The following is a 144,179-nucleotide window of genomic DNA, read 5'->3' as shown; positions in this document are numbered from 1 at the left end:
CACCCTAACAACCGCACTGAAATAAACAAACAGGGAACATTGCAGAAATTATATATTCTTTTAAGTATTTGATTCAAGGTGCATCATAATACTGATAATAATCCTTTCATTTGTTACATCACCTATCACATCGGGAAGGATGTTTCAATGCACTTCACAAGATTTACTATAAGTGCAGTGATTGGGTTTTGTAGGTGAACTCAGCAGACAATTTGTGCATATAGTGTTCATCAAACAGCCGTGAAGTGAATGACCAGTTTTATTTGAGGGATTCTTGGACAGGATCATCATCTGAACAGAAACAGTTCCCAGATGACATAGGAAAATTGTGTCAGGACTTTGATCACATTTAAACATTCACCTTAATCATAAGTGCATAACTGTCAGCTGCATTTGCCCACCAAACACAGCCACTGTATTTTACAATATATCCTGTGAAGTGCATTGGGACGTCCTCCTGATGCGAAAGGTGCCATATTATTATAAATATGAATATCACTCATTGCTTCATGCTTTAATTTCATCTCTCTGAAATACAAACCTTGTTGTGTTTTGCTAAACAACTTTGTTGTAGTTTCTGAAGTGGTTAAGCTGGCATTACGCTCGCCCCCAAGGGAAGATTCTGAGTAGTTTTGAGCAATTGACGTGTACAGTGTTGTCAGGACACCTGCTTCATCAGATGTGTCTGTTTGTGATGAACTATTGTCTACAACAAGGAAAAAAACCATCTCTTTAAGAAGTATTTCAAAATCAAGTTCACTTGATTGGTTACAGATCCAGAAATAGCTACTTTTGTCCAGAACATTCATTCACCCACAAAACACAGTCACTACATCTTACAGTATATCCTGTGAAGCACTTTGGGATATCCTCCTGACATGAAAGCGCTTTACCAAATGTAAGGATTATTAATAGAACACCAAGTTTATGTAGAACTATGAGATGAACTGGGAGGAATTTTCATTTTTGTTTTTAAAAAGAATTAAACACCTTTGTGCAATGTGCACTACATTTCTATTGTGTTACAGTTCAGATAGAGATGGTTATATTGAATTAGAATTTCCAAATGCGCAGTAGAGTAACAGATATTATTGCAATTTTATTATGTTCAATTGCATAAGCTCATAAGAAGTTTCAGAAAATGAATGAGGAAATTAAGCCTAACAAACCTGTCTCTTTTGGATTTATCTAAGCCCCTGTCTTCTAACCATCTGCCATGATGACATCTCTTTCCAGAAACAGATCTAATTCCACTTGAATCTACTTACACTAGGCAATGATAACTGGAGTCTATTGGAGATTTATAGATAGATACAGACTGAAATTAAGAAATGCCTCATTTTCTATTTTAGATGGCTATGGGAGAGTGAAGTAACTGTGGTATTCCATAATAGATTTCTTAATAAGAAATGTGTGTGTATTTATCAACCTTCTAAAATGTTAAATATTTAATGTTTTAGAAATTAACGGTTATGCATTTCGTATGAATAAACTATTAAGAAATGCCACACATTAGATCAAAGTGCCACAATGACACTTCAGTGTTAATTAATAAATTCATAAATCTATTACCATTGGTATAAACATTTCTGCCCATCTTCTCTTCTTACTCTTACTATTTCTGTTGCTAATAAATAATTTGACAAACTGATCCCCTTCATAATCTTGCAAAATTTCAATTATGTCATCTGAAAATGCCCTTTCCCAATGAAAACAAGCCCAACTCAAATAACCTTTCCCCGAAACTTATAATAATAATCCTTGCATTTGATATAGCGCTTTTCACGTCTTCTGGACGTCTCGAAGCCCTTCACAGAATATACTGTAAAGTGAATTGACTGTATAGTTGTGGGCGAAACCGGCAGCCAATTGCGCACAGCAGTGTCCCCAAAAGAGTCATGGATCGAGTGACCAAATTTTTATTGTTTTTTCTTAAGGATTACTATCCCCGGAAAAGCAATCTGCCAATTGACTAACAACCGGGTTCCTACTTACTGCTAGGTAAACAGAGGCGTGCGGAGTAAGGAAACTTGGCCAACATTTCACCCTGCGGGGAATAGAACCCAGGACTCTTGCTTGCGGGGTAAATGCTCTAACCACTGAGCTACAGGACTAAATATCTGGAATGTTAACAGTATCAGGTCTTTCACTTGGAGGAGAGAGGTATGGAGGCACTCACTTTTGATTTTAACGTTTTGCACTAAATGATTTTAAACTGCATTTTGAAAAGTGGTGATTCTGCTGATTGTCACAGGTCGGGCCAATAGTCAAAATGTTTATCTGAAATCTCACAATTTCAGAATTTACAGTCATTAAATATCTCTTGTTACTCAATTCAGGCCAATAACATTTAGGAATATTTAATATGAATAGTGTCAAACTGAGATGTCAATTTCCAGATTGATGCTTTTACCCTCATAATCCTTCAATCAGGCCTTTTGTTTCATGCACCTCTCCTGTTAGGAGAACTTGAGATTTTCCCATTTAGTAGAAATCCCACTTTACAGTGAAACACTATGGGATGTCATCCTGGCGTAAAAGGCGCTACACCAAATATAAAGATTATTATTATAAATCAAATGGGTTTCCAACAAGGAATAGCATAAAAATATAAAAAGAGCAAACTTACCCTGTGATTTGGAGAAACACAGCAGGAAAAGTCCGAGTAAGACTTTCAGCAAAGTGGATGCTGCCATGTTCATGAAATCTGATATTAACTAAAAATGATTGAAACTTCTGTACCCAGTTTGGAAGCTGCCCTTTTAGCTCTGTGAGTACAGCACACATAAGACGGTATGGGCTAAGTTACGAAAGGGGCTACTTCTGCAGCTGGGCTATTTAGCAACTAGACTTCAACTGCAATTTGACTCCACTCCAAATACCATCCTATTTGACAGCAAATTTAGTTTTGATTCCTAGAAGTCACATATTGTTTCAAAATGCCTTCAACCATTGTCTATCATTCTACACTGGGGCTTGATGCAGTCTTCAGTTAGGTGGCTGGCATGCAATGTGAGTGCTCCAAATGTGAGTGTTTGAAGAGAACAGAGTTTTTCCTTTCTAGGCAACAATCACTCATATAAATTGGTGAGTTGTTTCTTGACTGTAAGACCTTGCTCTGTGAAAAATAGATGCCATGAGGCTACAAATACACACTCACTTCCTTTGACAGCAATTGCCTGTGAAGTGTTTTGAGATGTTTTGACATTGTGGATGCTCTATCAAATACAATAATTATTATTATAGTTATCTTCAACAGATCTTCTCCTCGTATCACTAATGTTTTCACCCAGCAAATAGTTCAAAGGAACCTAACTTAGGAGTATTTCATCCATTTCCATCCGTGTAAATTTGCTTCATTATAATTCTCTATTTCTTTTGCTCCTGATGTCAAAATTAGTCACATACATTGCTCATAAGAATAGGAGACAATTTAGCTGATTATCCATACTTTTATTATTATTATTGTTTTAATACATCAAGGCTTGACTATGCTAATTCTCTGTTTGCCAGACTTGCTAACTCTTCCCTCTACAAGCTGTAGACTATTAGGCCTGCTGATATGAAGTTTTATTTGAGGCTTGTTAATCCTGTATTGTAGTCCTGTATTCCCCACCTCTACACACACAGTGTAGACATTATTTCCACATTGGAGCAACCAAGAGACTTGTCAGACAAATATGAAAAGTATGTGTTTTCCACGATGAGAGTGAGATAGAAGCGACGGTCAATGATTTACGCTCTGGAAAGAATGGGATCATTTAATAAGAAACAGACTGGTTTTACATGGGAACATTTCTGACATTTCCACTGCAAGTCACATTCTTGGCAGTCTTTTACAAGAATACAATGAAGACACTAATTACGTTATACCTCAAGATTTTTCTGTGGTCAGTGATCTTTCATGTGACTTGTTTCCAGGCGATGAGAGATGAAGAAGTTTTGCTTTATTAAGCTAAATACCACACACCATCAGCATATTGCACTTCATTGAAAAGAAATCAACAACATGCCTGGAGATGTATTAACTTCTGACTGTCTTTTAACTCCAAAGTACTTTAAAAAAACAAAGTGCAGAAGCAGTGTATTGACACAGTAAAATATAAGAAAAACGAACAAGGGAATCCTTAAATGCTATAAAAATCTGAGATAATCCTTACATTTGGTATAGCTGGGAGGAGGACATCTCAAAGTGCTTCACAGGATATGCTGCAAAGTGCAGTGATTGTCTATTTTTGTGGGCGAATGCAGCAGCTAATTTGGGCACAGCAATGTCCCACAGTGAAATGGGAAGCCATGAACCGAATGACTACTTTTTATTTGGGAGACTTGTTGGCCAGGATATTGGGAGAAAGTCCCGATAAAGCACAGAAAAGGGTTGTTCAACACATTTTGTGTGTGCTGGTACTAGCTGTGCTCTGGCTTTATATCTCTCTTTGGTACTGTCTCAAATCTCATTTAACTGTTTTCACATTACTCTTTAATTTTGTATTTTCTTCCCATCCATTTTTTAAAAATAATAATAATTCCCTTTTAAGTGTTGGGAATGGACTCTGCTTGGGCATCTATTTGTGAGCACACATTTTACATTGTAACAATCTTCATTAAAAAAAAATTTGCTTACCTCTGCCTTTTTTTCTTTTGGTTATAATCCTATTTGGGTTTTTGAATCTTACTGAAAGCAACATTCGCATTGCATGAAGTAGTTGACTGTCTGATTGAGGTTGGTCATTTCACTGAATAAAGGAGGAAAGCTCTCACAATCATTCTGGAAGATGCATGTAGTATTTAATAATAATAATACTAATAATCCTTGCATTTGATATAGCACCTTAATCATGCCGTTGAGACATCTCAAAATGCTTCACAGCATATATTATAAAGTGGATTGACTGTGTATTTGGGGGCGAAACGCGGAAGCCAATTGCGCACAGCAGTGTCTCACAAACAGTCGTGGATTGAGTGACCAATTTTTTTGTAAGGATCCTCATCCTCACTTTCTTGCCCTCCCCTACCTCTGTGACCTTCTTAAATCCTATCAACTCAGCTGCAAACTCCTCTCAACCTAATGAGATAATAAGGATGTATCAGGTGTGACTTCAATCCTTGAATTTGATATAGCACCTCATCATGCCATTGAAGCATCTCAAAGCACTTTGCAGGACTTACACTAAAGTTTAGTGACTGTGTATATGAGGGTGGACACTGCAGCCAATTTGATTACAACAATGTCCAACACCCATGAAGTTGATGACCAATGTTCTCTGGAAGATTGTTGGCCAGGACACCAGGAAAATCTCCTGCCTCCTTTTGAAAGTATCAAGGGATCTTTAATGTCCATCTGAACAGGCAGACACGATCTTAGTTTAATGTATCATCTGCAGGACAGTACCTCCAACAGTGCAGCACACTTCCAGCATTGCATTGGTGTGTTAGTCAATAGAGTGAACTCATAAATAATAATAATAATAACCCTTGCATTTTATATAGAGCTTTTCATGTCTTCTAGATGTCTCAAAGCGCTTCACAGAATGTACTGTGAAGTGAATTGACGGGATATTTGTGGGCGAAACATGGCAGCCAATTGCACACAGCAGTGTCCCACAAACAGTCGTGAATTGACGTGACCAATTTTGTTCTTATTGATTTTTTTCTTGAGGGATTATTATCAGGTGTGTAGAGTAAGGAAACTTGCCCAAGATTTCGCCTTGCTGGGAATCGAACCCAGGTCTCTCACTTACAAGGCAAGTGCTCTAACCACTGAGCTACAGGACTCTCCATAAAGTCCCGATTTTGACTATTTGGGGTGAGTATTGCGGGGTAACTGGAAACTGTGAAACTGTTTGCTGGCAGAAGGCAGCATCCTTGGAAGAGGAGGGGAAAAATGGAAAGCGGACAAAAGTATGTTACAACCTTGAAATCTGAAAGCTACATTAAAGCCATTTACAATTGATTGCTCTTTTGAGGAGCAATCTTTTCTGTAAAGTCTGAAATGGATATTTTCAATAATGCAGACTGTCAGAATAATGAGTCTGTGAAGCATTATCTCTACCCTATAAAAGTTCTATTTTCTAGCCTGCACAACCATCCCCAAATCTCTTGGATCAAGTAGCATGTGATTCAGTTATACAGAGTTTGTTGCGTCACCATTGCACTGCTTTGCTTGAGCATATTGGCTCGGGAGGCAGATTGAGTGGACAAATTTAAAAGGGAATTTGATAACTGTGAGGTGAAGTCTGTCAGGACAATGAAAACTTGCTCCGAGGAAAACTTTCCTATTAAAATCAATGGGACAAAGGTTATACAACAATACAGTGTCATATGAGCACTCAAGGCCGTTATCAAAACAGTGTCATAATAATAATAATAATCCTTGCATTTGATATAGCGCTTTTCACGTCTTCTAGACGTCCCAAAGCGCTTCACAGAACACACTGTAAAGTGAATTGACTGTATATTTGTGGGCGAACGCGGCAGCCAATTGCGCACAGCAATGTCCCACAAACAGTCATAGATTGAAAATGACCAATTTAATTATTGTTTTTGGTTTTTGGAGGAATTATTATTAGGCGTGTGGAGTAAGGAAACTTGCACAAGGTTTCACTCTGCCTGGAATTGAACTCAGGTCTGTCGCTTGCAAAGCGAGTGCTCTAACCACTGAGCTACAGGACTCCACAACATGTCTATTAATAAGAAACAACCACTGGTTTCATGCAAGATATCGATGGACATTTCGTGATGAGTCACATTCCGAGTACTATTTTACCAGAGCATGATGTGGATAGTCATTTGGTTTTACAGAAAAACATTTGTGTGTTTTTTTCATAAAAGCCCTGGTCCTGGCAATGTTACAAACTGTAACAAAACTGTAGATCTTTGTTTTGTTAACCTAGCTTTGATATACAGTAATTCCAGCTTAGTCTAACCAAAGTGAAATGATCTGCATTTAATTCTTAAAAAATCAAATATGTGTATTGAAAACTGCATCAATTAGTTTTTTCAAAAAAATGCAAATGATACTCCGGCTGTGATTGTTTCGCTCACACAATATACAGTCAATTCACGTTACAATATATTCTGTGAAACACTTTGAGATGTGTCAACCATGTGATAAAGCATTATATAAAATGCAAGGATTATTCTTATTATTTTCAACCTCCCCAATTGTTCATTCAGCTGATAGAGTGAGACTTCATTGCCTGACAGACTTCACCTCACAGTTATCGAAAACCCTTTAAATTTATTCACACAAACTGCTTCCCTGACCAGTTTATTCCGTATATTCAATACTCTCTGTATAAACTAATTACATTTGAATTGTCGATTTATTTTCACTCTTCTGAGTTTGACTTTGTGCTGAATATGTGCTTGCTCCAGATCTATTGACTAGACTTGAGAAGTTTATGTCCGGAGGCATCGAGATCTACTCCAGACGTACAGACTTTGCTGAACATTTACAACAAAAACAATTTGCATTTATATAGCCATACGGTGTCTCGGAGAACATGCACACTGCTCACATGCACTTGTTTCTTTGACACTGCTAGTACAGTGGGATTTACTCATAGTGTGGTAGCTGTGGTTTATATGGTGATTTGCCACAAAACATTTCTCAGTATTACTTACGTGTGAGATGTGTGAAAGCGAAACATATCTGATAAGATGATTTTGTCAGGACATCACTTTTCCACACTGGACTACACCAACATTCTATTCGCTGGACTTTCCAGCAACTCCCTACACCACCTGCAGAGTATCTAGAACTATTCTTTTCCCTTTTTTATATTTAAAAGCAATTAACAGGGTATTTCCTTCCTTTATCTGTTTCTATATAATGCTAAAACATTCCAAATGTGCCTTTGAAGCATCTTTTTAAAACACAAATCCACTTTGAGCAAAATGAAAATTGACAAGTAAATTCAAAATCTCTGAAGGAGAACCTGAATCCATCAGCTCCTCTGGGGCCAAGCTTATGACTGGGAGTCAAAGGGAACATGCCCAAGAGATTTAAAGGTAAGGAAGAGCAACAACAAAATACAACAACAAAATTACATTTGTATAGCGCTCTTCGTGTCGGGAGGATGACCCAAGGTGCCTGACAGTCAGTGTTTCACATCCGAGCTGGGGTTCGGGGTTGGGGAGGGTGGAGGGCGGTGGGGGAAGGAGGGTTACCGAAGGCACGGTCGAAGAGGAGGGTCTTGAGACGGGTCTTGAAGGTGGCAAGGGAGGGGGCGAGGCAGAGGGACTGCAGGATGGAGTTCCAGACGGTGGGAGCAGAATGGCTGAAGGCCCGCCCGCCAATAGTGGGGTGGGCGAGTTGGGGGATGTGAAGCATGCCGGAGTCCGTTGAGCGGAGAGAGCGAGCAGGGTGGTAGGGGGTTAGGAGGTCCTAGAAGTAGGGGGGAGCAAGACCATGGAGGGCTTTGAAAATGAGAACCAGAATCTTGAACTGTATCCTCTGTGGGAAGCCAGAAGGGGAGGATGGGGGCGATAGGGTCACGGAGCCTGGTGCGGGAGAGGACACAGGCTGCAAAGTTCTGGATGATCTGCAGCCTGTGGAGGGAGTTGTTGGAGAGGCCAACAAGCAGGGAGTTTGGGTGTGCAGTGTGAAACAGTGGTGGAACCAAGCAATGTTGCGGATGTGGGGAAAGACGGAGCGAGTCATAGCAAGGATGTGAGGGATGAAGGCAGTTGAGGGTCGAATAGGACCCCGATCTGAACAGCTGCTTTATTTGGCAGAGTGACTAAATTAGCAATCAAAATTGTGGACGATAACCACCCTTCAATACCTGTTTTATCAGGCATGGTGCATGTTAATGATTTTAAACCTAAAACGCATCCTGTTTCAGATTTTATCTTAACAGAGTATTCAGCTGTTCTTGCAGTGGGGATTGTATTGTGCTCGCAGTCTCTGGCCGTGGCTGCAAATTCAAGGTGCCTCCGCTGGTGTTTCTACCACAAACCTGTTTAACAGCTCGTTTTTTAATTCTTTTTTGAGAGGCTGTTGCTCTCTTTTTTGTTTAATGAGTCAATGAAAAACTCATTTTCTGAGAGTTGCTGGTGCCATTTCCCCACCTCAGCCTGAGTTTCTTTAATTAACAATTGTTTTTCATAATTTTTTTTCTCAAATTTTAACACCAAGTTAGAATCCGCAAGATTCTCTAATGAGGTTTTTAGCGTGCTCTTTATATTTTTTGTACAGTCTTTATATTTTTTTTAGCAGACTGCAACCCTGCAAACACTCCCCCTTCGAGAACAGCAATTGCTGCTCCGAATTTGCCTTCCTGGAGAAAAGTAGCTCCGCTGTTTAGATACAGAACTGTGTCTGCTCTCACGTGGGGTATTTGGTCGGCAGCTATTCTCTTCTCGGACCTAATACTTTTTTTTTTCCTTGCATTTGATATAGCGCTTTTCACATCTTCTAGACGTCCCAAAGCGCTTCACAGAATATACTGTAAAGTGAATTGACTGTATACTTAAATTACGGCCCCAAATTAAGAATCTGCTGAGCACTCGTAGTAGGTTTCCCTCCCAATTCCCTGGAGTGACCTTTTCCCATGTGGTCTGTGCCCCTAACTCCCCATTCTCCTGAGCATTCACTTCCCGTTTTGGGCATTGAATGTACCCCCTGAATTCTTCACCCGCGTGAAACGCTTTCTTAATTTTTTTCTCACGAAGTGAGCGACTCGTTCTTTTAATCTCCTCAACTGATTGAGTGACTGACATTGAAGAGCCCTCATCCTCGCGAGATATCTCAGTAGAACTGGTTCCACTGGGTTTACATTTAATTTCATTAAATATTTCCTTCTTCAATATGGGTCTGTCTCTGTCCCGGAATTCAAAGTACTCAGTATCGTTACCAGATCTACCATTTAATTTCTTACGACTAACAACTCTTTCTTTGGTTTTTGTGTCTTTCACAAGCATGCCTCGCCTGTAAAGCCATTTCCCCCTGAAGAATGAGTTCTCCCACTGGGTTTCCCTGTTTTGTATGCCAGATTTTAAAAATGTTGTGTGTTAATTTGTTATCCTGGTTGCTGGCTGCATGCATTTTTACATATCTTAATCTAAGAATAAATAAAACAGTGGTCCGTTGGCCAGCTTTAGTGCTCTCGAGCCCCACAAATTTGGGCGCCAAGTGAGATGGTTCTATCAGCCTTATATGTACACCCACGATATGGCTCGCTCTCCCTCGCAGTGTGTACTGGATGGCCTCTGTGTTCAATCCTCACCAATGAATGCAAGTCCCTATAACTAAGTGTAATTTGACTAATGAATTCTTCAACGATGAGAGGTACTACTAATTGCTATTTAAATTAAAGCAAATTGGGAAGCTTCAGTCATTCAGAGGTTTATTTTACACCACTATGACCTAGGCTAAACTTGTTTGTGTATTCCCTAAAAGGGTGACTGTGACACAAGTGTTAAGCAGAGTGATGGCTTGTGAGTGGTCTGTCTGGATAGAGTAACATGCCCCAGGTTTGTGTTAATCATATGACCCAGGATTAGAGCTGTGGAAATCCAGCAAGCAGTTGGTGCTCACCGAATGACTGGATCATTGGCCAACTTGTTGGACCCATCACTGCATCCAGTCATATGAGTGGGAAAAACAAAGGACAGACCAAAGAGTAATTGGGGAGAGAAAGGATGTTCCACTTGCTGCTAGTGTTAACAGCATTTTAATAATAATAACCATTTAATACTGTGCCTTTCATGTCAGGAGGTTGACTCAAAGCGCTTCACAGGATACACTGTAAAATGTAGTGACTGTGTATTTGTAGGTGAAAGCAGTAGTGAATGTGCGCAGAGCAATGTTCCACAAACAGCCACAAAGTGAAGAACCCATTTACCTGGAGGATTCTTGGCCAGGGTAGCAATATTCTTAACCATTCACGTCAGGACAATGTCTCAAAGTGCTTCCCAGGATACGCTGTAAAGTCAATGACTGTGTATTTTGTGGGCATTGCAGATATTACAACATGTGGAAGTAATTTTTGCTGAAAAATATTATGCTAATTAGTAACTGGTATTTTACCCTGCTTTTCAGGTAACATTAAAACAGAAGCGCTCTGGGACACTACCCTGTGTGAGGGGCACTAAATGCAAGTTGTTGTGAAATCACAATGACATTTAATTTAGTCAGATCCTACTCTAACATGTCCCGGTGTGCACTAACACTGACTAACCAGGAGATGGCAGCACATTCTTCATGTATACACTCTCCTCACCAGTTTCTTTATCATAGAATCACAGAATTATACACCACAGAAGGAGGCCATTCGGCCCATTATGTCTGTGCCGGTTCTTTTAAAAGAGCTATACAATTCAATCCCACTCCCCCGCTCTCTCCCCATGATCATCCGTTGTCTTTGATCGTTTTAAAATGTAAATTGTCATCCTTCAAGTGTCTGTTAATTTAACAGTTGTTTACTAGATACTCAGTTTTTAGCCTGGTCTGCAAATGAAAGTGAAATCTGCACTCTCTCCACCCCAGAGATAACTGTGGGAGAAGTGCCTTTACCGTGAGGCGTGACCTGGGCTCCACCTTGAGACGCAGACCAGGCTCTTCCCATCCCACTACAATTAACGTGCCATGTTACAATGTCAGAATCTCACCCATAACTGGGTATGATGAGAAGGGTGAGCTCCTGGCAGCAGCTATGGTTTCAGCCCTCTGTTAGTTGGGATCGGTATTGCAGCACTTCTGATGTGAGGCGCGTGATCTGCCCTCACAGAGAGGAACCTATCCACACTGGAACACAGAGCTACTTTGAGCACTTGTTCACTAGGCTCAGGCTGGGCTTGTTCTGCCCGAGAGATGATCCCGTCACCTGACTTGCTCGGGTGGTCGTGAAGATATGGTTCAGGTTCGCATTGTTGTTTGACAATTTGGAGCCTGCAACAACTACAACAAAATGACATTTGTAAAGTGCCTTTCACATCGAGAGGACATCGCAAGGCGCTGGACCATCAGAGTTTCGGACCCTAGCTGGGGATTGGGGGGGGTGGAGGGCGGGGGGAAGCAGGGTGATCGAAAGCACGGTCAAAGAGGAGGGTCTTGAGATGGGTCTTGAAGGAGGCAAGGGAGGGGTCGACGATTTACATTGTACATTATCATCACTTGGCCTCAATTGGCCTCGTCACCCTGGGTTAGGCAGAAGAAAATCAGTCAGATCACTCACTATCCAGACACCCGCAGTTAAAGGTGACTACATGGAGTCCTGTAGCTCAGTGGTAACCTCTTCAAAGGGAAAAAAAGGCACACAGACGCCGTGAGACACGTGAGTGAGAACATTGCCCTCTCACCTTCTGCGATTAAACGTGTAGGAGAGAAGGCTCCTGTCTCGAGCAAACATAAGCATCTTGTGCAAACATGTTTGTGCAACCTTTCACCAGTTGTTGGTGCCTATAACATGGTTCCCATTTTCTAAGCTTCAGAAGCTCACTGTGTGAAGTCTTTTGGAAGTGAATGAAGTCTTTCAGTTCTGATTCAACACATCATCTGATTCCTCTTTATATTCACGTTGCAGGCTTTACAAATGTACCACGTCAGACAATATACAAGGTTATGTGTATGTCACCCATCATCTGGCTTTATCAAATGCAACTCAGTTGCCCCCTCATTGTTATTACAAATTTCACTTTGATCCATCTGGGCTCAGACTATCCCAGGCCAACAATAAAACACAGGGAAATCGCTCTTCACTCTTTAGGAAATAAGGACGGAAATATATCAGCAATCAGACAATGTTCTACTATTGTCAAACAATTTGATGGTACTTTAGTTAAAGGTAGTTTGCAATTCATCAATATCAAGTCAACCTAAAGCAACTGTGTTCTGTAACAGTATTTTAAAATATCACAAAAATCTAATAAACCACTGGGCGTGTGAGGGTAAGGAAAGGGTTACCCTGCGTTCCAAGGGAAGTTTGGAAAACATTGTTCTCTGAATCTTTCACACCTTCCCGTCCTCCCGTTACTCTGCTGAAGGATCATGATGTTCTATGGTCACTGTCTCAAAGATGATGGCCAAGTTCTTTTGCACCTTGGATCGAATCAGGCCTTTGAAGCGTCCCCAATAACACTTAGATCAAAGAGTTTTGCCTGGTGTGGGATCACAGCCGCATCTAAGAGAGAGCAGCAGGTCAGAAGGACAACACCAAGAGAGCGAGAGATTGAGACACAGAGAGAGGAACTGTCCTGTCTGATTTATTGTTTGTCTGTTGGTTTTTTGTTCGTGAAGAAAAGTACATTTCGCAAGTAGAATTGTTGGCAACTTTTTTCTGATTTAGCTACTTTGTTTCATTCTTTTACTTGTTACTATTAAAGTATGTGTCTGTGCATATTCATATATCTAAATTTATAAGAAGTTCTCACCTCTAAGATACAATACAGAATAATTCACATTTACCCAGCGCCTTTCACATTTAGAGGACGCCTTGAAGTGCTTCCCCACACTTGGTAATAGAAACTCAGGAGCTGAAACTGGAACTCTTATGGATGGGCGACAATAAAAAGGGAAATTATTATTGCTTGACGGTAATGTTCACTTATAAATAGTCACTTTGTTTTTTTATAAATGTTGTAAGAGTGCTTTAAGATATCACACACCCCGGTTTAGCAGCCTGGTGCAATCAGAAACTCCAGGGAGTGTTATAGAAATCATTCCGTAGGAGGAATTTGTCAGTAAATATAAAATAAGTGCTTTACACAAATCATTTTAACGAGTATAGGATCATGAACATATGCTCGTATATATTCATATATTAATAATAATCCTTGCATTTGATATAGTGCCTAATCACGTCATTGAGATGTCTCAAAGCGCTTCACAGAATATATTGTAAAGTGGATTGATTGTATTTTGTGGGCAAAATATATATTTGTCAATGATAAAATACATTCATCACATAAACCATTTTAATAAGAAATGAACAGACTGAAACGTGCACAGTTGCAAACATTTTATTCTCATTCTTAGATCTTCAGGGTGATGACTACAGGGTTTGATCAAACTGGAAATTACAGTAAATTATGTTAAAGTGATATTCCACATACATGGGTTTTTAAATTTGTGTTTAAATATGTGCCGTATCTCACAATTTAGTCCACAATGTTAGTCACTCGAACCTGTGTCTCAAACATACGAACAATACTGGGTTCTGACGAAGGGTCGTGGACCCGAATCGTTGACTCACTTTCCTTTTTCCATAGATGCTGTCTGACCTGCTGAGTGTTCTCAGTGACTTCTGTTTTTGTTGTACGAACAATATTCTCTGAGTTAGCTTTTGGTACAACCTGCAAATGTTGAAGCAAATGTTGCTCCAGTGTAGGTTCTAGTGGCGGGTTTTGCAAGATGTAAATGATGTACGGTGCTACAGTATTTCACTTGGTAAGATTCTTAAATGCATATCTCATAATAATTAACTAACATCTTACAGATATCACAAGTCTTACAGATATCACAAACAAAAGTTTCTGAGATCTTTTTTGGTGCAGCCTGCCGTACAACAATTTGGGAATGGACTATCTCTTGATATGTACTGTTTCACATTCTCAAGTATTTCCGCACTCCTCTTCCTCTTGTCCGTCTCCTCTGAATGGTGTTTGTCAGCTGAGGTCGGGGAGGAATCTGAAACAAAATTAACAATCCCATTGATATTAACTAATTAAATGCACATCAGCTTGATTTTCAGAATCTCCCTGCAGGCAACACATCCCAGCATGAAATGTCTCTCTACAAGGCAATCAAAGTGGATTCCAGGTGCTGGATGCACGAACATGATAAGCGCTGTATCAAATGCAAGGATTATTATTATTATGTTTAACATCCACCTGAACAGGCAGACAGGGCCTTTATTTAACATCTCATCCGAAGAATGAGACCTCCAACAAAGCATCAAACTCTCAGAGCTTTATTGAAGTGTCAGCTTAAACAATATAGGTTCAAAGTGCCAAAGTAGGGCTTGAAGCCCCAAGCTTTTGACTCAAACTCGATCGTGCTACCGACTCAGGCAAACGGACTCATTCTGAAATAAAAACTGGGACCATTCAGCAGATCAGCCAGCATGAGTCACTATGAGTTTGGACTCCCACAAGATGTGGGACTCTCATTCCAGTGGAACATGATTTGTGGAAGAAAGTGACATTCAAGAGGCTGTTGGCATTAGCTGTGGTCCTTTCCAGACCCAAAGTGGTCCCAGTTGGCATGTCGCAGACATGATCTAGGTTGACACTCCTGAGCAGTGCTGTGGGAACTGACTTTCAGATGAGATGTTAACCAAGGTCCCAACTGTCCGTTCAGGTAGTGATTAGAGATCTAATGGCACAACTCGAAGGAAACCAGGGAGTCTCTCCCAGTGTCCTGACCAACAATCCCCCCGAATAAAACTGGTCATTCACTTTATGGCTGTTTGTCGGACATTGCTGTGTACAAATTGGCTGCTGTGTTTATCTACAAAATACACACAGTCACTACACTTTACAGAATACCCTGTGAAACGCTTTGAGACGTCCTTCTGGATTTTAAATGATCACAAAGTTTCTCAGCATTAACTAGTGAATTTGATTTCTGATACTCACTGTGTTCCTGGTTAGCTGATGACATTCTGACCTCTCTACAGACTCTGATGATTGCGCTGATGAAATCCACGCCACACAGATGAATTAGCTCTTCATCGTGCTGAGACAGCACAGAGCCAGGAAAAGAAGAGAGTAACAGTACAATCACCAGGACACACACCAGACCCTTCATCTCAGCTCAAAAGTGATCAGTCTCAGAGACTTGTGTGTGTTTCTCTCACTCTGTCCGATGGTGCTTGCTCTCTTCACCTCACAGATGAGTGGATTCCAAGAGATGATTATATGTTTATCTCTCTCCTCCTCCAATTTACCTGCTCCCTCTCGCCTCTCTTTTATAGCTGTACTGCTATCTGATTCGGAATCATCATTTCTAATCACTTTCCCACCCCTTTCTCTGATGACCTCAGAGACCTTTCCAGCCCTGCAGATCCGAGATACGAACAGCTCCACAGCTACATTTTTCAGGATATAACACTAACAAGAGAAGAGACAATAGGCTGGAAGAGAGTGAACAGAACGTGTTCAGGTGCTCCTGAAATCCAGGGCTGTTTCCAAATCCACCCACTCCCCCGGTACAACGGTGATCTCCGCTCACTTAAAACCCAAACCCGGACGCTTGAGCACAGATGGCAGAAATCTGGCCTCACAATTCACCGACATCTGTGGCTCGAGCACCTCTGCATTTACTGCCTCTCCCTTTCACAGGCTCTTACTCCAAAGTCATCCTGGAGGCCAAAAACAACCGACTGTTTTCCACCGTCCATCACCTCCTCTGTGCATCCCCTCTAGCTCCCTCTATCTTCACAGCAAATGGCAAGTGCGAAGAGGTCCTAGACTTCTTCATCTCAAAGATTGAAAACATCCGCTTGGCTCCATCATCCTGCCACCCACGCCCCCCACCCCCAGCCCCCACCCATGTCCCTTCCACCCCACTCAGACCATCCAAACTGCCTCCTCCCTCAGCCATGCCTCCTGTTACTCCCCACTCCTTACACGCTGATGCTCCCATATCTCCCTCTTGCCTCTCAACTACAATCACTTGGATGAAGTTCACCACCTGCTGCATCGACCCCCTCCCCACCCAGCTGCTGGCCACTCAACTCCCCATCCTTTCCCCCCTACTGGCCGACACAGTCAACAAATCTCTTTCCTCAGGTTCTGCTCCACTCCCTCTGAAAACCACTGTTATCACATCCCTCCACAAAATCCCTAGCCTCGATCCCTCTAACCTCTCACACTACCGTCCAATTTTCAACCTACCCTTCCTTGCCAAAGTCCTGAAACGCATTGTTGCAGGTCAACTTCGGTCACACCTCTCCCTCCACTCCCTCCTCGAGCCTCTACAGTCTGTTTTTTTGCCCGCCTCCGACCGTACCTTACCCCAAATGCAGCAGAAACTCTCGTGCATACGTTTGTCACCTCCCGCCTGGATTACTCCAACGCACTCCTCGCTGGTCTCCCCAGCTCCATTATTCAATAGATCCAGCTCATTTAGAACTCTGCTGTCCGCATACTGACCTGAACCAAACTCCGTACCCACATCTCACCAGGTCTGGCCAGGCTCCACTGGCTCCCCATCACAGAACGGATCGACTTCAAGATCCTCACTCTCGTGTTCAAATCCATTCATTCTCTGACACCTCCCAACCTCTCCGACCTCCTCACTCCCCAATCCACCACCCGGCGCCTCCACTCGATTGGTGCCGGCCTCCTGCTTGTTCCTCACGCCCTCCGCTCCAGCATTGGAGGTCGGCCATTCAGCCACTACTCTCCAAAACTCTGGAACACTCTCCCTCAACCTCTCCGCCGTACCCCCTCTCTCCCCTTTTTCAAGTCCCGCCTGAAAATCTTCCTTTTCAACCACACACCCCCAGCTTGGAGTCAGGCTCCGCCACTGTTAAGCGCGCTGAGACACTATCCTGCGTGGAGGGTGCTATATAAGTGCAAGTACAAGTTGTTGTTGTTATCAATCTGCTTATAATGTTGATGAGATGTTATTTTTATGCAGAATTTTTCTTGCTGATTTGCAATGATTCCTCAGTCTTTTATGTGAGGCTGTAGTGAAATTGAGATTGTGATAGACAAAGTATATGATGATTTTGGTGACATTGGGATGCTTTCAAACAACAACAACAACTTGGATTTATATAGCGCCCTCCACGCTGGACGGCGTCTCAGAGCGCAGCGACACACATTCACAAGTGGCTCAGAAAGATGGTGGTAATGTTCTCACCCATTTCATGTCCATGTCCAACCATCCTTCGACAGGTACTGTTTGCCCAAAGGTAGTCAGACATCTCTGCTCTAATGAATGAGGCAATTATCACACCTCATAATGTAAACCATTTGCTGAAGCACATATTCAAAACAATACTTTCATCCACTTAACAGTGCCAGCTACCTACATCTTTCAATCCTCCACATGAACTCTCATGAGCTCTCCTTCACAGTCCAGAGACTGTTGGATGCAGTCATAGTCTTCGATCATTAATGATTTTAACTCTTTCCTCACAGGGGGATGGTAGAGTGGGTGCTTTGGAAGGATGAGTTTGGATGGGCTGAAGGGCCTTCTTCATCCACTCCGATCTTGTGATTTTGTGAACAATTCTAAATGACTAACTTACTATTTCATAATACTGTAGTTTGTAACTGAATTATGAACTTAATTCGTAATTTAGTTACTAACCAGAGTACATTGTGAAGTTTTGAAATAGGACATTGTATTTAGTTAAATATGAACCACCCTATTTTATGATCTGAAGCTATGTAAATCCTTAATTCAAGCAAAGCCTTTCAATGATTGTGTTGTAAATTTGCAATTATTTCTTGCTGATATGATACATCTAGTCTTTGGGCTTTTGCATGAGACTGTGATGAGACTGAAGGGGAAATTGAGATTATGACAGCCAAAGTTTATGATGATTGTGGTGACAACGTAGTACAGTGCAGGGGGCAAGAGGATGCTTTTTTCAAACATGACTTCCTCCTATTTACTGGACATGATAATATACAATATAATAATATAGTAATCCTTGCATTTGCTATCGTGCCTTATCGTGTCGATATGATGTCTCAAAACTCTGCATAACATATACTGTAAAATGAATTGACTGTGTATTATATGTGAGAAACACAGTACAAAATACACAACAACAATAAAATTAATTCGTGTAGAACCTTTCTCAGTCAATATAATATAATGATGTGTCTTATGTGTGGCCTAGTGATTAGGCTGATCCTCTCCATTGATGACTCTGTGTCGTCTCAATACAATACAGTTTATATTCATACAGTGCCTTTCACATCAGGAGGTCATCCCTATAATAATAATAATAATAATAATAATCCTTGCATTTGATATAGCGCTTTTCACGTCAGGAGGACGTCCCAAAGCGCTTTACAGAACACATTGTAAAGTGAATTGACTGTATATTTGTGGGCGAACGCGGCAGCCAATTGCGCACAGCAATGTCCCACAAACAGTCGTAGGTTGAAAATGACCAATTTAATTATTGTTTTTGGTTTTTTGGAGGGATTATTATTAGGTGTGTGGAGTAAGGAAACTTGCCCAAGGTTTCGCCCTGACCTGCCTGGAATTGAACTCAGGTCTCTCACTTGCAAAGCGAGTGCTCTAACCACTGAGCTACAGGACTCCTAAACACATTCACAGTGCTGTATGGCAACCCGAGTTCTGGTTGGGAGCTGAGAGCGGTGAGGAAGGGAAAGATGGCTGAAAGCACGGTCAAAGAGATACGTTTTGAGATGTGCCTTGAACAAGGGAAGGGAGTTGGAAGAACTCCAGATTAGAGTTCCAGAGAGTGGGAGCAAAATGGCTCAAACCGCTCCCTCCCTCACTCCACACCTTTAAAGCCTGCCTCAACACCTTTCTGTTACATTGCACTTTTGGTCATCTTAACTATCATATTGATGCCAGACCATGTTTGGAGAGTGAATACAGATGTACAATAAGATTAATATAGGTTCCTGAGATCATTTAATCTTTGCAGAACTTTTGGGATTCATCTTTGCTACACATTGGTTGGCAACATTTTTTTCACAAATGGCTGATACTTTTTTGGGATCCTTTCCAAGTACTGAAAAAGCAGACAAGTTGCTTTGTTGTCTGTCTCCTCGAAGCCCTGTCTGTTAGTTAAGGTGGGTGGAAATCTGGAACAGAAACAATACTCACAACAATATTAATCTGTGAAATACAATATCACATATTGAAGGATTCTCAGACATACATTGATTGTATGTTGTGTGTCCACAAAACTGCTAGCTCACTGCCTGCTCTGTCAGGGTCACTGGATTATTAAAACAAATTGTATCGCACCTTTTACGTCAAGAGGTCTGTGTCCAGGCTGTGTCCAGGCTGTGTCCAGGCTGTGTCCTGGCTGTGGGCAGGCTGTGTCCAGGCTGTGTCTTGGCTGTGGGCAGGCTGTGTCCTGGCTGTGTCCTGGCTGTGGGCAGGCTCTGGGCAGGCTGTGTCCTGGCTGTGGGCAGGCTGTGTCCTGGCTGTGGGCAGGCTGTGGGTAGGCTGTGTCCTGGCTGTGGGTAGGCTGTGTCCTGGCTGTGGGCAGGCTGTGGGCGCTGTGGGTAGGCTGTGTCCTGGCTGTGGGCAGGCTGTGGGTAGGCTGTGGGCAGGCTGTGGGCGCTGTGGGTAGGCTGTGGGCAGGCTGTGGGCAGGCTGTGGGCGCTGTGGGCGCTGTGGGTAGGCTGTGGGCAGGCTGTGGGCAGGCTGTGGGCGCTGTGGGTAGGCTGTGGGCAGGCTGTGGGCGCTGTGGGTAGGCTGTGGGCAGGCTGTGGGTAGGCTGTGGGTAGGCTGTGGGCAGGCTGTGGGCGCTGTGGGTAGGCTGTGGGTAGGCTGTGGGCAGGCTGTGGGCGCTGTGGGCAGGCTGTGGGCAGGCTGTGGGCGCTGTGGGTAGGCTGTGTCCTGGCTGTGGGTAGGATGTGGGCAGGCTGTGTCCTGGCTGTGGGCAGGCTGGGGGCAGGCTGTGGGCGCTGTGGGTAGGCTGTGTCCTGGCTGTGGGTAGGATGTGGGCAGGCTGTGTCCTGGCTGTGGGTAGGCTGTGGGCAGGCTGTGGGCAGGCTGTGTCCTGGCTGTGGGTAGGCTGTGGGCAGGCTGTGTCCTGGCTGTGGGCGCTGTGGGTAGGCTGTGGGCAAGCTGTGGGCAGGCTGTGGGTAGGCTGTCCCAGAGAGACATACTTCACTGTGGGCTGTAGGGAATCTGATGTGAACTGTTGTTTTATTCCTATAGATCGACTTCAAGGTCTTCACTCTCACCTATAAATCTTTTCACACCCTGACATCTCCCAATCTCTCTGATCTTCTCCTATTCCACACTTCTGCTCACCCCATTCACAAAGCTAATCCAGGCTTTTTGGCTATCCCTTGCCCTCCAAAGCTAATGTTTGCAGTAGCTCCTGGGATAGCAAAGATTCAGGGAAATGGGGAGTGGAACAGTTTAACTTCCAGGTCAGTTTGCCCACAAAATCACAGTCACTCCATTTCACAGTACATCCTGTGAAGTCCTTTGAGATATTCTTCTGACCTGAAAGGTGCTGGACCAAATGTAATAATTTTTTTTGTTACAACACAAGCTTTGTATTCCTGTTACAGCCAGATCTTCATCAAGATTTATTTTATTTTAACATCAACAGTGTCGAGACTCATTTAATTGAGGGTGTTTCACTTAAATCATTTTAATTCTCAGCATTAGTGAGTGTATTGATTTACAATATTCAGTGTGTTCCTGGTCAGCTAAACTCTTCCAATATTTATTCTCTGGACATGTATAAAAAATAGACTGTCTTACTTGACCGAGGCAAAGGCTATTCTGCATAGAGCTGGTAAAGAAGGTGAGGAGCAGGAAACTCACCAGCCACTTCATCTCAGCTCACAGGTAATCTCCCTGTCTCTCTACATTTATCTACTCCCACTCTCAGTCGGCTTTCTTCATTCCATATGTTGACTCAGCGTTCGTCATCACTGTCTTACTGCCTCTTTCTCTGATGACTTTTCCAGTCATTTATATCTGATGTGGTTTTTGCCCTGTCTTGTAGGTGGCTGGACAAGGAGGTTTTTTGGTCAGCTAGATGTCTCCCTTACACCTGAAAGCCCATTACCATGCTTACGAGGATTTAGGTATCAGACTAATTCATCTGGTAGCACTCTTGTCCACTGAAGGTGCAACTCTCCTATTTCATTCTGCAATGTGGTGGAGCCTGTCTCCCAGTAAATTTGTTTCAAGGTCCTCACCCTCAATGATAAATCTCTTCATGTCCCAACACCCTCCTATCTCCATTACCTTTTCATAAACCCACTCTCCTGCTTGCCCCTTCCACTCGGATTTGAGGCAGTTACATGGATTACCCCCCCCCCCCACACACACACTGTAATGAACGCATGCTCATATATCCAGAAACACCATGTAGTGCAAGGGTACAAGGATAAGGAATATTGCTATTGTTCTGTACTTTATCGCTGGAGCTCACACTCACCCTCTCTAATCATCAACACTTCCATAGCCTGCTCCTCCCTTTAATCTGCTGACATCTGATGAATAAAAAATCAGGAAACCAACCAACTATTCTGTTGGTCTCCTGATGTAAGTCTTTGAAACACTGTTTTGTATTCGTCAGATGAATAAAATACATTCTTCACCCAAACCACTTTGAAAAGAAATGAACAGACTCTGAAACGTGCGCAGTTACAAACATTTTATTCTCATTCATAGATCTTCATGGTAATGACTACAGGCTTTGATCAAACTGGAAATTACAGTAAATTATGTTAAAATGATGTTCCACATGCATGAGTTTTTATTTAGACAAAAATGTTACTCACACGAACCTGTGTCTCAAATGTACGAACAATATTCTCTGAGTTGGCTTTTGGTGCAACCTACAAAGCAGCAGGTTGAAGCAAATGTATCCAGTTTCCCCAGTGTAGCTACTGTGACAGGTACTATAAGTTTTTCTATGTCACGATAGATATACTCAGGCATCTCCACAAGCTTCTTCATTTTATTTTTCTCCTTGGAGTAGTCTTTCTCTACGGGGGTTTGCAAGAGATCTGGAACAGAAATAGTATGTCTCTCAATACTATAGTATATAACCCATTATCTGCACTAACCGGGACTGACGCCACTGTGGATGAGGAAACAGTGTATATAATCTAGAGATCCAAAATCCATGAAGTGAGAGACCTGGGTCCGATTCTCGGCAGGGCGAATTGTTAGGCAAGTTTCCTTACTCCTCATGCCTCTGTTAACCTAGCAGTAAGTAGGACCTGGTTGTTAGTCGATTGGCGGATCACTTTCCGGGGATAATAATCCCTTCATATAAAAAATATTTGGTCACTCAATCCATGACTGTTTGTGGGGCACTGCTGTGTGCAATAGACTGCCACATTTTGTCCACAAAATATACAGTCACTTCACTTTACAGTATATATACTGTGGAATCCTGTAGCTCAGTGGTTAGAGCACTCGCTTTGCAAGCGAGACACCTGGGTTCAATTCCAGGCAGAGGGCGAAACCTTGGGCAAGTTTCCTTACTCCACACAGAGCCTAATAATAATCCCTCCAAAACCAAAACCAATAATAAATTGGTCATTTTCAATCCACGACTGTTTGCGGGACATTGCTGTGCACAATTGGCTGCCGTGTTTCGCCCACAAATACAGTCAATTCACTTTACGGCATATTCTGTAAAGCACTTTGAGACGTCGAGAAGACGTGAAAAGCGCTATATCAAATGCAAGGATTATTATTATTATATTCTGTGACGCGCTTTGAGCCATCTCGAAGACATGATAAAGCACTATATCAAATGCAAGGATTATTATTAATATATTATAAAGCTTCTTCCAACAGGAAGACTGATTTCACATTAATAAATACTGTGAAATTTATTCCAATTGACAGTGATTTCTCAGGACTAGTTATTGAAAGTAGTTTACAATATTCACCATATTCTTTTTTGTCTGAGAACCTTGTCGCATCACAGGCTGTCGTCAATTTCTTTATGAAATCTGTTCTATCACATATTTTTATCGGTTTCTCAGGTCTGCACAGTACAGAGCCAGGTAAGAAAGCGAAGATCAGCCCGATCACCAGGACACGCAACAGACACTTCATATTGTCTGACAAGTAATCAGTCACGAAGACTCAACCGCATTTACCAGTGTGGTGCTCTTACTCCGTCTGGCGATGATCCTACTCAGACCACACAACACTCGATGCTCAAATTGTATCTGTCCTTTTTCAGCTCTGATATATAAGTACGTGTTCACGAATCCTTGTAAATCACATACCTGAGAGCAATTGTCAGGGGTCACACGGGGTCATATTTTGAAATGCGTTACAGAGGTGCTACCATAAACCAATGAGAAATGGTGGAGGAGTGGGGAAAAGGGAGTAAAAGGTTCCTTTCTATATTCCTGATGCAGGGTTTAAGTATTATCGTGTGACAGTCAGTATAAAGGTCTAGTTATACAATTACTTTATTTGGGTCTTGAGATGAGTGAATTACTAACTTCCTTTAACTGTTCTTTAATTTTTAAATAGAACATCAAGCTCATCTTACAGCTTAGACATCATTTACTGATCTGAAGCTTTATAAATTTAATCAGACCTCTCAACGAATGATAAGGTGCAACATCAAACTGAATACTTAATACTATTATTATAATGCAGCCTTGAATAGGTTGTGGTAGGTCCCAGAAGTATTGGGGTGGGGCGTGAACAAGGCTGCGGAGAGATTTGAATGTGAGGACGAGGATCTTGATTTTGAACTGCTGAGGGATGGTGGAGCCAGTGGAGCCAGTGAGAATGGCAGTGCTAAACACACAGAGCCTGATGCGGGAGGGGAATGGGTGGTAGAGGCGGAGGAAGCTGAGTGGATCCTGCCCGATTATGAACCCGAGGAAGTCTATGACTTCCTCAATGTGGCGCAACTAATGCTGATTTGAGGCTGTAATGAGACTGACGGCGAAATTGGGTTGGGGCATAACTATAGGCAGTGGGTAAAAATATTCTGGGGGGTGGGGGGGAGAGGCTGAGTAAAACTCACTTAAAGGTCAACAACAACAACAACAACAACATGCATTTATATAGCGCCCTTCACCCCGGACGGCGTCTTGGAACGCTTAGTGGTCCCCTTTAAAACAGATGAGCTGTGGGCTTGACTGACAGGTCTAACTGCCATTCTCGTTTGGCTCCACTGGCTCCGCCATCCCTGAGTCAGATAGGCAGAGGTGAGGACGGCCTGACGGGCAGCCGCTGGACTGGAAGTGGGCAGCCATGACAACAAGTTGGGAGAGGGCCAAAAGGGAGGCCTATGGGTTGGGGTTGCTTGGAGGACTGGCTGTGGTGCTCCTCAGGGCTTTCCATCCCAACTCCCCGTGAAGAGGAGAGCTGTAGGGAGATTGCGGGGAGGATGAGCCTTCTCTCGCCCCAGCTACCCACCTCATATGGACAGAATTAGGAACATTTGTTCACATTTAATGTCACGAATTGTGGCATCAGATGAAGGGGCGGGAAAAGTCATAGAAAATGTTGAGTTTAATGTAAGGGAGCAAGAAATCTATAAAAGAGAGGAGAGAGGGAGCAGAGGAGCGTAGAGACAGCATAAATGGCTGGGATGAAGTGTCTGGTGTGTGTTGAGCTGTTTGGGCTCCTGCTCTCCACCTTTCCTGGCTCTGTGCTCTCTGGGAAGCAAAAATATTGCGGCAACAAACTGAAAAAAATGATTTTCTTTTATTGTATGGACCAACAGTGGTTCAGGAGGTCAGATATCAGGGAAAACAGTGAGTATTCTTAACCATATCTGTTAATTTGCCCACTAAACATTCAGTCACTCCACTTTGTAATAAATCCAGTGAAGCATTTTGAGACTAAAGCCTCTGTATCAAATGTAAGATTATTATTATTACAGTAAAGCTCGCCTAAGTCTGATCTATGTAAATAGTATAATTGCCTAAGTCATACATCTGCCCAAGTTTTGTTCAATAGTTTATATTCTATGCAAGTTTGACATAACTCATACACTGCATAACTCATATTAAATTAAACTCATATTAAATCCAACTGATACCACTTATGTGAGGTTTACTGTATTATTAATTAGTGCCGAAAAACAGTTGTCAGTCAAATGAGAATTTAAGATAGATCAGCACGTGATTATTTATGATTTAGTTAAACAATGTCACAGTTTCAGGTTGACACTATAAACATCTGAGGAATGTATTATTATTGATCAGTGAGTTTTATGATTACCAGTAATATTTCCAAAGTAGTGGCAGCTCAGTGCATGGACAAAACGTTGAAATAGCTGTCAGGGGAACTCTAAGTCAGAGGCACTGAGACTATTCATTTGTGATCTGAGAAGAAGAAAAGGGTTGACAATTCTGAAATATGCTAGCAAATCGCTTGTGAAAGATTCATTCCTAAAGTGTTTTGTGAGTCTCGGGCTGAAGCTCTTTTACCAGCTCTATTCTGTCTCAGAAGTTATCTCGTTAGCTCATTTGACATTCAGGTTGATGGCAGTAGGTGTATCAAGTGAAATGTAATTGATTTTTAACAATGCCAAACAGATAACAGAGCAGTGTTTATAACTTCAGACCAGATAGTATATATTCAAACTGTGAATAGAATAGAAAAATCTAAGAAGAAAATTGTAAGAGGAGCAGACAAACAGTGAATAAAGGTAGTTCCCTGAGCCAGGTGTAAGAGTAGATAAACTGGTTCCCATTTACTGTACTGTCTCCACTTTAAAATAAGGATAGAATTAAAGGGCTGATCCAGTGCCTGGTGCTTTAAGCAGTTTCTGTCTCCATTCCTTCAGCCAGGCTTCCCCTGGTCTTCTTACCAGTTGAGTGTTGTATCTATTAACTCGACTCTGGCCAATTGCTGTCGTTCTGACCTGTTAGGATCTCTGAATACGATGTTCAAAGTGCCTGTCTGGATCGTCTGCAGTGCTCACTGAAAGTAGGCTCTGAGTAGAGCAAAACCTTAAACAAATTCCTTACTCCACACGTTTCTGTTTATCTAGCAGTAAGTTAGTCGATTGGGGGATTGCTTTCTGGGGGTAATAATCCCTCAAAAAAAAATGTAGTCACTCAATCGTTGACTGTTTGTGGGATATTACTGTGAGCAATTGGCTGCCGTGATTTGTCCACAAAATACAGTCAATTCACTTTACAGTTTATCCTGTGAAAGGCTGTGAGACATCTCAACAGCATGATAAAACTCTATATCAAAGTATTATTATTTCTCTTCCAGATCCCTTCTTGCCATCAGCTGACAAAGAATACTCCGAGGAAACAGATAACATGAAGGCGTTTGAGTGGAGGCTTGAGAATGGGAAATACAATGCACCAATACAGCCGTTTGGAGCTACAGTGTACCAGACCGCAGAAAGAAGGGCAAACACTTATGGAATTATCAATAAATGTTGCAAAGTTGGGTGTAGCAGACATGATATGAATACCTTCTGCAAACCCTAATTTTATGTCTGTCTTTATTGTGTAAATAGCGCCTTGGGACGTCCCCCCAATGTGAAAGAAACGATACAAATGTAATTTGTTGTTGTTGTCGTAAATATGAACTTAAATGCAGTTTGGTTATAGTAAGTGTGAGATATGTGTTTACAAATCTCACCTATATTGAATATCATTCTAACATATTTACTGTATGTTTTTAGTCTGGTCAAAGTCAGTGCCTGTAGTCAACACCCAGAAGATCTTAAGATGAGAATAAAATATTTGCTACTGTACACGTTTCAGTGTTTCTGCCGTCATCCGTCCAAATAATCAGGTAAAAACTGAGAGGAACAGTGTAAGACTGACTTAATTCAGTCAGTTTCCTGATTTGCAGCATTGATTCCCTCAGACTCAACTGTTGTGGCAAAGCCATGAGAAAGGGAGGCTCATCAGGAAGTTTGCAGCAAGTTACAAACTAGATGGTCAAATGTTTAATTGTCAAACACTCTCTGGGACTACATCACAGAAACCCTTCACCTCATCTGCTTCCCTATCCAACTTTAAAACCCCACTCTTAAGACTTATCTTTTTGACTGTTCTTTTGGTCATCTTACCCCCTCCTCGTCTCTTCAGCTGTGTGAAGCACTTCTAGATGTACTCCTGACGTGAAAGGTACTACCATTTTATTTTATTGTCCAATCGAGACAGAAAAGCTGGGGAGATGCTTTCAAGGCCCTGTACTGGGAACTTTAGTCAAAATTCAACATCCAGAAATGACGCTGAGGAAGAAATGAGACCCTGAACCATCTCAAGAGCATTTTCACAAGAAACAAATAAACTTCCACACAAAAACTCCTGCAAGTGGTGCTTCGACAATGCTGACTGTGTCAGGCTCAGCTTTATATCACCAATGGAAACCTCACTTATACAGGTGACTTATCCTCCTCTTGATCTTGCTTCAAAAGTGTAATGATAATAATAATAGTTCTTGCATTTGATATAGCACATTTCACATCTTCTAGATGTCTCAAAGCGCTTCACAGAATAGACTGTAAAGTGAATTGACTGTATATTTTGTGGGCGAAATGCGGCAGCCAATTGCTCACAGCAGCGTCCCACAAACAGTCGTGGATTGAAGGGACCAACTTATTATTGGTTTTTTTCTTGAGGGATTATTATCAGGCATGTGGAGTAAGGAAACTTGCCCAAGGTTTCGCCCTGCCGGGAATCGAACCAAGGTCTCTTGCTTGCCAGGCGAGTGCTCTAACCACTGAGCTACAGGACTTAGAGTGTAGCTTTGTATCACCCTGAAGATCTAAGAAGGAGAATAAAATGTTTGCAACTGTGCATGTTTCAGAGTCTTCTCATTTCTTATCCAAATCGTTTGTGTAAAGAATGTATTTTATTCATTGACAAACACTGCATATGAGGATGTATTCATGATAGTGGGGAGCGGGGTATACAAAGCTGGCTTAAGTTACCCGAATGGAAGGTGCGAGCAGAAGACTGGGCTTAGGAGAAGGTATGGAGACAGTTGGTGTTGTGGTGTGAAGGGATTTGTAGTAACTGGAGTGGAGTGATCATTCCAATGCTCCACTTACCCGATTCTTCAGCTCTTCCCTTCGCAAACTACTGATGGTCCAGAACAACGCAGCTCGTTTCCTCTCCTACACCAAGTTCCACAAGCTCATCATCTGGTTCCACTGGCTCCCCTAGTCCTCAATTTCAAATCTCTCAAAGACCTCACCACACCTTACCTCTGTCTCCTACTGCCCCGGCCGCTCCTTCCATTCAGAAAATACCAGCCTGCTTCACATCTCCCATCCTATCAGCATCACCACCGTGTTTAAAATTATAAAAGGGTTTGATAAGATTAGCATAAATAAGCTATTTCAACTGGTTGGGGAGTCCATATTCAGGGGACACAAGTATAAAACAGTGACCAGAGGATCTAAAAAGCAATTTAGGAGGAACTATTTCACACAGAGGGTTTTACTGTGAAACTCCCTGCCTGAAGCGGTGGTTGAATCAGATAGCGTAGATACATTCAAGAGGAAATTAGACCTTCAATTGAGGGAAAGGGAATAGAAAGGTATGGTAGGAAGTAAGGATAGATGGGGCTTTGTGTGGAGTATAAACACTGACATTGACTGGTTGGGCAAGTGGCGTGTTTCTTTGCTGTAGTCTGTACAAAAAACTGCTCTGCTTGTGATATTGAACATGTCTGAGGCAGAGGTTTCTGTCAGAATCACACATTACTCAGCTCATGGCCAGTTTCCACATCTGACTTGGTGCAGCAAACCCACATCTAGAGTGAAAGCCTGTGTCCAACATCCTGAGACAGGCTCTTTCATAACAGACTTCCTTATAACATAGCCCATTTGTCCTCTTTAGCCACAGTCATCGTGTACTCTCCTTCTCAAGTTGGATCCTGATTAATGTAGCTGTGGAGCTGTTATCACATATGATATGAGGGGCTGGAAAATGTCTGAGGTCATCAGAGAAAGGGGTGTGAAAAGTGATTTCAAATTCTCAGTTAGAATAAGAGAGCACGCCAGCTATAAAAGAAAGGAAGGAGGCAAATTGAGAGAGAGCAAGAGAGAGAGAGCAAGAAAGAGGTACTTGACTTGAAATCGAGTCATCTGAGGTGAAGAAAGATACCATTAAAGCGTATGGTCTGGTTCGACAGTCTCTGAGAGTGATCACTTGTGAGCTGAGATGAAGTGTATGATGTGTGTTTTGCTGTTCCTTTCCTCCGTGCCTGGCTCTGTACTGCCTCAGGATTTATTGTGTGGGCCACCGTTCTACAAGGCAGTGACTGATGCTTGTCCAGACTCTTTCAAAAGACGCCATTATGTTGGTAAGGATTTAAAATCACTTCCATTAACTATTGTTTCTTTAACGCTGTTGCCCGAGTGAGTAGTGCTTCACAGGATATACTGTATATTTTGTGGGTGAAATATGGCAGCCAATTGGTTATAGCAGTATCCCACACAATCATGGTTGAGTGACCACATTATTTTTCTCTCTCTTTCGAGTACATAATGCCAGAAGCGCTTGAAATAAAACAATGGAATGAGAGCACGGACAACAACCAGTGATTACTGTGGTAAAAATCACAGAAATGTAAACCAGGGTGATGGAAGTAAGTATCAATTACCAGGGTACACAAATTCAGGAATGATATGGTGGATAGAAAAGGTGGAGAGGGTTCTGTTTATGTAAGGAAAACCTCGAAGGTTCAGCGCCTTGGGACATCCTCCCGACGTGAAAGGCGCTTTACAAATGTAATTTTGTTTTGTTATTGTTCTTCCCGGCAGCATCTCAAAATAGCAGTGGTGTGAAATTCTCTGGTTAGATGTCCTTAAGGAGAAACGGGTCAGAATAACATTTGGAGTTTGTTGCAGAGTACAAGGCCAAGATAGGGAGAACAACTTGTCCCAAGTCTGCATCCAAACTCCAGTTTATATCTTTAGATGGGTAAACGTTAGAGGTATGAGGACTAAGTTTAATGACGTAGAACACAGTTATGTTTTACTCAGTCATAAATCAGTTGAGATGAATCACAAATTAATCATAAATCACCTCTCCTTCCTTGAGCCCCTGCAGTGTGGTTTTCACCCTGCCCCAGCACAGACATAGCACTTATCCAAGTCACAAATGACGTTCTCTCTATCTGTGACCAGGGCTCCCTCTGCCTCCTCGTCCTCCTGGATTTCTCTGCTGTGTTCATCACAGTCGACCACACCATCCTCCTCCACTGCATCTTCTCCGTCATTGACCTTAGTGGGATTGCAGTCACATAGTTCGAGTCCAACTTAATCAATCGCCTCCATTTTATCTCGGCAAATGGTTTCTCCTCCCGCTCCCCGCCTGGTCATCACATGTAGGGTACCCCAGGGCCCATCCTTGGCCTCTTCTTTTCCTCATCTATATACTCCCTCTTAATGATTTCATCCGCAGACACAGGGTAAAATTCCACATGTATGTGGATGACACACAAATCTACTTTGCCTCCTCCAGCATTGACTCCAGGTCTGCTTTGTTCTTCCAAAAAGTCTTTGGCAGAGTAGCACTCCATTACAAACTGATTTTACTGGGTATCAAGAGTAGGATATGGATGTGTCTTAGTTACTGATTAAAGGTAAGGAAGCAGAGGGTAGTCACAGGGAAACTGTGTGAAAATAGGGGAATTACATTAATTGGAATACCTCATGGGTTGGTGCTGGGACCTCTCCTACTCTTGTATATTATAATTAGAGATTCTGTTTTTCAGGATTTATAAACATTTCATTTTTCAGGGGTTCGTTTTTAGCATTTTTTGGAGATCTAAAAAGTCAGGGTCTTTTGTGGCTTTCACTAACTTGTAATGAGAAGATTCAGACGTGCCTGTGCACATGGAGGGGAGTAAGGAGTCATATAGCATAGTGGTTAGCACGCTCGCCTCGCAAGTGAGAGGACCCAGGTTCCATTCTCGGGCAGGGTGAAACCTTAGGTAGGTTTTCTTACTCAACACGACTCTGTTTACCTAGCAGTAAGCAGGAACCTGGTCAATTGGCGGATCACATTCTCGGGGTAATAATCCTTCCAACCCCCAAAAAATTAATTTGGTCACTCAATATATGGCTGTTTGTGGGACTCTGCTGTGTGCAATTGGCTACCCCGTTTTGCCCACAAAATACAAAGTCAATCCACTCTATAATATAATCCGTAAAGCGCTTTGTGACAGGAGTGTTATGTTCCATTCCAGATCACTCCCAGACCTTAGCTGACAAAGACCACCCCGAGGAGACAGCCAACGTGAGGGAGCTCAGGAGGATGGTTATGAAATGTAGGCGGGGTGAAGCACTGCAGCAACGAATGTCAATTGAAACATTCTGTGCAATTGGCAGACTGGCCATAGACTGCTGTGCTAGAGGCTGCACCATAACCGATCTCAAAACACTCTGCCCAGGTTGACCGTACATCTGTTCTCACTCTTAACATGGACATGTGCACTCGACTGCCAGGATGATGGAAGGCGAACAGGATGGACGTTGGTCTTCTTTCGCCTAGCAAATTCTTATGTTCTTATGTTCTTACAACTTGAAAACCATATGACTTGAGATGTGGAATATCCCAAATATAGTTTTCTGTAATTTTTAATATGGTTATTGTCAAGGCCACTAGGCTGAAGGAATGAAATGACAATTAAATGATTGTAGCATTTCAGAGTTTTTTTCATTTCTTATCAAAGTGGTTTGTGGAAAGAATGTATTTTACTCATTGACATATTCCTCCGAATGATTTCTGTAACACTCTCAGTGTAACACCTGAGAGCTTCTGACAGCACCAGGCTGGTAATGCATCAATTTCTCTTAGCACCCGATTTTGCCCACAAAATACAGTAAATCCACTTTGCAGTATATTCCATGAAGCGCTTTAAGACGTCTCAACGACGTGATAAGGCATTATATTAAATGCAAGGATTATTATTTATCTATAGGCCTGAGCTCCTCCCCATTTTCACATTTCCAGCAGAGAAGGCTGTCAATGGGGTCATGCACAAACTAAAAATAGAGCACTGGGTTCCTATTTACTGCTCGGTAAACAGAGGCACGTGGAGTAAGGAAACTTGCCTAATGTTTCACCCTGCCTGGGAATCAAACCCAGATCCTCTTGCTTGGGTGGGGAGTGCTCTCACCAATATGCTACAGGACTCCTTACTAAAGCTGAGAAGATTAATGGGTTTCCTAATGGAAGCTTTTAAGATTCTGAAGGGCTACGATAGAATAATTAGAAATAGATTATTGCCAAAGGTTGGCAAATCAGTAAAGAGAAAGCAAAACCTGAAAAGAAGGCCAAAACAATTGAAGTATGGCACAAAATGATCACTTATGATCACTAGTGCAGCTTTTACCTACGTACATCAAGGAATACTGTCTAACATTTATTTCTGTAGCAAAGAAATAAAATATATGTGTGAATTCTGTAAGGGAGACCTTTTGCCTCTGCAGAATTGACTTAACATTTGCCTCTGCAGAATTGACTAACATTTGCCTCTGCAGAATTGACTAACATTTGCCTCTGCAGAATTGACTAACATTTGCCTCTGCAGAATTGACTAACATTTGCCTCTGCAGAATTGACTAACATTTGCTTATGCAGAATTGACACATGAATTTTATATCCTTAAGCAAGGTGATGAGTTTCCATATATGTCAGATACCTGGCTGAGCAAAATAAAAAAAATCTGACCGATTGAAGCGAATTTGGGATTATCTGTTCCTCTGGGTCTCTCTGATGAGCCAGCCTGGTTGTGTTGTGATCAGCAGTGTTGGGAGGTACTGGGCACCCACCTGGCCCAGGAATTGGCCAACCGAGACTGCCACAGAGGATTGACTTGATTCCAATATTCTGTTGGCAAGGCCGTCACTATGGAACCAGTTCCCTCCCCCACTCCCAGGAGGATAGTCACTGGTTAGTCACTTGACATCTGACAAGCGCAGGTTTGAGCCCTCACTAGGAACTACCTGTGAGCTATCAGGTGAGCAGCACAGCTCAGCATGAAATGCATGAGAGCATTGTTACCATCTTCCTGCCCATAACACACACATCTATACCCATATAGCAAAGATTCCACCAGTCAGAGCCACAGGGTTTGAGCAAAATCATCTTACCTTGATGCAAACTAATCGCCATGGATGCCAAGCCCTGGATTTATGTGTTCCTAGAATTCAAGTAAAACCTTCCAGCAACTGTCATCCCAAGCCTCAGAGGCTTCTCAACAGGTATTCAATGAACATCACAAGGACCTTTACAGGACAGCTTGTATCGTACCAGCCTCTGTGATATTCTAGGTGACTTCCCTGAAGTGCTGAGCCCCTGAAGTGCTGAGCCTCTGAAGTGGGGTGCATAAATCCCTCAGAGACCTTTTACAATACTGCAGACTGCCCATGTTACTGGGAGATGTTACATTCAGACCATGAAACTGATGTCTCTGGGGTGCTTTGGCCAGTTTCACAATAGAGCACTTAAATCTTGGACTAGTTCAAATTGTATATTCATAATATACACACTCAATTAATGTAACTGAGTTTCATTATTAAAAATATGATGAGGGATATAAGTCTCACCACACTTTCCAATTCAAATACAACTGCGATACAGCCAAAAGGACAACTATGATATATCAATGTGGTGAATAAAGTGGAGGAAGTCGTGTTTGAAGGAAGCATTCCCTAGACATCTGCTAGTCACGATTGTTTAGTAACAATTGTCACCACAATCATCATACACTTTGTCACAGATTCAATTTCACTTTCAGTCTCACCACAGTCTCAGATAAAAGATGAGAATATCAGCAAGAAATATTCTGCAACTAAGTTTACCAACTGCTTGATTTTCTCGTTGTTACTTGTGTAAAGTGGAGTCCTGTAGCTCAGTGGTTAGAGCACTCGCTTTGCAAGTGAGAGACCTGAGTTCAATTCCAGGCAGAGGGCGAAACCTTGGGCAAGTTTCCTTACTCCACACACCGAATAATAATCCCTCCAAAACCAAAAACAATAATAAATTGGTCATTTTCAATCTATGACTGTTTGTGGGACATTGCTGTGCGCAATTGGCTACCGCGTTCGCCCACAAATATACAGTCAATTCACTTTACAGTGTGTTCTGTGAAGCGCTTTGGGACATCCTCCCGACGTGAAAAGCGCTGTATCAAATGCAAGGATTATTATTATTATTATTAAAGATATAGTTAATTTGAACTTGAACTTGATTGAAAGGCTGTACTGCAATAAAAGATTTAATAAAAATTCAAATCATTAAATGAAGTCTTTTTGTCTAAACAAACCTTAAACCAAGCATGATGTTCTAATTCAAAATTACATGATGTACTTTAATTAAAGCTAGTTGGCATTTCTGAAGTCCTGGGATAGACAACACACAGTATAGCCAAAATGTCACAGTGCCAATCACAAGCGAGTACATATAACTTGCAATGTGAATGGGACATGGGACGAGGAATATGATAATGTTTTCAATCAGTAATGATAGTCTCCTGTACCCAATATCAGAACTGATTCAACAAGTCACTGAGGCATTGTAAATTGGGACCAAATGTGCGACAATGACTGGTGAGAAGCTGCATAGAAGTATCAATGTAAGACTCTTACTTTACAATTATACAGTAATACAAATTTACACGTATCCCAAAGCACTTAGCAATCATTGGGAGGGAGCCGAAGGAGGTGTAGAAGAGAAATATGACCGAAAGCGCGATCACAGTGACAAGTACAATGAGTAGAGAGATTTTTCACTCCATCGGTTTGGACTCTGTGTGATGCCAGCAGGTGCCCAAGGTGAGAGGACAATGTGTTCACGCCATGTATGGCTGTGTGCTGTTTAAATGTGCAATGGAAACACTGCTGATGGTTATAAGTTGTCTGCCTTCTACCATGTGTTCATTGGCAATGTGACCATAAAGGTAGGTTCAACTTCACGATATAGCGAGAGGAAATGCTGAATGCCACGTATCATTCTCATTTGGCAATTGGTCATGTAATAAAGGGGAGATAAGCTGTTTGAGAGGGTGCAAGGGCAAATGCGAACAATACAATAATTTCAGACAGGCACTTATTGATAAAAAAGGGCATATGTTTGATATCACTGTGGTTAGACAGTATTTGATATCATTACACTTCTAAAGCAGTCTGATATCACTGGATAAACAGCTGCATGACGTCACTACACTTAATCTGGACCAGATATCACTGAGGATATACAGTGGTCAGATATCACTGCAATACACCTCTGTTTTCCCAGCAGTAAATAGGAACCAGCTTGTTAGTTGATTGGGATTGGCAAATCGTTTTCTGGGGGTAATAATTCCTCATAAAAAATTGCTCACTCAATCCACGACTGTGTTTGAGACACCGCTGTGCTAAATCGGCTGCCGTGTTTCGCCCACAGAATACACAATCAATCCACTTTACAATATATTCTGTCTCAACGATGTAATAAGGCGCTATATCAGATGCAAGGATTATTATAATATACAGTGGTCAGATGTCACCTCAATTATACAGTGGGTCAGATACCACTATAGATATTCAGTGGGTCAGATACCACTACAGATATAGACTGGGTCAGTTATCACTACAGATATACAGTGGGTCAGTTATCACTACAGATATACAGTGGGTCAGTTATCACTACAGATATACAGTGGTCAGATATGATTGTAGATCTACATTGGTGGTTGCTGGATATCCCCAATAGGTGGTTTCTGATCCACCAGCAGGTGGCACCAAATACCAGGTCAAAGCAGATGCCTCAGTAATGTGTTCACCTCCAGCACAGCCTCACAACTTACTATCTGAAGGGCAAAGTTTTGTTTTTTTCTGTCAATTTTTTCGCCCACCTTCCCTAAAGATCATGAGATATACAGATGAAGACCTTTTGGCCTATATGATCTCAGTTTTCCAGAATACCCTTCCTGCTGTCCTTGCAGTACATTATCAAGCTGATTATTGAAACATGTTTTGACTGCTTTTTTCTTTTACTCAGGGACAGATCAACAGGCACCAGATGCTCTCTGTACCTCATGCAAGCCTTGACAGCTGAGTGTTGGCAGCTCTTTGACAGTGATGAGTATCACAGCTGAGCCTGATCCTCACCTCATCCACACAACTATTACCTTCCAACAGATGTCTCTGTACAACAAGGTCTCCCTAAACCAGGGCCGCTGATTACATTTGCAGCACCACAGTTGCTGCCGTGGCAGAAATGAGCTAAATCAACACAGGCCAAGGATTGAACTTAACACTTGAAGATTTCTGGTCCAAATACAATACAATTTACATTTATACAGCGGCTTTTATGTCAGGAGGACATCTCAATACGAAATACCGCTGCCTAGGCACCTCAGCTTGGGTGGGTGGGTGTGGGGTGGGGGGGAGTTGGAAGCCAAAGAGGGCAGGAAGGAGAAAGATGACCAAGATACAGACCTTAAATGAGGTGAGGGACTGAGCAAATCCAATTCCACCCTGACCCCCAGCTTGGGTCTGTAACTCTGTCTGTCCAGCGCCTTGAGACGTCCTCCTGACGTAAAAGACGCTATACAAATGTAATTTTTTTTGTTGTTGTTCCAGAGGGCCAAACAGACACTTTACCAATTTACACAGAGAACAGTACCCAGAGATGGTGAATGGACAAAGCTGCTGCATTTGCTCAGTGGAAGAGAAATGGAAAGTATTGAGGCCAATGCATCTTCAGAGCCTGCTTGGTGGTGTTTTGCCATTTTCAGAAAATGACCCACAAACTCAAAGCTGATTGTCAGGCCAGTACAGTACCAAACTGGTTATTGAATGGTGTTTATGACTCCCGTTCTCTTTTACCAAGGGACAGATCCACTGGCACTGCGTCATGTTAATTTTATAAAATCACTCTCAGGACCCAGTCAGTCGGAGGCAAGTTAATACAGAAGAACTGAAAGACTGAATCACAATGTTTGCAACATTTTTGGATAAACGAACCAATGTATCCAAAATTTGATCGATTAGAATAACATCTGATTCAAATCCGTACTCCAAATCTTAAAATGAAGAAAATAAAGCTGTAGGAAATAACTGAACAAGGCTGGGAACAGGCTTTGCTGCTGTGGCTTGACAGCTAAGATTAAAGTAACAGATCTGGACAGTCCAGCGCTGGTGGACAACTGTGGTTGTGTAACAATTCAGTCAGGTGTGTCAGGTGAGATGTAATGATAGATTCCAAACAATGCCAAACAGATAACAGAGCAGTGTTTATAGCTTCAGACCAGATAGTATATATTCAAACTGTGAAGTTCGTAACACACAATGGAAAAATCCAGGAATAAAATCATAACAGAAGTAGACAACCAGTGAATAAAGGTTGTTCCCTGAGCCAGGTGTAAGAGTAGATAAACTGGTTCCCATTTACTATACTGTCTCCACTTTAAAATAAGGACAGAATTAAAGGGCTGATCCAGTGCCTGGTGCTTTAAGCAGTTTCCGTCTCCATTCCTTCAGCCAGGCTTCCCCTGGTCTTCTTACCAGTTGAGTGTTGTATCTTTAACCCGACTCTGGCCAATTGCTGTAATTTTGAACTGTTAGGATTCTGCCCTCTGTGTATGATATCTGAAGAGATGGGGAGCACAGTAAGCATGATGTTTGAGAGGGTTCAGCCCTGCAGTATCACACTGAATAATCAGAAGCAAGCTGTTGGGGCTCAAGGCACAACTCACAATAATACTGATAATACTGGTGTTTAACTGATTAGTTTTGACGGAATGCTAATTTTGTTCCAGATCTCTCCTAGACCTCAGCTGACAAAGAACACAAAGGAGTTTGGGGAGATGCTCAAGAACTACAGGACCCAGAAACATGAGCTGCTCTCAGTATAGCAGGTGATGGGAGTGCGGCAGCTAATTCTGAATGATTACAGCGAGTACATCTGCCAGACTGAGGGACACCAGGAGGATGGAAACAGGCTCAGCAGAGATTTGGCTTGGAGAGCTGAGCAATTGTTGCTGAAGTAAACAGTATATATGGTCACGAGAGACAACTGGAGGTAATACTAAATAAACAGTGGCTAGAAGTACAGATGGTGTCGAGATCCACCAAAAAGTGGCAGACGTGTTGGACTAAAGGGCTTCTTGCCTAATCTTCAATATTTTTTGCTAATCGTACAAAACTAAGACACAATGAAAATGATATACACATTTATACCACTCAGGAAGAATTCCTATTCCTTAGTTAACAGTAATCTACTATCAACTGTCTGAATATTCCCTGACTTTAGCACAATGTTTGGATCCATTAGTGTAGTGGTTATCATACTCACCTCGTAAGTGATAGGACCCAAGTTGATTCTGGGGCGTGATGAAGCCTGAGGCAAGTTTCCTTACTCCACACACCTGTTTACCTAGTTGTTAGTCGATTGGCGGATTGCTTTCTGGAGGTAATAATCTCTCAAAAAAATAATTTGGCCATTCAATCCTCGACTGTTTGTGGGACGCTGCTCTCGCATTTCACCCACAAAATATGCAGAGCAATTTGAAAAGATGCTTTGAGCTAAACCACTGCCCAAAGTCGGTGCAACGGGATGGAAAAGGGGTGTTTAATTCCAAACCAGTCAATAGTTAAAAGATATTGGTTTATATCATAATTTTCAAATGCTTTTTTGAAAACTTATATAAACCACTGCATTCTATAAGGTTCTATAGGTGCAAAATTAGTGGCCTCGATAACTCATAATTTTCCAAGTGTTTAATCATTTCTTTCCAGTTGTCAGACTCCAGTAGTTTTCCAACAAATAGAGCAAGATGATGTTCCTCTAATCTTCTAGATTTTTTTTTGAAGGGCATCAGATTTGCCACCTTACACCCCTCCTGTTGCTGTATGTTTGAGGTGGTGATAGACTCATGGAACCTAATGCTGCAGAAGACATACATGGGCTGCAGAGTTCTGGGAAGTCTGCCGATTGGGCAGTGAGTGGCACATTGGAGTAATAGAGCCTGAAAGTGATGAAGCAAGAGAATCTCAGCAGTCAGAGTGAGTGAGAACGAGTGTAGCGTCCCAGTGTATTCCCATTGATCAGAACAAATATTCCCATTGAATTATACTACTCTCATGGTTCACAGCTGGAAAGAGTCAATCCTGAATTTTCTGTTAAGAGTAAAAAAGAATTGCAGGGACTGTTGTCAAATTTGATAGAATGTTATCATAACCCAAAATAAATTTTCCCCAATATATCATCTTTTACGGCAAATATTTAATTCCATCCACATATATAATTTGAGGAGTCAACCCATAGGTAATACAAATTACACTTTAAGAACAGCATGGAAACCAGAACAGTTTGTCAGTCAAAATGTTTTTACTTTATTGCTGTAAATCTGTACATGTAACAGAAAACAAAATAGATAGCTGATGATTTCTGATAGGAATACAGACAAGGACTACCACAAAATAGCATTGTGCACCGCAAAATGTTTTTCCAATGATTCTTGGAGAAACAACCCTAATTTATGCCCACCTTGCAAAGTTGCCAATGAAGTTCTGTCAGTCACAGAACATGTTAAATTGGCAGACTGCTGTTTCTTTTTAAACCATCTGATCTGTATATTAAATTGTTCTAAATATGGTACAGCAAGAATGGTGCTCATTTAAAAAAATAGCTTTGCTTCATTGATAAACCAAAAACTAGATCACGCTTTAGAAAGTTGGGAGTAAAAGAAAAATGCTCAACAAATCTGGATCCATCTTCTAATTTCAAGCTATTATGGGTTGTTTCCAATTAGGATTGCAGTGTTTAACACGTTAATATATCAGATAATAGGTTAGCAAAGGTTGTAAATATATTGTTCTGAATACTGAATACACCGATGTTGCATTACATCAGTCAGGTGCTTTCTAATGTAAGCAATTATAAATATAGTGCTAGAAATAACTGAATAGATGCAAATGTATGTAAAATAACTGATCAGAAAATAACTCAAATTGATGATAATCCAATATAATAATTTAACCCTATAGTATTCATTATTGATATTCACAATTTTAAAAATGAGAAGAATCTGACTTTACTTTAGTTTGAACACATCACTAATTGTATTATGTCATTTATTATGTATTCTCTAGGAGGTACATCTCTCATTAGATAATACACTTACAGCATGAAGCCTGGCTGGGCTACTGGATTTTTAACTTTCCTCATATTGGGATCTGATCAAACAAAATAAAGTGTTGTAAAGAGAATCCCTTTGAAATTAAACCTTTTTAAAATAATGCCATTTCAAACCTATTCTACAAATGAAGCAGCTTCAGAAGCAAGTATTTGTTTAACACAGTTCAGTTAGTATATCAGTTACCATTCCAGCTTAATCACTAATTTGGTCCAAGTCAAAATTTACTTATATTCCATTGAACTATAAAAATAGACTACAATTTGTTGTATAAAATAAGCAACATTTTGCATTCTGTTTGTTCAAATTGCACTGTAACAAATATACCCTATCATCTTAAGTCTTTAATACTGCTTTGGGTACTTTATTTTATTTATACTGGGATGTAGGGGAAACAGCTAAGTAGGTGGTACCATGTAAAACCTGCAGCACGTTAGCTCCAATAGGTTAGTGTCTGATAGCACTGAGTGAGGCGAGGAGAAGGGGTCGGAGGAAATCAAGTGTCTGGGTTTGTTCCCTTGAAACAGCTGAATACTTAATCACACTCGAGTTAGGACTGCTTTTAGTGAAAGCTATTGAAAAGCATGTCACTTGTTATTGTTCAGATATTTATTGTACATCTTGCCAAAACCTAATTAGCAAGTATAAACACATGATTACATAACTATTATATTTACATTAAAATATTTTTTTCATCTGGGAACAAAAAACTCGACATTTGGGGAAAGCAATAAATAACGGCATCTCTAAACTCAAAACCTGTTTAAAATAGTCTTCCTGATTATGTATAAGTTTCATTAAAAAGGGTCGTATTATGGTCCCCTCCCTCTACAAAGCAATGGTATTTATTTTACAATGAAAATCACACAAGGATCTTATAACAGGGTACAGTACCAAATCCAGATTCAAACAGCATCACAGTTTCCTAACATTTCACAGCTATTTTGGGCACATGCAACATGCCTGCATTAACAAATAACTGCACCAGGTCCTGTACAATATAAACAGCTGCTGCAATAGCAGGTAGGTTAGTGATTCAAAAAAAGTCTGTACAAAATACTTAGAACAGAAGATCACTTTGAAAAGCACCAACATAGCAGGTTTAAGAAATTAAAACTCTGGACACAACAGAGCCGTGTGCATATGCTGTGCACATCTTGTACAATAGTCTGTGGGAGTGGGATTATACTTGCAATAAATAGTGTCGAACTTCATCAAATCTCATTTCATTTCAAGCAAAGAGGCTCTCTGGTAAGAAATTTTGTTTAGGACCACTGCATCATATCCCAACCTCAGAGAGGGATTTTTAAGCTGTCACCACAAACATAGGTGAATCACAGCAGATAAAGTGTAACCAACTAGTTATGATATTTGACTCACAAAATCCACATGAGTTGTCAGGTTAAATGCAGCACAAAGAAACCCACAAAAACAAAAGTGTTAACTATATATCAACATGTGCAACTACCAGTGTTGCTGACCAATTACGAGCAGCCCTTCTCTCAGTTTCAACATTCTTCGCATGGCCTGTACACTCTGAACTATTCATTTGGATTTCTTCCTGCAGTAACTTGCTCTGGGCTGATTTACACAAATACTGCAATGGCACTTGGTGAATTTAATCTTGCATCAATGCCACCTTTGTGAGATGGTCTCACTCAAGCAAAGACTGCGTGCAAGGAGTCATGCAAGTGGTTCTAAAGTGGTGCAAAGGCATTCACAATATGGAGGACAAGAACCTGCCACGAACATCAGAAAACTCTTCCAGTTATTTCTATACGGGGCCTTTAATCAATGTGTTTTCAGACTCTGCTAACTCTGAAGACATACTACCACACAGGAAAGGATTACAATTTGCGCATTGCAGTATATCAGGGTGCTGAGAAAAAAATACTTGCTACCATGGAAATCCCTGGATTAAAACATTGTCTTGTTTCCCGTCAGCTTGCATATATTCAGAATACTGCTTGCTTCATAGTTTAAAATGTCACCCCTGCAAAGTAAAAAAGGTGAAGGCTGAAATGTTACTCTTATTTGGTGGTGGTGATGGCAATATCTCGGCCCAATATTCTCCCATGATGCATGGCAAGATACATACACAACACTGACACAAGGCACCGTTGATTCATGTCCCTTTTCAGTTCAGACTCTGTGAAGGAGTGTTCATGATAGAGAGCACTCATAGCTCCCTTCTTCTACTTGCTGCTGCTCCTCTTCTTCTCCCTGGCTGTCTTCTTCCTGTCTGCTGCTACTACTGATCCCACTAACATCGTTCTGGCTACTGTTGTTGTGGCTCACAGTATTTCTGTCCTCTGCCCAAGGGCTCGGTGGCTCCACTGCTTTTGATATGCTCAGGCGTGCTGAAGGCTGAAAGGCTTCAGGCTCAATCAGCTCCTCTGTGACCTCGTTCAACTTCTGCAGCTGAGGTTTGATGCGATTCAGAAATGGCTTGTATCCAGGGCTGGTGATACAAGTCAGCACAGGGGAACAAAACAACAAGTTTGTGCATTAAATAAACTGTAGTTATGATCTCATAATTGCATAACGTGCAGTGACCCAATGAAATACTTGTTCAGGATATACACAAATTTTGTTTTACAATGCCCAGACTGAGGTGGGCACTGGCAGCAGCCTTGAGACACCTCAAAGTCATGATAAGGCAGTATATCAAATGCAAGGATTATTATATGAATAATGCAATACTAATTTTACCTGTGAACTGAAACCTATACATTTTCAATGCAAGCCTCCAGCAGTTGATAGACTCAATTGTCTTTGCCCAATGAAACATTACTTGGTGGGTTGGCTTTTCCTTATCAAAGTACACAGATCTCCTCCCCTTCCACCAATTTCCCTTTATTGTCCTGATCCTGCTCACTGAACACAGAAACATTGTGGCAGATATCTGCAGCTCAACTCCTGCAGTATTTTATGGTCCATCATTGGGTGGGGGGGTGACTTAGCAAGTTGGATTTTGGTAACTTTTACCTCCAAGGCTGTTGAGGAAATTTACATCATTAAGTTACCCTGGGGCGCAACTGATATATTCTCAATGGAAGTTGAGTTTACCGCTTATTTTCCATCCGATTTTCTACAGATAGTCTACAAGAAAATGCTTATTGTTACGGAAGAAAATGTGAACGTACAGTAGAACGATACAGCAGGCCACAAGAAAGATTATGACCAAAGGCACAGTTGAAGAGATAGCTTTTAGGGGATTATTGAAAGCAGGGCAAGGTAGCAAGGCAACAGTTCCAATCTTAGTTTTACAAGAGTTCTAGAGCAGTGTTTCTTAACTGGTCCAAAAATCATCACAATTCTGTGATAACTTCATTATCAGTGAATTATTAACATGCTCAGTTAGCACTCTCACCCCTGAATCGGGTCATGACCCAACTGTGCAGCGCCTTGGGACGTCCTCCTGACGTGAAAGGCGCTTTATAAATGGAATCGTGTTGTTGTTGTTGTTGTGAATCTGAGGAAGTGGGTTCAAGCCAAAAGTCAGGGCTTTAAGCTAATCACCTGACTGATCCTCCAGTTAAGTGCTGGAGGAGTGTTGCACTGTCAGAAGCATTTTTCTTCGGTTGTGCTGTCTCATGTCCCTGTTCAGGCATATATTAAAAGATCCCACCAGGGCATCATTCACAGAATTCTCCTGGTGTCCAGCACCAACAATACCTCAGATAACATTGGTTATGGCTGTTTGTGGGATATTGCTGTGAGCAAATTGGCTGCCACATTCGTCTACAAACAGCCACTACACGGTAAGATCCTGCAGGGAGCTCAGACTTGTTTTGATGATGTAACAAGTTGTTATATCAAATGCAAGGATTATTATCAATCATTTACCCACTTAAGAAAAAAATCAAGCCAGTTCCTTGTATTAAAAACATTGATTTATACTATTCCAGAAGCCAGAGACATTAGTGAGTAGAAAAGTGAGTAATAAACCAGAAATAGAATGGCAAAGGGCTAGGATGTAAGGGGCGAGAGGATTCAATGGTTAGGGTGGGATGTGACTGTGGAGGCATTAATAATCAGGAAAAGGATCTTAATCTCAGGCACTGGGAGTGCAAAATAGCTTCCTTCTTTCCTGGCTTTAGTCTCTCATGGAACTCTGGAGCATGCATCACCCACAGCAGCTATATTAGTGGCATTTTTCTCCTTTTCCTTCCATTAATCGTGAAACATTCCCCTTTAATATTAACAACCAATACCAGTATACACAATCACAGGTTCGACATGTGACATTGAACAGTACTTGCAGCAAATTTTATTTCTATATTCTAGGAACATAAGTCAGCACATTTTAAACTGGTTATTCACTTTTAATAGCATTTAGTATGTACAGGGGACTCAATGTAATAATAATAATCCTTGCATTTGATATAGCGCCTTGTACTATTGTTTACCAGGTAAAGAGAGGAGCCTGAGTCAGTTAAGTATAAGAACACAGGAAAACAGGAACAAAAGGAGGCCACTCAGCCCATCAACTCTGATCCACCAGCTTTTTGAACCTCGGCAGGATCTCTTAATGCTGATGCTCACCCTTTCACTATCCCTTTAACCCCTCTATTTTGTCTATCTCTTGTTTAAACATCCCTATTGATTCTGTCTCTACACGCAGGTACAAAATTGGATTTGGTAACTTTTACAGAGCAACACTTACCAGTCTGTTGCAGCCCATCCATCGACAGCTAGGAGCCCATCCTTAATGCCCTGCAATACTTCCATGGGAATCTCAGAGTGCTGCAATGAACTCATGATCCGACTTATGACAGCAGAATCTTTGAGAATTAGTGCTGTTATTATACACCACTCCAAACACCCAGCCTCCATAAAAACGTACATCAGATACCTGAAGAAACAGAGGTATTACAGAAGGTTTAGAAAACCTACTGCAGGAAACTGGCATTTTAAGAACCTGCAGAAACATTAACCTTTGGATTCCTCACTCAAGTGAGCTGGTTATAATTATTTTTCAAAATTCATATTAAATCAAATATGCAAATCTTTCTACACACAAATTTAAACTAAGATAATCCCAGTTAAAAAAATATACCCACTAAATAGCAATTGTTCTCTTCAACTTCTCTATATTTTAAATCCAATTTTATTCATAACTTAAAAGTATTTTTGGTCCCTATATGTTTCAGCATCCAAGTAGTTAGGTACTGTTAGGCTCCTGTCAAGCCATTCGTGGAGACTTTAGGTGCATCAAGGTTATAGCACTAACTCTATGATTTTTCTCTAGCCACTGATAAGATAGAGATGCCCTGCTGCTTAATCATTGTTCCACCTGCACCTTCAAAGAAATCACTTGGCATGTGGGGAATTAAGGGATAAAATTCTCACACCAATGAAACCAGTGTGTAACCTATTCTTATAAAACCAAACGTGTAACCTACCATTTTTGCCTAACTGCCGTTTTGAAAATACTGTTGTGGTCTAAGGGTTGGTCTTGTAGAAATGAATAAAAGGATAGCAGCCCACTTACTGTAGTTGAACCTGCGACTTGTGAGGACCCTTATTGGCCAGTTCCATGGATATATATTCTAGTTCAGACTGTGTTAGACTGAGTGTTGAAAAACTTTCATCTACCATCATCCAGTCACCATCCACCATAGAGCTGGTTTCTGTGAGATCAGTAGCTGAACCAATGCTGCATTCATCACCTTAAAAATAAAATCATATCACCATATTATTTAATTATATTTAAAATGGACTAGTGCTAACTTCTCTCTGTCTAACCTAGCAGATATTTTAGCTGAAATCATTTAAAATTGATTTCAAAGCCAATAAATTCCTTGTTGAAGACAGGCATTATGGGGGAGGAGGGGAGGGAACAAAAAAGGCAAATCTACCAATCCCAATCGGAATGCTGCAGCTCTCTCTGCAAATATAATCAGTCTGACAAAAGGATACCAGTAATCTTCCCCTCCCTCCATGGCTTGTCCTTTTATGAGCCAGAATTTGGAAGTGGCAAAGAACAGCTAACACAGCGAAACTGTGTCCCAGCACAACTCAATGCCTTCAGGCAAGATAAAGAAAAATACTGGGCGCAAGTGTATAGCAGTGTCTGGGGGGAGGGGTAGAAACATCTTGCCTCAGTTGCTTCCAATACATAGCACTCAGCTTGGTACTGAATGGAAAGGGCTCAAGATGGTACCAACAACAACAACAAAATTACATTTGTATAGTGCCTTTCATGTCGGGAGGACGTCCCAAGGTGCTGGACAGACAGAGTTACGGACCCGAGCTGGGGTCGGGGTGGGAGTGGGTGGAGGACAGAGGGGCGGAACAACAACAACAACAACAAGATTCCATTTATAAAGCGCCTTTCACGTCAGGAGGACGTCCCAAGGCGCTGCACAGTTGGGTCATGACCCGAGCAGGGGGGAAATGGTCAGGGTGAGGGGACGGAAGGGAGGGAGCGAGGAGGGGGGAAATGGTCAGGGGAGGGAAGGGAGGGAGCGAGGAGGGGGAAGAGAGTCGAGAGGGGAGCTGAAGGCTCGGTCAAAGAGAAAGGTTTTGAGACCGGCCTTGAAGGAGGAAAGGGAGGAGGCGGCGAAGGCACTGGGGGATGGAGTTCCAGAGCCTGGGGGCTGAGAGGCTGAAGGCCCGACCACCGATGGTAGGGCGGTTGGGGCGGGGGACGTGGAGCAGACCGGAGCCAGAGGAACGGAGGGTACGGGCAGGTAGGTAGGGGGATAGTAGGTTGGAGAGGTAGGAGGGAGCGAGGCCGTGAATGGCCTTGTAGGTGAGGATGAGGATCTTGAAATCAATCCTCTGGGGATGGGAGCCAGTGGAGGCGAGCGAGGGTGGGAGTGATGTGGTCCCGAAGCCTGGTGCGGGACAGTACACGAGCTGCAGAGTTCTGAATGACCTGCAGCTTGTGGAGGGAGGTGGCGGGAAGGCCGGCGAGGAGAGAGTTCCCATAGTCCAGCCTTGAGGTGACAAAGTGGTGAACCAGGGTTTCAGCAGCGTGAGGGGTGAGGTAATGCCGTAGTCTGGAAGCAGGGAGATCGAAAGCACGGTCAAAGAGGAGAGTCTTGAGTTGGGTCTTGAAGAAGGCAAGGGAGGGGGGGAGGCAGAGGGACAGGACACAGAAACCACCACCCAACCTGCTGAATTTCCTGGTGTACTCAGAGGGTTAAAAAAACAGACGGGAGCTTTCAACTAAGCTTCTTTGGGTTTTGGTAGCTCCCCAAGAACCACTCAACTGTAGGCACATGGCTTGAGTTAGAAAACCAGCGGGGAAAGAAGATGCACGCTTTCATAGGAGAGTGACGCCTTTTAGTAACTGATACCAGTCTTACAGCAATAAGGATAAACAGAAGTTCTGTTTTAAAAAAAATCTAACCTTGTATGAAAACACAGATCAGTAAAAACATTTGAAACTTAAGATGCTCCCACCTCCGACACTCAGGATAAACAGAATGATGTAACAGAATTTTAAAAATTGAGGTCAGTTCATATGGGGCATTACATGAGCAAGTGAAATGAGGGAATTCACATGCTTCAAAAAGGACACTAATCTCGTATCTCTTGTGAATCTCCTTTGTAGCTGCTCCAACTACCCATGGCAAGCAGAGCAGAACAAATTAAAACAAATCATAAAAGCAGAGGAATCCTGTTTAAAGTGACATTTGCAGTATTCAGCAGGATTCCATGCACTTCCAGTTCATTCAATGCTGTATCGTATCAGATTGAAGAAACGCTTTATATGACTATTATCCCAGGTATCTGGCTAAACAAAATACTACTTCAATAATGGGTAGAAGTGCTGTGTGGATGGCAAGAAGCTGATATTGATCCCCCACATCTGGCACATCTCCTGGATTTTCTGTGCATAAGTGCTGTAGATATTAAAATATAGAGACTTTCTCATATATAGTTATTTAAAGGACTATAAGTGGGCGAAACCTTGGGCAAGTTTCCTCTCTCCACACGCCTGATTATTATTATTTTATTTATTAAAACAATCCGCTATTAAAATTTAATGGTGGGTATCAACACTAAGGGGTCAGAGCAGTTTGTTCTACTGAACCTGCATTTGCACAAAAATGTAAGGTTTAATTTAATAAAATCTGGTCATGTTTATTGACCTAGCTAAATTTCCATTTTACCACTAGGATTTTTCGGTTTCTATTTTACGTCAAGATATACAAGTGTAATATTAATGTTATTTATTTTGGGTTCTACCTGATAAACTGTGGGTGTTACAGTAGTTATCCAGTCATTGGAGGAGCTCTGTCTTGGCCCACAGTAACACCTCACTTCCTACGTTGAAACATATTTCCGATGTTGAACCTTAATAGAGCACAGTCCCAGTAGACCTGGACTGTCAGCCTCTCTTGTGGTATCACTCCCACCTCTGATTTGGGTTTAAGCCCCAAGTCTGGGCTTGAGCTCACAGTCAACAGGTCATTCAACGCAGTAAATAGCCAAATTCAATTCGCCTCATTACTGTTACAACAGGCTGGCATTTGGTGTTGGTTTACCCATTCAGCTCATTCTCCTAACCAGTGGAGGATCTGTGTATTTGTGGGCAAATGCAGCAGGCAATATGCACACAGCAAAGGCTCACAAACAGTCAGGAAATGAATCTTAATGACCAATTTTAATCGGGGGATTGTTGGTCAGGTTGCCAGAAGAAACTCCCTTCTCTTTTCGAATGGTGCCATGGAATTTTCAACATGCACCTGAATAGGCAGATGGGACCTCAGTTTTAACCTCTCATCTGAAGAAGGGCACCTCCAACAATGCAAACACCCCTCCAGCACCGCATTGGAGTATCAGTTTTGACTACGTGAATTCAAGTCGCAATGTGGGGCTTGAACCTACAACCTTCTGACTCAGAGACGCAAGTGCTACGAGTTTGTTGCATGACTTCCTGCGTATGATTTTATGCTTAGTACTTTTGTATATCTTTAATTCACGTTTTTGAATAATAACCAAATAAATTCTTTACCTTTAGGAAATAAAGGTGATAAGAATGCATCCTGTGTCTGAGGACCTTGCAATGAGCCAGCATCTATTTCTCTGGGTGCAGTGGCTAAGCTCAGGCAGATGTGGCTCCCACGTGCAGTTATAACGCCACTCTCCACCTCTTTGTTTACCGAAATCTCAGTTGACTGAGATTTAAGAAACTGGTCTCCAACTGAATGGGGGTGGGGGGGAAGAGAAAGAAAAAGATCAATTAATGAGCAGTTACCATACTCAGCTTGACTATTTAAATTAAAAGTTACAGTGGAATGCTGCATGCCTATGATCCGCATGTTGGTTAATCCCCATTGGGCTACAATGCGGAAGTGTGACAAATTGGTTGTGAAGTTGGTAGGTACACAATTTGGCCAGTATGACTGAACTGGAAAAGTGAGGTAATTAATCATTTAGCAATTTATTACAAAGAATACCAATTGGTGATGGAAGGAGAAGCACTGGCAGGTGAGGAAGGCAGGATGGCATTGTGTGGGAGAGTGGAACTGTTGAGAGTATAGTAGACCTGGTTACAACAATAGTTGAGATTCATACAATCCCAACGAATCTTAAAATGCAATCTATCAGCTTTCCACAATGTGACGTCACTGCAATGCCCTGAAAGTGACATCAGCAGCGACCTGATGATCTAGAAGTTGGACCACTTTTTAAGCTGGTCACAAATCCACAGGGCGGTGGAGAAAGTTTTTGGTTAGTACTGTACATTGGATTTAAGGGGTGACCAATTATATGCAGTTTTTATATCCACAATGGGGTTGTTCCCAATGAATGCAGATATCACACTCTCTACTATATTCTATATTACAGAGCACTTTAATGAGATTTAGCTATGAAGTACTGTTATTACCTGTTTTGTATTTACCATTTTTAAACGGTGAATTTACTAAAGAGCTGGAAGGAATAACTGGAAAAGGCCAAAGAAAGTCCTTATGGAGCCTTTTTAGAGCTTTAACAAAGTCCTCTACCCGGCCGGCCCGAGTCCTTTCTTTGTAGAGCCAGCCTATGAGCTCAAAACCCAGCTGTGCGGCAAAGCTAGCAAGGTCTTTCAGCCTCATATCCTCCAGCAGTCTTCGTGCATGACGCCAAAGCATAACATCAATGTACATATTCTCAGCACAGTCACCATCCTTACTCCACCTAAAGATAAAGGCCACAAAGAAATTATACACATCCAGATTAGATTCTTCACATGTGAAATTAAGACTTTTTACTTTTAGAAGAACATTTCTAGTGGTCTTTCAAAGTTTTGGGAAAAACCCTGTGTGATGGATATAGCAGGTTGGATCATTCCTAACATTTTTAAAATGCTCATAGTGAGAGAGTGCATCATCTCATTGCATCCCAGGCGGAAGGAGCTGGAGTGGGATTAACCTGTCGTGTTCCTACGCACATCCAGAGTGCATCCCTGAGTAGTCTAGAGAACATTTCCATGCAGGACATGGCAAATTAATAAACTGTACATTTAACTTAAAATCAGCATTCCACCGTGTGCTTACTGAAAAGGGTGGCAGCAATATATAGAAAAACCTGAAGCTGAGAATCTAATAACTGAATTTTGTTTAGTCTATCAGAAAGAGAATTATAATATCTTGTAGAACCCAGTCTGTAGTGCTTGTGCAAACCTATAGCTTTCCAGGTTTAATGTTTTTCTCCAAAGGAGCAATTTAGGTTTCAGACTGCAAATATTTAAACTTTTCCCTACAGTACACTATAAAATGTGAAATATGACCCACAAACTGCGGAAATTATCAACTTTTGCAACTAATCTCTGCATCTCATTTTATATGCTAACTTGAAATAATGTTAATAGGCCCTTTAGCTTTTCCTGTTCACAGTTGGCAATGTGTTCCATTAATTTTATATGAAAAGGTCAAACTGCCTGCAGATAAAGCCAGGCCCTCACATAGCATCGATCAGAATCGCACGTTGTACAAACATGATCTACTTAAAGTCAGAATCTGGTGAGAAAATGAAATGCTGAAGTTACCTCTTGGCTGAAGGCCCTGCTGGCATGCTTAATGTCTTCTGCAAGTTGCATTTACTGGTGCCTAATCCTTCTGCTGATTGTGAGAAACTAATGCTGCGATGCTTGAAGAACTCAAAACCTCCCGTTGAACTTGGTTCCTGTTTTAAAAGAAACTTAAAATACTATTGGGGGCAACAAGGCTATGAAATACAACTACTGTTGATTTATGAATCTGCAGAATGCTGCTGTACCAGAGCACATCCCTCTTAGGCCTTTTGTGTAGCTGGGGACCATATAAATAATGTGAGTTAATTATGAATTGTTCTACACCAGAATCAGAGTCCACAAAACAAGTCCTTTTAGTCGTCTTTAACAATTATGAATTGCATCAGCAAAACTCGACATATGCATTGATATGCACCAAAGAGCAAAACAGCAACAACACCTATTATTTTATGGGGTGAAGAGAAGTGAAAGCAAGCAGAGGGAAGATCGACACAGAAAGAACTTGCTGTAACACCTTATCACATGCCACCAGTTTGTTGGAATTACCTTTGTTTTTACTTGCAAACATGGCAGCACAGCAAACTCCCGTGAACAGCCATGATAAAAATCACACTTCCCCCCACCCCCAATCTACCCTTTCTCTCATGCACTCTCTCGCTCCCCCACTCACACCCACTCTCTCCTCCCTGTCTCAATCACTCTCTCCCCCCTCTCTCAATCACTCTTTCCCCCTCTCTCAATCACTCTCCCCCACTCTCAATCACTCTCCCCCACTCTCAATCACTCTCCCCCACTCTCAATCACTCTCCCCACTCTCAATCACTCTCCCCCACTCTCAATCACTCTCCCCCACTCTCAATCACTCTCCCCCACTCTCAATCACTCTCCCCCACTCTCCCCCACTCTCAATCACTCTCCCCCACTCTCAATCACTCTCCCCCACTCTCTCTGCTTCTCTCTCCCCTCTGCTTCTCCCTCAATTCCCCTCCCTCTCACAACACTCTCTCTCTCATTCACCCTTCCTTACCTCTCTCTCACACACACAATCAATCACTCTTCCCCCACTCTCTTTCAGTTGAACCACCTGGTCTAGAAACAAAAATCCTCTTATTTTTGTTCTAAGAACACTGGCAGTTCTCCAACATCTGCTGGACGCAGAGAGTATAACCACAGAGGAACTTCACCACTGCTGGTGACGGAAAGCGTAAGCAACGTATAAATTATATTTGCAAGTGATCCTACTGGGAAATTAAGCTGTCAGTCTTTAATATGTATCAATGGACACTGGAAAAAAAATACCTTCACACATACCTGAGTGGCTGGAGTAGGTGGCGGAGTTTCCAATTCTCCAGCGCCAATTGCTTTCAGGAAACGGATCATGTGGCGACAAAGATCCCATTTTCCTTGTTCCAAGGCAGTATTAAAAAGTAGTGTAGCATGTTGCCTGCTGACTGCTGGAGCCTCCATGTTCTATCGGGTTTAAAAAAACAATTAAAAAAAACAAAATCAATCCTGCAGTAAATTAACTAGTGGAGCGTCTAAAAGTTATACCACAAGATTACAGAAGAATCAATTTTGTGTTATGAACACACGGATTTAAAATTTCCAAAACAGCCATTGTTCATGCGTGACTTTTGCAGGGGATGTTGACAGTCTGCTTGACTGTAGAGAGCACCATAACCTAGCCTCACCTCTCTCCACTCAGCTGTGACAATGCACTATCAATAGAGGGCGATGAAGTGGAACCAGTACCAGTAAACGTGGCTGGTTTTCCCTTTCCTAATCTGGAGAAGGCCTGGGCCAGTTTATCAACCAAGCAGACCCAGCTGAGATCAGAAAAATCAGCACGGACTTCCAGGTCCTGCCGATGAGCCAGGCGATGACTATCCTGTCATCAGCAGGGCCCTGGAATACTGTGGACCTGCCTGGCTCAGGAACCGGACTACTGAGACTGCCACAGGGGGCTGGCTCGATTCTGCCACTCTGTTGCCAGGCATGTCACCTTGGAGCCAGTTCAGCTCCAAGGAAACCCTGATTACCTCCCTCTCCCCTCCCCAAGAGGATGGTCATGATGGATGTTGAACAAGGGAGGAAGGGGAGGTGACAGACAGCCACGAGCCAAGTTTCTAGGCAGGTTTTAAAGACGGGAGGGAGGGGAGAGCAAATGAAGAGTCGATTTCCAAATGGTAAGACTTATAGTTCACGAAGGCTCGGCCACTGATGGTGGTGTGGAGGGGGCATAGGATTCACAACAGGCCCAAGTTTGCTAAGTCAAACGGCTAAGAAGGAGTGAGATTGGAGAAAACAAGGAGGTGACAGGATGTGAAGGATAGGTGAGGATTATGAAATCATCTGTTGGAGGTCAAAGTGCCAGTGGAGACTGGCAAGGACTGGGGTGACGGGCAAACTGAGTTTGGTGCAAGTCAGGATGCAGGCAGTCGAGTTTTGAATGAGCTGGAGCTGTTTTTAGCAACTTATTTACCAAAACTCCAAGGTTTCTCCTCTCTGAATTTCAGGAGAGATTTCCATGCCATACATCAAATGTACACCAACAAATTCAATAGTAAACTTCCAGGTCTTGTCTACACACGTCAACTGCATTCTTCACATACTATTACTTATCTGTTGCAAATTTGCTTATATAGTAATTTTATATAGTTACATTTCAGAACACAATCTCTCTGCAGACAAATGAGTGATAGCAAACTTGCTTCACTATGAAGGAGAAACATACAAACGCTGAATGCATAATGTACAGTAAGCAGAGGAAACACAGGGCAATCAGGATCTAATAAGAGTAAGATAGGTTACATTTTTGAGTTATATTCAGCGAAAGATACGTTACATATTGACCCTTCATCAAGAACTCAAGATGTCTAAGCCATCGCATATAAATAACCTTTGAGTGGATTTCCTACCTGCAGGATGATGAGATAAGAAGCAGCAGTGTCCAAGTCACGTGCCATCAAACATTCCTCAAACAAATCCTTAGGGTTCCCCACGGCACCAAACAGATAATTCCACAAGGCGTATTCAGTCTTCCTGGCACAGTGAACCACTGTCTGCAGAAAGAGTGGGAACTCGGTGATGAACTTTGCCACAGTTGGAAGCAATGGGTCAGGAATAGGTTCCCGGGAAGTAGCTTCTTCTTCCAATACTTCATGAAGCATCAATTCCAGTACATGAGGGAAGTATGGCAATGTGGCACAGGACTGGGCTAAGAGCAGTGCCTGTTCACCTAGATTTCGAACCAGCAGCTGGCGAAGGATATGATGGAGGTAGATTTGAGAGGTCCTCTCAACAGTACAGAAAGGAAAAAGGACCTCCAAAGGTTCTCTGTTACTGGTATGTATATATAATCCATCATACAGCACAGTCTCATTCACTGCACCAAGAACCAAAGCATCCTCAAACAGTACAGCCAATGGGTAAATGTTTATCTGGAAGGGCAGCATGATCCGTCTGGAAAGGAAGGAATGAGGTTTGCGATGGTCCCTGGGAAAAAGGGGCAGCCAGACTTTCATCCCTGCTTCTCCACAACTCAGCCAGAGAGCCTCCAGCAGGTGACGCTTCTGTTTGTTGGTTCTGCAGGTAGTCCATACATTTTCAACACACTGAGCAAGTACCACTGGAGCACAGAATGGGAGCTACAAGAGAGGAAATGGTTAGAAACTTCATGTGCTTAAAATAAATATCTACAACAAAGCTTGCAATAGGCAATAATAATAATAATTCTTGCATTTGATATAGAGCCTTATCACATTGTTGAGATGTCTCAAAGCACTTCATAGAACATTCTGTAAAGTGAATTGACTGTATATTTTGTTGGTGAAAAACAGCAGCAATGTCCCACAAATGGTCATGGATTGAGTGACCAAATTATTATTTTTTTTGAAGGGATTATTACTACCAGAAAAGTGAACCTCCAATCAACTAACAATCAGATTCCTACTTACTGCTAGGATAAACAGAAGCGTGTGGTGTAGGAAATTTGCCTAAGATTTCGTCCTGCCTGGGAATCGAACTGGGTCACTTATAACATTTTCAGATATTCATACCAATGTCCTTGCAGGGAGATTAACTAGTGCTGTGGGGAAGGGTTTAAACTAATTTTGAGGGGGGAAGGGAATCAGGATGTAGCATTAGAGCAGGCAAACAAGTTACATAGAGGGTTGGGAGAGACGAATATCAATGTAATGCTAATGACATGACAGAGTAGATAGTGGGAGATTGTTTTCTCTGGTTGGAGAAACTAAAACCAGGGGTCACAACCTTAAAATCAGAAGCCAACCCTTTCGCACTGAGTTGAGGAAGAACTTCTTCACTCAAAGGATGGTGAATGTATGGAACTCACTACCCCAAAGGGCTGTTGACGCTCAGTCCTTGAACACATTCAAGACTGAGATAGATATATTTCTTATTGCAAAAGGGATTAAGGGATATGGGGATAAGGCAGGGTTATGGTATTAGCTGGAGTTAGATTAGAAGATCAGCCATAATTGAATGGCAGGGCAGGCTCGAAGGGCCAAATGGCCTACTCCTGCTCCTACGTATTATGTTATGTTATGTAATAAGGAGTAATCCAGAAAAAGGAGGGGTTAGACGGGGGAGAAATACAGAACAGACTAAGTCAGTCTTGGAATGCATGTGCGTAAATGCACGGAGTGTGACGAATAAGATTAGTGAGCTACAGGCTCAAATTGCCACATGGGGTTATGATGTAGTGGCAATAACGGAGACCTAGCTCAAGCAAAGGCAGGAATGGGAGCTGAATATTCCTGGCTACAATGTATTCAGGAGGGATAGGGAAGGAAAAAAAGGAGGCGGGGGTGGCAATATTAATTAAAGACACGGTTACGGCCCTGGAATGGGACGATGTGCGAGAGGGTCCAAAAACAGATTCAATTTGGTTAGAATTAACAAGCAGAAAAGGAGCTGTTACTCTGTTAGGTGTATACTATAGACCACCAAATAGTGGGAAGGAGATAAACAAGCAAATCTGCAAGCAGATTTCAGAAAGATGCAAAACCAATAGAGTAGTGATAATGGGGGACTTCAATTATCTTAACATAGCAAAATAACAGTGTAAAGGGCAAGGAGGGGAAGGATTCATGAAATGTGTGCAGGATAACTTTCTGGATCAGTATGTTTCCAGTCCAATGAGGAAGGAAGCAGCGCTGGATCTAATTCTGGGGAATGAAGTGGGGCAAGTGGAGTAGGTTTCAGTAGGAGAGCATCTGGACAACAGTGATCACATCATTAGGTTTAGAGTACTTATGGAAAGGGACAAGGAGAAATCAAAGGTGAAGATACCCAACTGGAAGAGGGCTAATTTCAGTGAGTTAAAATGTGACCCAGCCAAGGTGGATTGGAAAGAAAGATTGGCAGGTAAAACAGCTAACGAGCAATGGGAAGCCTTCAAGGAGGAGTTAGTTCGGGGACAGAACAGGGAAAGGTAGGGCATCCAAACCTCCCTGGATGAATAAGGAAATTGGGATTAAGATAAAACAGAAAAGTGAGGCTTATGATAAATGTCAGGTCCAAAATACAGAAGATAATCAAATAGAATATAGAAAGTACAGAGGAGAACCAAAAAAGGAAATAAGAGGGGCAAAGAGATTGTATGAAAAAAGATTAGCGGGTAACATAAAAGGGAAGCCTAAGGTATTTTATAAGGATATACAGAATAAACGATTAATCAAAGGTAGGGTGGGTCCAATTAGGGACCAAAGAGAAAATCCTCTTGCGGAGGCAGAGGGAATGGCTGATGTATTGAATGAGTACTTTGCATCTGTCTTCAGAAAAGAATAGGATGCACCCAATGTCACAGTATCGGAGGAGAGGTTAGAGAAATTGGATAGGATAAGAATAAACTGAGAGGAAGTACTAAAAAGGTAGATAAGTCACCCGGTCAGGATGGGATGCATCCTAGGTTACTGAGATAAGTAAGGGTGGAAATAATGGAGGGCTGTGGCAACAATCTTTCAATCCTCCTTGGACATTGAGGTGGTGCCAGAGGACTGGAAGTTTGCAAATATTACTCCACTGTACAAAAAGGGGCAGAAGGATAAACCCGGGAACTACAGGCCTGTCAGCCTAACGTCAGTAGTGGAGAAACTTCCAGTGACCATAATCCGGGACAAAATAAATTTTCATTTAGAAAAATATGGGTTAATAAAGGACAGCCAACACAGATTTGTTAAAGGCAAATCATCTCTAACAAACCTGATAAAATAATTTTTTGATTAGGTAATGGAGAGGGTGGATGAAGGCAGTGCAGTTGATGTAGTTTATATGGATTTTCAAAAGGCGTTTGAAAAAGTGCCACATAAGAAACTTGTAAGCAAAATAGAAGCCATCGGTATTTAAGGGACAGTGGCAGCATAGATACAGAACTGACTGGGGGACAGAAAGCAGTGAGTGGGGGTGAATGGTTGTTTTTCTGACTGGAAGGAAGTGTGCAGTGGTGTCCCCCAGGGGTCAGTACTGTTGTTTTTGATCTGTATAAATGACCTGGACTTGAGTATAGGGAGTACAATTTCCAAGTTTGCAGGTGACGCTAAGCGAGGAAAAGTAGTAAACAGTGAAGAGTATAGTCACAGACTGCACGAGGACACAGACAGACTGGGAAATGGGCCGACACGTGGAGATGAAGTTTAATGTGGAGAAATGTGAAGTGATGCATTTTGGGAGGAAGAATGAGGAGAGGCGATATACGCCGATGGTACAATCTTTAAAGGGGTGAAGGAACAGAGAGACCTGGGGGTCATATAAGTAAATCTTTGAAGGTGGCAGGACAGTTAGATAAAGCTGGTTAAAAAAAGGGATACTAGGCTATATAAATAGGGCATAGAATACAAAAGTCAGAAAGTTATGATGAACCTTTATAAAACACTGGTTACACCTCAGCGAGAGACTGTGTTCAGTTCTGGGGCACTACACTTCAGGAAGGATGTCAAGGCATTGGAGGGTGCAAAGGAGATTTGCCAGGATGGTACCAGGAATGAGGGACTTCAGTTATGAGGAGAGGCTCGAGAAGGTAGGATTATTCTCCTTGGAGCAGAGAAGGTTAAGAGGAGTTTTAATAAAAGCTTTCAAGATTATGGGGGAGATTCGAGAGGGTGAACAGGAGAAATTATTTCCACTGGCGCGTGGGTCAGTAACTCGAGGACACTAATTTAAAATAGTTGTTAAAAGAAACAGAGGGGAGGTGAGGAGAAATTTTTTCACACAGCGAGTTGTTCGGATCTGGAATGCATAATTATGTGGCGAGGGGGAGGACAAGTTTACAGGGCTATGGGGAGAAAACAGGGGAGTGGATTGAATTGGAAAGCTCTTTTCAAAGAGCCGGCACAGACACGATGGGCCGAATGGCCTCCTTCTGTGCTGTAAAATTCTATGATTCTATGATATTTACTTCTGTTATCCTCTTAAATCAAGAAACAATATGAAACACCCTCTTTGTAACTAACACTAACAGTAAATCTAAAAGTACATTTTTCTATTGCTGTTAGGTTTGTCATAATTTTATTCGAAGTCCTCACTGATACAGTTTGAGTGTACAAAAGTAACTCCACACACAAAAACAGTAGTTACAAAATAATTATGAACAAAACAATGTACTCTTCTGGTGAGTTACTTACCAGTTTTTGTTTGGGAATGCTATCCTTCTCTCGTACCTGAGGACCTGATCGATCTCTCTGCAACATGATGAGTTGTCCTGCTAGATTAAGCATAATGCTCTCTGCAGCACAAGCCTGAAACAAAAATAAATATTCAGTAAAGTCAGCAGTAGATTTCATACATCAGCTGATAAATTTAACAAGTATCAAGAAATCAATTAATCCCCAATTCCCAATTTTCCTTCTTATTAAGTTTCCAATTGATTTCTAACTGAATTTGTGAAACAATGGAAAAGACTGTCTATTTAAGATTTTCAAATTTTATGCTAAAATTTTGTAAATAAAAATTGCCAATTTTATTCCTTCCTGAAGGTATGACCAACTCCTCTTTTCCCATTTAATGGCATACGGTTCCATAGGTGCCTTACAGAACATCACCCAAGTGGCCATTGTTCATTCCCGCTTTGTAATTTGTCAGCAAACTATTCAACTGCAGGGAGCATTGAAGCTAAGCAATGCACCTTTAGCAGAGATACAAGATAGTATGCTGGAGGAATTGTCTATTATTATGATTGTGGTGTTTTAGTAAACAAAAGCGTAGAGGGTGTGTATTTCGTGGAATTACCCACATCATTTCTTAAAAGGAAGATGTATGGAGATTACAGATGTCATTGCCTATCCCTCCCTTACTATAACTGGAGGCGATCCAGCAAAACATCTGATGCAACAATCTACATGCTGCAACATAAAAGTTCAACCCCAGCGTCAGAGCGAATGAGGAATGCTGCTTTGGTCAGCGGAGCAAGTAACACACTGATTAATCACTTGATTAGGTGTTAATTCTAAATTACTGCTCACCAATCGGAAACTGGTTGCATCCAGAGGGTATAAAAAGGGGATAGCTGTGAGAGCCTCACTCGAGCAGAGGGCCTGGAGTGAGAAGGAATTGGGTGAGAGTGGGAAATCGGTGCAGAGGGTGAAGTAGGTGTAAGGTTGTAGTATATCTTCTAAGGTAGGAGAGCGCGGGGTGGAGCTGAGGCCTAGCTGTGTATATGAAGCACAGCCAGGTGAGGAGCCACTCAGTCGGGAGCGGAGGTAGGAGCTGAGGTAAGTGAGGGGGTGGGGCGTGTTTCACAAAGTGATGTCAGTGTGTCATCACAGTTAATGAAAAAATTATATAAAAACCCAACAACAACAACAATGGCCTGGCAGCCACTGCCACTCAGCCATGAACTGGCAGGCAAAGCCCGTGCGTGGGCTGATGCCGTCTTGCTGATCGCTTGCTCCTGGTCTCTGAGTGCGCATTTTGGCTGCTGCCCCGACCCTCCCCCTAAATGTGTGTCCTCCCACTCCCCTAAATGTCTCTCTTCCCGCCCCCCTCTATCAGCTACTCCCCCTCTGTTCTTCTCTCCCACCGCCCTCCCCTCCTTCTCTCTGTCCTCGACCCCATCACCACTTCCCTCTGCTCCAGCCTGGGCATCCTCCGCTGGGCCAATCGTGGCTCCCAGCACTGGCTGTCCCAGAGCAACAACCCCACGTGTCCCATCATTCACTCCCTCCGCACAAACCGCCTCCTTAACACAAACCCAACTCCCCCTTCCCTCATACACACCCTCCCCAACTCTCCACTCACACCACTCTCCACAACCATCTCTCCTATACAACCCAAAATCCTCTCCACATCACTCTCTCCTCCCTCCCCCCGGTCCAGCAAACCCCCCGCATTTCCCTCCAAGATGTCCGTTCCCTCTCAAATAAAGCCCTCACCATCCACGACCTCATTCTGGATGAGCACCTCGACATTCTTGGGCTCACCGAAACCTGGCTCTCCCCCAATGACCCCGTCCCCCTAGTGGAAGCCTCCCCTCCAGGTTACACCTTCCACCACACCCCCCGTCCAAACCAACTTGGTGGCGGGGTGGCCTTCATTTCCAAAGCCTCCCTTGGTCTCACCCCCTACTCCTCTGACTGCTTTCCCCTCCTTCGAGTACCTCACCCTTTTCCACCCCTCTCTCCCTTTGAAAATTCTCCTTGTTTACCGCCCCCCAGCTCCTTCCACACAGACATTTCTACTCTCCTCTCTTCCCTGTCCCTCTGCTCTGAGTGCCTACTCATAATGGGCGATTTCAACCTCCACCTAAACTTCCCCTTCACCACTTCTACCGATTTCACTGCCCTCCTCTCCTCCCTAAACCTCACCCTCCATATAAACTCACCTAACCACAACCGTGGTCATGCACTTGACCTCATCATCACCCACGGCCTTGACATTTCCGACCTCAGCATAGTGGACAAGGCCATCTCGGATCACTTTTTCATCTGCTTCTCCTCTCAATCCCTCTCTTCTCCACCAAGCCTTCAACCATCCTCTACCGCCCTTGGAAAAGGCTACCCCCGAGACCCTAAAAAAGGCCCTCTCATCTTCAAACATCCTATCCACCTGGCCTTCCAACCACTGAGATCCTGAAGCAGCCGTCCAGCTACTACATGATCGCCTCTCCTCCACTTTCAACTCCCTCGTCCCCCTGAAATCCAGGACCATCTCCAAACCCACCCGATCCCCCTGGTACAACAACCATCTCTACCGCCTAAAAACCCAAACCCGTCTGCTCGAGCGCAGATTGGGGAAAACTGGCCTAACAGTTCACCACCAACTGTGGCTCGAGCATCTCCACAGCTACCACCGTTCTTTGACATGTGCAAAAACGGCCTTCTACTCCAACATCATCTTGGAGGCTAAACACAACCCTAAAATCCTTTTTTCCCACCACCTCTTCTGTGCCCCCCCCCTCAGGCCTCCTCAATCTTCGTCTCAAATGCCAAGTGCGAGGAGGTCATGGACTTCTTTTCAACTAAAATACTGAACATCCGCCAGGCAGCCTCATCCACCTGCACCTTGTCACCCACCACCACGCCCTCTCTGTCCCCCTAACCCTCCTCATCATCTACTCCTACCACCACCACCTTTCTACACTCTTTCCTCCGCATCGCTTAAGAACATGACTCTGGCGCAGTATTTGTTAACTCTCCAATGATATTTGTAAGATGGACAATTTAAAACAAAATAAGTTACAACATTCTATTACTATTCTATAAAAGAACCCCCAAGAAACACTCTGAACCACATCTTCATAGGTAGTAGTTCAACAAATATTCACTCATGACATTATGAAATCCTTTGTGTGAAAATTAAATTGATGACTGTAAAATATACTAGTATTAGATTTGTACGCAATTCAACGAGTACCTGCTGTGGCATTTTCAGGGTGATGCCTGTCTCTGTTCTCACAGAAGTTAGAGTTACTGACACCACAAGTGTTGGGTGGGGAATATAACGAGACATGGATACCTCCTGCAGAACCTCAACAATGGCACTGGGATTAGGGCTAAAAATTAAAAACAAAAATGTACACATCAGAATCAAATTAGAATCCCCGTCACCCAGTTGACCCTTCCAAAGTGAGATTATAACATTGCTGAAATTCAACTTTGAAGAGAGAAAACTGTCACATTCACGTTTAAAATCCCTAACCCATGCTTAGTTATTGATGATCATGCCTAAATGTCAGATCAATTTTCTTAGATCTATTTACAATTGATTACTATGTACGAATTAAGCATTAACTAAAGAGTCAGCACTACACACTTTAAGAAACCTTAATTATTTTTATTGCAAAGTTATATATTCTCAAACATTCATTAATGGTAGATGCCAACCTGGTTAGGCTTTACCAAAAATCTAAAATACTCATTACGACTCCATTTTAAGCAGTTCAGACGCAGCCCTGCGTGAAGGGCACTACGTAAATGCAAGTAGTTGTTGGTGCTTCAAAACGCTGGTAAGCAGGAAAACAAAATAGCCAACCTCTGGATCATCATCTGTGTACTACACAAGAAGTAGCAACGCTTCAGAGATCAGTCAGTAGAGCTCCCACGTGTTGGCCAGTATTTTGAAGAACTAATGAATTCAGCAGTTTTTCTGCATTAATGTGCAGTGAATGAAGAAGCACTGATTGGTAATTATACTCCATTCTGGTACTGATCGGGATTTTATTCACTCAATTACACCTTTAAAACAGGCTCTACTATATACACATTGAACAACTGTGTACGATTACTCTGTTACTGTGAGCGGTTATGTAATTCTGACCTAGTACAAAACAATCTGGTAGGATGATAAGTGTTGCATTTGTTGTTAATGGAAAAAAATGTACTTGCTGAGATGAAATTTGGATTTAAATATTTAATGACCAATGCAAAATAGGTGACATCCTAGTTGACATAAGAATATAATGTTATTCAAAGGTAGAGTGGGTCCAACTAGGGACCAAAGAGGAAATCTTCTTGTGGAGGCAGAGGGCATGTCTGACGTACTGAATGAGTATTTTGTATCTGTCTTCACAAAAGAAGAGGATACAGTCAATTCCATGGTATCAGAGGAGAGGGTAGAGAAATTCGATAAGATAAGAATAAACTGAGAGGAGGTACTAAAAAGGTTGTCGGTGCTCAAGGTAGATAAGTCACCCGGTCAGGACGGGATGTATCCTAAATTATTGAGAGAAGGGTTGCAAATGTTACTCCCCTGTACAAAAAGGGGCAGAAGAATAAAACCGGGAACAATGGGCCAATCAGCCTAACGTCAGTTTTGGAGAAACTTCTAGAGACTATATTCAGGGAAAAAATAAATTTTCACTTAGAAAAATATGAGTTAATAAAGGACAACCAACACGGATTTGTTAAAGGCAAATCATGCCAAACAAACCTGACAAGAGTTTTTTTTGATGAAGTAATGGAGAGGGTGAATGAAGGCAGTCCAGTTGATGTAGTTTGTATGGATTTTCAAAAGGCGTTTGATAAAGTGCCACCACATAAGAGGCTTGTAGGAGTCACGTGGCAAGAGTACTACCAACTGAGCCAAGTTGACACAAACATTACAAACTAATAATTTTAAAGTGTTTATTTAAAGGTACCTGCAAAATGTGTTCACGTGTCATGGTATATAGTTTCATAGAAAAACAGAACACTTTATAATACAGTATTTAATTATCTTGACATTTTTGGTTCAGGCACATAGGTACTTTAGGAGAGGTAGGCTTTGATTGCAACCTTATCTGAAAAGATATATTTCTTCCAAATTAGATTTTCCAATTAAATTTTCAGTATAAGATTTAAAAGAAAGTTTGACATCCCATTAAAATTATAGTGTGAAGTTGTGCAATGTTAATATTACGAAGTGTTTAATAGCCACAAACCACTACTTGAAAGAGACGCATTCTGTGTAAGAAACCTTAGTTTCTCAGCACAGTACTAACTTTTGAAGGCAGGAATATTGGAAGGTAAGTGTGGTTACTTACCCATCATCTCTCCGGTCAATACTGTATAGGCAAATGGAGCAATCTGCTCTGAACAATATTACCATGTTCCTGAAGACATTCAGTAATAAAGTCTCTGATTGCACTTTGGTAATGTGAGCAAAGGTATTGTCCAAGTTAGATGTCCGGAGATACAGTCTCAGCTGTAAAAACAGATACACAGGTACAAAAGTATGAAGTATTACGAATTGAAAAATCCTTTTTTTAAAAAAAACAAAAGAAATTGTTGCTTATGCACTGAAAACCTGAATTATTTTCTAATCCCAACCCAAAAGATTAGAAGTGATGTTACCAGAAAATTTTTTTTGATGCCACCTTTCTAGATTAGCAAAATAATCAGTAATTTAAAAGAATATAAATATTGGCAAGATTATTCATGCACCATTTAAAAAAAACTGCTTATTACAGCATTTGAATTGATTGGATGTTTGATAGATCTCTGTACTGGAAAGGGCCATTGGTTTACTATGAATGTGCCACTGCTGCCTCTTTTCTAAATCAGCATTCTTACTAAACAACAACATAAAATTATACTTATATAGCACCTCCTCGAAGAAGAGGGTCTTCAGACAGGCCTTGAAAGAGGCAAGGGAGGGGCGAGCGAGGCCTCTTTAATAAAATAAATTAAATTTATTAAAATAAACCCACTTCCCAGTTCTCTCCCCATACCCCTAAATAGTTTTATTGCTCAGGTGCTTAGCCAGCTTCCTTGTAGCCAAAAATAGAAGTCGCTGGGAACACTCAGCAGCTCGGCAGCATCTATGGTTTAAGGAAAATGAGTCAACGTTTCGGGCCCACGACCCTTTGTCAGAACAGCCGGGATGGATCGTGGACCCGAAACGTTGACTCACTTTCCTTTCTCCATAGATGCTGCCTGACCTGCTGAGTGTTCTCAGCGACTTCTGTTTTTGTTTCAGATTTCCAGTATCTGCAGTATTTTGTGTTTTCCTTATAGACAATTCTATTCAGCTTCAAGAACCATTGGTGGTGATAAATTCCAAATCCTAAGGGGTCAAAAAAGCTCATTTTTCTGCTAAAAATCCTGAGATTATGCCCCATTAATATTACCTGCATTTGATATAGCACCTTATCACGTTGTTGAGACAACTCAAAGCTTCACTGAATATAGTGTAAAGTTTAATTAATTGTATATGCTGTGGGTGCATTGTCATCGATTCCCCATGTAAAGGGTCATTTTTTCTCCTCTCTAGCCTATAATGTCCTTTCAGTGTCATACACACCTCTACCAGATATTCTGTTCCTATGCCATCCCCCATATATTTAATCTCTTAATGAATCTGCATTTTATCTCTCCATTTATACAACAAGTAATGGAAAGTCCAAAACAAATATTCCAAGTATGGCCTTACCAATACCCTATACAATGCCAACACAACTTCCATAAGTTTCTATTCAAAATTATGGCTTACAACACCCAGAATCCAATCTGCCTTCTTGCCAGCTTTCTTTGCCCCCTTCATGAATCCATGCTGACTATCTTGATGAACTTATCCTCTTCCCAAAGCTTATCCATTTTCTCCCCATTAGAATCGACTCCAACCTTTTTCTCCACCATTGATGACACTAACTGGCCTATAGTTCCCAGGTTTAGCATCTTCATTTTAATCAGCAATAAGAGTCACAAATGGAAACCCTGGGTATTGCCTCTAGGGCCACTGAAGTCAGTTGTTGTGTCCCAACTGCGGCTCTGCTCAAACCAGCTATTTCAACACGTCCAGCATTCAAGACTGAAATTCTGCTCTCGAAGTCTTTGTGCTTTGCTTTTACCCACTACAGGCCAGTTAGTCTAATCAGTGCGGGGAAAATGTTGAGAGTCAATTCTAAGGGAGGAAAATGGATAATGATCTTGAGAAGAATAAATTGAGCCATTGGAGGATCTGAAATCTCTAGAATTTAAGATTTGTCTCTTTAGTGTAATGTATAATGTACTTACCTCCTCTTGTTGGTCAATCAAATTATAGCACGCTAACACAATGAAGTCATTCCACCATGCCAAACCTCCAGTCACTGCCAGGTTTTGTTCCTAAAACAGAATGTGGAGTTTTGGGTCCTCTTGTTTGAAGGTAAAGTTTACATTAAGTCTAATTGTCTCCCTTGCTAGACTTTATTAAACAGTAAGTAAGATCTTTGGCGGAGTACATTTTGTTAATTACCAAGGTGAGAACATTTACTATGACAAGTGATATTCTCCAGGGATCAGTGGTGAAGCTACAGTTGTTTTCTATATGAATAGACAAGACTTAGCTTAGGATTGGGTTATATTGAATAATGAGAAAGAATTAAAGTGAAAAGTAAAACTTGATTTTTTCCAGACTCCTCTACCACAAGCACTATCTCCAAACACCTGCTAGATAGGAGAGTATCTTTCCTATCTTTCATATACTCTGTATATGTAAACACAATTTGAAAGTACTCGCTATATACTCTGAGAAAGGAAGCAATGCCTCAAACTACACTGAACCTTCATATGCATATCGAAAGGAGAGAGATTCCACTAAACATCCGAATAACATAACATGTAGGAGCAGGAGTAGGCCATTCAGCCCTTCGAGCCTGCCCCACCATTCAATCATGGCTGATCTTCTAATCTAACTCCAGCTAATAACCTGACTCTGCCTTATCCCCATATCCCTTAATCCCTTTTGCAATAAGAAATCTATCTATCTCAGTCTTGAATATGTTCAAGGAAATAGAAACCCAAGCAACTTCATAGCACAGAGGAAACAAACTTGTGTTAGAAAATGTTACAGAATACATTGAGGATGCACAAATAGAAGTTTTGCAGTATTGTCTTTGAAATGAAGTAGTTGAAAATACATGGTTCAGAATAATGTGGGTAAATTCTGCATTTTTCTGATTTGTCAAAGTAACTGACCAGGTGGCAGCACATGCCTCTCAGTAAGTGGTTTCTTCCTTCCTGGGTCCTAGACTCACCGCATTTTTGCTTCTGATATTGACTATTCTTATTTTGCAAATTGTGGGCCCTCAATCAGGCCCCAAGTATTTTTGCTGGATATTTCTTTCCCAGGGTTGATCTGTCGAGGATGGCAGAAATATGCATTCACTTTGGGCAAAAAATAACTTGTAATCGACTGAGCATTCTTGGCTCGAGGACTCTCAAGCTGAAATTCACTAAAAATTGAGGAGAGCTTTCATTTCAGTCCTCCTTAGCAGATGAACACTGGAAAATAAATATCTAAAAAAAATCCTTAGATGCGAGGCAGAAAAATTATAAAATATCAGATTCACAATGTTGCAGGCTCTTGGATAGGCTAGGAAAGGAAGAAACTACTCACCCACCTGCTCCTTTTTGCGAGGGTTAGTTACACAATAGAATACAAAAAATGCTACCCGAGTTATCAACATGCAATAGATTTGATATGTAACCAGATCTACCTTTGGATAAATTACAGGAGACATTCCAAGCTTGGAGAAGCAGAAGAACAATGCATTTTTTTTATAGTTTGTAATCGATTTGCTTTGGCTGTCATTACAAACAGCGCTTTACTTGCTGTTAAAATGAAATCCTTTCTCCCTCGAGGAAGATATTGGATTTCTAGCATGCATGTGACTTAACCCCGAATTGCCAGATGATCTCTGTATAAGACTATTGGAATAGCTGTTTGAGACACTTATGGCTCTTTACCACATGTTACTACTATTAAAATATGGCAAAAGATTTTAAGAAATATCAAAACAAAATACACTGATGACATACCTGGGTAATATTTCCAAAAAGTTTCCACTTTCGGGTAAACAATGAATAATGTGCAATTCCATATCGGCCTGCCACTGCCACACTCTGGCCCAGACGGTCTATTGCCGAGAACTGAGAATGTAAAGAATTAATACAAAATAAAACATCACCAATAGGAATGACCAATTCCACTATTTAACTTCAAAAGAGCAAAACTATAGCTCACCTTTATCGGCCAATTACTTTCTAGATAGGTGCTGTGAATCTATGGAAAAATAATACATATCTTTACATTAAAAAACACAACATGGAGGTCACAATTTATCTAAACAACAACCACCACCACATGCATTTATATAGCCCCCTTCATATAAAATACAACAACAGCAACAAGATTACATTTGTATAGTGCCTTTCACGTCGGGAGAACGTCCCAAGGCGCTGAAATGGCACAGAATAATATCTGAATACTTAAAGCGAAGTACAGGGGAATATTTTCATGGGAAAGTACAATCCTGCTCTCTACTGATATACGAAGCAGCTTACAATAACTATAGTTACAGTTAATTCATTAACTGCCATTAATTAAATAATTACATATATAGCAGTAAGTAGGAACCTGGTTGTTAGTCAATTAGCGGATCGCTTTCCAGGGTTAATAAACTCTTTAAAATAAAAAAAATGTGGTATCCCAATCCACTACTGTTTGTGGGACACTGCTGTGTGCAATTATCTGCTCTGTTTCACCCACAAAATATACAGTCAACTCACTTTACAGTATATTTTGTGAAGCTCTTTGAGATGTCTCAACGATGATAAGGTGCTATAACAAATGCAAGGATTATTATTATTATTAACAATGAATATCCCTAACCTCCTTCTATTTTTCTCCCTCCTCACCACACTCTGGGAAGACCAGGGCCAAATTAACCACATACATAATAATAATAATAATCCTTGCATTTGATATCACGCTTTTCACGTCTTCTGGACGTCTTAAAGTGCTTCACAGAATATGCTGTAAAGTGAATTGACTGTATATTTGTGGGCGAAACGCGGCAGCCAATTGCACACAGCAATGTCCCACAAACAGTCGTGGATTGAAAATGACCAATTTATTATTGTTTTGTTTTGGATGGATTATTATTAGGCGTGTGGAATAAGGGAACTTGCCCAAGGTTTTGCCCTTCCTGGAACTGAACCCAGGTGTCTCACTTGCAAGACGAGTGCTCTAACCACTGAGCAACAGGACTCCACAGCTGGTGTAATAAGGTTAACATTTTTGCTCCATTGCCATCCCCTCTGGAGACACTAGCTCAGCATTGATCAAAATGAGATTAGCAAGAAATTTATTATTGGGAGCGAAGACTTGATCCTGAGATACTGGAAGATTGAGACAATTGAATCAGGTGTGTGGTTATATTATATTGAAGACAAACTGGTAAAATCAGGAAAATGCATTGTTTGAAAGTAGTTTCGGGGTTTTGAGAATTTGAAGATACTGAAGAATGCAAGTGTGTAAATGTTTATTTTAGTATGAGTCTTGCAAGAAGGGACCAAATCCTTAAAGGAGGAAGATTTAATGCTCAGACAGGGAATGGACCAAGACAATAGTTCTGCCTCTGAGCACTTCAAGATGCTGCCTTGATTGAAGGGTGCTATATAAATACAAGGTGTTGTTGTTGTCTTGGTGTAATTGGTACTGTAGCCAGAGATTAATTTGGAATTGTGTGTGCTTTTTCTGTCAGATTAATGAACACACAAATTCATCAGATTTAACATAAAATGAGTAAGAAGGGGGGAAAATATTTAAAAGGATAAGAGAAACTCGATGTAGGATAGTTACTTTAAACCCTAAAGTGCAGTTGAGGCTCAGCACTGGCAACAATGATCTACAAGCCACACAACAGCTGAAATTCACTCAACTAAGTCATCAGTTCAGGAATCCAGTTATAAGAGGGTGGATTACAAAACTATTTCTGGAGTTGGGAAAACATTTGACAGAACCCAAGACATACACAGCTGCACTTTAAGTTAAACTTTTTTCAGAATAAATTGATTGGTAACCCTTTGATTGAATATCTAGGGTAAGTTATGCCACAAAATGCACGTCATGTTAAGTATCAAACATACCTGCCTGAAAAATTCATGTCATTCTGAGAACTTGTTGAGACTTACTTGTACAACGAGCCAGTGCCTGTGCCCTAATAAAGTGCTTAAACTCTGAGGAACAGCAATATCATCCAACAGAGGGTTCTTTTCCCTGACCGGCTGATGGCCTGAGTTAGCTGAAGCGGTGCTTGAATTCTGATGTAAAGCATCACCGGAGTTCAAATACAGGCGATCCTCACCCTGGAGCAGCACTTGTTCCTGGTTATTCTGAAAAAATCATCACTTTGTATCTTAACTCATTCTGTGAAGTGCTTTGTAAGACATGGCTTAATGATAATGATATGGCTATGTGTCAAATAAAACACCAATGTTATATAAATCTTTTTCCATGGTTATGAAAGTATAAGATTTCTTTTCTTGACTTATAGAATCCGCTGCATTTTATATCTCATAAATCAAGACTTAATATCAGTTTGGGGTTAATGACAGACATCTTTGCTGGTTAAATCTTTTCTAGTGAAACAGTAACATTACACTTTTTTTGCATTTTTATGATTGATAGGAGACAAAAGCAGTTGAAAACCTGATTTAGAAGAGACACGCAGCATGGCTTGCATGTAAACACACCAGGGTCTAATAGCTATGATATTGAAAAGACAGAGTTCAAGCCTCTATTCAAACAGCAGTTTATTCTGAAAGTTAATCATGTTTAAAGTATGCAAATAGTAAAATGGAAAGGGAAATTTAACATTGCGATTTTTAAATTAAATGATATCCATGGAATTTAGTGCTTATCAAGGTGAAATGTGTCATTAATAATAGAACATTTCAACATTAGTACCTTCCACTCCTTACTGAGCCAGTGTAAACAGTTTTACATTTTCTACACACTGCCCCAATGGTCAGAAAACTGGACAGTTTGTATGATGGGCCTCTTTTCCTAGAAAATAGGTTACAATTACCTAATTCATTTCATGTAGGATCCAAAAAAGTTTCAGAGAAGGGAAACTTTCATGTTAAACTGGAACCGAACCAAATTGTTGAAAGTAAAAAAAAATCCAATAAAACAACTGCAACACAGTCCCAAAAACACTATGTTTCGGTATTTATTTATCGGCATTGAGTGGAAAGTCATTTATTTTGAGAGTCCCTGATGCTCTTTGATTCTATGCAGGCTAAATGTTCATTCCACCAGATATAAGCATATATTGTACACGAAAGCAGACATCAAAATAAACCCATTCCTGGTATGAAGGACAATGTCTTCAATTTACTGTAAATAAATTGGGTGTAAAACAAGGTGCAAAAACGGCAACTTCCAGTTGTCAGGTTGCTGTTGATGTCAATTACTGTGTGTTGTGCGTCAAGTACAGGAAGCTAATGCTGTTTCCTGCACACTGTGAATATAGCTTTCTGCAAGATACACTACAGACATTACATTGCAAAGGAAGCGATGACAGCAGTGTTCCCTTCACAAAGGAAGTGACTTATCAACAACGATGACAACAAGATTACATTTGTATAGCGCCTTTCACATTTGGAGGATGTCCCAAAGCGCTGGACAGTGTACAGCATTCAGACCCGAACTGGGGTCAGGAAGGGAGAAGGGAGGGGAAGGGGGGGGGTGAGCGATGGCATGGTCGAAGAGGAGGGTTTTGGGGCGGGACTTGAAGGAGGGGGTGAGGCAGAATGATTGGGGGATGGAGTTCCAGAGGTTGGGGGCAGAGTGGCTGAAGGGTCTCCCGCCAATGGTGGGGCGGGTGGGTCGGAGGACGTGGAGCAGGCCAGAGCCGGCTGAGCAGAGGGAGCGGGCGGGTTGGTAGGGGGTTTGTAGGTCACAGAGGTAGGGTGGGGCAAGGCCATGGAAGGCTTTGTAGGTGAGGACCAGGATCTTGAACTGGATCCTCTGAAGGATAGGGAGCCCATGGAGTCGGGCAAGAATGGGAGAAATGGGGTCACGGAGTTTGGTGCGGGAGAGGACACGGGCTGCAGAGTTCTGGATTATCTGCAGCCTGTGGAGGGAGGAGTTGGGAAGGCCGACAAGCAGGGTGTTTGCATAGTCAAGTCTGGATGTGATGAAGGCATGAACAAGAGTTTCAGTGGCCTGAGGGGTGAGGTAGTGGCGGAGTCGGGCGATGTTGCGGAGGGGAGGGAAAGCAGAGCAGGTCATGGCTTGGGTGTGGGGAAGAAAAGACAGTTGAGGGACGAACAAGACACCTAGGTTCCTTCTGGCTTGGTGAGTTGTAGTGTGCAACCATGGAGGTTGATGCTGCCAGAGCCTTATCATTAACATCAGTAACATTATCACAATATCAGTAATATTGTCACATGCACAGCTTGCAGAAAATTATGTTAGTGGTACTTTCTGTGTAAAGCATAAGAAGCAATATAAGATTTTTTTAAAAAATGCAGGAAGATGGCTAGAACCATAGAAATGGATACAGCAGGTCCAAAGTTCACCAGCAATCTTAAGTGAGGCAGCAGTGTATCAAAAGGGATCCCATGCAAATGAAAGAACTGATATGGCTAATGATGGTACATTTCAATAGCCTTTGATATTTGGACTTTTACATTCTCTTTGGAAAATGTGTGATCCAGGACTATGCCCCCAGGGCAGTATTAAATGTTTTAGGACCCCAGCCAGTAACTAAAATGCTATCAGGAGTCACTCTTGGTTTTGTAACCTACCATGCATGGGTTGACGGTTAAAGCACTTTTTATGAATTGGAACTGTAGAATTTCTCCTTGCTGAACTGCATTTTTGTTCTCCAAATCATTTTCTGTTTGAGGAGCGCCATCACTGCAAATCACCCAAAGGTGGTAGCCTTCAGCACCCCAGCTCTGCAAAATGGAACAACGTCAACAATGGCTAATCAAAACAAAAGCATTTTGTGTTCAAATTTTCTCACAAACTGGATATCAAAAGATAAATAATTTTCAGTTACTACAAGCAGTCCGAGACGCTACCCCACGTGAAGGGTGCTATATAAATGCAAGTTGTTGTTATTTGACCTTAAGAAGCAATTTTGAGCAAGTAGGAAAATTGCTCTCCCCACGTGCTATTTCCAGGCCAAAAAGACCACCTGAGATAGCACTAGCTGGTATTTTGTGAATCCAGGCTTTTTTTAAAAAAAAGCACACATCCAGTTTATTTCCTGTGCTGTGAAGAAAAGTACCTTTACAAAATTTATGGGTAAAGCATTCCTTCCACCATGTGCATTAAATATATTTTAAATTATATTTACTTAAGAGTATTGAGATTTAAAACCTGTTATTTTTTAATTGGAAAAGGAACTAGTGAGATTATTGATACATTTGCAGCTCTATTTCAGAGGTTTCCTTGCTAAATAACGATTATTGAGACATCAGAAGGGGTCTAAAGGTATTTCAAAACATCTGAATTAAGCAATAGAATAATTTCAGAATTCTATAATTTTGACCACAATAAATTTTAAGAAAATAATCATCATTTCAGACAGGAAACCGGCATAATTTTCAAACGCTTAGAAGTAGCGGCAATATCCCTTTGGTCATATTTCAAAAGAGGTCACTCACCATAGAGCTGATCTTTATAGGCTCCTTTTTCGTGCCATCAGGACGATAGCTTTTTTTAAAAAAAATGTTTAGTTGTACATATTAGTTGAAGAATGTAATTTATTGAACAATGAGATCTACAGAATGCAAAAGTAACGATAAATAATTCTCATCTCGGGCAAAAATACCAGAGATAAAGTGGAGCAATGCAGTGGAGTCATTTAAAGGCAAAACTCAGTTTTTGTTTGTAGATTTATATTTTACGCTTTGCTTTCAGCGCTTTGAGATGTCCTCCTGATTTGAAAAAATATTTGTAACTTGTATTGCAGGAAAAATCCACAATTAATTGTTATTTATACGATGAAATGGATTTATACAGAAAATGGAATGAGCTTGAAAACCTTCTTAAGTTGTCGAAAATGACACTAATACCACAGTAGTATTCAGATCAGTACAGAATTGCATAATGCATCACACTACTTTACTTTGAAATTGCTTTTAACAATTCTATTTCATCAGTAAGAGGCAGCTAAATACCAGCCTAAGTATGTGTTAGTCCAAAACTGATTTATGAAGAGGAAACTTCTTTACTGTATAATGTACATTATCTCATGCAATGTTAAAGATCCAATAATGTCTGAAGGAAATACTCACGCAAAATCTCCACCTAGTGTGCAAAATAGGTGAGCCCCAAAAACACTCCACAAGGATAAACCGCCGCATTCCCACGTTACCATAGCAACACTGCAATCAGGTGACCATCTGATCAGTTTAACAGCACCCGTTTTATTCCAGATATCTGTTGAAAAATAAAAAAATAACTTAAATCGAAGCACACTAAATTCTAGATTAAGATCTTATAGAACAGCTGTGTAGAAATTCTACAATGACCCGTTGGCAAATGGAAGTAAAATCCACGCAGAAAAGTATTTTGCAGAAATTTCTGGTACACAAATACAGATTACTCAAAACATTTGAAAGATAATTCACACAGTCATACCTGAAAAATAATAATGCTTGTATTTTCACATCAACATGGAGTCTCAAAGGACTTCACAGGATTCACTATTTTGTAGGCATAAAGTTATCCTATTCTCTTTCAAATGTATGAAGTGCAGTGGATTTCGATGACTTGTGTTTTTAATTTAGATTTCCTAAGTATTAAAATAACACTCAGAAATGTTGTCTTGGTATGCTTTGCCATTTTTATCGATTTACCCAATATTCTTCAGCCAGGAAGCACTCTAAAGTCATTCTTAGCTGAGCCCAAACTGAAATTTCGCACTGCTTTGGGACAGGTTGGGGATAAAATAGGGAGAAGAAATTACAAAGATTATTTCCCTTGACGTACCACTTCAAGGAACAGCATATGTTGGCAAGGTACTGCTGGATGACTTGTGAAACATTCATCATAGCGGATGCTCCTGTTGCATAAATAAGCTGACATTTTATCTGTCAGCTCAGTTACTTACACAAAATAAACCATGAATTCTCCCTTACCAGGATAATGCTTTGGAGTCAATTCTAATTTGTGGGATATCTGCATCGCTCCTGTAGTTGTATCCATTGTATAAACCAAAACAGAACCACTGTGGAAAGTATTAAACAAAACCGGGTTTTAAAAATGTTAAGACATTTTCAGTATTGAACAGCTTATTGCAAACAAAATATGTACAATTAATTGCCATTTATGGTAAAAAGTCAGAAATAGACTATCTAAAATTTACATTGAGATGTAATTCATAAACAATTGTGACCTGATGTTTACACAAAATTGAAACTTAAGTTACCAACAGAATAGGGCTCACTTACTTTGCACACCCAAATGCCATTAACCTGTACTTGCTGTTTACTGCCACACATGTACCATCAGTAATGTCCTGTGCCCAGACACCATGCAAATCCTGAAGAGTAAAAAACAATTTAGCATGAGGTAGACAGATCTAACAAATAGGCTCTTAGCTAGGTCTAATCAAACAAGTAGTTTCTTCCACCAATATAAACTTACAATTGGAGGCAGTCAACAATGAACACACTTTTTAAATGAAGGACATTTTTTAAAGGAAGTGTTCTCATTTGTGGGTTTGAATTCTGGCAAACAGTTTCAAATAGGTGGTGGGGGGAAGTGGTCTGAATAGTGAGTTGTTCTCATTACTAAAGTAATGACTGGTTCAGAGTTTTTTTTCTGCAACATAGAAATTTTCACCTTACTCTGAAAGTTACTCAAAAACATTTACTAACCTGCTTTCACATTCACAAAGCTTTGATACCCTGACTGCTTTCCCTTAACCAAGTGTCTCTCACAAAATTCTGTTTTATCTGGACTATTTTGATTCTACACATGCTTAATAACATAATGCAACTTTAAACCATACCTTATTTGTAATATACTTTGAAGAAATTATCCGCCATTTCCAAAATACCCTCATGAAAAACTCGGTCAATAGCAGCTACTATGATATGCATCACTTCATAATCCATTCAAATTAGTTTGGTATTTTTGGTGGGGTGTTTTGTGCTCAGAAAACTAAAACCATCCACTTATATCAGCAAACACTCCAATCTATGGTTGCATACGTGAAGCTTGGTACACTCTAACCCAACAAGACTCGACTCCAAAGCTCTTTCCTTTCTCACATCTCTCACAGTGAAGTGAAAAACTGAGATGTGAGAGTTACACAGTGCACCAACACACTACAACATGGAGTGGTAGAACTTAGGTCTGTGCCAGTGATCCCCATACATACATTTACTTAGCAATGCCACTGTGTGGTGATGTACAGCAGAGGTCAACATGCTTCTACCAGGTAAGGAGCATCTCCCTAGTCTGTCACTCCCACTGTTGTGCACCTATAAGTAACTGAGCACAGAACAACAACAACTTGCATTCATATAGAACAATATTGGTAGGAGGCTGAGAGCAGGCTGTCCGTCCTCTCATTCAGGGATGATATATAAAGAAAAGTTTATACTTAAAATAAATAGCAAAGATGAACTATTCCTAAAACTATAATGCAATTGTAACCGCCGCAATATTGTGATGCCATCATTCAACAAACAGAGCAGATTGCACATTCACTGAACCTTTATTGTCATAAGCTGTAGTATTAAAATGATTCATAACAACATGCAAAAACAAATGCAACAAACAAAGCAATACCTCATTTCTCAATTTGCTGGACATGGGAGTGATGAAGCCAATCCGACCATCATCAAAAACCACAGCAAACCCGTCAAGAGTGGCAGCGTATTCCATACCTCGGATATGCACACATTCAAAATCCAACAAGGGGCCTGTTAGCAAAACAAGAACAGTTATCTTTTAGCGGTTACATTACATACGGTTACAATTGTACTCTGCTCATGAAAGCTTTTATTATTTAATATATCTTCCATCTTGAAGATAATTGGACATGAGCATCAGACACGTTAATATGTAGTGCTTATACACTTTATGCCCTTTAATGAATGAGTGAAGCCACAAAATGACCAATATTCACATCAACACATTTGGGTTTCCTTACCACAGATGAAAGTAAACTAGTTCTTTCAGGAGTACCCAGGCTGCTTGTGCTCAGGNAAAAAAAAGCTACTGCCAAAATTCAGGCTACCAATAGGAGCAACACTGTATGGTAACTAGAGGCACAGAGAATCATCGAACATTACAGAGCAGAGCAGGCCATTTAGCCCATCATGCCTGTGACGGTTTTCTGAAAAAGCTATCCATTTATTTCCATTTCTTTCATATATTTTTTCTTTATAAAGCACTAGAAAGCATAGATATGAACATCAGTTTGGCGCTAACATTGAGTGACAAGGATTCAGAGATCCAATGAGAACAATTACTCATTTCAATTTTTCAATTCTTAAAAAATATATAGTAGTAAATATGTAGTGCAGTGTCTCAAATCATTTTGCTGTAATTGCTACAAAGGAATGGTACTATTTGTAGGTAAGCTAAGGAAGCAATCTGCATATAGCAGTATCCCATAAACAGTCATGAAGTGGATGAGCGATTTTACCTGGAGGAGTGTTGCAAGGAACCTAGGAGAAACTCTACATTATTCTGATAGTGCCATGGGATCTAGAATGCCTACCTGATCAGGCAGACAGAACCTCATCTGAACATTTCATCAAAAGGATGGCAACTCTGTCAATTCAGCATTCCCCTAGGACTGCACTGGAGTGTCATCTAGACTGAGTTTATAGCCCTGACATGAGGCTTGAATCTACAACCTGCTGACATAGGGACAGGAGTTCCACCAACTGAGTCAAAGATAACACACAATCCAAGTGGAAAAAAATGGAAGCTGGGAGGGAACCATACTCTTTAAGGTTTTAAAATAATGCAGATTCATTGTATATAGAAATATTTTACTCAAAAAAAATCAAAAGACTCAAAGGACATGATTAGGCTTAGGAAGCAATAAACTCTACTTATGAAACAGGCCACCATCTCACAGTAAAGATCAATTCAGGTGAAACAGTCAAAGGGGGAATAATTCATCAAAGAGTCACAAATCCTCAACAGCTTAAACAAAGCCAGCCAAACTATTTAAATGAGCTTCACGCCTATGTTCTCATCGTCTTGCTTCTGAAAATTTTAGTGTACTAGCACTACAACACTAAGAGACAGCAGCCTATACAAAATTTAGTTGGGGTGAATACGAAAGGTAAAAAATTTAATATTTTGGTGTAATAACAGTATGCATGTCAACATTATCTGTCATTTGATTGACATTTAAATAACATGGAAGACATACATGCTGTAAATTCAGATAATTTTGTAGTACTTCAATACAAAAAAATTTGAATAACCAATATTCAATTCACTTATTTTGTGAAGCATTTGAAAAATAACCTATTATTCATAGAAACACTATTCAAATTAATCACTGAACCATCAGCTTTGAACGGTTCCACATAAGATCAAAAAGTCTAGTTAAGCAATGTTTCTAGTTTCTGAATCACACTCCTAAAGTCCAATCTCCACATTCCTGAAATTAAACCATTGAATGAAGCACAAAGAAAGCACATTATATGGTAGATTTGGATTGATTATCACAGTGTGCACTACTTGAGCATTCATCTACATCTAACACAATCTGTTTTCCTGGACTTATGAAAACCCAGATTCAATAGCAGCATTCCATAAATGAAAGGAGTGCATGAACAATGTTCAGCCAAAGGAATGCGACACTTGTGCCAAATACAGCATACGCACACATGCATGTGCACGTCTGGTTTAATTTCAGTACCTTCCCAATTCAAGCAAAATAGAACTTGCATAGGGTCTGCAGAAAGACAAGTGTTAATTCTTCCATTAATTTCCCAATCTCACAGCCAACATCCCTCTCCCACGCCCCCACTCTGCACAAAAACTCTGCAGAAAGTCCAAAATGCCAGGTGTCATCAAATCTGCTTTTATTACAGAACACTCGACATCTGGCAACTACTGGAGTTAGGCCACAGAGTAACAAAATCCACTGATACCTCCTCCCGCTCAGTTAGTTCCACTGAACCACACTAACCAACACAAAACCATAGCAGAGGGTGATGAAAGTAAACTTTTTTTAAAAAAGTTCCAGCCTCCCACCTTAACATGGCTCAACAAAACTAGGCCGGTACCCCACTTAGGAGGCAATAGCATTTGAAAACACACTTCTGAAAACTGGCCATCAGAAGAAAGGAAACCTCAGCCAAATTTCAGATTGCTCAATGGGCATCTCATCTAATTACTTTTGTGATCACAGGATTCTGGTCATCAATATCATGGTCTCAGCATACATTTTGCAATGGAGACAAGGTATTTAGATGCTGAAAAGAATTGTTCATTTGTGAGGAACCTTTCAAGCATAATTTTAAAATGTTTTTTAAAATTAAAGTTAATTCTGAGACCATCAGATATATTTTGTTATGGCCAAGTTATGATGATAGATTATTTGTTCTATAATACAATCTTACAGGGTTTAACATTTTTATCCATATATTCAATATGGAAACTCCTCTCACACTAAGCCAGGACTGAGAAACATCAACCAACAATCAGAATTAGATATTTATAATAATAATTGCATTTAATATAGTGCCTTTCATGTCGAGCAGATGTCTCAAAGGAGTTCAGAGGATATACTGTAAAATGTTGTGACTATTTTGTAGGCGAATGTGTGGTGGCAGTTTGTACCTAGCATTATCCCACAAAAAGCCATGAAATGAATGACCAATTTTATTTGGGGGATTGTTGGTCGGGACACTGGGATAAAATCGCTTCTCTTTATGGAATAGTGCCATGTGGTCTTTAATATCCACCTGAACAGGCAGATGCGACCTTGTTTTAACGTCTCATCCAAAGCACATTTAAAAACAATTAATCTACTGGAAATTTACTTCCACCATTCAGCTATCATTTCCACCCACAAAACACACTCATCACTTTACAGCAGATCCCGTGAAGCACTTTGAGATATCTCAACCGGACACAATAAGGCACTATATCACAAGCAAGATTATTATTTGCAATCGTAACATCCCTAAAGTATATGGTAAAGATCAATATCTTTACAAACTGAAATCAGCAAAAGTTCAGATCGATTAACTTTATAAGAACTTACTTCTTGAAGACTGTAAATCTACAGAGAAGGGAATGGTACAAAGGTTGATGGCTTTCCTTCCATTCGTCAGACCATCCCAGTGAATAAGATGGAGTATCCCATCATTAGTAGCAATTACTAAGTCATCTTGCATAGACTGCAAACTGAGAAAGAGAGAAAATTTGACGGTTATTACCACAAAAAAACAACAACTTGTACTTATATAGCGCCCTCCACCCAGGGAGGCATCTCAGAGCCCTTACCATCAAAAAGAGAGAACATTTAGTTTCAGTTGTAGTAATGGCAAAAATTAAAAATATATAACATATCACAATTCAAATACTTGTATTTAGATTAAGAGTCTATGATGGAGGGAGTGAGGAATGAGCAATAAATAAGAATTGAAGAGTGAAGGGTACAGGTTGAAAGAAATTGCCTTAAGTGGGAAGAGGATAAGATGATGAAAGGAATTGAAGGTTAGGACAGGGATATAAAGGGTGGTCTATTGGGGGTTCAGTGTTATTATGGAGATGATTAGAGCATAAGGAAGACAGAATAGAGAAAGGGTTTTGTTTGTATTTAACTGAAGACAGCATAGGCTCATCTGCTACTTGATAACCTAGTACTTTAACCAAGGCAGTCTCAATGCTCTGGGTAAGTCGAAAGCTGAACTGGATGGTCTTGGACAAGGAATGGCAAAAATAGTTAGGCAGTATTGGTCATTTCCAATGTTTTAGAAATGGCAGATAGAAAATTGAACCGGGAAAAAAGTCAAAGTGGCGATGACAGTCCCTTTGAACGGTGAAGGTATAATTCCCCATGGTAGGGGTAGGTCAAAGATGTCAGTTGGGATGTGGTGGCATGCCATGGTTTACATTTACTACATAAATCAGTAGTACAACCTTTTAATGCCTATAATCAAACTACCAAACAAGATACAAGGGCAGAAGTCCAGGTTGGAATAAACTGCTTCATATATTTACAAAGCCATATGCAACATACAAGACAGAAAATGGTGCAAGGATTACCTTGTGATTTGCACTTGAAAATCCAGCACTTTCTTCATCTCTAGACTTAGGGATGGGGCACATTGTTCCTCCTTGTATCCTGCTGTCATTTTTACTCGTGGACTGCCTCTACGTGAAGGAAAAAAAGGATAGTTTGTTGAAGTTTTAAGGACTTACTCTTGGAACTGTATTTAAAAATTTGGACAAGATACTATAAACACCTAATTCATTTTACAACCTTCACTATTGTTATAATACATTAGAACCCAGTTATAAGGCCCTCTTTAGAATGATGGATCACTTATAGTGTGGATGTGCTATGGCCCCATAGTTTGCTTGGCACAGACTGTTTGGCTTGCTATGCACACTGTTATAATGTCGCAAGTCCTGTCTAACATCATGTGGAAGTGGTGACCACTGATCAGACAAGATTGATTAGGATTTTGTGGAGCTTAACTTCCCCCATATAACTGGGTTCTACTGTAATCTTTCCAGTTAATATAGCGTATATATCACCTCAAAACATTTAATTGCGAATTGTTGTCACAAGTTCATATTTGTAGACAAACAGCAGTCAATTCTCACACAGCAAGGTTGAACATGAAGTGAATGACCAATTTATCTGGAGAATTGTTGGCCAGAGGGAGAAATTCCCTTCACGTTTTGATCAGTGTCAAGGGCATCCACCCAAATAGTCTCTCATCTGAAGGACTGCACTCCCATAAAACTGCACTTCTCAAACATTGCATTGAAGTCTCAGCCGAGACCACGGTTGGGCAAAAGACGCCCGGGGGCCATATCCTGCCCGCCAAATGATTCTGTCCGTCCCGTCATTGTGTCTAGCAATAGAAAAAAATTATAGTTTGTTCAGTCCCAAAAAAGTCTCACAAATTTTGCATTTGAATCTGACCGGGAACATCAGCCAATCACACTGCTCAGTGTGCGCTCCCTTCAGTGTTGAATCCGGCTGATGTCAGAAATGGACAGATCGCCAAATTTTCAAACATGTGCGTGTGGCAACCAGGGCAATACTTTTCAGCGGCAACTGCGGCAATACTTTTCAATGAAGAGGACGTTAGTTCGAAATGAGTTTATCAAAGAAACGGAAAGTGGACCCTGAAGGTCGAATATTCAACAAAGAATGGACTTCTAAATTTTTTTTACCAGTGTGGGTGGAAAACCTGTGTGCTTAATTTGCAAAGAAAGTGCGGCAGTGCTCAAAGACTACAACTTAAATAGCCATTTTGAGAGTCCATGACCCCCACCCTATTCACATAATTGAGAGAAGAGTCAATTAAGAATTACAGGTAAATTAGTCACCATTGGCAAACAAGATACATTTTGACAAGTGTCCAGCAGGAGACCATGAATAAGGCTGAAGATTTACACATTAACTAATATGGTACTCAAAGTGCTGGATGTGAATCTAATTTAAAGAAAGGGAGATGAGCCTAACCCTTCAAAAAAAATCTGAATTCAGGCTTAAAGTATTACATTTACAGTATAATATCTATTTTTTCATCCAGGATAAGGAAACCCAACATCTGCAAGTCCACTATATTTTAATTACATTTGGATAGTGGAATAACATAGAAAGCATTGAAATAATTGTTTAAACAACAACAACAAGATTGCATTTATATAGCGCCTTTCACGTCAGGAGGACGTCCCAAGGCACTGGACAGTTGGGTCGGGACCCGAGCAGGGGCGAAATGGTCAGGGGAGGGGAGGGAAAGGAGGGAGCGAGGAGGATATGTCTGAAAAAGCGCAAGAGAAAACTGGAGAAGAAACTGGATGTTTCTATTTCATGTTGGAGACTTTCAGATATACATTCTACCCACTCAGGGTGCAAATCTGGTCGATTATTATGTATCATAATATGTCTTGTGTTAACCGAAGAGTGCAAGACTCAGAGGAAATAAAGGAAATAGAAATGCAATTGCAAACTGCTCTGACAAATACTTTGCAGAAGAAAGATGGAGGAAAAAGTCATACATTTTAAACTATCAAAATTCAAATGTTAAAGGTTCAAAAGAGCACAACTGAAAACACATCCTTCAAGTATGGCTAATCAATTCAGAAACTAAAGAAGTTAAACAGTTTGTTAAACAAGGGAGAACAAGTTTGCAAGGCTACGGGGAGAGTGCAGGGGGAGAGGGATTGATTGGGGTAGCTCTTTTCAAAGAGATGGCACAGACACAGTGGGCCAAATGGCCTCCTTTTGTGCTGTATAATTCTTTGATTCTATGAGTAACAAAAAGGTAATGTTCACCTTCTTCAGTGGGTTAAAACAATCCCATTTAAAATGAAAGCTCCACCATCCTGTGCACCAGAATGCACAAGGGCCAATCAAGAACCAACCATACTCCGACCAAACAAACTCGATAAATTTCACATGTGTAACTGCTTAAATGGCTATAACCAGTACAGACTCCCACACGTTCCAGTTGTGGTTTCACATCTATTCTCAGCAGCCAAGAAAGACCATAACTGGCCCCATAATCCTTACTGACCCAGCTATATGTCTGCTGGTTGGCTACAATCCAAGAGTCAGTCTGCCACCCCCGCCCACCATGTTTACCACAACGTTAAGATGCATTTCCGCTACCCCAAAAAAATTGACATGAAACTCCTGTATTTTTTAACCCAGAAAACGAGAACAAAACAAATTCCTACGTATATATTATAAAATCTCAATTTAAAAGTAAAAATTCCTCCAATGCAGCACAAGGCTAGTATGGTAATTTTGTATTCATTGGTAAGTGCACAATTTGAAAACATATTGAAAAAGCAGTCAACTTGGCATAAGGTCCTGTGGCTTAACAACAAAGGCCCAGCTTTTCCTTTGAACCCAACCAGCACTTATTATGTTTGCTAGAAATAACCTCTGCATAGCTGTGGGCAGGCTCTTTTACCCTATCCAATTCTGTGATGACGGACAGAAGACTTGATATGCATAGCATGTATTGGGGCATCTATACTCTGGAATATGCCCTATTTAAAAGACATATTTATCCTCACCAGTTGAATCAGGAAAAACATGGATCCTTTCTTAAATACTACTGGTAGTAATCTCTAACTGTCTCAGTCCCCCACCCCCCCCACAGTCTGGTATGCTGTTTCTCAGGGCAATGTCCTCGGTCCCCTCCTCTTCAACCTATACATGCTCCCTCTTGGTGACATCAGACATGGAGTCAACTTCCACACGTATGCGGATGACACCCAACTCTACCTCTGCCTCCACCCTTGATTCCAGGACAACTGAGGTCCTGACAGAATCTCTGTCTGACATCAAGTCCTGGATGAGAGCCAACTTTGTACAGCTAAATGTCAGCAAGGCCGAGGCTCTCCTGATTGGCTCTCGCCAGAGCCTCCGCACCTCAGGCACTGGCAGCATCAGCATCCACGATTGCACACTCCACCTCACCGGCCAGTCAGGAACCCGGGGGTCTTGTTTGATCCTCAACTGTCCTTTTTTCCCCATATCCGTGCTATGACCTGCTCTGCCTTACCCCACCTCTGCAACATTGCCCGACTGTGCCACTGCCTCACCCCTCAGACTGAAACCCTCATACACGCCTTCGTCACCTCAAGCTCGACTAGGGAAACTCCCTCCTTGTCGGCCTTCCCAACTCTTCCCTCCACAAGCTGCAGGTCATCCAGAACAACTCTGCAGCTCTCCCCCACCAGGCTCTGTGACCCCCCCACCACTCCCACCCTCGCCCGGCTCCACTGGCTCCCCATCCCACATAGGATAGAATTCAGAATCCTTGTCCTCACTTTCAAGGCCCTCCGTGGCCTTTCCCCCTCCTACATCTCTGACCTGCTGACCCCCTATCAACCTGCCCGCTCCCTCCGCTCAGCGGGCTCCAGCCTACTCCATGTCTCCTACGCGACCCGCCCTACAATTGGCACCCGGGATTTCAGCCTCTCTGCCTCCACCCTTTGGAACTCCAACTCACAATCCATTCGCCTTCTTCAAGGCACAACTGAAAATCCTCATTTTTGACCTTGCCCTCAGCCGCCCTCCTACCTCTCTGCCCTCCCTCATCCCATCCCAGGGTCCTGATCCCTGACTGTTCAGCGCCTTGGGACATCCTCTCGACACGAAAGGCGCTTTACAAATGTAATTTTGTTGTTGTTGGTTACAGATTAGTTCCAGATGTGGAGCTTCTGGTGTTGTAATGATGCTGGAAGCTTCTAGCTGTCAAGGAATGTCTCAGTTCAGAATGCTGTCTGGAACCACCACGTCATGACTTACCTTGCTGGTATCGTTCTCATTATTCTCACTTTCCTTTATGCCTTTTCCAGCTCTAACTGCTATGATAAGATATTTTCACCAATCTTTATGCTAATGTAATCTTGTCTATATGTATTGTGACTATTATTGGGCATGATCAAGATACTGTTGTATAAAACGCACGTAGAATTCCCTGAGAAAATGGAACTGTAACAACAATGCAACTTCTCCGTTTTAAAACAGGGTACGGATTAGTTTTAACAGTATAGGCTACAAACTAATTCAGTAATGTTTTTCAATATGGTAAAAAAAAATCATGAAAGTATTCAAACAACTGGACTGACATCAAGAGATTTGTTTGTTTTTCTTGGGAGCAAGAGCCATGAAAGAATGCCAGGAAATGAACGAGACGAACTAGCAAAACCACTGAGAAATCTCAGGAATTGAATAATGTGCCACAAAGGAAAAGGCTGAGACCAATGATTGGTGTAGGGAAGTGCAAAACAAAATGTACTATTCCTAATAATAGGAGCCATTGATTATAATAATAATCCTTGTATTGATAGAGCGCTTTTCACGTCTTCTAGACGCCTCAAAGTGCTTCACAGAATATACCGTAAAGTGAATTGACCGTATATTTGTGGGCAAAATGCAGCAGCCAATTGCGCACAGCAATGACCCACAAACAGTCGTGGATTCAGTGACCAAATTATTATTTTTTTTAGGGATTATTATCCCCGGAAAAGCGATCTGGCAATCGACTAACAACCGGGTTCCTACTTACTGCTAAGTAAACTGAGGCATGTGGAGTAAGGAAACTTGCCCAACACTTTGTGCTGCTGGGAATGCTCTAACCACTGAGCTACAGGATTACTCCCAAACAGGAGGATGTTTCTTGCGTGTGCCACAAAGTAGCAAAAATTATTACTCGAGTCTGACCAGACTCATATTTTGCAATATAAATTCACAGGACAATAATTTTTCATTACAGAATTCTATTTCCATTGTAGGCCACTGTCAAATTGTAACATCATAGATTTTCTTTCCGTTCCCTGTCTTTTAACGAAGACATCTGTCATATACCCTTTGGTGTTCAAGGAATGGTGATGGAGGGGGGGGTGGGGGTGGGGAGAGAAAAAGAAAAAGGGGAGGAATGAAAAATATCACTGGGACAGTATCCATCAGTAGTAATAATAATAATAGGATAATCCTGGAGGCGAAGAACAACCCCAGGCTACTGTTTTCCACCACAACCCGACTCCTCCGTCCCCCCCGCCACCCCGCGCAGGTCATCTCCTCCAACCTTCACTGCGAGGAGATGCTGGATTTCCTTGAATCCAAGATCAAGGGAATTCGCTCCGCGGTCACTTCCCCTCCAACATCCACCCACCCCCCACCCCCTCCCTCCCACACTCCGACTCCTACCCATCCTCCCCTACACACCTTCGTACCCGTTTCCCCACCCTCTGTCACTGAACTCATCCTATCCCTAAAACCAACCACCTGCTCCCTTGACCCCATCCCCACTCCACTCCTTATCTCCCAGCTCCACTTTCTTGCCCCACATATCACTGACATCATCAACCTGTCCCTCTCCTCTGGCTCTGTCCCCATTCCCTTAAAAACTGCCACCATCACGCCCACCCTGAAAAAACCCTCCCTTGATGCGTCGCAGCTATCAAGCTACCGGCCCATCTCCAACCTCCCCTTTCTCTCCAAGGTCTTGGAAAGAGTTGTCGCCTCCCAACTGCGCTCTTTCCTTTCCACCCATTCTCTTTTCGAACCCCTTCAGTCAGGTTTCCGTGCTGCCCATAGCACAGAAACTGCCCTGGTCAAGGTCACCAATGATATCCTGACCATCTGTGACCAGGGCTCCCTCTGCCTCCTCGTCCTCCTCGACCTATCGGCAGCATTCGATACGGTCGACCACGCTATCCTACTCCACCGCTTGTCCTCCCACCTCAACCTTCAAGGCACTGTCCTTGAGTGGTTTAGGTCGTACCTTTCTCACCGTCTTCACTTTGTCTCGACAAATGGCTTCTCCTCCACCCCCCGCACTGTCTCATGTGGTGTCCCTCAGGGCTCTGTCCTCGGTCCCCTCCTCTTCACCCTCTATATGCTCCCCCTGTGGTGACATCATCCGCAGACATGGGTTAACTTCCACATGTATGCGGATGACACCCAACTCTACCTTTCCTCCTCTACTCTCAACTCCACGACCACCGATGTCCTGACAGCTGCCTGTCCGACATCGAGTCCTGGACGAGAGACAACTTTCTTCAGCTCAACGTGCGAAAAACCGAGGCCCTCCTGATTGGCTCACGTCAGCGCCTCCGCACCTCAGGCGCTGACACCATCAGCATCCAAGGCTGCACTCTCCACCTCTCAAAGCCAGTCAGGAACCTCGGCGTTTTGTTCGACCCTGAGCTGTCCTTTCTCCCTCACATCCGCACCACAACTGGCACCGCCTTCCATCACCTCCGGAACATCGCCAGACTACGGCACTACCTCACCCCTCACGCTGCTGAAACCCTGGTCCACGCCTTTGTCACCTCAAGGCTGGACTATGGGAACTCTCTCCTCGCCGGCCTTCCCGCCACCTCCCTCCACAAGCTGCAGGTCATTCAGAACTCTGCAGCTCGTGTACTGTCCCGCACCAGGCTTCGGGACCACATCACTCCCACCCTCGCTCGCCTCCACTGGCTCCCCATCCCCCAGAGGATTGATTTCAAGATCCTCATCCTCACCTACAAGGCCATTCACGGCCTTGCTCCCTCCTACCTCTCCAACCTACTATCCCCCTACCTACCTGCCCGTACCCTCCGTTCCTCTGGCTCCGGTCTGCTCCACGTCCCCCGCCCCAACCGCCCTACCATCGGTGGTCGGGCCTTCAGCCTCTCAGCCCCAGGCTCTGGAACTCCATCCCCCAGTGCCTTCGCCGCTTCCTCCCTTTCCTCCTTCAAGGCCGGTCTCAAAACCTTTCTCTTTGACCGAGCCTTCAGCTCCCCCCTCGACTCTCTTCCCCCTCCTCGCTCCCTCCCTTCCCTCCCCTCACGCTGACCATTTCTCCCCTTCCTGGCTCCCTCCCTTCCCTCCCCTCACCCTGACCATTTCCCCCTCCTCGCTCCCTCCCTTCCCTCCCCTCACCCTGACCATTTCCCCCCTGCTCGGGTCATGACCCAACTGTGCAGCGCCTTGGGACGTCCTCCTGACGTGAAAGGCGCTTTATAAACGGAATCTTGTTGTTGTTGTTGTAGTTGCGTTTTTGATAGCGCCTGATACAACAACAACAAGATCACGTCTTCGAGACGTCTCAAAGCGCTTCACAGAATATACTGTAAAGTGTAGACTGGATTATGACAATACAAAGCTTGCATGGGATGGGGAAGGATTTCAGCAACAGAACGGTACAGCTGCGATTTAAGTTATATAATAAACTGTGCAGAACAGCGGCAGGCTACTGAGAAGGCATTCTCTCACCATTGAGTTTCTAACTGGTTGAAAGCCAAAGATTAGAACATTCAATGGTTGCTCACTAGACCTCTCTTTCCTCTCTGAAAGATTTATTATAATAATCCTTGCAATTGATAGTGTCTTATCAAGTTGTTGAAACATCGGAAAGTGCTTCATTGGATTTCCTGTAAAGTATGACTTTTGTTTTTAAGGTGAAGCCAGTTTGAGCACAGCAATGTCTCAGAAACAGCCATGAAGTGAACGGCCAATTTTATTTGTTGGCCAGGACACTGGGAAAAAGGCCCTGCTCTTTTTCAAATAGTGGGACCTTTAACATACATCTGAACAGGCAAATAAGGCCTCAGTTTAATGTCTCATCCGAATGCCGGTACCTCAGATAATGCAGCACACCCAACACTATTGGAGTGTCAACTTCGACTTTGAGCTCAAAGTCTCAATGTGAGACATATCTGGAACACATAACCTTCTGACTCAGAGGAAAGAGAGCTATCAATTGAGCCTAGCGGACACCTATATATTTAATGTCAGAAGATTTGACAGTGCAACTAATGGTCTAAAAACATTAAAAAAAAGTTATTGATTCAAATACACAAGCACAAGAATGTCTCGTGTGGAAAATAAAATCAAACTATAATTCAGTAGAGCTCTGAGATCAAAGGCATAGCAGAGGGAGATTTACTTTGCATGATATATTTAGCCTGGGAGCGCTTGAAGTGAAAACTGTTTGAGATGAAGGAAGAGGGGGCTTGGAAGTATAGTTTTCAATTCCCCAGCATTCTAGCTTACCCTCAAAATCACAAATATTCACCCACAAAAGGCTGATTACAAAGATTACTCAGTTTTTTTTAAAAACCCAAGCACAGATACAACAAATATGCCAAAAATTCTTTGTTTCTCAGATACAAGGCTATCAAGCAGAATATTTTAGCACAACATTCTGTTTAAGGCTTATTTTTTGTCTACAAAATCCAAAATTGCATAAAGTTTGAAGTCAAACTATTCAATTGCCCAGTGAGCACACCAGCAGGATGTGACCTTTAAACAGTATAGGAAGTAGCGAGGTACAGATTATATTCAGCAACATAGAGAATGGTTTGAACTTTGCTACCACATCAGCAACGTTTACATTTTTTGGTGATGTGTCAATCAGTGCAAGTCAAGGTGCTTGACGTCAAGGGGTTTTCTTCACCTGCCTTGTAACACCACATAGTTAATCTCTCTTTTAAAACATACAATCACACAACAACAAAGGAACACAACTAAAAGTCGAATTTTCAGTATTATAGAAAATGAAACCAGACAAATGCTTCTTTGCTGGTGAAGGTCTTAAGCAAGAGTGTAGGAATGCAGGAGATTTTAGCAAAGCTGCAGATAGATTGATTCCACCTCTTTTTAATGCTAAATAAACATTAGATGGTTGCTGCAGTTCTGTTGCCAGAAGATCCCTTCCAGAATGACTAGTCACTATCAGCACACCTCGTCACTATCACCACTCCGAGACACTATCACCACTTCTAGTCGCTGATCATCTGGCAATTTTTGTTTAAATTGATAATCCACGACATAACAATGGTGTCAGGTTCTGAGACGGTTTCTAATTGTCACGACCTGAGCAACTGCTGTATACAATTACTGCATATAATTCAGTGGCACTGTGAACCCCATTCACTGCATGTGTATGCATGGAGACAGCCTGCTTCCTCGCTCACCCACCACGAGCCAGCTGGCCTTTCATACTAAATTGGCTTCCCCTGTGCAAAACAGGAAGTGACGTTGAGGGTAACCTGATGACCCAGAAGACAATTTTTATTTTATAGTGTAGGAACCAGCCAGCTGCACCATTTGCAGTCAAACCTGCTATCTTACTTCACTATAGCGTAGGTTGGGATTTTAGGAATCCCAAAGACCACAATATAATGGGGTTCCAAAGTGCTCTGAGACGCTACCTTGTGTGAGGGGCGCTATATAAATGCAAGTTGTTGTTTAAAACTGAGGTGCAGTTTCTGGCTTCTGCTTTTGTTGTGCTGGAACAGAATACAGTGCATCTCTGTAATAGGGTCCTTTGACATAGCGCCACTTCATTTTTTCTAATGTGGATTTCCCATGGACCTGCACTAACCAGAAGCACTGGTTACCAGCGCTGACTAGCCAGCTTCCTGCACTAAAAATTGGCCATTTACAGAATGTCAATTTACTGCTGATGTCACTTCCTGCACATTGCCAGATTAACAACATAGAAAGTGTTGCTAACTTGCAAAGTGACAGGAGAGTCATTTCTTGTGTATAGTGCCCATTAGCAGCATCATTAGCGTTGTGTCCTGAGCATTTCAACCTGCAAGAAGTGACATACAACAACCAAGTCTGTTTTTTTTCATGCCTCGCTTATAATGAGGCCGCTGAGACATTGGATGCAAATGACCAAGTAATAGCAGTTATCGTTTATAACATACAATAAACCTCCGACTGGTTATCCAGAATTTGGACCTAGCTGAACCAGACCCAAAATGGAATTTAAAAAATTTTGTGGGCCCTTATGTGTGTGTAGACTCCCGCTGGCCCACTGTATCGGGTACCCCCACCTCACAGTGCTTGCTGGCCTTCAGTGGCAAGGGATATTGATTTTGACTCGGTTTGAATCCCACAAGCAGAAGATAGCTTATTCGTTTTAGTTTAATTGTCAGTTTAAATTCCAAACCTAAATATTTTTGTGAATGTCAAATAAGAGTACAGATGGTCTAGTAAAATGAATAATAATTCAAAATGGGAATATAACCTATATCTACAATCGATATCTATACGTTGCCCCTTGGTGACATCATCTGAGGACATGGGGTCAACTTCCACATGTATGTGAATGACACCCAACTCTATCTTTCTGCCTCCACCCTCAACTGCAGGACCACTGCTGTCCTCACAGACTGCTTGTCGGATATCAAGTCCTGGAAGAGAGGTAACTCTTCCCTGCACAAGCTGCAGATCATCCAGAACTCCACAGCCTGTACTTTCTTTCGTGACCCTATCATTGCCCATCCTCGCCCGACTCCACTGGCTTCCCATCACACAGAGGGTACAGTTCAAAATCCTGGTCCTCACTTTCAAAACCCTCCATGGCCTTGCTCCCCCCTACCTCTGCGACCTGCTAATCTGCTACCAACCCGTCTCAAGACCCTCCTCTTCGACCGTGGCTTTGGTTACCCTCCTTCCCCCGGCCCTCTACCCTTCCTGATCCCGACCTCCAGGTCCGTAACACTCATTATCAGGCGCCTTGGGATGCCTTCCCAACGTGAAAGGCGCTACACAAATGTAATTTGTTGTTGTAGTAGTAGTAAAGTGGACCATCTCAGGCAATAAGAAGTGGGCAAAAGTGGGAACAAATGTTGGTAGATGTGAGCTGTTGGTATCGAGTGCTGGTATGGAGGGTTTTTAATTGACAGGAATTTTTTCGAGGTTTCTCCCGGTCAAATTGTTTTGGGTGGGGTCCTAAGTTTTTACAAAATTGGATATGATTGTGTTATTTATAATTTTACTTTTGTTGAAGGAAGAGGGGAAATCTGAAAAGCCTGCAATGTCGTCTACTGAAATAATAGATTATAATAATCCTTGTATTTAATATAGATTCTTCAACTAACCCCAACTTAAAAATACCACCATTATAAAACACATACATTGTACATTTTTTTAATTAATGGAAACTTGGGACACATTAAAAACATCTTAGTTTTAGTCTGTTCTGCTTATGATTATCAGCAGAGTTTATAGAGAGACTAATGTATGTCAATCGTTCTTTATTCCATTAATACATTTTTGCTAACCCAGACATCACCACTTGCTTTATATAAATAAAATGCCTTGCACAGATGCTTGACAGAAGCTTATTCAATGCTTTAGAAGTTACCATTAGCAAAGTAAAAATATTTACCCATTGAAGTCAAAGAGTCAATCTTAGTTCAGCTGTCTTTGATGAGATTGAATGAACTTAACTAAATGGGGTGTAAGTCACAGAATTTGTCTTATTTTAAAGTTCAAAATGAGGATCATTTCTTCTCATTCTACAGGCCAGATTATCAATTCAAATCTTCATTTTAATATAGTAAATCAAGATTGATGGCAACACTTAACTAGCTTAGTCAGAAAAATGCTTGCATTTAAGTAACAGACTCCACATGGTACTGCTCAGTTCAATACTGAACATAACATAGCCAAAAACAACACTGAATAAACCAGGAGATTCCATCTCTTTACAGTTCAAGTATTAAGGTGAAATGTTATTTTTTTCTTTGCTGCCCTCAGCCAAAAATAAAGGAGCTATTACATAGCAATAATGTACTGCCATTCAAGTCATTCAATTCTTGCAGCGAAGGTGTGAATAGATAATGTTGATCTACATATCTGCTATTAAAAAGGCAAAATCAGCAGCCATTTAAGAAATGTGATTGTATTCCTTCATACACAAACATCAAGAGAAGTCTGGCCTCCTGGAAAGCAGGAATCGGTGGAGGTATATTACAATGGATTCGCAACTGGTTGACTGGAAAAACCCAGAGGGTAGTGGTACAGGAAATATCATCAGACTGGGAAAATGTTACAGTGAGTTCCACAAGGGTCTGTTTTGGGACCTCTTTTGTTTAATACTTTCATAAATGATCTGAACTAGAAGTTGCAAGTACAGTGGCTAAATTTGCAGATGACACCAAAATAATGAAGGTGGTAGATTGTGAATACGCTGTAAGCTGAATTGACCGTATAATTTGTGGGCAAAATGCGGTAGCCAATTGCGCACAGCAGTGTCCCACAAACAGTCATGGATTAAAAATGACCAATTTATTATTGTTTTCTTTTGGAAGGATTATTATTAGGCGTGTGGAGTAAGGAAACTTGCCCAAGGTTTCGCCCTGCCTGGAATTGAACTCAGGTCTCTCGCTTGCAAGGCGAGTGCTCTACCCACTGAGCTACAGGACTACACAGGACTGTAAGATAATAATAATAATCCTTGCATTTGATATAGCGCTTTTCACGTCGGGAGGACGTCCCAAAGCGCTTCACAGAACACACTGCAAAGTGAATTGACTGTATATTTGTGGGCGAACACGGCAGCCAATTGCGCACAGCAATGTCCCACAAACAGTCATAGATTGAAAATGACCAATTTATTATTGTTTTTGGAGGGATTATTATTAGGCGTGTGGAGTAAGGAAACTTGCCCAAGGTTTCGCCCTCTGCCTGGAATTGAACTCAGGTCTCTCACTTGCAAAGCGAGTGCTCTAACCACTGAGCTACAGGACTCCTGTAACATATGGCGCTATATCAAATGCAAGTTTTTTTTATTACATTGGGTCAGCCCTAGCTGGATGATTGGTAGCTCTATTGGTCAGGTCCAAATAAACCTCAACACTCACCCCAGTCGCTGTTGCAGGTGGATTTGATCATACTTGGGAATTGTGCAGATCGGTGGCAGATGAAATTGAAAGTGGAGAAATTTAAAGTACTTCATGGGGACAAAAATTCCTGGAAGGGACTAATATTTTAATGGAAGAAAAATAATATATACGGAAAATAAAAAGGACCTGGAGGTCCTGATTGACAATAAATCAAAGCTCTCCCAACAATGCTTTGCGACAGTGAGTAAATATTGGGATATTGGGATGTATCAAAAGATCAATAGCAAGCCAAAATAGTGGGGTAATCCTGCCACTGTATAAATCATTGGTGATACCATACTTAAGAGTACTGTGTACATTTCTGTTCCCTGCAGTACAAAAAAGATATTGGACAAATCAAGACGATACAGAGGAAGGCAACCAAAATGATTGAGAGAATGGAGAGACTGGACTATGAGGAGCGACTAAGTAAATTGGGCATGTTCATGCTGGAAAAGAGAAGACTGAGAGGCAACCTGATTGCTGTCTTTAAGATTTTAAAGGGGCAAGACCATATAGATCATGACAGTAAAACCAGAGGACACGGCCTGTGATTGAAGGGGGTTAAATTCTGAACAAATCTAAGCAAACACTATTTTGTGAGCGAATAGTGAACTTGTGGAATAGGCTCCCTAGGGAGATGGTTGAAACAGGAAGTGTTGATTCTTTCAAACACAGATTAGATAGTTTTCTTTTAGGAAATAACGTTATGGGATATACTACATAGGTAGTTCGGGACATATGTGCATGCGACCGGCAGGAATGTGGAAAGCGAACTAAATGGACCTTGGTCTTTTTTCGTCTAGCATTTCTTATGTTCTTGTCTTCCACATCTTAAAATAGGGAATGTTTAAAAACAACAAAACTGAAAGTTTATTACCTGCAGTTGTACAGGCAAATACATTTTCAAATGCTGGCCAAATTTGAACTTCTGAGGTAGGTGCAGAAAATCCAAACTCAATCATAAAACCATTTTGCAAATTCGCTTGAATATTTAATTTTCTTATATTATGTTGAATACTTGTGTCAACTTCCTTCATAAGTAAAACTGTGATGGGAGGTTGTGGGATGTTTCCCTCAACCAGCTAATTTATTATGTTTCAAACACCTCACACAGCAACACAGCAATAATTTAATTGCGTCAATAGGCTCAGTTGGTAACAAACTTGCTTCTGGGTCAGACGATTGCGGACTCAAGGTCAACATCAGGATTGAGCTCCTAGACGAGGACAATACTTCAGTACGTTATTGGGGGAGTGCTGCATTCCTTCAGAAGGGATGTTAAACCAAGGTTGCCTCCTTAGGTAGATGTTCAAATATCCCATAACACTATTCACAAAGAGGAATTCCTTCCTTTACCTGCAGGAAAGTTCGCATTCACTTCGTAGCTGTTTGTGTGCCTTACTGTGTTTGCCTACAAAGTCACTACTTTAACAATCATTATTAATACATTTACAATAATTATTGCAAATGTTTGACGAGATATTTCAACATAAGAAGCTCTAAAAATATAAAATGGTGAATAATATCATTACACAAACATACCAATGGGCTACAAACTAAATATAACTACCTCAAATTAAAAGTGCTGCACACTGCATGTCTCCAGGCATCAGTGGTGTCTCTAGCAACCACTGAAAATGTTTTGAGAGCGCAATCACTACTGACAGGATTGCATTCTACACACAGCACACGGGCTTGGCGATGTCAGCGGTGACTACACCAACCCTGTGAGCCTTATTTTAAATCCACCCCAACTGCGTTAATGGAGTTGGATGATTATCACAGGCAGATGGGGTTAGATGATTATCACAGGCAGAAACTTCTGATTAAGGTCTCTATAAAACTACTCAACCTATTCTTGTAAATGATAATCTTATTTGGTGTTAACTGAGGCATATTTTCAAACTCACTTGGGATACACTGGCTCGTACAAACATTTCTCTTCTCCAGAAGATACAATGTCGAAGAGTAGGATGTATCCATTTGCAGTCTGAAATACAAAGAACAGAATATTGGTAACTGGAGTATTTGAACAAAGCTGCCAAATTCACACAGTACATTTCATATGAAAGGTTTTGGCAAAGTGCAACACATATGAGCTGATTACATCATATCAGTGAATCAAGCATGGTATTTTACATACATACACGCAAAGAAACCCCTTAGTTTTGGCTACCTTCCACTGATACACATCAATGTTAGCAGAGGTCAGTCAGGTCTCTGTGACAACTAGTGCAGCATGAGGTTCTTTTTCAAAAGGTTTGTTTGATCAGGGCTATTGATCTTAACCGTAATTGAAGTCCAGATGCCAATCTATAGTTTACGGGTTCAGTCTTCACTTTGAATCAAATGCTGGCTGCAAGTGAGTTCAGTTCACCCCTAGTCAGGGCACATGCACCAATGTCACAAGCAAGGCATTGAGTGGTCTTTTTGCATTTGGCACAAGATGAAAGTGAAGCATTCCTTTCAGATGAAAAGGTAAAAAAAAATTTAACAACTTTCCTGCATCACAAGATGATACAAACTGCAAATCTGGAAATCCATAGCAGATCAGTATTTAAAAGAAGAAAAATTAGAGCAACTTTTCAGGCATGACCTTACAACATTGAGGTCTTTGATATAAACGTTTTTGACAAGTTTGATTAAATACAGTGCAAACAGTTTTGATAAAAGGGTCTGGCCATGCCTGAAAAATTACTTGCTTTTTCTTTCGGATGCTGATTGACCCATTATGGATTTTCAACATCACTTTTATTTCATTCTTACATTATACACTCTTGTTTGAAAAATCAATTTGATATGAATCATCATCGAAGTACATTAAAAATTCCAAACAAATCTCTAATTACTAGAACAAGTAGAAAGAATACACTGATTGATATAAAATGGACACCACCTATAAAACATCTGCAGCTGTAAAACAACCACTCGCATTCACACCGGACGTGTATAACATGAGGAACTATACAAAAATGCTGCTATTACCGATCACGGACCCTTTGAGTACAGAGTTACTACATGTCACAGATGGTGCTGAAATTGTGTTAAGGTGCCACACTACACAGGTAGACAATTAAAAGGTAATTCTGCTGTTAAATCACGTGACTGAAATGTGAATTGTGTTCTTCATGAAGTATGGAGCAAATCTTCTGAGAACTTGAGGCTAAGGATTGCACAACTTGAATGTAGGCTTACACTCAATTTTTTAAGGTGCCCTAGGATATCCCATAAATTGCAGCTTCTATATTGTGTCGAACTGTACAAAATACAGCTCTGAAAGTATCAACAGTAGAGACTGGAAAGGTTTCATCCAACTCCAAATGAAAAGTGTATTTCGGTCGATTCCATTTTTAAGCTAAAACAATTGTCAGCTTCACATGAACAATCACTATAATTTACAGTGTATCCTGTGAAGTATCCGAGACTTTCTTCTGATGTGAAAGGCACTATACTAAATGCAAGGATTAAAGTTAACTTTACTTTAGTAATAAATGCAGGCTATAGGATTTCAACATTTGACCTCAGTTTTTTTTTAAATAGTACATGGTGGAAATATTTTCTTACAGCTCAATTAAGATTTTAACTCTTTAAATACCCTCAAAATTCAATTGCCTTTGACATACTTTTAGCTTTAAGGGATGGGAAAGCATAAAATCATTTACACCACTGCCTGATTCAAATGCAACTACAGTAAGCCCCCAGCATATCTTCAATTTGTACCTAACTGGACTGGGCCCCAAACCAAAAAGATTCCCGCAGGCCTGCAAGCGTGCAGACTCCTGAATTCTAACTCTCCTAGCATTTGCCATCTTCCACTTGCAGGATTCAACAAATTATTTAATTACTCTCAGACGGAAATTCCGGCTCGCAGGACCAGATCTTATTATTGAAGAAGAATTATTTTGAAAATGCTGATAGCCAGAGGCACGTTAAAATGCATCATGGTTTAGTGTGAGTCGAACATTTTTGTGTTTAAATCATTCACTCCCTGGCACCTCCCAACCTCTCCGACTTCCTCACTCATTCACTCACTCCCCAATCCAATCCACCACTCCGCTCGACTGGCACCAGCCTCCTGGCACACTCTCCCCTCTCTCAAGTCCCGCCTGAAGACTTTCTTGTTTGATCATACCACCTCCCCCCTCCCCCTGGCTCGGAGTCAGGCTTCACCAGTGTTAAGCATTCTGAGACGCTATCCTGTGTGGAGGGAGCTATATACGTGCAAGTCGTTGTTGTTATAGTGCTCCGAGATGCTATCTTATCTGACAGGTGCTATATAAATTGCATTGTGATAATGCAGGTGCACTGTGGACCCACGTTAGACTTGAATTATGGTATAGTCTGCTTCTGGTGCGGACTTCCTGTGTTAAATTTCTAGGTATCAGGTGCCACTTTCAGCACGCTATGTATAACGTACAAGCACAGGAAGCCAACCTGTCATGTCTATACAAAGGAAGCAGTGTGCAGCAAGTCAGATCATCGGTAGCAATGGTGACCTGATAACCCAGAGGTATTTTTTTTGTACTTTATTTTTAATGCAGGGGTCTGAGCTTCTCTATCCAGAGTATAAGCTTTAATTAGACCTTCTTACTTTGAAAATGCTGCCTGGCGGATGTGGAACCCCATCTCCATGCTTAAGAATATCCAAACCAAACAGTTCCATGTATTGCACCTACACATGGAAATTCCAGAGGTATTTATTGGAATGGATCCTCCCTCGAAGGATGCATCCTGCTTACCTTGTTCCAGAAAAGTATTTTGGTACAGGTTGGCAAGAGCCAAGGTTGAAGACCCCAGAGTGTATGTTAAGGTACTGCTGGAGTCTAACCAACTAAAACCACAGAGCTTGCCATTGATAGCACTGCCTTTGAAAGTTTTCCCACTGCTTGTCCAGCTAGGATCACCCATTCATTAGGGCTTTTGCTTGCAGGGTTAAACAGGAGCTGAGTGGGAAGCATCTCTGCCCCCAGTGACTGGTTCTGCCCCCAAGTCTTACCGATGAGTCAACCTGTCTGTCTTGTCATCAGCAGTGCCTTGCAATACTGCAGACCTGCCTGGCGCAGGACCTGCACTACCGAGGTTGGGCTCGATTAGGACAGTCCATTGCCAAACATGTCACCTTAGAGCCAGTGGAGCCACTCACCTGATTGCCTTATCTCTTTCCCTCCCTATTCTCAGTCCTATTTTTAGGTTAATTTTAATTTAAACTTTCTACTTTGTTTTCTCTTGAAATTCTTTTTCCAAAAACATTTAGATACGTCTTCCTCTGGCGCCCACTCAACAACAACAATTTGCATTTACATGGCATCTATTAGGCAGGATAGCTTTTTGGAATGTACTATTTTAGTGGAAACCAGGTTAATTTTCATTGGCTGAAAGCCAGAAAATACTAGTTTGAATAAATCTTGAACAAAGGTGTAGGATGGCTAACTAAGGGTTAAAATCCGGTTTATGGGTGATTTCTAACTCCCTATTCATACCACCCCTCCTAGTGTTGAACAAATATTGAGCAAATATAGAATACGCCTTTTGTTCTACATCCAATACAAATTGTAGAAACACTCAGGTTTTGAGGAACTAGAAAACAAGTTTATACTGTGAACCAGTTTATACTGCTATGACGCAGGTGAGGCAACAACACGTGGCAGTGTTCTCATTTACAAATGACAGAGCAATATAAAATGCATAACTACAATAATTGTGTAAAATATGTTGCTAAAATAATTGTTGTCAATACTACAACTCTGGGTATCAAGAATGAAAAGTATTGCACAATATAATCATACTTTCACAATGAGAAATAGTGAGGCGCCAAAAGGCAACATAATTACAAAATACCTCTCAACCAGTGAATTCACACTGTGGCGGCCTGGTTTACAAGTCAGTCTACTTGTGATACATAAGTCAAGATAGATAGGAGTCTTCAGTGCATATCCTCTCAGCCTTTTCAGTCTCACAAACTATTTACTGTAGTCTGGGGTGGGGGGTGGGGGGTGGGTTTGCATTGCAGGTATGAAACAGTACTGTAATAGTGCTGAGAGCTGTCAATCATTCATACAGTGCAATGATTCTGTTTGATGTTTAAGAGAGTTATTTATAACATGAGAAAAGGATTCAGTTAGATTCAACATCTGGTTTTAATACGACAGCACCACAGCTGAGGAATGTGCTTAATATGGCATTTTCCAAGTGAAATTTTTACTGCTGCAGTTTTTTTTAAAAAAAAGTAGCAGTGCCATTGAAAATATTAGTCATGCCAACAAAATAAAACCTTAGCTTGAGGAGAGACCTTCTTTGAAGAGCACCAACCTAACACTTTACTCCTTCACCGTTCCCCCTCCCCCGTAAATTATAAACTTACTTTCTGGGGTAAACACATGCATCACTAAATATCCTGTGATGTCCTGTAGCTCAGTGGTTACAGCACTCGCTTCACAAGCGAGAGGACCTAAGTTCGATTTCCCGGCCAAGGCGAAACAGTGGGCAAGTTTTCTTACTCCGCGTGCCTGTTTGCCTTGCAGCAAGTAGGAACCCAGTTGTTAAGTCAATTGGCCGATCGCTTTTCTGGGGTTAATAATCCCTTCAAAAAATAATAATAATATAATCACTCAATCCATGACTGTTTGTGAGACACTGCCCTGTGCAATTGGCTTATACAGTCAATTCACGTTACAGTGTATTCTGTGAAGCACTTTGAGACGTCTCAAAGACAATATATCAAACGATTATTACTGCTATTATTATAAATCAGAACTGAACTAACTGGAGCCCCCAATTCAACTCAAGAGTCAAGAGGCGCTTCCTTATTAATAATCCTTGCATTTGATATAGCGTTTTTCACGTCTTCTAGACGTCTCAAAGCACTTCACAGAATAGAAGCGCCTATTCAGTTCCTTTACACAAAGTTTCTCCCTTACTTAAGCTACATTTATCTATGTTGCAATTGCAACACAGGAACACAGCTTTGATGTGCTGGAAGATAGGAGCCAGCAATATAAACAATAAACAACAGTCAGCCACAAATGTGATTTTCAAACAAGCGTGTGTGTGCGTGTGCAAGTTTGCACATGTACTTTGCTGGGGCTGTGGAATTCACAGTGTAAATGACAATTGTGTGGTTTCCACATCTCTAGCAGTTCAGGATATTCTAACTGAATCTTCAATTTATCTCATCAGTTGCTTAACTTTTATTCATTGCTAGACTCCTATTGTTTTCTTATTTCAGACACATCTTTATCAGCCTTTTCTAAAATACAAGTGCCGGAGAATATTTTCCATTGTGAAACTGCCTGCAAACTTGAATTTGGAGCCACAATTTTTTTTGGTGTGCATATGTTGTTGAGGAGGGTGTAAGTGAAGCTCCAAATTTCTCTTGTGATAAAGTGCTGGCACTGATTCAAGCTGCAATAATAGTTTCAAGCGCACTACCTCTGCAGTACTTCAATTAAATAGACATTTTTCACAAGTGAGCCAAACCAGTGTCAGCAAGTTACATTAAATAGTGTGCAAAATGCTGGTGGTAGGGAAATGGGGCAAGAGAGAATGAGGAGTCCTGTAGCTAAGTGGTTAGAGCACAGTGCGAGACCTGTGTTCGATTTCCAGCAGAGCGAAACGTTTCCTTACTCAAGTCAATGGGCAGATTGCTTTTCTGTGTGAAATAATTCCTTCAAAGACATGTTAAAAAATGGCTAGCTTCCAGGCTTTCAGGTTGCTGCCGTCATTTCCTTCACCCTGCACGTGAGCACAATGAGACTGCTAGCTTTTGGGATTTGTCTGGTTAGTAAATGTCAAGATCCATACCTCAACCACACTATAAGTGAACCTGCATTATAATAGGGTTCGAAGGTATAGCCACTTCCATTAAGGCTCACACTATTTCAACCAGTCAACCTCAAACTGATATTGATAAAATATATTGCAGAATATTTTTTCAAAACATGCAACAGCATGCAACTTAAAGGGTTACTAAGACCAAAGTATCTCAAGCTCTCATCATTGAAATGTTATTCTCTGGTATACTGTAGAATGTCAATGAGTATCAACTTGTTTGAAAAAGTAATCATCGACTTTAGAACGGTTTAATTTAGAAAAGATTGTACATTTCAATGCCAAGAAATCAACTTGCTTACGATATTCAGCATCTGCAATCTACTTGGACTCAAGCTCACAAAGTACAAACTTTCTGCTCGCAGTCGCTGTCTCTTCCCCTCCCCATACATACACCAAGATAACTGGTATCCATTAGCTGTGATGCTCCCCAGCTCCAATCATTGTTAAATGGACTCAGACCAAGAACGAAGGCAGTTCCTTGCAGAGATGGTCACTGTCTTTTAGCATTCCTCTAGGATCAGCAACATAAGGCCTGGAAGACTATGAAGCGCTCTGGGACATGACCCTGTGTGAGGGGCACTATATAAATGCAAGTTGTTGTTGTTATTTACCCTCCTAGCTGGAATATGATATAATAATAACAATAATCCTTGCATTTGATATAGCGATTTTCATGTCTTCTAGACGTCTCAAAGCACTTCACAGAATACATTGTAAATTGACTGTATATTTGTGGGCGAAATGCAGCAGCCAATTGCACACAGCAGTGTCCCACAAACAGTCGTGGATTGAAGTGACCAATTTATTATTGTTTTTTGAGGGATTATCATCAGGCGTGTGGAGTAAGGAAACTTGCCCAAGGTTTAGTATGGGAAAATAACCCTCCTAACCCCCATGATCAAAAGGGCATAAGGTAAAAACATTGGCATTTGTTTAACCAATGGATAAAATAAGGAGTAGTAACCACACTAACTGGGTTCTCCCTAGAAACAGTGTGTATAACTAGTCATCATGTAAAATACAAATTGGCTGCAGTGCCAACGACAACTTGATATAGGCACTAAAATAACACATTCTCTCCTTCATCCCACTCTCTGAATTTCTTTTTTTCCTTGTCTAACTTTCATTCTGACTTTATTGGAATACTGAATTTGGCAGATTTGCTCCCACCTTCTTATGCACATTTTTCCTCTTTCTTTCCCTCCCCCATTTATCACTGAATGGAACCAACTAAATAAATATCAAAGAAAAGATGAATCAATATCTAAACACATTGTGAATATGTGCAGGTACAACAGTTTCTGCTGGTATTTGCGGTCGATAGAAATGAAGAAAAGCTGGTTGTTCTGAAAAGTAACAATCTTGTTTTTTTTCCAGCTAGATTAATTTGAATTCTAGGTCAACAACAACAACAAATTACATTTGTATAGCGCCTTTCACGTCAGGAGGACGTCCCAAGGTGCTGGAGTGTCAGGGATCCGAATCCGAGCTGGCTGTTGGGATCAGGAAGAGTGGAGGGCAGGGAGGGTTGGGGTAGGAGGGTGACCGAACGTGCGATCCAAGTGGAGGGTCCTGAGATGCATCTTGAAGGAGGGAAGGGACGGGGGGAGGTGGAGGGTCTGTAGAATGGAGTTCCAGAGGATGGGGGCAGAGAGGCTGAAGGCCCGCTCACCAATGGTGGGGCGGGCAAGGCGGGGGACATGAAGTAGGCCAGAGCCTGTTAAGCAGAGGGAGCGGACAGGTTGGTAGGGGTTTAGGAGGAGGAAGCAGCAAGGCTGTGGAGGGCTTTAAAGTTGAAGTCAGGATTTTGAACTGTATCCTCTGAGTGATGGGAAGCCAGTGGAGTTGGGCGAGGATGGGGGTTATCGGGCCGTGGGGCCTGGTGCTAGAGAGAACATGGGCTGCAGTGTTCTGGATGATGTGTAATCGGTGGAGGGAGTAGTTGGGGAAGCCAATGAGCCAATTGTGTAATTAAGCCTGGATTTGATGAAAGTGTGGATGAGGGTCTCGACGGCTTGCGTTGAGAGACAGTGGTGGAGCCAGGCAACGTTGCAGAGGTGGGGAAAGGCAGAGCGGGTCATAGCACGGATATGAAGAATGAAGGACAACTGAAGGTCAAACAGGATGCTGAAGATCTGTATTGGCTTTGTGAGATGTAGAGTGCAACCAATGCTGGTCTCCAATTATCAATAAATACACGTTATGGCATTGGAAGTTGGGGAGGAAGAGAAGACGAAATTAGCCAACAAGATATTCCTATTTTATAGATTGAAAGCAAAGTAAATTTATACAACTGGTTCGCCTGAGGTTACAATTGCTATTGCTTCATTTTAGTGCAGAATGTGCTGAATTTTACTGCCAAAAATATAATAGAAATGTATGGAGAAATTTAATACTATACTTATGTGGTTGCCTAACTTACATTATATGGAAAACGTTACCTAACAATATTAAATCACTGCCAAAATGAAGCAGGATATCAAGCAAGTCAAGACGGAAGGCAACTGGTCAGTCAGGAGCTGCACCCAATGTCAAATATTTAACGCACCACAATATCTAAGCAGAAGTCCTTCTAGTAAATACATGGTATATTCAGAGGTTTTTGATGACATGCTCATCAACAACAACTTGCATCTATATAATGCGGGTAGCGTTTTGGAGTGCTTAATAGTGGCAGAGCTTGACATCAAGCTGGGAGGAGGAATATACCTTACAGTATAGTGACTTTGTTTTGTGGGTGAACGGGCTAGCCAATTTGTGCACAGTAACGTCCCAAGACAGCCATGAAACAAATGAATGATTTTATTTGGGAGATTGGCGACCAGAATACTAGGAGAAACTCCCTTCATTTTATGAATAGTGCCAAGGAATTATTAATGTCCACCCAAAGAGGCAAGATGGAGCCTTGCTTTAACATCTCATCTGAAGGATGGCACCTCCAACCACGCAACACGCCCCCAGCACTGCATTGGAATGTCAATATAGACTGGGATTTGAAACCTTCAAGAGGCGAGAGTGCTACTGAGCCAGCCTGAACACATTTTGATCATAAACTGTTATGATTTGCTCCCCGAAAATGCATTACAATGTTTAAACAGATTCATTTCCGTTTAAGGAACATAGGAACAGGAGTAGGTCATTCAGACCCTCAAGTCTGTTCTGCCATTCTATCTGAGCATGGCTGAATTGTACATCAACTCCATTTACCAGCCTTTGCTGCTACTATCCCCCTATCTACCCGCCCGTATCCTCCATTCCTCTGGCTCCGGTCTGCTCCACATCCCCCGCCCTAACCGCCCTACCATCGGTGGTCGGGCCTTCAGCCTCTCAGCCCCGAGGCTCTGGAACTCTATCCCCCAGTGCCTTCGCCGCCTCCTCCCTTTCCTCCTTCAAGGCCGGTCTCAAGACCTTTCTCTTTGACCATGCCTTCAGCTCCCCTCTCGACTCTCTACCCCCTCCTCGCTCCCTCCCTTCCCTCCCCTCACCCTGACCATTTCCCCCCTTGCTCGGGTCCTGACCCAACTGTACAGCGCCTTGGGACGTCCTCCCGACGTGAAAGGCGCTCAATAAATGGAATCTTGTTGTTGTTGTTACCCATAACCTAACAAAAAATCTATCCACCTCAATTTTGAAAATTTGAATTGTTCCAGCATTCACAGAGTTTGGGGAGAGAGTTCCAGATTTCCATTACCCTTTGTGAGAAAAATGCTTCCTTATTGCATTCCTAAATGGCTTAGCTCGAATTTTAAGATTATGCTCACTTGTTCTGGATTCCCCCACCAAAATGATGTCTGAAATATCCATGCTTACACATTTGTACCTTTACCTGCTTCAGAGTGGCAGTGTGTTTGAAACCTAGGTACTGCATATACTATCACGTTCATTAAAATATTAATGTAATTAGTGAGTGAACTTTTTAAGCTGAGTATTTCCTATGGCATCCTAAGGCCATGATACATTAGGTACTTAGGTATTCTGGCCAGAGGATGCCATAGCAAATACTTTTCTAGCCTTTCAAATCCCTTTATATCATCCTGTTTTAAAGTTATTCACATAATGCAGTCTCGCTGAACAAGTCCTATAAAAAATTATAATCGTTATAGGATATAAATTTCATTCGGCGCAAACATAATTTGACCAGGTGGCAAAACAGTAGTGCCATAAGTGCTTCCAGATGATTCTTTTTGTTAGCAATAATTCTGGAATTGCCATTGTAGATTGACATGCACATGAAACCCATCTTTAAATCGGTTAGTGGGATTCTTCCTAAAAAGAACCATCAGGTCATCAATATAGCTTTCTTTAAATAGGCGCTGACATGGACAATGTTGCATTGTAATAGCACAAACTGCAACTATGAGTGGCTCGAGGTCAGAGCCTCCGGGACACTACCTCGCGTGAAGGTTGCTATATAAATGCAAGTTGTTGTTGGACTTGGCTATAATTTTTAAGAATGGAAGTTTTCCAGCACTCAAAGTCTAGTAAGGAAATTCTGCGTTGCACATCCTTCCCATTAATAGAAGTTCAAAAAGCAAACTTAAGTAGCGAATGTGTCAGGGCATAACATAGCAAATACTCAACTTAAAACGTTCATTCATGAATTACAACAAAATTACATTTGTATGGAGCCTTTCACGACAGGAGGGGATCCAAGGCGCTGGACAACCAGTGTTTCGGATCCGAGCTGGAGGTCGGGATCAGGGAGGATGGAACGCGGGGGGGAAGGAGGGTGATCGAAGGCACAGTTGAAGAGGAGGGTCTTGAGATGGTCTTGAAGGAAGCAAGGGAGGGAGCGAGGCGGAGAGACTGCGGGATGGAGTTCCAGAGGGTGGGGCAGAGTGGCTGAAGGCTCGCCCACCAATGGTTGGGCAGGCGAGGCGGGGGACATGAAGCAGGTCGCAGCCAGCTGAGCGGAGGGAGTGGGCGGGTTGATAGGGGGCTAGGAGGTTACAGCGGTAGGGGAGCGAGACCATAGAGGGCTTTGAAGGTGAGAACTGGGATCTTGAACTGTATTTTCTGTGCGATAGGAAGCCAGAGGATAGGAGTATTAGAGTCACGGGGCCTGGTGCGGGAGAAGACGCGGGCTGCAGAGTTCTGGATGATCTGCAGTCTATGGAGGGAGGAGTTGGGGAGGCCGACAAACAGGGTGTTTGCATAGTCGAGCCTGGATGTTATGAATGCACGTATGAAGGACTTGGCGGCCTGTGGTATGAGATAGTGGCGGAGCCGGGCGATGTTGCGGAGATGGTGGAAGGCAAAGCGGGTCATGGCACAGATGTGGAGTAGAAAGGATAGTTGAGGATCAAACAAGATGTCAAGGTTACATTAATATTTTAATAAACATGATAGTATATGCAGTACCTAGGTTTCAAACACACTGCCACTCTAAAGCAGAGTGAATATGCAAGCATGGATATTTCGGACATCATTTTAGTGTGGACTCCTGTAGCTCACTCGCCTCGCAAGCGAGAGACCTGGGTTTGATTCCAGGCAGGGCGAAACATTGGGCAAGATTCCTTACTCCACACTCCTCTGTTTATTAAGCAGCAAGTAGGAACCCGGTTGTTAGTTGATTGGCAGATCACTTTTCCGGGAGTAATAATGCCTTAAAAAAATATATAAATTGGTCACTTCAATCCACGAATGTTTGTGCGCAATTGGCTGCCGTGTCTGCCCATAATATATACAGTCAATTCACTTTACAGTATATTCTGTGAAGTATTTTGAGGCGTCTCGAAGACGCTATAAGGCGCTTTATCAAGTGCAAGGATTAATATTATTCTTTAAATGGCAGTGGAAAAATCTGCAGGAAACAAAAGGTTGACATGGCTTATGGAGTGGAAAATAGTGTCAAATTATATGCCTCCTCAATCCAATATAAATATTTCAGCATGCACTTATTTGCTACTTTTCCTCTTAAATATTTAATGCAGTAGTGTACTTTACAGTGATTAAAATAAACCATTTTTGCAACTAAATTCTTCCAGCACGAAGACAGGAAAATATTCAATTTTACAAACACAATTCTCAGCTGTGATCACCAATCTCAAGCACTGACCGTCAGTTTGACTTTATTCTTTTGAATAGGTTAGAATTTTGTTGTGCAAACTTTACATGGAGCTATCCATTAGATGCTTGGCCCCCGAAAGGCAAACCTCCAAGTTAACCTTACAACTGTCAACGTTATTCAACTCTGCAAGATAGATTACACTAACAAGATATTCATTACCTCATCTTCATAATAATCATGGTCCTGAGAGCCTTCGACATATCGCATAACAGCCGATCTAATAAATAAGCAAATACAGGATGACCCAATTGTAAAGCTCCTCGCAAGAGCACTGGTTTGCTTACAATACAGGTTTCCTGTCAACCTGCAGGTACCAAAGGATAGTAAGTTTTGTCCAGACCAGAAATACATGCAGCAAGCTGGCTGGTCCCTGCTAGAAGTAGCATCAAGGGCAACTTGACAGTCCCACATCAGGACTGAACTCACAGTCCAGGTGACACTCCAATGCACTTCTGGGTGCACCTCATTCTTGGAGGTCTGTTTTTCAAGTGAGACATTAAACAGAGGTCTCGTCTGGTTCTTCAGGTGGACCTTAAAGATCCCCGTGGCACGATTTGAAAAGAGAAGGGAGCTTCAACCTTGCCAACAATTGGTGTCGTGGCCAACAATTAATCATTTGCTTCATGGCTGCTTTGTGAGAAATTATGTGCTCAAATTGAGCTATATCAACTACTGATTGAATGCTTGATTTATAAAAGAAGCAACATTTAAGGAAACGTTTTTGGTTAAGTCTTTGTACCAGAAAAATAACTAATAAGTTACTCTCAAGGAATTAATCTGGAACTAGGTGAAAAGCACTGCTTTGTTGTACTACTAAGACACTAATGAAAAATTATGATTCTCAGACATGAAGGAATAGGTTGGTACAGTGCATAAAGCAGACAAACCAATTTAAAAAGTTTTCATCAGTCTGATGAGGTAAATTGTGATAATCTCAATTATTCAATTAAATCGGTTAAACATTATCATTCCCTGTATTATTTCAATGTTATTCTAAGAAGCCATTTTACACAGAATTACATAAATTATACAGTACCAAAACAACTCATCCATGACAATGTTTATACACCACATGATCCTCCACCCCTCCTAATCCCCGGTACCTGTTCTCTACTCCTCTATTTCCTTCATGTAGGTATTTCTTTTAAATTTAAGTTTTTTTTGTTGAGATTATCACCCCTGAAAAGCAATCCGCTAATCGACTAACAACCAGGTTCCTACTTGCTGCAAGGTAAACAGAGGCGTGTGGATTAAGGAAATTTACCTAATGTTTCCCCCATCCAGGAATCGAACCTGGGTCCTCTCACTTGGGAGGGGAGCACAATAATTACTACGCTACAGACTTCACAAATAAATTTTAAATCTGCATTTATAATTCGTTATTCAACATACCGTATTCACAAAAACACATCCTTGCAAAATGTAAGTTCCACTAGTCTCAGGTAATTAATTTTTCTGGAGTATAAAAGTAGCATAACCTGCTACTGAAGATACTGACCAGATCACCAGGAGAAACTCCCTTCTCTTTTGTAATAGCACCATGGGGTGTTTAATGCTCATTTGTCGGATGGGACCTCGGTTTAACATCTCATCCAAAGGACAAAGCTCTTAACAATGTAAAGTAATAACAGCTCTACCGGTAAAGGTTATTCTTTTTTGTTCAAGCACCTGTTGGAGAAATGCGGCAGCCAATTGTACACAGCAAAGTTCCATAAACAGTCGTGGACTGAATGACCATGAATTAATTTAATTTTTTTAAGGGATTATTACGCTGGGAAAGCAATCCGCCAATCGACTAACAACCAGTTCCTACTTACTACTAGGTAAACCAAACTGATGGGAGTAAGAAAACTTGCCCAACATAAGAATACTACATGACTCCAAGAATATGGGTTTCTCACTATTAACTTGCCCCATATTGGAATATAAAACCATAGAAGAAAATGTTTCAGCACTGATGCTTCCATTCAGTCCAACGAGTTATGCCATGCTAGCAACACAACTAAATCGATGTGCCTTAATCCCACAAAAACATTTTGGTAATTTGCCAACAAATGTCACAAAATCAGGGTTGGCACTAGAAAAGTTAAGGGAACTTTGACACAACCGAGTTAGAACATCAAATGCATTGGCACAAGTGGCTATTGAGGCTGAATTCAGAACATTTAAAATTCAACTGGATAAAGTAACATAAAAGGCATAGGATAAACAACAAACAACTTGGATTTCTATGAGGCTCATCACATAGGTTAACATCTAAGTTTCACAGTGGCAGGGTTGGACACCAAGCAAAGAGGAAGGGAGGGGGAGATGACTGAAGAAGTATGTTTTAAGATGGGAATTAAAGATAGGCAGGAGGTAAGGTGGAGGAATAGAGTCAAGGAGTTCCAGAGGTTGGGAGTGTAATGACTGAATGCTCGCCACCAATGGTGACACAGAGAGGATGGGATGCGTCAGCTGAGTAGAGAGTTGGGCAAAGGAGTGTGATGTGAGCAAATCAGAGCGATAGAAAAGTGTTTGTGAGTTATACGCGAAGGTGAGGACCATGAATTTGATTCATTCAGAGAAAGGGAGCCAGTGGAGTCTGGCGAGGATTGCGGCAATGGGTGTGCAGAGTTTGGTGCGGGTGAGAATGAGGGCAGCAGAATTTGGAACAGCCTCCAGAAGGGTAACTCAAGAACTAGTGTCAGATACAGATTTGGCCCGAGCAGAATGCAGCCAATTCACATAATGGACTAGTTGGCAGCTCAAGCAACATTTGAAGAAAAATATAAAAGGGAACATTTAAAAAAGCAGGAAATTAGGATTAGATCAGATAGTTCCAGTGGATTAACTAGCATAATTTTACACTTGATAGGCATTATGACCTCTTCCTAATGCTGTAAAGTCTAGCATTTCTCAATAGGGCAATCTGAAAAAGTATTTAAATCACTTCATAAAGGGCAAGGAATACATTTGGAAAAGACAAGTTAAAGCTGCAGGGCAAAGCAGTTAAAAAAAGTGATCCTTACAGAGGTCAAAATCCCAGAAGGCAGATTTCTATTGCTCAAGTGCAAAACAAGTGGGAACACAATGATTTGGAAATTACAGTCTGCTGCAGGAGAACATACAGTACTAAATTGAAGAGAAACTGGCTCAGATTTATAGGCAGGCAGGCAGTTACTGGTTAGATATTGCAGGGTCCACCTACAAGCCTAACTACAAATTAGAAGACATTGAGAGTTTAGAACAGTGGCCTGATGAGCAGATATACCAAAAGAAAAAAATATTCTTTCACTCCATTGCTCATAACACATGAACCACATTGGATTGAAGAACACAGCAATGTAATTGTCAGACTGCACACTAACAGTTCGTGTCCCATCCACAGAAACAAACTGGATGCCTCTCAACATAGATGTGGCAGCATGAAACGGTCCATTCAGTCCAACGAGACCGTGCCGGTGTTATACTCCACCCACTCCTTACTCCCTCCTCTCTATTCCCTTCTCTCTCGTGTGTGTATATCTAGCTTCCTTTTAAATGCAACAACAACAACAACAAGATTCCATTTATAGAGCGCCTTTCACGTCGGGAGGACGTCCCAAGGCGCTGTAGAGTTGGATCAGGACCCGAGCAAGGGGGAAATGGTCAGGTTGAGGGGAGAGAAGGGAGGGAGCGAGGAGGGGGTAGAGAGTCGAGAGGGGAGCTGAAGGCTCGGTCAAAGAGAAAGATCTTGAGACCGGCCTTGAAGGAGGAAAGGGAGGAGGCGGCGAAGGCACTGGGGGATAGAGTTCCAGAGCCTCGGGGCTGAGAGGCTGAAGGCCCGGCCACCGATGGTAGGGCGGTTGGGGCGGGGGATGTGGAGCAGACCGGAGCCAGAGGAACGGAGGGTACGGGCAGGTAGGTAGGGGGATAGTAGGTCGGAGAGGTAGGAGGGAGCAAGGCCGTGAATGGCCTTGTAGGTAAGGATGAGGATCTTGAATTTGATCCTCTGGGGGATGCATATATGCATATATGCTATCTGACTCAACAACAACTTGCACTTATTTGGCGCCCTCCACGCAGGGTAGCATCTCAGAGCACTTAACAGTGGCGGAGTCTAACTTCGAGCCGGGCGAATGTGGCTTTAAGCACGGTCGAACAGGAAAGTTTACAGGAGGAACTTGAAAGAAGGGAGAGAGGGGCAAGGTGGAGGGATTGAGGGAAAGTGTTCCAGAGTTTTGGGTTGTAGTGAAAGCACGATCTCCAATGGTGGAGCGGAGGGTGCAAGGGAAGAGCAGGAGGCCGGTGCTAGTTGAGTGAAGGCGCCAGTGGTGGATTGGGGAATGAAGAGGTCAGAGTGGTAGGGAGGTGCAGGGAGTGAATGGATTTGAACACGAGAGTGAGGATCTTGAAATCGATCAGTTTGGGGATGGGGAGCCATTGGAGCCTGGCCAGAACTGGTGAGATGTATCTAATTAAACCACTGTATCGGGCAGCGAGTTCCGCATTGTAAGTGCCCTCTGCGTGAAGCACATCCTTCTAAGTTCTCTTTTAGATCCCGCAGTCGCTATCTTATATTTGTGTGCCCTGATCCTGGACTACCCAACAAATAGGAATAGCCTATTTATGATAACATTATTGAATGGTTTAATAATTTAGAACATCCCAACCCTTTTACAATTTTGAACACATCTCTGCGTTCATTAAATATTTGGAGAAGATAATTCTTACTTTGTTCTAATCTAGTGGGATAAGATGTTTTGCATCAAAGCAAATGTCCCAAAAAAATGAAATGGAAGAAATCATTGTGGATTTCCATTAACACAATGGGGTTTCCCAGAAGGGCAACTCGCACAACTGGTGTCAGATACAGATTCAGCCCTTACAGGACGCAGCCTATACATATGGCAGACTAATTAGCATCTTAAGCAAAACAAATTCATGTTCTGTAACGACACGATCATCTCTAAGAAAACAGACTCACCAGAGGAAGGGTTTCATGTCTGAGCATTTGAACCTTCCACAGATAACTGAAGCAATTCTATAGGAAATCTCTCCGTAGCAGGAAAGTTGAAATAGGTCTGAAGGGAGGAAAACAATGATGGATAGTTCCACAAGCTGAGAGGTCACTGTAGCTGCTGTACTCGAGATTCCAGCAGGATTGTGACCACACGTACAAAGTGGTTTTCTCCAAACCAAATAACAAATTCTCCACTGTAGGCCTGGTGCCATTTTAAATTCATAGCAGCACTTTACCAGTAACAATGTTCCTTTATATCCAAGTGCTCGGACTTAGTGAAATCAATCTAATAAACTGGCCTTGATAAACACCAGTGAATATATATGCATTATTATGCTAAAGTACAACTCAAATTAATAAACTACTAAATACACACAGTATTTCTGCACAAACAAACCTAGTAGCAAAACAGCATTAACACACAACAAAATCTACAACATAGTTGCACATGGAGATAAATGAATATGGATGCCCATGGAAATAGATTAGCTGCTCCACTGAAACACACACTACAAATAGTTAATACAGAAAACAAGCAAATATACTGCAAAATAAACATCACACAGAATGTGTGAACGGAATTCAGTTTTATTTATTTTATAGTGACGGTTGAATTTTGTTTTGCTTAAGATGCTAATTAGTCACGGTTCAATCATCATTTACCTCAAAAAGCTTTTTCTGAGAGACATTTCAATTATACAACTGGAATATTCCCTTTAATAGGAACAGAAAGTAAGCAAATCTTCCCATTATTACACAACACAACTAGAAGTTACTTACTGCAACTGCTAACATGCTACTGTCTGGTTTCCATTCAGTTCTTTCATAAGATCCCAAGTGTGAAGTCGCCTTAGCAGATTCCTTGTAACTTACAATTAAAACACTGGGCTGTTGGGCGAAAAGAAAAACAAAACATTAAAATGAGTTTACAAGATGCAACAGTAATCAGCATTATACTAAAGTACAATTCACAAAATAAGGCTGACAAATTGACTATAAATTCTTTAAAAAGCTATATTCAAGCATTTCTTTGGTACAAATAATCTCTCACTCTGCTATTATCATCTCATGGCTAAGGCAACATATGGTGAACTGCTTCCTGGCTTCTGCCAATGACACTTTTGAACTAGCAGCTAAAATAGATGGCCGAAAACACCCAATACAAATCACCACTAATCTGTCATCCCTTTAATGAAGCACTCAGGACCTCCTTTTGAACACATCCTAATGAAGGAACTTGCTAAGAAAATGTATTTGGCAAGTGCCACATTAGTAGATCGTGATGTAAATTTCAATATTTTTTTAAAAAAGATACAAGGTTTCGCACCTATAAATAGGGGAGAGACCATTCACTCCCAACAAATGTCTTACTTCCATAATACTAGTATCAGCATCCCGATCCCTCTCTACGTTACACACTTAAGCAGAATAGTATTTTACAATAATAAATCTGCATTTTGATATAGCTTTATCACAGCAAAAACATCTCAAAAGTGGTTCAGAGGTTTCTATAACATCTGATGACTTTGTAGACAAATGCAGCATGAATTTGTACGCAGTAATGTCACACAAACAGCCATGACATTAATGAAAACTGGGCCAAAACACCAGAAGAAACTACCTTCTCTTTTTGAAAAGTGCCATGGGATCTTTAACATCCACTTAAGCAGACAGGACGCCAAGTTAATACCTCAACCAAAAGATGAAAACAAGAAGAAGCTGGCTATTCATAACAGAGCAATGCACTAGTCATACTCTGACCATCATTGCTTCGTTGTTAATTCTTGATAGCAGAATAGTGTTATTTGAGTTCTTTGAGTAGTACTATATGTCCTGCAATCAACAATGCAGTCTCTTCCAACATTGTAGTTCTGAACTTGTACGCAAGCAAATCAGAAAGCAGCACATTCGACTTTCCAGTTTAAATTCTGGATTTCACACATTCTCCATATCTTTCAATGGACTAAGTTTTGTACCTTGCATTTGCTGGGAAAGAAGTGCACTCAACACCTTGAAATGTCTCAAAACACTTCACAAGCAATTTCTATCAAGGTGTAGTTGTTTTTTGTAGAAAAACAGACAACGTGTTACCAAACTGACAACTATGAACATAAAAATACAGAGGACTGGAAAAAAACATTGTAGTCCATCAGTCTGGTTTCAAAATATAAACAAAAGGAATCAAACCTCAATTAGTTTCTTAAAATCGTATCTAAATTCCTCTTTAGCTTGCTGACAATCTACCTTTCCTCCAAGCTGTGTAACAAGAATAATCCTTGAATTATGTTGATGTCTCAAAGTGCTTTAAAGCTTTCTGTAAAATATAGTGACTGTACATTTATAAAAAATACAGAGGTCAATTTGCAAATAGAAATGTCCCACAAAAAGCTATGAAAGTGAATTACCAGTTTTTTTTAATATATCTCAGGGATTGTCAGCCAGAACATCGAGATAAACTCCTCTTTTCAAATAGTGTCACAGGATTGTTAACATCCACCTGAACAGGCAATACAGGACCTCATCATTCAGAATATTCATTCTCACACTAACACTAGGATATGGTCTCTCAAGAATGAGTTTGCAAATTTAATGCCAGTTATATGCTCCGGGCACTTTAAGAAACAAGGGCTGAAAAAAGCACTCAAGTTGATCAAATTTTACAGCCACAAGAGAGACACAGAGAGAGGAAAGACTCATTTTACTAGTCTGGGGTAGTCATTTGGTACCCAGATCTGAAGCTGAAGGTAGCACATTAACATCCAATGTATTACTCAACTACTCTGCTTTTCTGTAATTTGTATGTTAAATTTATTTCTATCCTGGAGCTGCAGGCACTCAATTAAAGACAATAAAAATACAAAGGTTGATCGTTTGATTTTTAGCATATAAGTACTGCATTTCATTCTAGTGAAACCAACTCAAAGTTGTATTATCGACGATAAGGTTTGGAAATCAAACAGAAAAAGTTTGGTCCATTCTATCAAGTCTCTATTTGGCATTACAAAACTGAACTACTATTTTGATTTTTGGAAAGAGAAGTGACGGTTCAATCATCAATTACCTCAATAATTGTTTTTCAGAGAGAAGTTTCAATTTTACAACTAGATTATTCCCTTTAATAGGAATAGAAAGTAAGCAAATCTTCCCATTATTACACAACGCAACCAGAAGCTATGTGACATTGGAGGTTGAAAAGAGTAGCATCTATTATTGTCTGGATTCATTTGAAATACAGTAATACAACAAAGGTATTATCTCTACTCAATTCTACCCCACCCCAATCAGACATTCACGTCAAAACCTAGAGCCCTCAGCTCAATTCAAATGAAGTTTCCTGCCACTAAGCAGCTAAACAAAGCTAATCCTTGTATGGTGTGCTCTTGCAAGTTTCTTGCAGTTTATAATTTCAATCAGCAGAAATTTAATCTTTTGAAGTTAAACCATAATGTTCTCAGAACAGTACAAGTCTACAATCTTGTGTCCTTATTTAATATCTCTCTTCTACATAGTATTCTGTGAACAAAAAGCAAATGCGCCTTAACATTTTGATGGATCTATTTTTACAGGAGATACACCTTTCAGCAGACGGATCAAGGAAGTGAATCTCAATTTCATCTGAACTAATGAGTAAAATAAAAAAATAAAATAAAAAAAGATTTATGCACTGTTGACAAGCCCATGAGCCTAAAACAATGTAAGTTGATAAAGCAGCACTGTCTATGAGTGCCTCGGATCAGTATTTACAATGTTAGCAACTCTATAATTCCTCCAGCTTCTATTTCTGAATACTCTATTTTGAGTAGACTAAAGCTTTGAAACTGAATTTTCTAGCCGAAAATATATTTTTTAATATGACTCCATCACACTGAAGTGTTTCAGGCCTTCTGGAGCAATTACTGCCAAACATAGTGACACACTGCACTGTAGACAAACAAGCAGTTTATCCCAAAAAACTACGGGGGGTGGGGGGGGCAGTTAATCTGGAACATCAGGAACATTGATTTCTTTTTAAATAGCTTCATGGAATTTTTAACATCCTCCTCAACAGACGGAACTTCAGTTTAATATCTCATCTGAAAGACTACACTTCCAAGTTGACAGCTCTTCTAGTACAAGTCAATCCCATTATAACATATCTGGGTACAGCAGTTGGTTGTGGGCCCCACTCTACCAGAAGTGCAGCGTACCCCCAGGGATACCTGGCTGGTTTCTTGTGAATGCGCTAGAAATGCTCACGAGAATGGCTGTCAGCTTTCTTAATTGGAAACTGGCCCAGTGCCAGAAGCAAAGTCAGATGCATTCTGATGACCTGGAAGCAGGACCAGTAGCCATTCTTATTTTTCATAGAGATTGTAATGTATGAGGTCTAACCTTACAGACTTAGAATGCAGAGCCAGATTGTATCACACTGCAGTGCCAACCTGAAATGTGAGATTACACAAATTTATGTCCCATTGCCAGATGCAAATTAGCCAAGATGACGGTCTGTCAGAAAACTCTTGTTAGCAATCATGAACAGTCATCTTAGAAGTGAGAAAAATCTTAGAATCTTGCAAGGAAATTTGCACTGAAGGAACATGTGGACAAATGCTATGGGTTATGACTGGCTGATGGGCTAACTCCAAAGCAGAACTTGTATCAATTCAACACCGAATCTACATTTTCGCTAGTTTCGTTTCTCAGACTAATGCAACAGACACTATGGAAAACTGCCTTGAAGGATGGTCTCTCACTCCCTATGGTATAACTGCTTGAAGTGAAACTTTCTAAAGTTCATAAAAGTTCACAGTTGCTAAATTCAGTTTAACATAAGAACATAAGAAATGCTAGCCGAAAAAAGTCTAAGGTCCACCTAGTTCGTCTTCCACCTTCCTGGCGGTCGTATGCACATATGTCCCAAACTACCTATGTACTATATCCCATAATGTTATTTTCTAAAAGAAAACTATATCTTATATTTACATTTTATATCTTAATGATTAGTTAAGAGACGAGTGACCAGAATCATTTTATGCAACATCACTGATTTTACAGTTCTAAATGAGAGCAAATACATCCAGGTTCACAAAAATCAGTAAAACATGGCTAAAATGATTTAGGATAAAAGCTGAATTGCTCAATTTCCACCATCATTTTAAATTTCTATCCTCAACAAACAGAACCTCAGTTTAATATCTCATCTGAAAGACTGACATGAACTAGAAAACACCTGCATTTAATATCAGTAGTCACCAGTTGAGATGGTGCAAAGTTTCACCTGCTTACTGCACATAACCACGTTGATGATGCAATCACCACAGTCCAACATGTACATTACAATACACATTATTTGTTAGGAGCTTCCAGAAATAGAAAACAAAATCTTTTCTCAACCAAAAGTATCCTATGAATCTCTGCCTGGTAAAGCTTAAATGCTGGAACTCAGGAAGAAGGCTCTTTCTCCAACTGAAGGTACACGATAAGAAAATATGATCACAACTTAAAAATATGCACCCTATCAAACATATTTAAATTTGAGCTCAAGGTCTAAGGGTAGGTAGCATTGTCTAATCAAATTTTAATGCAAGTGTCTCACCTACAAATTCAACAAGTGAAAAGCCTTATGAAAATGAAATCCGCTTGCCATATGTGAAAAGCATACGACCATTTAAAGGTTACTTAATGCTCTATTTGTATTAACAAACTTTGGGCTCAGCAATTGATATTATACCACTTCTGCAATTTTCACAGATAAATACACAGCATTTCTTTATTTTAGGGAAGAGGGAATTTCCTACACTGTTTCGAATGGCACCATTTCAGAAACTTCAATGTGACCATTTAATGTTAGAATAATCATATGATCCAGGGCATGTGAAACAAGGTCATCTGAGGGACTCCAGGTCAATAAAGATAAAAGGTTAGGTGATTTCTGAGTAGGAATGCAAAAGAAAGAGGAGGAAGAAGAGAAGGAAGGACATTACCGCATTTGGTGGAACACAAAACGTATCCTAATTTTCCACTACCACAATGCGTATTCTGCACAGATCACACATCCTGTAGCTCAGTGGTTAAGAGCATTTGCCTCACAAGCGAGAGACTTGGGTTTGATTCGCGGCAGGGCAAAACCTTGGGCAAGTTTCCTTACTCCACATGCCCAATAATAATCCCTGAAGAAAAAAACAATAATAAAATTGGTCACTTCAATCCACGACTGTTTGTGGGACACTGCTGTGCACAATTGGCTGCCGCGTTCACCCACAAATATAGTCAATTCACTTTACAGTCTATTGTGTGAAGCGTTTTGAGACGTCTAGAAGACGTGAAAAGCGCTATATCAAATGCAAGGATTATTATCATTATTATTATCTGCAGTGCACCAGACACATGATCATTGACGACCCGGAAGTCAATCATTTTTACTGCGAGCTGGTCACATGGCGCTATGAACAAAATAGGGTTCCACTGTAATACAAACTGTCATGGTGTCACTAAAGTGCTACTTCCTCCATTTTGACGAGTATACCCAACTCCAGTTGCTACTATTAGTACAAGGAGGGGAAAATGTTGACAAGTTGACAGTCACCATTGACAAATGTTGATAATCTTGACACCCTCTACTATTCCCTCCAAAATCCGCTCCTTCGCCAACAAAGCCGTTGCTATCCATGACCTCATCCTGGATGAGCACAATGATATTCCTGGGCTTACAGAAACCTGGCTCTCCTTCAGTGATGCCGAGCCCCTTGTTGAAGCCTCCCCTCCTGGCTACACCTTTCACCATACCCCCCGCCCAACCAATATGGAGGCGGGAAGGCCCTCATTCCCCTATTCCTCCAGCTGTTTCTCCTCCGTTGAGCACCTCACCCTCTACCACCCCTCGTCTCTCTCACTCAAAAAATCCTCCTAGTTTACCGCCCGGCCCCCAAACCTCCTGGCTCCTTCCTCACCGATATCTCCTCTCTCCTCTCATCCCTGTCCCTCTGCACTGAACATCTGCTCATAATGGTTGATTTCAACCTCCACCTAACCCTTGCACCACCTCCTCGGATTTCACTGCCCTCTCTTCTCCCTAAACCTCACCCTCCACATCAACTCGCTGACCCACAACTGTGGCCACTCCGCCTCACCCCCTCCTTAGCCTCCTTCAAGTCCTGCCTCAAGACCCTCCTCTTCGACCATGCCATCGGCCACCCCCCTTACCCTCCCTTCCCCCCCCAACCCCAGCTCGGGTCTGAAATGCTGTGCTCTGTCCAGCGCCTTGGGACGTCTTCCTGACGTGAAAGGCGCTATACAAAAGTAATCTTGTTGTTTCTTTACTTCAATGAACAATTTAAGAGTGGCACTCTCATTGTTTGATACTGTAAAGCCAGACATCACTTCAACATTTGCGCATGGAATCACATTTAATTTGAAATGACTTTAACCTCACTGACGAAGCTTTTGTTTAAAAAACATTAACTTTAACCAGATTAACCAGTTTTAAATAGAAAAACACTGAAAAGCAGAATTATTACTATTAGGCAATATATTATTATCAGTTTGGAAGGGCTTAGTTCAAAGTAATCAATGATTCTGATTTTAAATTGCCTATCCTAAACTAGGCACATTTACTTTTTTTGATTGTTATGTAATTGAAACAGTTCTAAAATTCCTATAATGAATCTGAGCCAAGCAGGTGCAAAAGATCTAGAGTTCTTGGCTAAGATAGCATTTCTCATACAGCATGGCAAGAGAGCACTGCAACTGGCATCCCTGAGCTGGAGTGATGAGAAATTAAAGGTTTTGCTCCAATCACTTACTATTCATGGTCCTGCGACTCAAAAAGTGAACATGTGTGGACATTAAGTAGAGACAAAAATTAGACTTGGTTATGATACCCACAGGTCAAACAGACAGTCAACAGCCATTGTCTAGGTCCCACATGGACAAAATAAATTGAGAAGAAGGGGAGCCTTTTTTCTTTTGTTTTAACTGCACTTTGTTAGCATTGGAGGCCTAGACACATTCCAAGACACGTTCCAAGAATTAAACTATCAGTAGACAATGCATTATAAGCAATTCCAATGTACCAAGTTAAAATGAGACGCATTGATATGAGCCAAATTGTTTTAAAAATGTTTGCATTACACTAAGAAAAGTAAAGCAATTCATATCACTGAACAAGAGGGCACAGTAGTAATGAAAATTGGAGCAAGGATGAACATTTAATTTTAAAAGCTAGTTTTGAATAGACCTGACCTGATAAGTATTGTTACAGGAAACAGCTGCTTACAGATACGAAAGAAGACTAAAATGCAATCTTCAAAATACCCTGATCAATAAATCTGTTGGGAATACTGATTCTTACACACTTAGACAATGCAATAACTAATAGCCTGTAAGTTTTTTTTAAAAAATATTGCGCAACAAAAATGTTGTGCTTCCTACAAAGTGTTTTCTTTGTGTGGAAACATTCTCCACACATCCCTCCCTACCCAGCCTTTGGTCACTTGTCACCTTCCTCTCCCCAACGCGCTTGGATTTTCACATTGCTCCTGTAAAACACTTGTGTGGGTGGGGGTCGGGGGGAGGTATACTAGTTGGGGTAATGTTGCGGCAAGTTAGGAAATGTTTATTTGATATATTTGACATACTTATGTCATTGAGATCTCAAGCACTTCACACGAGTAACTGTGAAGCACTGTGACTGTAACTGTAGACAAACACTGCAGCCAATTTGATCTGGGGGATAATTAGAAAGTAAGTCAGTTCTACTCAATCCAATCTGCATAAATAATTATGCAGATTATGCCACAGGCACCAGTGTAATCATGCTGTAACTATCTGGTTACCAGATTTAGTCAAAAGCGAATTACTATTAAGATTTTTCCCTGCAAAATCCAGTTGATTGCTCTGCATTCAACTGGATAATGTGCGTAGCTGCAATATTGGGAAATTAAAATAGAAGTCAGTTATGAGGAACTCTTGGGTTCGTAAAAGGATCCTTTTATCACATAAATTCTGTTAAACCATTAAAATTTCACTCACATAGTCCAGTTTGGCAATAAGTGTCAAAGATTAAAGACATTAATCTGGCTGTAATTGCAGGCTTGTTAGGTAGTTTACATCAAGAACAAATTGAATTTATATAGGGCCTTTCACGTCAGGAGGATGTCACAAGTGGAGGATTTGTTTTTACATCCCTACTCTTTTAGGGATATAAAACTGAACTTCTCAAGATTGGGTCTTAAACATTTCATTCATTGGTTTACTTTATTTGTTACTTAATAGAATCAACATTTAAAAGTCAATAATTGAAAATGGAAAAGGCTGGACTAACTATTGCATTTGTCTACGAATCCAAAACGTATAACCTCAACTACTCTGATAGTCTTTATATTCACAGACAATGGAATGATTACCGTGTGAACTGTTCATAGTTCAGTGAATATTCATCCAGATTACACATTTTAGTGCAACCCAAACTACAGCCATTGGTTCAATAATATTAATCCTTGCATTTGGTATGTTTCTTGGCTATTGACCGTCTGTTTGGTATGAGGAAGAGGTAAGAACCGGCTGAACTAGCTCCAAGGTGCATGTTTGGCAATGGAAGGTCGGGAGTGAGCCAGCCCTCTGTGGTGGTCTTGGTAGTCCGGTTCCTGGGCCAGGCGGGTCCATAGTACTCAAGGGCACTGCTGATGACAGCAAAGCTCATCTGCAGGACTTGGAAGGGCAGACCAGTCACTGGGGACAGGGAATCCTTCCACTCAGCTCCTATTAACTCTGCAAGTCAAAGCCCTAATGGGGTTATCTGGATAAGCAGTGGGAAATCTTGTCAGACAGTGCTATCAATGGCAAGCTATGAGTATTTAGCTGGTTAGAGTCCAGCAGTACCCCAACACACACTCTGGGGTCCCCAAGCCTTGGCACCTGCCAAACTGCGCTGAATACTTTCCGGAATTAGGGAAGCAGGATGTGTCCCTCCAGGGAGACAGTGCGGATTTGATTCCAACAATCTGTCTCATGAATTTCCATGTGTAGGTGGGATACATGGAATTATCATTTTTGTTTGGATACTCTTTAGCATAGTGATGGGTTTCTGCAAGTGTCAAGACACCCGGCTGACTAAAACAAACATATCAAAAATGTTAATGTGCTCCAATGAAATCTGTAGAAAACTTGTACTAAGAAGAACTACTTTTTTATTTCTAGATAGGAAGGTGACATGTAAAGTGTTCAGAAATCTATTTGCAAGAGAAAATATCTGGAGTATAAAGTTTGAACTATCCTGTTGAGAAGCTGCATACCACTTGCCTCATAATGTACAGATAGAACTAAAGAAAGCAGCTGAACCAACACTTGTCCATAGAGGCATGAAATTCTAAGTACTGTTTCTGTTTACTTTCACACTACCCTATTCTTTGCAGGCATTTTGTCAATACTGCCTCTTCGCTATTTTTTGCCACAGCACTAAAGATCTGTGATATCATACATAGTCAGTTCAGCACAAGATACATCCACAAAATTATACCTGCCACATTTTGACCACATCAACTATGATTATGATGTAGCAGTCCTATTTTACTTAAGTTTGAAGTAAATCAGAAAAGGCCTGGAATAAGTGAATGTCTAATTTAATTTACACCCATTTTTTGAAGCAATCTTTTTATGAGGAGTCAGATTCGTCCTTCTGATCTGCTCCAAGCACACCATGCTTGAATACTTCTGTACTAATTGATCAATGCATAAGTAACCCAGGGAATACTTCCTTACCTTTTTTTTGGCGTGCACAAATAAAGAACGCCATCATTGTGATGGGGGAGGGGAAAAGGGGAAACAGATTACAGTTGAGAAACTATAGCCTGCAACATTAAAGGCATCTGCTTCCTCACTGATCCAAATTGTCCCTATTTGTTAAGACCTCTGATTCCTTAATATACAAATTGATTAAAACCTATAACCACAAATGAATACATAAGGCCCTTTCATCAGAACATTTTAAGTGCAAGTGAATATAAATAGAAGCTATAGTTGGGACAAAACTTGCATCAGTCAGACACTACTGGGTGAAGGAGGCTAATCACAATGCCCTTCGAAAGAGAAAACTGAGTTGAAGAAACCAGGTCTGACGTTTAAGATCACAAGTCTTGCTACAGTACAGAAGTGCAGTACAGTGAGAACCAAGCAATGCATATTGCATGGAACTACTTAGTATGCATCAACACTGAGCTGATGTTTGTGGCACAGTAGCACAAAGGGGCATGCAGGTTTAATTTCCCCAACTTATTGAGCTCAGCTGTATTGCTGTGTTGATGTACCATATGGACGACAAAAGAGCAAGGGATCCACAGAAATCACAGGGACAGCCTCCTTCCCAAATGGTTACCAACTCAAAACAGAAGTAACAAAGGGGCTGAAAGCAAATTGAAATGCTGGTGAGAAAAATGGATCTCTATCCTCCAGAGAAATAAAAATAGAATTTACACCTTGACACTTGAAGTCCAGGTGTCAGTGCCTCAGTTTGGCCAAATCCTTCTACTTCAGTTCTTGCCTGAGGTAGAAGGATTTGGACTTTGAATTCAGTCAATGCGGACCGAGTCTATGCTATTCTCTAATCCAGTTCTGGGGGAGCATTACACTGATGTAGGTACCATCCTTTCGAATGAGGTTAAACTGAGGTTCCATTTGCCTGTTCGGGTGGATGTTACAGATATCATGGCACTATTCAGAAAAGGGAAGGAAATTTCTCCTGGAGTCTGTGCGAACTATCCCCCAATAAAGTTGGTCACTGACTATGGCTGATTGTGGGAAATTGTTGTAATTTACAAAATACATAATCATTACGCTTCATCTTGTGAGATGTCCTCCCTATATAAAAATATGAAATATGAAATGTAAACATTATTTGATGCTAATGTAAACCACTATCCCAGTTTTACAAAATTACTCTGAACATCACATACACGTTCACTGCATGCAAACATTAACCATGGAGTACTGTAACCACTACCCAGAACCTAGTTTAAACATTCAACTTTCTTAACTACTAAAGCAATCAAGGACATAAGTCAAATGTTTACAAACTCATCACGGAATGTAAATTAAAATCGGGATAATTTTTTGCCAATCTAATTTACAGCACTAAATGGCACATTTTGCACTTATATCCAAAGCACAATAATAATCCTTGTATTTGATATAGCGCCTTATCACGCCTTTGAGACGTCTCAAAGCGCTTCACAGAATATACTGTAAAGTGCATTTTGAGGGTGAAAAGGTGCAGAAAGTTGTGTACAGCAGTGTGCCACAAACAGCTGTGGATTGAGTGACCAATTTTTTTTAAAAAGGAATTATTACCCCTGGAAAAGCAATCCACCAATCGACCAACAACGGGTTCCTACTTACTGCTAGGTAAACAGAGGAGTGTGGAGTAAGGAAACTCGCCCAACGTTTCGCTCTGCTGGGAATCGAACTCAGGTCTCTCACTTGCGAGGCGAGTGCTCCAACCACTGAGCTACAGGACTCCATAAATTACAAGTTAATTTTCTTGACTGGAATTGAATCTGTTTGAAGTCTTATTCAAACTAATTCTCCCAACACCAATCTACATTGAAGCAATTAAAGACTGAACAATGCCATGTTGTCTTACACTAACTACAAATCAACTACAAACAGTTCATGTAAGTGAGCTTGTCTTTGAACCAGAATATGATCAGAGGGGAAGGAAGTGCAGTGCAAAAGAATGTGACAAAACGATTTTAAACTTGAATTATCAATCAGTCTACCACTGATCACAGGGTAATTCAATTAACCTTCCAGGCTTTTTCCATACATTCATTCCCAATTTTGACGTATCTATTTCCTCACCTCTGGGCAATTCTGAGTACTCTTATATCTGCCTCCTGCATAAAATCCTCCAACAAATCACAATCTGTAAACATGACCCATCTTGTTTTGCACCATAAATCAGACAAGAAATGGTCCCTAAATTCTTTCCTTGATCTAGCTACTCTTTATTCTTAGATCCTCCTGAACCATTAAAGTAATTTATATTTCGCTCACTGGTGTGAAGGTTTTGGATACCATTCTTCCTGGGGCAACATTTAGGCCATTGCACCCTGATTCAATCCAACTTATAAAAGTTATGCTTCCAACACCTGGCTTCAGTCCAAATTGTCTTGAGGGAACTTTCTCTGCTCATAAAACCACCATCAGAAATACTAACAAGTAATCTGGAATTCCTCCCACTGCTTCATTCTCTTCTATGATGACAGGGAGACTAATTTACAAACAGATGTCACTGGGAATCAAAAGTAAAGACATGAACATGAATTAGGAACTGGCTAAAGGAATGAAGCAGAAGGTAATCATACAGAAGCTCAGTGTTGAAATGGGTGCAAGGAAATATTGAGCGAGGAATCTTGGGAATCTGTCTTGGCCCCCCTCCCCTTTCTTAGTGGACATAAATGATGTGGAATCACACATTCAGTACAAGGTAGCTAAATTTGTGGCATATACCAAGCCAGAGGGAACTGTGGAATCAGAAGAGGCAGCTAGGATCTTATTTTTATTAGATTAGCTGGGTGTCCAACATGCTGAAGCCCATCACAATGCTTAACAGCATTCAAACTAGACCACGTGTACGCTACCTATACACAGAAATGTCAATGTCTGGAATGGAATGCACACTCTTCCTGGAGGGACACATCCTGCTTACTAATTCAAGAGAACTTTGCGCAGGTTGGCAAGAGACAAGACTTGGAGACCCCAGAGAGTGTGCATTGGGGTACTGCTGGAGTTCAACCAGTTAAAAATGCATAGCTTGTCACTGAGGGCAAACTTCCCTCTCCTTCTCCAACTAGTAGCACCCTATCTGTTAGGGCTTTGGCTTGTAGGGTTAGCAGGAGCTGAGTGGGAAGAACTCCTGCTCCTAGTGACTGATTGCCTCTCCAAGTCCTGCTGATGTGCCTGAATTCAGTTAAGAAATAACTTTGTGGTACAATAAGTCACTGTTTCAATCTTTTCTCCCTCTCGCTAGGACAGCGTTGTCAAACCATAGAGCCACAGGCCATATCTGACTCATGAAGGATCTCGGTGTAGCTCACAGACATCGTGGCTTCAGCGGAAGCATGCATCTCAGATAATTCCCTCTGACAATTTGCTTACAGAGACATGTGCATGGCTATTTAGATGTGTTATATGTATGAGATAAAAAGTTTCTCTAATCAGCCTGTTCAAATATTCAGTTGAAATAATCATCTAAAATAATACTCCTCTTGAGTAAAAATAATTGCAGTGAAACTCTTTTCAGTAGCCGGATCTAAATATCTGTGAATCAACATTTTCTGTGATGAGTTTCACCAAAGGGAAATACAGATCTCTCTTGACAAATGCACATTTGCGGGCAGAACTCGTAGTTGCACAATTGTTTTCACCGAATCTTTAGAGTGCTCTAACCAATACGCTACAAATAGCCCAGGAGCCTGTTTGCCTTGTTTATTGTTGCCTCACATTGTTTGACATAATGAACAACAAATCAACTAACACCCCTGGATCTCTTTCAGCTTCTCCCTTGGCAAATTCAATCCCATTCACAGAGTACTTGTATTCCCAATTCTTGGATCCTATATGCAATACCTTGCATTTATTGGTGTTAAACTTAATTTGACAGTTATTGGCCCACATGCATACCCTATCAAGCTCTCTTTGTAGGACCTTCGCTGCCTCTTCTGAATCCACAGTCCCCCCAACTTGCTATCAAGTGAACAGGGACATTCAAGTACAGAACCACATCCACAAATGGTTGAATTATGATGGAGAGACACACACAAAACATAAACCTTTTTTCTAAGGATAGTTTGTTGTCCTGCTGTGCATTTCTTGTTATTTCAGGTTAAGTTTTGTATCATCTGCAATATTTTGTCTCAAATATTTTAAATCTAAAGACCTGTACTTCATAGACAAAATAGATAACTTTTTAATTTGTCAAATGATTTGCTAATAGAAAACACTAGGGTCTAATTCATGAACCACAAAGGAATTGTAAGCAACAAATGCTGCATGTTGTACGTGGCAAATTAAATCTTTCAGAACTCTGCTCAAATGCCAATATCATTTCAGATTTCCAAGAAACTGGAATAGTGACCGAAGGAAACTCCGGTCACCCTGGCCTTTGATATATGTCAATTCATAACTATGCAGAATTTCTGACTGCTGGTCCCCACACATATCGAAGTTACAAAAGCTATGATTAATGAATCTTTCCACAACAAATATGTGGATATTTTCTTGTCCCACTGATAAGATAGGCATATGTCAAGGTAACTAGATATTTTTCCTCAAGCTTGCACCACTTAAAACAAGGTCGCATGAGTGTTACAGGAGTATAAATATATGGCACCCCAGCTATGTTTTGCATTTCCCACAAGTGATCCAGCAACCTCTTGAGGATAGAATCATGCATTAGCTCAGGCAACCAGTGTTAGGAAGATTAATCGTGCATGTATCATTCCACGAAACAAATGGAAAACGTTCTCAGAGAATGTTTTTAATACACTGCTCGCATCACTGACCAGCAGTTTTTGGAGAATAAGCCACTCACATCACATTTGAGACAACCAATTAGATGTCAGTATGCCTCAGGTGGAAGCTCTCTTGCTTCTGGGTCACAACATTATGGGAATCAAGCATCACGTTAGGCTTTTGAACTCAATTGAGGATAAACCTCCAGTACAGTACTATGGTACTGCTGCAATGTTGATAATGTCTTCGTTCAAATCGGATTTTAAATGGGATGACATACCAACTGACTATTCAGGTGGAAAGAAATATCCCTAGCTGTTATTTGAAAAAAGGGAATTTGACTATTGTCCCTACTGACAATTTTGTAAAGCAAATTGGTCACTCATTGTAGGCGGTTTGTAGAACATTGGCTGCGATGTTTCCTACAAACACACAGAAGGTTACAGAATGTTACAGCGCAGAAATAGGCCATTCAGCACAACTACTTCATGGCAGTGTTTATGCCACATATGAGCCTCCATCCCTCCTAATCTCATTTCCGATATTCGTCTATTCCCTTCTCCCTCATGTAAACATCAAGTTTCCTCTTAAATAAATTGGTGCTTTCTGCTTCATCCATAACTTCCAAGTTATCGATCTTTGGCAATACAGCCTTTCTTTAATCATATTACATAAAATTACATAGATATCACATAATACCATAGTTCATTACCATGCAATAGAAATTGCTTGTGAAGCATATGATATGATTTCAGTCTATGCAAGGATTATATGATCAGATCATATGCCCAAGTACCGAAATACTACCAAAATCTTGACTTATTTCCAAGCACAAAATCAGTCTCTTCTTTTATGTGAAGGATAGAACAGTCCTTAGCTTGACAATCCTAAACTCACAGTAACAGCAAAGGCCATAAGTAAACCTTACATTTAAATAATTATTTAGAAACTGTTCTACAGTTACATTGCAACAGCAACAGGTTAAATTTCAGTAACCTAATCAAAGCAACCATAATTTACAATAATTAATATTTGTATAGCATTCTTCACATTGGGAGGACGTCTCAAAGTGCTTCACACAACTGACTGGAAGACAAAAATGGTGGCTGAAAGCACGATCGTTTGAAGGAGGGTGGAGGGATAGTAGAGGGACTCCAGGACGGGGTCCAGAGAGCAGGACCAGAATGGCTAAAGGCTTGCTCACCAGTGGTGGGGAGGACTATGTGAAGTAGGCTGGTGTTGCAGGAGGTTGGATGGGGCAAAGCCATAGAGGCATTTGAAGGTCAGAATGAGAATCCTGGATACAATCCATGTGGGGATGGTGAGCCAGTGGAGCTGAGCAAGGATGACAAGCTTATGGAGCTTTGTGCGAGAGTGGGCACAAGATGGGAGTTCTGGATCTTCTACACCTTGGGGCTGAGGTTTGGTCAGAGGCAGGCAATGTGAGGGAGGTGAGGAAAGCAAGTCTGGCAAGCAAGGCTTTGGGAGTAATTGAGCGTGGAAGTGATGAAAGGGTAGACAATACAACCTGTGGGTGGGGGAAGAAGTAGTGGCAGAGGTAGGTGACGTTGTGGAGGTGAGTGAAAACAGAGCTTGTGAGCCTGAATGCACGACTTGAACCAGACTTTCAACCGGAGTCATGACCAACAATCCCCCAAATAAAATTGGTCATTCATTTCAATGACTGTGTGTGACATTGCTGTGCACAAACTGTCTGCCATGTTTGCCCATAAAAAAATCACTACACTTTACAGCATATCCTATGGAGCGCTTTGAGAGATCCTCCTGACCCGAAAGGTGCTATACCAAAGCAGGTATTATTATTATTATTATTAAGGGCACCAACGCAAGTTGATGCAATTAGTGCCTGAGATGAGAAGCCAAATCAGGAAAGCCTCAGTCTTGTCAATAATGAGCAGTATAACAATAACAACTTGATATCATATAACACCCATCACTTGGGGTAGCATCTTGTTACACTTAACAGTGGTGGAGCTCTATCACAAGGCAGAGAGCGGGGGAGGTGACCGTAGGCATGGTTGAAGAGGAAGGTCTTCGGGTGTGACCTGAAGACAGACGAGGAGTGAACAAGGCAGAGGGAGTGAGGCAGAGAGTGCCAGAATCTTGGGGCGCAATGGCTGAAAGTGCAGCGCCGACGGAGGAGCACAGGGGATGATGGACGGGCAGGAGGCCAGAGGAATGAAAGAGATTGGTAGAGGAGTTGGGTATAATAGGTCATAGAGGCAGAGAAATGCCAGGGCATTAAATGATTTGTACTCGAATTTGAGGATCTTGAAAATTGATTCATTCTGCAATAGGGAGCCAGTAGAGCCCGGCAAAGACTGGGTGATTGGGTGGGGGGGGGGTTAGTATGGATGAAGATACAGGTTTGAATTAATTGGATTTTATGAATAGTGTAGTTGGGGAGACCAGCGAAGAGGAAAAATCAAGACAAAAGGTGACAAACGCATGGATAAGGACAGTAGAAAGCTAAAAGTGATGCATGCAATCAGCTATGTAAAAAAAAACGAAATGAGGAGCAAATCAACACATTTGGATCAAATATATTCCAGATCCTCAGTCTAGTGTTTAAATCCCTCCGTTCCTTGACGCCCCTCTATCTCTCTAACCTCCTTCCTCCCCACAACATTATCCGCTAACTCCGCTCTACTGGATCCGGCCTCCTCCGTGTCGCCCGAATCCTTCGCTCCACCATCGGCAGCTGTGCCTTCAACCACTATGCCCCAAAACTTTGGAACTCACTCCCTCAACCCCTTCACCCGACCCCTCCTTCCCCATCTTCAGGTCACGCCTGAAGATTGGATAAGACTGATTGTTTACGTCAGTACTCATAAGTGACCACACAACATTGGATACCTACATATTAACTGCTTGCAGAATTATCTTACAAAAGTAGAGAAGCAACAAACAGAAAACACCACTACTTTCACTGAAAAATATTGCAATTCCACAGCGGGCTCAGAAAGCTATCAGAGGTGAATAACAACAACAACTTGGATTTATATAGCACCCTCCACAGGCGTCTCAGAGCGCTTACTGCACAAGTACAAAAGATGTATCTAATAATGCAATAATAATCATTGTATTTAATAGAAGGACTAGAAGTGTGTGAATGGAAGGAAGAGGTATTCATAACATCGAGGCTCGACCACGCAACCTCCTTGCTTGTCAGCCTCCCCAACAACTCCCTCCATAGGCTGCAGATCAACCAGAACTCTGCAGCCTGTGTCCTCTCCAGCACCAGGCTCTGTGACCTTATCATCCCCATCCTCGCCCGACTCCACTGGCTTCCCATCACACAGAGGATACAGTTCAAGATCCCGGTTCTACCCTTCAAAACCCTCCATGGCCTTACTTCCCCTGCCTCTACAACCTCCTAACCCCCTACCAACCTGCCCGCTCCCTCTGCTCAGTGGGCTCCGGTCTGCTTCAGGTCAGTGTTACAGACACTACAGACACAGACACTATTAACCAGTCTCTCTCCTCAGGATCAGTCCCACTCGCCCTCAAAACCGCGGTCATCCCCACCCTCCTTAAAAAACCTACCCTCGATTCCTCCAATCTCGGCCACTACCACCCTATCTCAAACCTTCGAGTCCTACCTCACAAACCGCCAGCATTACATTTCTGCAAATAGCTTTTCTTTGCACTTCCATCTGATCACTTGCGGGGTACCCAAAGGATCCATCCTTGACCCCCCTTCTCTTCCTCATCCATATGCTCCCTCTCGGTGATGTCATCCGCAGACACGGGGTAAACTTCCACACGTATGCGGATGACACTCAACTCTACTTATCCACCTCCAGCTGCGACTCTCAGTGCCCCGATATTCTGTCAGCTTGTCTGTCAGACATCAGAAGCTGGATGAGCGCAAATTTCCTGTAGTTAAACGTCAACAAGACGGAAGCCATACTCTTTGTCTCCCGCCAACGTCTTCTGTCCCACGAATCTGACCTCCTCAACCTCCCCGACCTGACCATAAGACTCCCTGAACCCGTATGCAACTTAGGCGTCAGGTTCGATCCCCAGTTATCCTTCCTCCCCCACATTCAGTCCCTGACCACCACCGCTTTCTTCCACCTCCACCAAATTGCCTATCTCCAATAATACCTCACCCCCAAAAGCTGCTGAAACCCTTGTCCTCGCCTTTGTCACCTCTCGGCTGGATTACTCTAACGCCCTCCTCATCTTTCTCCCCTCAAATCCAGCTCAATCGGCAATCCGCCATCCGGCATTCTCACCCGCACCAAACTTCGTACCCCGATTACCCCAGTCCTTGCCAATCTCCACTGTCTCCCTGTCACAGAGCCGATCAACTTCAAGATCCTCAGTCTAGTGTTTAAATCCCTCCATTCCTTGGCACCCCCCTATCTCTCTAACCTCCTCTCTCCCCACAGCAGTACCCGCTGGCTCCGCTCTACTGGGTCCGGCCTCCTCCGCATCCCCTGAATCATCCGCTTCACCATCCAAGGCCGTGCCCTCAACCATTATGCCACAAAACTTTGGAACCCCCTCCATCAAGCCCTTTGCCTCACCCCCTCCTTCAGGTCGCGCCTTACAACCTTTGTTTTCAACCGATTCTACCATCACCTTCCCCATACCCCAGGCTCGGCCTTGGGCTCCACCACTGTTAAGCGCTCTGAGACGCCGCCTGTGTGACTGGATGGCTGTAGTGACTGTGGGGCTGTAGTGACTGTAGTAACTGTGGGGCTTTGGTGGAAGTGGAGACTGTGTGGCAGTGGAGACTCTGGTGACTGTGTGGCTGTAGTGACTGTGTGGCTATAGTGACTGTGTGGCTGTAGTGACTGTGTGGCTGTAGTGACTGTGTGGCTGTAGTGACTGTGTGGCTGGAGGCTGTAATGACGGTGTGGCTGGAGGCTGTAATGACGGTGTGGCTGTAGTGACTGTGTGGCTGTAGTGACTGTGTGGCTGTAGTGACTGTGTGGCTGTAGTGACTGTGTGGCTGGAATGACTGTGTGGCTGGAATGACTGTGTGGCTGTAGTGACTGTGTGGCTGGAGGCTGTAGTGACTGTGTGGCTGAAGTGACTGTGTGGCTGAAGTGACTGTGTGGCTGAAGTGACTGTGTGGCTGGAGGTTGTAGTGACTGTGTGGCTGGAGGCTGGAATGATTGTGTGGCTGTAGTAACTGTGTGGCTGCAGTGACTGGGTGGCTGGAGGCTGTAGTGACTGTGTGGCTGTAGTGACTGTGTGGCTGGAGGCTGCAGTGACTGTGTGGCTGTAGAGACTGTGTGGCTGGAGGCTGTAGTGACTGTGTGGCTGTAGTGACTGGAGGCTGTAGTGACTGTAGTGACTGTGTGGCTGGAGTGACTGTGTGGCCGGAGGCTGTAGTGACTGTGTGGCTGTAGTGACTGGAGGCTGGAGTGACTGTGTAGCTGGAGGCTGTAGTGACTGTGTGGCTGTAGTGGATGTGGCTGTAGTGACTGTGTGGCTGTAGTGACTCTGTGGCTGTAGTGACTCTGTGGCTGTAGTGACTGGAGGCTGTACTGACTGTGTGGCTGTAGTGACTGTGTGGCTGTAGTGACTGGAGGCTGTAGTGACTGTGTGGCTGTAGTGACTGTGTGGCTGTAGTGACTGGAGGCTGTAGTGACTGTAGTGACTGTGTGGCTGGAGTGACTGTGTGGCCGGAGGCTGTAGTGACTGTGGCTGTAGTGACTGGAGGCTGTAGTGACTGTGTGGCTGTAGTGACTGTGTGGCTGTAGTGACTGGAGGCTGTAGTGACTGTGTGGCTGTAGTGACTGGAGGCTACAGTGACTGTGTGGCTGTAGTGATTGTGTGGCTGTAGTGACTGTGTGGCTGTAGTGACTCTGTGGCTGTAGTGACTGTGTGGCTGTAGTGACTGGAGGCTGGAGTGGCTGTAGTGACTGGAGGCTGTAGTGACTGGAGGCTGTAGTGACTGTGTGGCTGTAGTGACTGTGTGGCTGTAGTGACTGGAGGCTGTAGTGACTGTGTGACTGTAGTCTGTAGTGACTGTGTGGCTGTAGTGACTGTAGTCTGTAGTGACTGGAGGCTGTAGTGACTGTGTGGCTGTAGTGACTGTGTGGCTGTAGTGACTGTGTGGCTGTAGTGACTGGAGGCTGTAGTGACTGTGTGACTGTAGTGACTGTATGGCTGTAGTGACTGTGTGGCTGTAGTGACTGGAGGCTGTAGTGACTGTAGTGACTGTGTGGCTGTAGTGACTGTGTGGCTGTAGTGACTGGAGGCTGGAGTGGCTGTAGTGACTGGAGGCTGTAGTGACTGGAGGCTGTAGTGACTGTGTGGCTGTAGTGACTGTGTGGCTGTAGTGACTGGAGGCTGTAGTGACTGTGTGACTGTAGTCTGTAGTGACTGTGTGGCTGTAGTGACTGTAGTCTGTAGTGACTGTGTGGCTGTAGTGACTGGAGGCTGTAGTGACTGTGTGGCTGTAGTGACTGTGTGGCTGTAGTGACTGGAGGCTGTAGTGACTGTGTGACTGTAGTGACTGTATGGCTGTAGTGACTGTGTGGCTGTAGTGACTGGAGGCTGTAGTGACTGTGTGACTGTGTGACTGTAGTGACTGGAGGCTGTAGTGACTGTGTGGCTGTAGTGACTGGAGGCTGTAGTGACTGTGTGACTGTAGTGACTGGAGGCTGTAGTGGCTGTAGTGACTGTGTGGCTGTAGTGACTGGAGTGACTGTAGTGACTGGAGGCTGTAGTGACTGTAGTGACTGGAGGCTGTAGTGACTGTAGTGACTGTGTGACTGTAGTGACTGGAGGCTGTAGTGACTGGAGGCTGTAGTGGCTGTAGTGACTGTGTGGCTGTAGTGACTGGAGGCTGTAGTGACTGTAGTGACTGGAGGCTGTAGTGACTGTAGTGACTGTGTGGCTGTAGTGACTGTAGTGACTGTGTGGCTGTAGTGACTGTAGTGACTGGAGGTTGTAGTGACTGTAGTGACTGTGTGGTTGTAGTGACTGTAGTGACTGTGTGGCTGTAGTGACTGGAGGCTGTAGTGACTGTAGTGACTGTGTGGCTGTAGTGACTGTAGTGACTGTGTGGCTGTAGTGACTGTAGTGACTGTGTGACTGTAGTGACTGTGTGTGTAGTGACTGTAGTGACTGTGTGTGTAGTGACTGTGGGTGTAGTGACTGTAGTGACAGTGGGTGTAGTGACTGTAGTGACTGTGTGGCTGTAGTGACTGGAGGCTGTAGTGACTGTAGTGACTGTGTGGCTGTAGTGACTGTAGTGACTGTGTGGCTGTAGTGACTGTAGTGACTGGAGGCTGTAGTGACTGTAGTGACTGGAGGCTGTAGTGACTGTAGTGACTGTGTGGTTGTAGTGACTGGAGGCTGTAGTGACTGTGTGACTGTAGTGACTGGAGGCTGTAGTGGCTGTAGTGACTGTGGCTGTAGTGACTGGAGGCTGTAGTGACTGGAGTGACTGGAGGCTGTAGTGACTGTAGTGACTGGAGGCTGTAGTGACTGTAGTGACTGTGTGACTGTAGTGACTGTGTGGCTGGAGTGACGGCACTTACCCGGCTGTACCACAGGCTGAGCTGACTCGGCGACACGAGGGCGAAGAGGAGCCTCCGGGAGTCGGGCTGGAGGTGGAAGGGCCTCTCGGAGCCCCTGAGGGGACAGAGGAGGCGGCGCGGCCACCCGCTGAGGAAATACATCCCGGGATGGCCGGGAGGGAGGGAGTGAGAGGGAGTGAGAGGCAGAGGGAGGGGGAGGGAGTGAGAGGGGGAGTGAGAGGGTGAGTGGGTGAGTGAGAGGGTGAGGCGGGGCGCAGGGCTGCCGTCTGGGTGTCAGTGAGCGGCTGCCGGCGCCGCGCGCTCTGACTCGCCGTTGCTCGCGCTCAGACTCCGTGTCTGTGACGCGGCCGCCATCTTGTGTCCGACCGCGCCGGATGTGAGGTCACAGCCGCCGCCACAACACCCGGCCCGGAGCGCCGAGCGCGAGCGGAGCAGCAGCGCAGAGCAGAGCGCCACCCGCGGGAGAGGAGCGAAACCCGGACTGGAAGTCAACCCCCCGACCCGGAGCGATTTTTGTGGTGTCAGCCGAGTGTCTGACAACAACAACAACGAGATTCCATTTATAGAGCGCCTTTCACGTCGGGAGGACGTCCCGAGGCGCTGCACAGTTGGGTCGGGACCCGAGCCTTGGGGGGGAAATGGTCAGGGGGAGGGGAGGGAGGGAGCGAGGAGGGGGTAGAGAGTCGAGAGGGGAGCTGAGGGCACGGGCGAAGAGAACGCGTGTGGAAACCCGTCCCCGTGCTTAAGAGTATTCAAACCAAACTCCATCGGACGTACACGTGGCAAAGAGCCAAGGCTCGGGGACCCCAGAGTGTGCATTGGGATACCGCTGGAGTCTAACCGGCTCAAACCATGACAGGCTCGGCAACTGAACATGGGAATCCAGTCAGCCCTCTGTGGTGGTCCGGGTAACCCGGCTCCTGAGCCGGGCGGGTCCGCAGTACTCCAGGGCACTGCTGATGGCAGCACAGCCACCCTGGCTCGTCGGCAGGACCTGGAAGGGCAGACCAGTCACTGGGGGAGGGAATCATCCCACAATAGCTCTTGTTAAAGCTACAAGCCAAAGCCCTAAAGGGTAGGGTGGTCCTAGCTGGACAAGCTGAGGGAAAGCTTGCAAGACAGCGATATCATTGGCAAGTTATGCGGTTTCAGCTGGTTTGACTCCAGCAGTACTCCAGCACACACTCCTCAAGCCTTGGCTCTTGCCAACCTGCACCTAATATTTTCTGGAATTAGATAAGCAGGATGCATCCCTTTCAGAGAGAGTGTGAATTCCATTCCAACAATTTATCTCAGGAATTTTATGTGTAAGTTGGATGTTTGGGAATTCTAGCTTGGTTTCGATACTCTTAAGCGTGGTGATACATTTTTTGCATGTGTCAGACCAAAAAAAGGTAAATGTAGCTGCAAATTTGCACACAGCAAATGTCCCATAAACAGTCATGAAGTGAAAGTCCAATTTAATTTACAGGGCTGTTGGCCAGGGCACTGGAAGGAACTTCTTTCTTTTTTCAAACAGTGCTACAGGATTTTCATATCTCCCTGAACAGGCAGACAGGATCTCAGCCTAATGTCTCATCCAAAGATATTAGATGATAAAAATAAACATGACCCAAACTCAGTGAAATCAAGTTATGCAATCCACTATCTCTTTCATTGCAAAATATTCTGTGGATGTATATAATAAAATACTGATGTTATGAGTCACAAGCAAATATGAATAAATGATAAGATAAATTTATCTGATTGCTAATAAAATGAAGCTATCCCAACAGTGCTTGGTAGCAGTGAGTAAGGCAAACCAGATGCTAGGCTGTATTAAAAGGGCAATATTGAGCCGAAATAGTAGGGCATTTCTGCCACTTTACAAATCACTGGTGCGACCATACTTGGAATACTGTGTGCAGTTCTGGTCACCACAATATAAAAAAGATATTTCAGCGATTGAGAGGATACAGATGAGGGCCACCAAAATGATAGAGGTGATGGAGGCATTAGACAATGTGGAGTAATTAGATAAATTGGGCATCTTCACACTGGAGAAGAGAAGGTTGAGGGTCAATGTGATTACGGTCTTTAAGATTCTGAAGGGAATAGCTAATGTAGACCATTACAAGCTGATTTATCTTGTACTGAACAGTAGAACCAGAGGACACGGCCTACAATTGAAGGGGGGTAAATTCAGAAAAAATCTGTGGAAATACTACTTCAGTGAGAGAGTAGTAAACTTATGGAACACTTGTTTCAATAACAAATTAGATAGATTTCTGATAGAAAATAATATCTCGGGAAAGAGTATATAGTTTGGGGCACGACATGTCAAGCGACTGGCAGGATGCTGAAAGGTGAACTAGATGGACCTTGGTCTTCTTTCGCCTAGCAAATTCTTATGTTCTTATATACCATTCCCACACAAAGAAATAGACCTGATCTAGTTGATTCCATTTTGCTCATAATGTGTGATTCATAGTAGAATAGTTCCTGATATGCTGGGTGATGTTATTCAATGGGTTCAGAAAGAAGTGAGTAGCTATGACTTACAACTTCATATCAGTTCATATAAGTAAATCTTTGAAGGTGACAGGACAGGTCGATAAAGCTGTTAAAAAAAAGCATATGGGATACTAAGCTTTATAAGTAGGCGCATAGAATACAAAAGTCAGGAAGGTATGATGAACCTTTATAAAACACTGGTTAGGCCTTGGTAGAGGCTAGAGACTGTTCAGTTCTGGGCACCACACTTTAGGAAGGATGTCAAGGCATTGGAGAGGATGCAAAGGAGATTTACCAGGATGGTACCAGGAATGAGGGACTTCAGTTATCAGGAGAGGCTAGAGAAGCTTGGGTTATTCTCCTTGGAGCAGAGAAGTTAAGAGGAGACTTAATAAAAGTTTTCAAAATTATGAGGGAATTCGATAGGGTGAACACGGAGAAACTATTTCCACTGGCGGGTGGGTCAGTAACGTGAGGACACTGATTTAAAATAGTTGTTAAAAGAAACAACTATTGAGGAGAGGTGAGGAGAAATTTATTTTACACAGCGAGTTGTCCGGATCTGGAATGCATTGCCTGAAAGGCGGTGGAAGCTGATTCGATAACAACTTTTAAGAGAGAAGTAGGTAATTATTTGGGGTGGACAAGGTTGCAGGGCTATGGGGAGAGCGTGGGGGAGTGGGATTGAATTGGATAGCTCTCTTCAAAGAGCCGGCACAAACATGATGGGTTGAATGGCCTCCTTCTGTGCTGTACAATTCTATGATTCTATAAACTACAAACCTCTCTGATTGTCTTTGACACGAAAAGCAGCCTAAACAAGATAAGCAGTGTTAGTACAACAAGATTAGCCCAGGTACCAGGACACACAGTTCAGCATTTTATTTCATTTGGTCTTTCACAAGGCAATATTCCTGTTTGAGTAAAATTGGCAAGCAATTTATGGATTGCTGGATGAGGGAGGGGAAAGTAATTATGGGAAACATCACAAATCGATTGACGGTTTTCCATTGCATTTTAACAGAGTTTAGGTTACATGAAGCATAAAATTCCACTAGTTTTCTATTAGACTAGTATGTTTTCACAAGATGAAAATATTGATTTGTGTAAAAAGGGCCCTTCAGCCCATTTGATTTCATTCTTCTTGAAACCTCCCATCACAGTCTCAGACCACTTTTTAAATAAGTTTAGTGTCCTGGCCTTAACTTCTTTTACTGGCAACCTGTTCCAGTCTTTGATTACCCTCAGGGAAAAGAACTACTTCCTGGTAATTGTCCTGAAATTGCCCTTTGCTACTGAACCTGTGCTGTTTTGTTCTACTGTTACAGTGCATTCAAAATAGTGTTTCCAAATTCTAATAAAAATTTTATCTTAAAAATCTTAAAATTTAAGATTGTCCAGAATTGTGTAAAATTCTGAAATTCAGTCTTAATTTGGAAGCCAGTATTCCACAGTTCTTGAAATAGCTTGAAAAGCCAAATTAATGTTTTTTTTTACAGTCTTACACTACCTAGATGAAATTTTTGGTCGCAGATTAAGTTCATAATAAATATTATATTTTTTTTGCTCCTTGCTCTTACTCCTGCCCATTTTAGTGGTGTTGTATCATTATGTATCCTATTCATGAATGCATTTCTGGTTAAATGCTCCTCCGCAGCCCTCATTTTATTTTCCCATTGAGGAGATTGGTGCCAGGCTTGTTCACACGTAGCTTGTCCATTCCATAATTCTGTATAGGTCATTCTTGCCTGAGAACTGGTCCCAATGTCTTATTAGAAGAATCTAAACCCTTCCCTCCTACACCAAATCTCCAGCCAATTATTAACCGGCCATATCGTCCCAATAACAACAACAACTTACACTTATATAGCGCCCTCACACAGAGCAGGGTCTCAGAACACAATATAATGGTGGAGCTTGATTCCAAGCTGGGGGTGCATCGGGGGAGAAAGGTGGCCGTAAGCACAGTCGAAGAGGAAGGTTTTCAGGCGGGACTTGAAAAAGGGGAGAGAGGAGGCAAGGCAGAGGGATTGAGGGAGAGTGTTCCAGAGTTTCTGGGCATAGTGGCTGAAAGCTCAACCTCCAATGCTGGAGGGGAGGGCGCGAGGAACAAGCAGGAGGCCAGTGCCAGTTGAGCGGAGGCACCGGGTGGTGGATTGGGGAGTGAGGAGGTTGGAGAGGTTGGGAGGTACCAGGGAGTGAAGGGATTTGAACACGAGTGTGAGGATCTTGAAGTCTGTGATGGGGAGCCAGTGGAGCCTGGCCAGACCTGGTGAGATGGGAGTACAGAGTTTGGTCTGGGTCAGTATGTGGGCAGCAGAGCTCTGAATGAACTGGATCTTTTTACTAGTGTAGCTGGAGAGATCAGCAAGGAGTGCGTTTTAGTAATCCAGGCGGGAGGTGACAAACGCATGCACCAGGGTTTCAGCTGCATTTGGGATAAGGTACGGTCGGATGCAAGCAATGTGGCGGAGATGGAAGAAGGCGCCTAGATTGCGCACTGGTTCAGTGAGTGTGAGGGAGACCCCAGAGAGGCTGAGAAGTTCAGATCCTCAGGAGTGAAGACATTGATGAAAGCCAAGGAATATGGCTTCCACCTTGTCCATATTCAGCTGCAGGAAGTTTACACTCATCCAGGCCTTGATGTCTGCCAGACATGCTGATAGAACATAAGCAGACCTGGAGTTGGTACTGGAGGAGGCAAAGTAGAGTTGTGTGTCATCCGCATATACATGTGAAAGTTTACCCTGTGTCTGTGGATGAAATTGCCCAGAGGGAGCATATAGATAAGGAAAAGAAGAGGGCCAAGGATGGAGTACTGGGGTACTCCACAGGTGACTGGGCGGGAGGAGAAATCATTTGCTGAGATGAAATGAAGGCAGTTGGTTAAGTAGGACTCGAACCATGTGAGTGCATTCCCACTAAGGTTGATGAGCGAGGAGAGCTGATGGAGGAGGATGGTGTGGTCGCCTGTATCGAACGTGGCAGAGAGATCCAGGAGGACGAGGAGGTAGAGGGAGCCCAGGTCACTGATAGAGAGGATGTTGTTTGTGACTTTGACAAGCTCTGTCTCTGTGCTGAGGGCAGGGCGAACCAGACTGCAAGGGCTTGAGGAGGGAATGGAGGAAGAGCGTAAGCAAGGTCTCCTTGGAGCTGAACTGGCTCCAAGGTGACATGTTTGGCAATGGAATATCAGAATCAAGCCTATTAATAGACTGACTGGCATGTGGCACAGGGAATAATTACAACCTTTGAGGTCTTGCACCTCAATCTGTCTCCTAATTCCTGGGTCTCTGTGTGCAGGATATGAAACTTCACACTGTGCTGTGTTGCCCACCAGGAAGCTTACAAGGAGGTCCAGGTACATGCCATCCACCTAGTGAGTGCTGTTGAATATCAAATGACCTGCCTTGGGGAGGAGGTAAGCAAGGTCTCCTTGGAGCTGAACTGGCTCCAGGATGACTTGTTTGGCAATGGAATGTCAGAATCAAACCCACCCTCTGCCGTGGTCTCGGTGGTCCAGTTCCTAAGCCAAGCAGGTCCACAGACTCCAGCAGTCTCGCAACACACACTCTAAAGTCCCCAAGCCTTGGCTCTTGCCAACTTGCACATAATACTTTCCAGAATTAGGTAAGCAGAATGAATCCATCCAGGGAGAGTTGTGCATTCCATTCCGACAAATATCTCTGGGATTTCCATGTGTAGGTGCATGCTTGGAATTCTGTGTGGTCTGGATACTCTTAAGCATAGTGATGGGTTTCTGCAAGTGTCAGACAGCTTTCCCTCCATTACTCAAATAATTTTTTTATTGGTGTAACGTCTCCTCAGACCTAACTCAATAGATCCAACTCTGACCACACTGCTGCAAGTCCCACTCCACTTCAATCTCTCTCTGCTCAAATCTCTTTACTTTTATTCTGCTGAAAGAAAAAAAAGGTACTAAAGCAATATTGACAATTAACCCTAACCCTAACCCAATTCACATTAGCCTAATTCAGACTGCTCCGCGCTAGATTACTCAGTCTTCAATGGCTTTATAGAAAACATCTAACTGTAAAGATGGAATTCCTTTCCTGTGTCCAAGTCTCACTGACATGTCAAATGTAACATTTACACAAAATTGCGGCCGCATCGTATAGGCTCAAATTTATCACTTTGGGCTTGTACCCAGATTCCCCTCCAATCCTTAACTAACATCTGGTCACCAGCTAACATCCTGTCACCATAAAGGCAAACCTCTGGTTCTGTTTCACTATTAACGATTGGTAGCAGTGATTTCTTCACCTGGATTATTTTGTGAGGTTAATATCTTTCTATCATACTATTAAGAAGGTAACGTATTCTAATGCTTCTCATGGTTCACAGAATTGAAAGCACACAATCAGGGCATTCAGCTCAACTGGAACAGGTAGTGTTAGACCAAGAGAGGTTTGGGAGATGAGGGCCACTCCACCACCACTTTGGTTAGGCTGCGGTGGAAAGTTTAATCAGGTGGGGAGGCTTCGATGAGGGGCACAAGGTCACCGGGGTACAGCCAGGTTTCCGTGAGCCTTAGGTGAGCGTGCACTTAAATACTCAATGTGGGGCTCAAACCCACAACCTTCTAACTTGGAGGCGAGAGTGCTGCCCCCTGAGGGCTGCTGCTGCGTTTGCCTACAATATACACAATCACTACACTTCACAGTGAAATTAATTCAAAACTCTGCCACCTGGATAATCACCCCGCAAGAAACCCTGTACCCCCATCACACCAGTTCTTGCCAGGCTTTGCTGGCTCCCAATTACTGAGTGTATCGATTTCAAGATCCTCTCACTCGTTTTCAAATCTCTTCATGCCTTCACACCTCCCACCTATCCTGTTTGTCCCTCGTCTGCTCTGCTCCACCATCGGTGGCCGTGCCTTCAGCCACTATGCCCCAAATCCCTGGAACTCATTCCCTCAATCCCTCTGCTTTGTTCCCTCGCTC

The 144,179-nt window shown here is 42.0% G+C and overlaps 2 protein-coding genes and 2 non-coding genes across 5 annotated transcripts in view; all 4 read right to left on the bottom strand.

Annotated features, from left to right (window-relative positions):
• Positions 1 to 2,803, bottom strand: part of LOC103187147 — a 9,294-nt gene extending 6,491 nt beyond the window's left edge. The window contains exons 1-2 of the mRNA XM_007906523.2: positions 2,630 to 2,803; positions 542 to 706 (exon numbers count right to left, since the gene is read on the bottom strand). Coding sequence (XP_007904714.1) covers positions 542 to 706; positions 2,630 to 2,702 — 238 coding nt within the window. The 5' untranslated portion in view covers positions 2,703 to 2,803. The remainder of the gene's footprint in view (positions 1 to 541; positions 707 to 2,629) is intronic.
• A 2,900-nt stretch (positions 2,804 to 5,703) lies between these two features.
• trnat-ugu lies at positions 5,704 to 5,775 on the bottom strand. The gene has a single exon. It is a non-coding gene; the product is annotated as a tRNA-Thr (tRNA).
• Positions 5,776 to 28,279: 22,504 nt separating this feature from the next.
• trnaa-ggc lies at positions 28,280 to 28,351 on the bottom strand. The gene has a single exon. It is a non-coding gene; the product is annotated as a tRNA-Ala (tRNA).
• Positions 28,352 to 39,929: 11,578 nt separating this feature from the next.
• Positions 39,930 to 136,881, bottom strand: ric1 (RIC1 homolog, RAB6A GEF complex partner 1). Of its 2 annotated transcripts, none has more exons than XM_007906525.2 (26): positions 136,720 to 136,881; positions 114,485 to 114,592; positions 96,731 to 96,810; positions 81,708 to 81,815; positions 80,701 to 80,843; positions 77,250 to 77,383; positions 75,902 to 75,993; positions 75,590 to 75,678; positions 74,744 to 74,888; positions 74,111 to 74,159; positions 73,244 to 73,396; positions 70,622 to 70,822; positions 68,670 to 68,708; positions 68,465 to 68,575; positions 66,680 to 66,769; positions 64,708 to 64,868; positions 62,601 to 62,739; positions 59,375 to 59,488; positions 54,650 to 55,378; positions 53,043 to 53,201; positions 51,747 to 51,883; positions 50,607 to 50,896; positions 49,731 to 49,919; positions 46,254 to 46,431; positions 45,426 to 45,614; positions 39,930 to 43,217 (listed from the first exon to the last, which is right to left on the bottom strand). In XM_007906525.2, exons 1-26 carry the CDS (start codon positions 136,858 to 136,860, stop codon positions 42,920 to 42,922), a joined length of 4,266 nt encoding a protein of 1,421 aa, XP_007904716.1. In that variant the 5' UTR covers positions 136,861 to 136,881; the 3' UTR covers positions 39,930 to 42,919. The 2 variants fall into 2 exon arrangements, with proteins under 2 accessions (XP_007904716.1, XP_042188571.1); XM_042332637.1 differs by having other exon boundaries at positions 50,622 to 50,896.
• Positions 136,882 to 144,179: the final 7,298 nt, after the last annotated feature.

The sequence above is a fragment of the Callorhinchus milii genome, unplaced genomic scaffold (assembly GCF_018977255.1).
Source record: "Callorhinchus milii isolate IMCB2004 unplaced genomic scaffold, IMCB_Cmil_1.0 Scaffold1, whole genome shotgun sequence".
In the NCBI taxonomy this organism is placed as follows: domain Eukaryota; kingdom Metazoa; phylum Chordata; class Chondrichthyes; order Chimaeriformes; family Callorhinchidae; genus Callorhinchus; species Callorhinchus milii.
Note: the sequence above shows the minus strand (reverse complement) of the source record. Positions and strands in the feature narration are given on the sequence as shown.

What these genes read in the sequence shown, in the direction of transcription:
- ric1 (XM_007906525.2), bottom strand. Translation starts at nt 136,860, where the DNA reads ATGTATTTCCTCAGCGGGTGGCCGCGCCGCCTCCTCTGTCCCCTCAGG. An exon ending in GTAGCATGTTAGCAGTTGCA is followed by an intron (nt 96,811 to 114,484) that starts GTAAGTAACTTC and finishes TTTGTATTTCAG; the next exon opens with ACTGCAAATGGATACATCCT. An exon ending in CACCTACTCCAGCCACTCAG is followed by an intron (nt 51,884 to 53,042) that starts GTATGTGTGAAG and finishes CTTTTAAAACAG; the next exon opens with GAACCAAGTTCAACGGGAGG.